This window comes from Neoarius graeffei, chromosome 16 (assembly GCF_027579695.1).
Source record: "Neoarius graeffei isolate fNeoGra1 chromosome 16, fNeoGra1.pri, whole genome shotgun sequence".
Taxonomy (NCBI): Eukaryota; Metazoa; Chordata; class Actinopteri; order Siluriformes; family Ariidae; genus Neoarius; species Neoarius graeffei.
The window spans coordinates 15,593,910-15,738,088 of NC_083584.1; the positions used below are offsets into that span (position 1 = coordinate 15,593,910).

Genomic DNA, 144,179 nt, shown 5'->3' on the forward strand with positions numbered 1-144,179 from the left:
ATCCAGAGTAATTTAAATTTACTTTGGGAGAAAAGTCTAGTCTTAAAAGTGCTGTACAAATAAAATTGAACTGTAGTTCTACAGGACTGTATGTGACTGTAGAGTAAATCAGAGTCCGATGCAGTTTCTAGATCTATAAATAACTGATGGGCAGAAAGAATGTGGGGAGGCAGCATGGTGGTGTAGTGGTTAGTGCTGTCGCCTCACAGCAAGAAGGTCCGGGTTCGAGCCCCGTGGCCGGCTCTTTCTGTGCGGAGTTTGCATGCTCTCCCCGTGTCCGCGTGGGTTTCCTCAGGGTGCTCCGGTTTCCCCCACAGTCCAAAGACATGCAGGTTAGGTTAACTGGTGACTCTAATTTGACCGTAGGTGTGAATGGTTGTCTGTGTCTATGTGTCAGCCCTGTGATGACCTGGCGACTTGTCCAGGGTGTACCCCGCCTTTCGCCCGTAGTCAGCTGGGATAGGCTCCAGCTTGCCTGCGACCCTGTAGAACAGGATAAAGCGGCTAGAGATAATGAGATGAGATGAGAATGTGGGGACCCATGATGGATTGATATCTGTAAGAACCTATGGAAGGACGATGGGAGCTGAAAAGGACAAAAGAAATGTTTCTCAGATGGGGAATGCAGATTATTACTGTGGCAACAATAATAAAACACGTATCTAAAGGAACGTCTTGATTGAAAATAAAATATGAATAAAATTGACATACTTTAATGACCTACTACTAATAATAAAGTCTCTAAAGCAATATCTTGATTACTAATAAATTGAATCGAATTGGAAATGAATAAAATTGACAGTTCAACACGACTACAACCGCTACTACTAATAATAACAACAATAAACTATTTATTTACTCACCGACGGACTTACTTACTGGCCGGATATACAGACTTTTATTTTGTAATACATGTATTATTAACCGGAAGTCATCTCGAGGACCTTTAATGTCGCTTCCTTCACACGGCTGTGGAAATTTGACAACACGGAAGTGTCAAAATGGCTCCAAGTGGACTGAAAGCGGTGGTGGGAGAGAGTAAGTAAACATTTATTCCGACATTACTCGATGGTAAACATGAGTGTTGTTGGTGTGTGTGGTGTCTGAGGAGCCGTTTATTCAGTGTGTGTTGGTGTGGTTGAAGAGAAGAGAAGAGAAGAGAAGAGTGAAGTGATGTGATGTGATGGAGAGTTTGCGTCATTTTAAAAAGTCCTGTGCAGAGCAGCAGTGGAAGAACTTCCGCATTGGGTTTAGGAAGCCATGACTCGGTCAAGATGCTTCTCTGTCTGCTACTTAATAAATAAATACATAAATAAATACCGGAACAGAATAGAAGAGACTTTAAAACTTTATCCATTTTACTGCCCTGACTGTGTGTGTGTGTGTGTGTGTGATGGTGATAAAGTTTGAGTGTTTTATTTGCTGTCAGGTGAGAGCAAGTGATCAGACTCCACCTTACATCTGGGCTGAGTCTCTCTGTCTCACACACACACACCGCTAATAAAGAGTGTTTTATGCAGGAATAATTGTAGTTTGTGTGTGTTACAGTGATCTTTTGCTTTAATTAGAATAATAATAAGCTCTAAACTCAGGAACTCCCTGAGAGACTCATCATCATGATCAGTCCCTTACACACACACACACACACACCTGCTCTTTCTTAGAAACTACTTTTATTGTTTTAAAAATATTCACACACCCACTTTCTCAGGGGCTTCAAAGTTTGGGAGAATAGCAGGGTACAAATAATTTACAGCAGGGTGCAAAATGGTAAAATGTCTGCCAGCGGCAGACATAATGCACGCAAAGCATGCAGGGATATATATATATATATATATATATATATATATATATATATATATATATATGAGAGAGAGAGATATGCAAGTATGAATTTTTCATGGGGCGGGATGGTTTGGAACAGGCCATCTAAAATTGGGATAACATTGAGGCGGGTCGTCTAGCTTAAGCTTGATAAGCGTTGTTACGCACGCCAGTGTTTCCCACAGAAATTTTGGAGACTATGGGGGCAAGCCATGGGGGAGGCGCGGGGGTTGTTTAAAATAGAGTGATATGTTAAATATTAAGTTATTACTGAAAAACTATTGATTAAAAAAACAGACACTGAGAAATGGTCCTATAAACAACTTTACCAATATAAAAGATTACCAGGACTACAAAAATGCAGAAAAATAGGCTTTACTTATCCAAATGCACCTGTTGGTTCAAAAGTTAAAGTGCAGAGAACCTCACAGTACAACATGAAGTTACCTTAAAATATAATATAAATGCCTCAGCTTTCATGTAAGAAAAAAACTATTAAAACTAGTACTGTGTGCAGGCAGTCGCTCCTGAAGACTAAATTAAACAATAATTATAAACTAATAAAATAAATGGCTCAGGCTTCATAGAAGAAAAAAACAATTTGAACAGAATCTCACAGTATGATGCTGAAGCTGCATAAACAATGGAAAATAAAATACCATTTTGGCAAAAACGTTGGCATCCATTAATTTCTTGTATTAAGTAAAAAAATATGTTGCCAGATACTGCTGACGTTTTACAGCCCAAAATATGTTCAAAACCCACCTAAATGCACTTAAAACCGCCCAGATTGGGCGGGAAAACGCGCAATCTGGCAACACAGGCGGCAGTAATGGCTGCAATCGTGTCGAGGATGTAAACACAGTTGACGCGGCAACGGACATACATGACACAGTGGATGTAATTTACGTTCACAACTTTTTTTGCTGTCAGAAATATTAAATTTTGTGACTCGACTGACAATAGCCGACGGCATAACAAGCCATAGCCGGCGATTTGCCGCCGGTGACCGGCTACTTTTGAGACCGCTGCTCTCTCAAGTCTGGATAAGAGAAACTTTTTTTGGGGGGGGGGGGCACATAACAAAAAACCCCACATCTTTCTGCCAAGTCAAACGTACGTGTGTGTGTGTGTGTAATTAATACTAGTGCAGCTCAAAAAATTAGAATATTGTGAAAAAGTTCAGTATTTTCCATCAGTTATTTAAGAAAGTGAAAGTTATATATTATAGACTCATTACACATAAACTAAAATGTTTCAAGCATTTTTCTATTTTAATTTTAATCAGTATGTAAATGGATCTGTTATTTGCTCTCCTATGTATCTAGTTACTTGTGGGTAGGAAATTTAATGTATCGGTATAAATCTAAGCGTATCGGATTTTAACTAAAGCGACTAAGTGTACCGGCTAGCCTGGGCCCGCCCATCCTAAGTGTGACGCAACACGGGGGCCTGTTGCAAACTTAGTCTGGCAAGGCAAGCTATCTCCAGCTCTTCCAAGCTCCCGGAAAATCGGGAGCCAATCAACTTTGAGCATCTCCAACGGCCCTGGGTAGAGGCGTGTTCAAGGCAGTGACGTAGTAGAACTGCGACCGGAAGCCATAGATTGTTTACAGAATCTATGCCGGAAGCGCTTCATTCACTAGAAACATTACGAACATGGAGCAGCGGCAAGCCTTTGACACAGCGGTAGATGCTGTATTGAAAGCATTCAACGGGAAGTTCTCATTGAAAATTGAGCAAAGAGCAGCGCTGGAGGTATTTATCTTCTTCCTGTTACTCAAGCAGTTTCCGTCGCGTCACATACGTCAGAGGAAAGAGTGATGTGATTGGTTTAAGCTTCGTCACAGCCTTTTCTGGCTTCGACCAGTAGCAAACTGAGGTATTTCAGGGAGGCGGGTCAACCACGCCTTTGGGAAATGGTTGGGCTTAATATCTTTGCCAGACCAAATGCTCACAGAGCTTTGAAGTTGCATTAGCCAGACTATGTACTGGCAGGCAAAGCAAGCGTATTGGGCCCAACACGCTAAAACGCTTTGGGGAAAACCATTTTTATATACACACACACACACACACACACACCTGTTTGTTTATAATGACATGGACTTGTGTGTTTTACTGGGAAATACACCACTCACATTTTTCATACGAGCTCCATCCGGGACATGGAGAACCATGACCTAAATCTCTGCCACTCATGAGGAAATTGATGAATTGTTTTGATAAATTTGGGGACTTTTTGTTTGTGTCGATATAATAAAAAGAACTAGATAGAACTCGACGTCGATGGGGACGCCTCTGCACGGTAGACTACACGCCTTATTAAGTTGTGATTTGGGGATGGACATTTGACCTCACAGTAATCTTGACCTGGTGAAATTACTTGTATCAGCCTTGGAGATATTGTGTTCACAAGGTTTTCGGGCAGACATTTGACCTCACAGTGACCTTGACCTTAGACCTTTTGATCTCAAAATCTAATCAGTTCATGTTTGTCCCAAAGTGCACAAATGGTGAAAGTTTGGTGAAATTCCTTTCATCTGCCTTTGAGATATCGCGTTCACAAGGTTTTGGGACGCACAGACAACCCGAAAACATAATGCCTCCTGCACCTTACAGTGGTGGAGGCATAAAAATCACACGTTGGCTTGAAAATATGAATTTTATCTTCTTGTGTTGAAAACCTCGCATTTTTCATATGAAATACAGGGTGTTTAAAAAAAAAAAAAGATATTTCACAATCTAATAACTTTGCCAATTCTTTTTCAGTTGACCTCAAATTTTAACAGCATGTGTGGAAACGGATCAAAATTTTGTGTTTTCATGTTTTTTGTTCGGCGGCACGGTGGTGTAGTGGTTAGCGCTGTCGCCTCACAGCAAGAAGGTCTGGGTTCGAGCCCCGTGGCCGGCGAGGGCCTTTCTGTGTGGAGTTTGCATGTTCTCCCCATGTCCGCGTGGGTTTCCTCCGGGTGCTCCGGTTTCCCCCACAGTCCAAAGACATGCAGGTTAGGCTAACTGGTGACTCTAAATTGACCGTAGGTGTGAATGTGAGTGTGAATGGTTGTCTGTGTCTATGTGTCAGCCCTGTGATGACCTGGCGACTTGTCCAGGGTGTACCCCGCCTTTCGCCCGTAGTCAGCTGGGATAGGCTCCAGCTTGCCTGCGACCCTGTAGAACAGGATAAAGCGGCTACAGATAATGAGATGTTTTTTGTTTTTATCTTTTTAAGTATAGAAATGCCATTCACTGGAAAAGAAAAGTTGTGTGTGTGTGTTAGAGTACGCTTGAACACAGTTGAACAAGACTGCAGCGTGCATTTATGAGAGGATTCTGTAAAAATGCACCAACTCCAGTGCAGATTTGGACATGGCACAAACAGTTCAAAGAGGAAGCCTGGGTTAGGGTTAGGCATGTATATTGAAAATTTATGGAATCCACATACCTTTGAATTTCTCATTCAAATTTTGAGGAATAAATCTTTTATTGCTCAACATTAAGCCTATTCAGGTTCATTTGCCTAGACCAGGGGTGCCAGGGTGAAATTGGTAAGGGGGCCAGATTTTTTTCAAGTGGGACCTTGGGGGCCGAATTACACTTTTGGCCTGAAAAGACCAGACACTAACTCAACAAAAGGACATTATTTTATATGATTTTTGAAGGCCTATATGCCCAAAAGGAATTGTAAAGCTATAGCCTCAAAATGAGGCGCACAATAACATGGCAGACAAAAGCAATTTACCCTCTGAAAATGTAACAGTCTAAGCATGCAAGTAGCCTACATTTATAAAAAAAAATGCTACAGAAATGGACTAAGACACAAATAACACAAGTGTAAACTGTAAATGACTTAGATCAGATTTACTGATCTTGCACATCAAAAACATGTCAATGCATAGGCCTAATTAGGCCAATTAAAACGATTGGCAAGTAGGCCTAAACGAGTCAAAAGAAAGAAGTGCCAGGGTAAATAATTCCACCAATAGGTCAAGTGATTAACGCTACGTTCACACTGCAAGGCTTAATGCTCAATTCCGATTTTTTTGTGAAATCCGATTTTTTTGTGAGGTCGTTCACATTAACAAATATATGCGACTTGTATGTGATCCTCAGTATGAACGAAAAGCGACCTAAAAGTGTTCCGCATGCGCATTGCGGGATACGACGACGTCACACGCAGTGAGCATGGCCAGTGTTTACGGAAGTAAAACCGCCCGGTTGCGGTATGACCCATCCAGTCTAGCTTGAATAGCTGTATCCCCCCAAATGGAAATCAGCTCCCTAACCTCTGCGTCCTTCCATTGAGAAGATTCAGAACCTTCACAGCCCGAAGCGTCCCTCGCATTGATGTCATGCGCAGGGGCGCAGATACGTTTTTTGAACTGGGGGGGACAAAAAACTGGGGGGGGGACAAAGCTGCCAGCAAACCAACCCCAACATGCCTGTCAAACTTGTTAGTAACCATAGCAACCAAGCTCGAGCTCGCAACCTGTGCAGTCTGCGCAGCTCAACCAACCGAATATCAGTCTTTGTTTTGTTTTATGTGAGTTGTTGCAACTATGTATACACTGCTGTGCACCTCAATAAACCGAATGGTAATTAGTCTTTTGATTTTTCCGTGAGGTTTGCCTTATGCAAAGAAAGACAGCATAGACGTTTTTTCCTCCCTATAAGTAGGGGGGACCGAACGAGGTGAATTTAAATATGACTCGTCCCACCCTCTATCTGCGCCCGTGATTATGCGCCATGTTGTTGTAACTTTTTTGAGAGACCCGCCGCCTACTTCAGCGCAGAATAGTGACGTTTGTGGCTTGTTGATGACGTGTAAGTCGGATGAATGCGACCTGGCGGTTCAGACTGAAGTCGCATATGAAAAGAGCGGATAGGAATCGGAATTAGGACCACATATCCAAACGGCCTGGGTCGGATTTGAAAAAATCGGATCTGTGTCGTTCATATTGTCAATAAAAGATCGGATACAGGTCACATATGGGCGAAAAGGTCGGATTTGAGTCACTTCAGCCTGCAGTGTGAACGTAGCCTTCATATCCAGTAGCATATGACTGAACATACCAATAAAAACAAACTACAGATGGCACATTAACTTTGCTGGTCAAGTCCCACATATATTTCCACACACCCATCCTGTTTATTCCCCCTCAAGCACACAGCACAAGGTTACATGGGGGAGAAATACCAGCTACATTTTACATGTGGAAGCCAGAAGTCTTTTACTTTTTACCAGCTTGTCGACACTGGGGGACAGACTCTGGGCAGTTGCTACTTTCATGACATCGTTGAGATGTCCATGGGTCAGACGACTACGCGGTTTCGATTTATTAATATTCATTACTGAAAATGCCTGTTCACATAAATATGTTGTCCCGAACATACAGAGTATTTTACCGGCAAAGGCCGTGATAATTGGGTACTCTGGTGGCAATGACTGATAGAAAGATTGGATTCCAACAGATGCGTATTTATCCTTGACGAATGCACCCTCCCAAAATGGCTTGGACACTTTTGCGATCCCCCACGCGATGATGTAGCTCGCCTTCACTGCCCCTAACATGAAATAAAATGTACAACAAAGATATTGAGACACCCCTCTTTGAAAACAGCCGCATTTAACATTAAAGGAGAACTGAAGATGATGTATGATATTAAAACGAACCTTCATGTGTCTCTCGAGACTTTGAGAAAGCTGCTTGCTGTTTTTGAAGGTTTGAGGCAAGCTCATTTAGCTTTTCAGTCCTGCGTTGCCCGGTGAATTGGCTGTATTTGTCGGCGTGGGTCTCGTAATGTCTTTTGACATTGTATTCCTTCGGTACAGCCACTTGTTGCGAACAAATCAGACAAACAGGTTTTCCCCCTACTTCCCAGAAAAAGTATTTCTCTCTCCATTTTTCCTGAAAGATGCGACCCTCAGAATCAACTTTTCTCTTTTTAGACTGTTGTTGCTTGTGAACGAGCAACAACTAGCCTACTCTACATTAAATCCGGGTCATTGCACCTGCGCGTGCTGCAGCAAGCAGAGAGCAGCTAAAAACGAACCGATGGATTACACGAAAATGGAATCAAATTGAAACATTAGATTTAAAATCATTACGAAAAAAAACACAACATTCGATTTTTATTAATTTATTATTAAAAAAAAAAGTCTCATGAACCACCGGGCCGGATGTGATGACCAATCGGGCCGTATCCGGCCCGCGGGCCGTTACCATGGCACCCCAGGCCTAGACTATGTATTTTCTGGGATATTTACATCTCAAATATCATCACATTTTTTTAAACACCCTGTACATCGCAGATCTGAGTGACATATTTAAATAATATTGGCTGGCGTTGAGTGGTCGATCAGATATATTCCATTCAGCTAATATGATATTGAACGAGTCAAAGATGAGTAGCTGAATGGAATATATCTGATATACCACGAAAAAAGCCAGCTATTATTATTATACATATATTCTTCATATCTGCATTCTCAAAGCCCAACACTAGGTTACCTGTGACTCGGTGCTGTTAGCGCGGCAGTCCAGTCAACTTCCACCTGGCGTAGCAGTAGCGTTAGTGAAGGCCAACACTAGTTTACCCGCGACTTGGCGCTGTTAGTGCGGCAGTCTAATTACCTTCTAGCTGGTGTAGTGTTAGCAAAGGCCAACGCTAGCACAGTCAAGCCGAATATTATTATTATTATTATTTTCCCGATGTAATTTCCTTGGTTACTTTTAAAATCAACATTGACAGCTACACACACAATTCTCTCAAAATCTTCCGTATTTAACAAAGCAAACCGTGCAGCCATGTTTGTTTACAAATTGTCACAGTCGTTCGCAACACAGAAGCTTTACGTCTCTGACGTGTGACATCATGTTGTCTTGACAACGTGCAATATTGTAACAATATTGCACGCTCATTCTCCATTGGGGAGAGTGTCGTAATACATGGAGGATAAGTGACATGCTAACAATATTGCATGCCATCAGTAAACCTGCTAGAAGGGAATAGAACACCTGTTTTTATTCCATGGGAAAAGTGTCTTGTAGGTATAATAATTAAATAATATTGGCTGGCTTTTTTCGTGGTATATCAGATATATTCCATTCAGCTAGCATGATATTGAATGAGTCAAAGACGAGTAGCTGAATGGAATATATTTGATTTACCATGAAAAAAGCCTTTTATTATTATTATTATTATTTTTATTATATTATTATTATTATCATTTTAGCCAGAGAGGATCATTGGTATGAGCGAGGAGTTAAAGAAGCCATTTTGTCAACCTGGAACGGCCATCACTGAACAGAGGTGGGGGTCTTGGACACTCTTCCCAGACGGCTGGGTGTACGCCAGGACCCAGCTGTTTTCGGTGACTCACAGGAGGACAGAGAGAGTCAGATTGCCATTGATCACCCTAACGGGCAATCCTTTGATCACCCTAATGACTCGCCGTTCACACCCAGCCTCCAGTGACCCACATCAACATGATGCCTCAATGACACCTTAGGTGGGGTTTACATTAGACCGTATCAGCAGATCATCAGATTAACATTTTTAAAACGATTAGCGTGCACACAGCAACGCCAATGCACAATTTGCGTGCACACAGCAACACCAATACACGGATACGCTCGGCTCCGCAGGCATCCTGCGCTCCAAATCACTCCGCCCTGAACAGCGAGTGCCCTCTGGAGAGTGCGCACTCCGGCCCTGCGCAGCTCACAGAGCACGCGAGTGAATTGGGACTGAGCCGCTGTGTGTGTGATCTCAGTGCATGTCGGGCATGCGCGTCACTTACCACTTGCAAGTGGAAGGATGGCAAGCCTAAAGACAATCATAACTACACAATGGGCAGTATTTGCATCAGTATTTGCAGTATTTTCATACTTTTATACTCTTTAATGAAAGGTGATACAAGGCGGAAGTCCGCGCCGTTTTTCAGCAGTCGCGTCACATGACCAACGCCAGCGAATCAGGAAGGTGGATGTCACAGTGACGTTGTCCAATGACGACGCCAGCTAGAGCTCAGCACAGCGTATCAGCGTATTCTCAATGTTTACACAGCACCGGATCAGACACGATCTGGATTGAATACGTGGACCCTGGCGGATTCCCGTTTCCCGGCGTTTCCAGGCGTTTTAATGTAAACGGGCAGTGCATCCGCGAAGAAAACGAGACAGATACGGTCTAATGTAAACTTGGCCTTAGATGAGCTGGTTATCAGAATTCTGATTCTGATTCTGATCCAGGAGAGCATAAATATCTGATACTCCCTATTAGTCAGACAGAACTGAGGAAGCCTTTTGGACGAGAGGTGAAACGTTTTCAAGAATCTTCAAGCAAGTCCAGTTGCCCATTTCTACCACCCGCAGTGTACTCGCTGCATGTGTTTTTTGAGGCGGGATGTTAGGAATGGAGCATCGTGATTGGTCTGATTCTGCGTGACGTCAGTGTCATTAAGCAAGTGTTGGGCTTTTTGGATGCTGCAGATACAGAAACCGTTCAGAGTGTACAGTTGGACGTTGATTTCACAATAAATTGTCGCAATACACTTATGATATATTTTGCATTTTGTGATATCTTTTACAAAAATTATTTTTGAAATGTTTCCAATTTATATTGACGTATTTAAGGAAGTAGAAGTAGTAGAAGCCTTTGTCTCACACACACTTGAGCACAGAATGAAATTCCTCCTCTGCATTTAACCCATCTGAAGCAGTGAACACACACACGCATCCAGAGCAGTGGGCAGCTATGCTACAGCGGCCGGGGAGCAGTTGGAGGTTAGGTGCCTTGCTCAAGGGCACTTCGGCCCAACCTCAGGCCAAGGCCGCCAATAAATGAAGAAATATTTAACACTTAAAGAAAAAGGAAGAAAGTAGACCTAGACAGAGAGGTGATATTTTTGTCATGTTGCTCGCTCAAAAATTCTGACTCTTGGATTGAGTTATTTTTAGTGCAGAAAGGCAGTTTATTTTGTGCCTCAATATAAACCTTGATAGTTGTCGTTGTTGATGATGGTGAGTCAAACTCATCCTCTCTCTCGTCTTCCACATGTCCGCTCTTCCCACATTACGACATTACAGAGCTGCTGTTGTTTTTAAATACTCAACCAACTCCTGTTCACACCCACCTCTATTGTGTCCCACAAACCTGTTTCGGCCATTTTAAACTTGGTGTTAAAAATAAATAAATAAATAAATAAATAAATAAATAAAACGGAATTTTATTGCACAGAATTACATGCCAAGTTGCATAAATGCTCACAAAACAGTAATGCGAATTATATGAGGAAGTTGAGAATGATGTGTGTGAAGTAAAATATTTTAAGAAGGCCCTGTTGCTAAAAAAAAAAAAAAAGCTCTATGAAATATTAAACTTTTTTTTTTTAAGCTTTGTGTGATGTTACATGTGGTTATTTATTTCAGTGTAAATGAAACAAAATCCAAAATAGCTGAGCGCTGTGGTAAGCTGAGATGGGGTTTAAATCCTATATTAGAATCAGCTTTTTGCACAGCTTGAAATTTTTTTTTTCCATTGAATTTATGTAATTTTGAATTTGAGATCTCATTAACGCATCCAAGTCGATGTGTTTTTTGCTTAAGTCTGTAAATGGTGTTTAAATTTATCTATCAGAATTTTACATGTAACGTGGACAATAAGCAATTTGTTTCAGCCACCTCTCTCTCTCGTGTTTATTTTAAAGGTCCCATGGCATGGTGGTTTGTTGATGCTTTAAACGGGCTCGTGGAGGTTTCCGGATGTTATATCCGCAGCCTTTCTCGAAATGAACCCTCGGCACGTAAATATAGCCTCCTGGGAGAAAGCCCCATTTCAGCGCTTTTCCCAGTGCGTCGTTTTGCTAATGAGAAGCAGGAGGCGGGGAAGGGTAGAGGGTGGGGGTGGGACATGGGGGGAGGGGCTTGACCAAGCTGCGCGCACACATACTCGCTGCTATCAGCGCCTGTAGCCACGCTGCTAAGACAAAACCCCGTTCTCCCTCGGACTCCTTTCGTAAACTCAACGTGACACAGAGAGTGAGAGTGTTCGGAGTGGTAGTTTACGAACGTATAATACCCTAGGCTTGAACACGCACTCCATAACCAAAGAGGATAGAAGCAGCAACTACAGCAACATATCGCTTATCCAACAGAAGATATGCATTGCGGAGCAATAGTCAAACATAAGCTCATAAGTTACAGTCAATTTCCAGACTAAACTCAGTTTAACAGAGCATGCTGCATGCTCTTTAGTTTTGTAGCGCAGAGTACCTGGCTAACTGCAGGAAGCGGTTAGCTGCACAGCTAATGTAGCCATTGCTAGACTAACGCACCGATTTTAAAACACGGCAAAACGACTTAAGTTATACACTTACTTGTTCGGTGTTTGTTGCTGATGCGGCAGGGATGCTTGGTACGGACCCAGGCTTCAGTGACCGTTGATGTGCAAAACCTGCCCTGTACTGTCCCAAGTTGTGGAAACATTCCTCAGGAAAATGCTTCTGACAAACATACACCGTCTTAGGTAGACTCGACGGCGTATTATTGGAGTAAATAAAATTAAGCCACTGCGTCTTCAGGGGCTCTCCCGTCGGCAGTAAAAACAGACTCTTTTCTGTGTTGTCACATCCATGTACAGCGCAATTTCCATGTTTCGCTCGCTTAGGTGATGCCATGTTGTGTCCTCTATGGTCTCCTCACTACAACTGGGCGGGGCAATCCATACAGTGGGTGGGAATCCAGAGGGGGGGCGTGGGGATCATCTCCCTTGCTGACGTAGTAAAGGGAAGAGTTTATCAACGCGCCGTTTTGACGCGCCATTCTCAAATGTTGGGCATAGTTTGGTTTACACATTATGAAATTTCTAGCCACTGGGGTGACTTAAGAAGGTCAGAGGAACTCATTTTAACGTTAAAAAACCTCAGAAAGTGAAAATTTCATGCCATTGGACCTTTAAAAATCCAATTTCCCACAAAAATTGCATGTAAATAACGTTTTTAATAGATCAGTCACTGATGGTAAAAATGTAACAGACCACTTGTCTCGACATTAGAAAAGGAAAATAACTTTTTAAAAGCATTATTACTTAAATTACATTGATTTACAATACTAATAAATATTTACTATGAAAGTTTTTGACTCCTCCATTTTTAGTTTCGGTTAAGATTTGGGTATTTTAGTAAAAAAAACCCTCATTTTGTCATTTGGACACTTGAAAAATTCGAAATGCAGCTTTTAAAATATGTATTTATATTTATTATACAGTGGATGTAAAAAGTGTACACACCCCGTTAAGTTAATAGGTTTTTCTGATGTAAAGAAAAAAAAAAAACCCACGATAAATAATTTCAAAACTTTTCCCACCTTTAATGTGACCTATAACCTGTCAAATTCAATTGAAAAATGAACAAATCTGTTTTGGGGGGAAAACCATTTAAAAAAAAAGTTCAATGAGCTGGTTGCATAAGTGTGCACACCCTTAAATTCATACTTTTGTTGAAGCACCTTTTGATTTAATTACAGCATTCAGTCTTTTTGGGTTGGAGTCTATCAGCCTGCCACATCTAGACTTGGCAATATTTGCCCACTCTTCCTTGCAAAAGCGCTCCAAATCTGTCAGATTGCGAGGGCATCTCTTGTGCGCAGCCCTCTTCAGGTCACCCCACAGATTTTCAATTGGATTTAGGTCTGGGCTCTGGCTGGGCCGTTCCAAAACTTTTTTGGGGTCGTTGTCGTGCTGAAAGATGAAATTCCTCTTCAGCTTTCTAGCAGACACCTGAAGGTTTTGGGCCAAACTTGGCTGGTATTTAGAACTGTTCATAATTCCCTCCACCTTGACTAAAGCCCCTGTTCCAGCTGAAGAAAAACAACCCCAAAACATGATGCTGCCACCACCATGCTTCACCGTGGGTATGGTGGTTTTTTTGATGTGCAGTATTGTTTTTTTGTGCCAGGCATACCTTTTAGAATTGTGGTCAAAAAGTTCAACCTTGGTTTCATCAGACCATAACATGTTTTCCTACATGCTTTTGGGAGAGCTGATGTATTTATTTATTTTTTTTGCAAAATTTATCCAGTCCTGGATGTTTTGCTTTGTAAGAAAAGGCTTCCGTCTTGTGGGCCTACCTCATAGTCCAGACATGGAGAATACGGGAGATTGTTGTCACATGTAGTACACAACCAGTACTTGCCAGAAATTCCTGCAGCTCCTTCAGTGTTGCTGTAGGCCTCTCGGCAGCCTCCCTGACCAGTTTTCGTCTTTTTGTTTTCACCAATTTTGGAGGGACGTCCAGTTCTCAGTAAGGTCACTGTTGTCCCATATTTTCTCCACTTCTTGATGACGGTCTTCACTGTGCTCCATGGTATATCTAATGCTGTGGAAATGTTTTTGCACCCTTCTCCTGACTGATGCCTTTCAGCAATGAGATCCCTTTGATGCTTTGTAAGCTCTCTGTGAACCCTGGCTTTTGCTGGAGGACGCAACTGAGTAAATGTCTGAACTTTATTTTGGGTTAATCAGTGTCAGTTTAATTGATGGCAGGTGTGAACCCAAAAAGACTGAATGCTGTAATGAAATCAAAAGGTGCTTCAACAAAGTATTAGTTTAAGGGTGTGCACACTTATGCAGCCAGCTTATTGGATTTTTAAAAAAAATGTTTTTCCCCCTAACAGATTTGTTTGTTTTTCAATTGAATTGTACAGGTTATAGGTCACATTAAAGGTGAGAAATTTTGAAATTATTTATTGTGGTCTCTCTTTTTTTTTTAAACATCAGAAAAACCTACCATTTTAACGGGGTGCGTACACTTTTTTTTTTTTTTTTTATATCTACTGTACATTATAGTCCTCTACTTTTATGTCATTTCTTTGAGAAGAGGAGGAAAAAAGAGAAATGTTCTTTGGATAATTAAGGTTTCTTAGCTACCTCAAAGGAAACCTGTGGTACATGGACATTTTAAGATTTCCTCCCCAAGAGGAACAAACTCTCTTCAGGTTTGAAATTTAACCTTTTTATACCCCTGATCGGGGATTATACCGGCTTATTTACCTCTGTCTGTCCGAAACACCCTTTTTCTCAGCAACCTCAAATCAGAGCCGCTTGGGGTTCTGTACCGTGATGCTGTGTTCAGGTCTGTTGCACATCGACTTCCTGTTTACTGACTGAATGTCTTTATAAAGCATATAGGGTGGATTCTGACGCTATTTCAAGAAGCAAAATGCTCTTTCAAAATGACAGTTTACCAGGATGCTCTTTGAAATCCCTGGGGAGAACACTGCTGTTTACTTACTTGTTTCAGGGTTAATTACTGTATTTGGTGAAGTCAACGTTCATAATAAGTGTCAGGGCTTGAAATTCGCGGTGGTCCGGTCGCCCGAGGCGACTTAGGCCAAGTTTACATTAGACCGTATCTGTCTCGTTTTCTTCGCGGATGCACTGTCCGTTTACATTAAAACGCCGGGAAACGGGAATCCGCCAGGGTCCACGTATTCAATCTAGATCGTGTCTGGTCCGGTGCTGTGTAAACATTGAGAATACGCGGATACGCGGTGCTGAGCTCTAGCTGGCGTCGTCATTGGACAACGTCACTGTGACATCCACCTTCCTGATTCACTGGCGTTGGTCATGTGACGCGACTGCTGAAAAACGGCGCGGACTTCCGCCTTGTATCACCTTTCATTAAAGAGTATAAAAGTATGAAAATACTGCAAATACTGATGCAAATACTGCCCATTGTGTAGTTATGATTGTCTTTAGGCTTGCCATCCTTCCACTTGCAAGTGGTAAGTGACGCGCATGCCCGACATGCACTGAGATCACACACACAGCGGCTCAGTCCGAATCACTGCTTGTGCACTTCACTCGCGCGCTCTGTGAGCTGCGCAGGGCTGGAGTGCGCACCCTCCAGAGGGCACTCGCTGTTCAGGGCGGAGTGATTTGGAGTGCAGGATGCCTGCGGAGCCGAGCGTATCCGTGTATTGGCGTTGCTGTGTGCACGCGAATCGTGTATTGGTGTTGCTGTGTGCACACTAATCGTTTTAAAAACGTTAATCTGATGATCCGCTGATACGGTCTAATGTAAACCCCACCTTAATTTGTCATTTGGCGGGTAATTCCTGTCACTAGGCAGCCCGGCTGGCTAGTTGAAAATAAAAAATATATATGAAGCGAAGATTCGGACTAGGGCTGTGTATGTATCGAATATACTCAATATATCTTCGAAAATTCTGTGTGAGATACATATAATTAATATATCGTACCTATCGAGTATTTTATGGTCATCTGCTGACTTGTGTTTGTTGCGTTTGTTTAAAACCTTTTCCGGTGGTTTTCTCCCTGTACCTCAGGCAGTAACGTGAGAGGCTGCCTAAGGGTAAAAAAAAAAACGTCACGCACTCGCCAACCAATCCCGGGCGACATCTCGGTGCTGAAAGGAACTTGCGGGAAGATTTCCTCGTTCCGGTTTACAGCGCTGACTCAGTTCGTGCAATCGCTGGTGTTGCATAGGCTACCGTGTAAGCGCTGTCAATTTCAGTGACAAATTAAAAATGGAAGCGGACGAATTGGTTCCTAAAAGAACTAGTAAGGGGTCAGTCATCTGGCATTTTTTTTGGATATTGCGAGGAGGACGTGGAACAGCAAATGCTAATTTGTAAAGTGTGCAAAAAAAAAAAACAGTATCAAAATACTCGGGTCTTGAAATAAATGCAGATTAGTCATGAACAATGGTAACTACTCTCTTTTGTGTTATTTTTGACAGAAGTAAAATTCACACATGAACAAATTTTGGCGAGTTGATTTTCTGTTTGGCGAGTTACTTTGGAAGGTCACTAGTCCGACTGGCTGGTGAAAAAATATATATGAATTTCGAGCCCGGAGTGTCCTGTTCCGTCAATTGCTTGCATTCTGAGCAGGAGCTCACAGTTGATCTTGTTTTTCTTAAGTTTTGATTTTTTAAATCACTTTATATCACAGGATGTTCCTCATACGCCTCACAAACACTGCAAAAAATGATGTCTTAGCAAGTGAAAATATCTTGAATATAGTTGAAACGGGCGGCACGGTGGTGTAGTGGTTAGTGCTGTCGCCTCACAGCAAGAAGGTCCTGGGTTCGAGCCCCGTGGCCGGCGAGGGCCTTTCTGTGTGGAGTTTGCATGTTCTCCCCGTGTCCGCGTGGGTTTCCTCCGGGTGCTCCGGTTTCCCCCACAGTCCAAAGACATGCAGGTTAGGTTAACTGGTGACTCTAAATTGGCCGTAGGTGTGAATGTGAGTGTGAATGGTTCTGTGTCTATGTGTCAGCCCTGTGATGACCTGGCAACTTGTCCAGGGTGTACCCCGCCTTTCGCCCGTAGTCAGCTGGGATAGGCTCCAGCTTGCCTGCGACCCTGTAGAAGGATAAAGCGGCTAGAGATAATGAGATGAGATAGTTGAAACGATCTAGCCTTTCCTGTTAGAGGAATACAAGATGCCAATTCTGAGATTATTAAACCTAGTTCTAGATTGCAACCAATTTATTCCAAGATATCTTACCAAGTAAAATGCAGAAAGATAATTTCACAAGTATTAAGTAATTTTCTCCTCAAATTCAGTTTTAAATTTTTTGCAGTGAACACACCGTCTTTAATCTCTACGTCACTTCCTGACACTTCATGTCATTGCTCGTAAATGAAACTGTATTAATGTGCTGTCTTTTATTTGTCCTTTTTCTTTCTGAAGAAATCCTCAACGGAGTCCTGAAGAGTGTGAAGAAAGATGGGGAGTGGAAGGTAACGTAAACGGGCTTTAAAACTAGCTGCAGTGTTGTTCGTGTTCTACAGTCACTAATCACTTTTGGGTTTGTTTGTTTCCTCCCAGGTGCTTATCGTTGATCACATGAGCATGCGGATTCTGTCCTCGTGCTGCAAGATGTCTGACATCATGGCTGAAGGTGTTACCAGTGAGTAAAGTTCTTGTGCTCATCCTTCACTCCTCCAGCACTGTGGTGTCTGGGTCCTGGCATGTTGATTAGATCAGATGCATTAGAACACACTGACTATGTTTACATGCATGTCCAAATCGAGCTGCTGTTGGTAATCGAGCAAAGGGTCCCAGCAGGGGTGCCAGAGAAATCCAATCCTACATGCACAAGTGAAATCGGGCTATTGTGCACCCGAGCCACACGTGGCGCTACACGCCCCATCGTGTTGGTACACTTCCGGTTGTCGTCATGAAGAAGAGCTATAGTGTTGCTAGATACTGCTGACGTTTTCCAGCCCAAAACATGTTCAAATCCGCTAAAATGCACTTAAAACCCCCAATCTGGCAACACTAGGTTCCGTGTTCAAGCTGTTAGGCTTGCTCTAACAGACTATGGCTACAAACTGTCCGGCGCAGACCACTGTTTTGTAAGACAACTTATTTTGCACAATAATATTTTTCTAAAGTCCATTTTTTGCTTACAAAAAAATATTTTTTTCTTTGCTTACAATTTAACTTGTGTCTTAATAAACACACAAAGTTCAATTGTTTTGTTTTTATTGACATTCTTCAGATGTTGGACGTGTGTGTGTGTGTGTGTGTGTATATGTGTGTATGTGTGTGTGTATATATATATATATATATATATATATATATATATATATATATATATATATACACACACACAAATACAATGACTTGTTTATGTACACAATTCACAGCTGTGCAACAGCTGTACAGATGTATTTGGTGATACAGTAAGTGAGCTAAATTTTAACAGTGCAAACAATGCCACAAAAAGAAAAGATTCATGCCGTTGTCATGATTCGTTGTCATGCCGACCGAGGCTGTTGTGTTTCCCGCTTGTGGTCTCGTCACTCCCGGAAGTAGCTCGACAACTAGCTCGATAGGGTATACATGCGCAAAGTAGCTCGGCAGAAATCGTATAAACTAGGTCGTGTAGCTCGATTCCGAGAAATCAAGTTCGGTTCAATTTCAGCCGAATTAAGGTGTATACATGGCATTTTGAACTTCGATTTCAGTCGAGCAACGGCAGAAATTCGATTCTCTCTATGTGCATGTAAATGTAGTGAGTGAGAGTTCTTTAGGTTGGGAAACATTACTCAAGTGTTGCCAGGCAAAACAAACCTCACCCGGCAGCATTTATTTTATACCTGTATGTTGATAAATGGTAATATTTCTCAGTCATCATCTGTCAGGTTATAATCCTATGAAAATCCATGACCTTGAGTTTGGCATTTCAAAATCATTCAAGGTCAAAGTGCCAAATGAAAGCCCATATGGCACTTCCTGTAAGTTGATAATGGTAAACATCTGTCTGTCATCAACCGTTTTCAAGTTGTAGCCCTCTGAAAATCCATGGCCTTAAGTTTGACCTTTCAAGGTCAAAGATCATGGTGCCAAATGAAAGGCCATATGGGAGTCAGGCCCAGCGCCGGGAACAGTTTACTAAGGGGGCAATTAGAAATCGCAAGGGGGCAAATATTTTTCATATAGTGTGTAGTAGTGATGGCGGTCTGACAACGTGTTTCAAACAATTAACTGCGCCAACCACAAAACCACGGCCCCGAAGGTTGCTTTAGTACGGGAAAATCATGTGACATATTACCAGGGCAGTTGCGCTTTATCAACCCCCGTGCCCACCTGTTACCCCTCCCCTCCAATTTTCTCACAGACACGCGTTACAACCGGAAAGATGCCAAACATAAAACAACACACACAAACCTACAGGCAAGTCCTTTAAATTTAAAATACATACAAATAGCTCCGCAGTGTCCTTCTCCACAGAATATTCGAGCCACTCTCTGTCTCGGTACCAAGAGGCTGAAAATGACCGGTAATCATTTGTGCCCCACAGTCTCTTTGGGAACTGGTTCAGCAATGGCTGAGCAGGACACTCTTTACCCAGGTCATCTGGTGGACAGCTCACATTTGCGGCACTCTCACATCCTTTCACCGGCCTGCCTGTGTCATCTTGGTCAGTTGAGGTGGCCGATGTGCTGGGCTCTGCATACTCCACAGTGTGTTTTGACACAATCCATTTTCTTATATCCATTTTGATGCCGTCTAACGCACGGTCAGCAGCAAACTACGAGCTAACCGCCAACACTCTCAAAACCCTTTGCCTGCGTGTACAGTGTCAGCAATGAAAGAGTAACAATGTGCAATGTAAGAATCCTAACCAATCAGATTTGTTCTACCGTGCCAGTTTTAGTAGTGATTTATGTGAAATGTATTTTTGTGCAATGCGCAACCACTTAATATTTCGTATTTGAAAATGCAAATTATTAATACGTCTATAATACATTATATTTTCATAAGAAAACAATTAAGTGATCTGAGTCTCCGTTGAGGGGGCGGGGCTGTAGCCACGAGGGGGTGACGCCCCCTTTCGCCCCCCCACGGTGCCGGGCCTGATGGGAGTTCCTATATGCTCATAATAGTCAACATTTGTCTATCGGCAACTGTTTGAGTTATAATGGAAAATGTTATTTTGACCGAAAGATTGACCTTTCCAGTGACCTTCACCATGACCCGATATATAATCAGGTAATCTACGGACCATTGCCCACCTACCCTGAAAATTTGAAGTCAATCGGTACAACCATCTAGACCTGACCTGGGCATTTTCCGGCCCGCGGGCCGCATCCGGCCCTTTGGTTCATTCTGACCGGCCCGCGTAAGGTTAATTAGAAATTACAAAATAAACGTATTTCCTAATTTTACCTCATGCATGGACTGAATGTGCATTGCTTTTATTTTGAAGTTGTGTTAAACAAAAACGCAATGCGCGCGACATGAACATGACATGAAATCCCACGAAACCTAATCCCGTGATAACTACTTCCGTAATTTGTCCAGACCAACCACAAACTTGTACGTCATCCTTCAAACGGTCCAGCCAATCACATAGTGTGACGTCACCAGCAGGCGCCGGAGCCCGAGCCGATCTGTAGATCTGATTCCTACACCGAATCGACTGATGATCATCTGTCAGCTGTGCTTCACATCTCCACCTCAGACATTCAGCCTGACTCTGATGCACTCGTTAAAGACCAACAGAGACGAGATTTCTCTCACTGAACAAATAAAAAACACCAAATGAGGTGATTAGACTACAAATGTGGGCATCATTATTATATGATGTATCTTGCTTGATATTTGGAGTAGAAAGACAATATTGTGATGTCTTTATTGTGTTTTGGGGTGAATTTGACTGAAAAAAAAATGGTACAAACGTTCACATTTTGTTAACTATTGTTTTGGGAAATTTGATTGAATAAATGACATTTTTTGTAAGGCAACCTCGTTTTTTCCACACTCTTACCAGTCTTAGCAGCTTGTAAAAACAATGATATTTATTGCTTTATATAAAGAAATACAATTAATATTATGCAGAATTTAGTTCAGCCTTATGGTCCGGCCCTCCACAAAATTTTCTGTTTCTCATGTGGCCCTATGGAAAAAATAATTGCCCACCCCTGATCTAGATACTAGATTGCTAACAGACACACACACAGACGAACAAGGTCAAAGGTCATGGTGCCAAATGAAAGCCCATATATGACTTCCTATATGTTGATAATGATAAACATCTCTCTATCTCTAACCGTTTTCGAGTTATAATGGAAAATATGCAAATTTTAGCAATGACCTTGCCCCCCCCCGGGACATTTGACCCCCAACCGCTAAGAAAACTATGAAAGATACCCCGTCATGTAGCATATCAGTGGAAGCAAACCTGAAAGATGAACATTTATGGAATTGGTTTGAAGTAAATATGATGAATATGAAGGAAGATATTGCAGGAAAAAAATTATTTTGACCTTTTTGGTGACTTTGACCGGATGACCCTCAAAATGTTGGAGGTTCTATTTGAGACCAATGCCCATGAAGATTGGTCCAGCTGTTTTCCCGTAATGTTGCTAACAAACAAACAAAGAAACCCCACCGAAAACAATACCTTGCCCCTTGGTTGACTCCGTCCTGGGCGAGGTAATAAAACCCCACAGCTTTTCTTTTCAAAACTCCTCTCAGAAATGATCTTTACAGTCTCCTCCTCAAACCTCAGCTGCACTTCTGTCTGTCTCTGCTTGCTTCTCTGCTGACCTAATTACTTAATTAGTAATTTATCTCCTTACTTATTAACCTACATACCTACCAGAGTTTGTGTACTTACTTAAAGGAACAGTCCACCGTACTTCCATAATGAAATATGCTCTTATCTGAATTGAGACGAGCTGCTCCGTACCTCTCCGAGCTTTGCGCGACCTCCCAGTCAGTCAGACGCAGTCAGACACGCTGTCACTCCTGTTGGCGATGTAACTAGGCTCAGCATGGCCAATGGTATTTTTTGGGGCTGTATTTAGATGCGACCAAACTCTTCCGCGTTTTTCCTGTTTACATAGGTTTATATGACCAGTGATATGAAACAAGTTCAGTTACACAAATTGAAACATGGCGATTTTCTATGCTATGGAAAGTGCGCACTATAATGACAGGCGTACTAACACCTTCTGCGCGCTTCGGCAGCGCACTGATATCTGAGCTCAGATATCAGTGCGCTGCCGAAGCGCGCAGAAGGTGTTAGGACACCTGTCATTATAGTGCGGACTTTCCATAGCATAGAAAATCGCTACGTTTCAATTTGTGTAACTGAACTTGTTTCATGTCACTGGTCATATAAACCTATGTAAACAGGAAAAACGCGGAAGAGTTTGGTCGCATCTAACTACAGCCCCAAAAAATACCATTGGCCATACTGAGCCTAGCTACATCGCCAACAGGAGTGACAGCGCGTCTGACTGCGTCTGACTGACTGGGAGGTCGCGCAAAGCTCGGAGAGGTACGGAGCAGCTCGTCTCAATTCAGATAAGAGCATATTTCATTATGGAAATACGGTGGACTGTTCCTTTAAAGCTAGACGGCCTTTCAATTTCATAAAATCAGTGAAATCCCTCTGAAATGTGGTCATTGTGAGATGTTTATTTCTGTAATATCTTACAAAATATCAGGCCATTCTGTAGCTGGGAAGTTATTTAATCTGAGGGGATTCCCGAGCAAATAATGCGCATGAAATTGCTCGCTTCGTGCAGTCAAGCAGACAGAGGAAGTCCATGTGCGCATGCGCAGGTTTACCTCCTTCTTTTGGGTTTTACGGCAGCTGGCATCCAGTGTTGCATTACTGCCGTCTACAGGTTTACCTTGACCATGCACTGACCGTTTCATTGTTCTGTCACTAAACGAACAGTTGATCACACCGAGGCAGAGCCGGTTCAGACCTCCATGGGGCCCTAGGCAAAATTCTGCTAAGGGGCCCTCTTAAACTGAACCCCAAAATGTTCAACAGTCACACCTGACACCCAGTGCTTCCACTCATCCCCCCCCCCTTTAAACATATTGCACTAGTGTCGCCACCTGTTGGTCTAACTCCAAATAAATACAGACCAAATCAGACCAAATCAAATTGAACTAAATGTGTAACAAATTACTCACCATTAAAAATGTCCCTTTCTGCACTTTCTGGATGCAAAATCATCAATAATGTCGTCATATGATATTTGCTTCCCCACATCATGGTTGATGCTCATGATGGCCAAACCACTCAGATGTTCCTGGGACATGGAAGATCTCAGATAGTTTTTGATCATTTTTAACTTGCTGAAGCTCCTCTCAGCTGAGGCAACTGTCACAGGCAGAGTGACAGCAATTCTCAGGGCTATCCAAAGGTTAGGAAAGAGTTCCTCCAGATTTTTCTCACAAAGGAAAGAAAGCAGCTCAAAGGCAGTCATATTAGCTGATGGTAGGTCAGGTAAATTCTTGATTTTGTTTGCCAGATCAACTCCACTGATGTCACAGTCTTGGTTGAAGGTCAGAGTTTTCTCAAGTTCCATACACTGAGCCTTTCAGGAGTCACTGGACATCTGACATGCAGTGCTGAAGTTCAGCACTACTCCATATTTAGTCTTGGTTCAGAGTTTCAAATTGTTCATCAATGGATGCTATTGTGGAGTCAACCACAATATTGAAGAAGTAAAATATAGATAAGGCTACTATTAATTCAGCTCCATCAAATTGGCTGCACTTGTTTTACCTTCAGATACTGTACTTAAAATGTCGGTGATTTAGATTATTATTTAGCCTATTTAGCACCATTGTCATAATATTTCACGAGTTTTATTGATTCACTAATATATCTGCATCTATATTTGCCTGTGGGCTTTCCAAGCAAACAAAATTCAATCTTAGTAAATATTTATCCATTACTTTCCATTTTGTATAAGTGCAGTTGTAACTACACTCAGAACGATTGATATAACACTTAAATTGTAGAAGCCTGCAAGACGCACACGGAGACCGTCCGGGGTTCACCCAGGGCTCACCGCCCTGTTATGTAGGTCAAACACCGACTAGCCCCGTCCCTCCCACCCGGAGAGGAGAGTTACCTGACTGCTGTTCCCGCTGTTCATTTTCATGCAGTTTCTTTTTCCTTTTTTCACTCCCCGAGGGATAACTCCGCTTCATCTTGCTAGGTTGATGCACATGCACTGGGAATCTGACGTGCGCGAGCAGCGCGACGGACGGTCACGTCATCACGTTTTTTTTTCTTTCCCACGGGGCCTCGATGAGTTTGCGGGGCCCTACTCAACGTGCGTAGTGTGCGTATTGGGTGAACCGGTACTGCACCGAGGTGCTCGCTGAGCGCCCATATTTATTAGTTTGGTCCTGCATTTCCTTTCCTTCGCAGCATAATGTCTTTTTCTTCGTGCTTTCCCTTACTGTAGTTGGTCTTTCACGTTTCATTCGCACACTCGCGTCCTCCGTTTTTCTCTCCTGTTTCAAATTTGTAGCCCGCAATGCCTTGCACGAACAGGGAAAGCCCACCACGTGATGCATGACGTAGTATCTTGAATTGGGTCATGGTGAAGCAGGAAAAAAATTGTTCTATTTAAAAAATAAAACTAATAAAATTGCAAGTCTGTGATTTGAATTCAGTATCTTTCAGTCCACTAAACAAAAAATAATTGGGTGTCAGAGGAAAATTATTTTTATGACCTACACTTGAAAAATCTGAAAGGCAGCTGACCTTTAATAATAATAATATTGTTAGCAAATTAAAATAATTAATTAAATGGAAAAGTTAAACTAGTTTATTATTGATGAGGAGGATTATAATACTAAATTTATATTAAAAATTAAAATATTAATTTGCTTTAATTTTACCCATTTAATGAATTAATAAATTATCATAAATTATACATATTTACAGTTGTATTAAATTAAATATTAATTTACTTAAATGTAATTACTTTTTCCATATTAATAATAATAATAATAATAATAATTCTTATATTTATATTTTAAATAGATTAATTCGGGATAAAATTAGCTCATATATTTAAAGTCTTAAATTTTCTGTAAAGCTGCACTTTTTTTTTTTTTTCCGTCTGAAGATGATCAGGCTAGGTTTCGAGTTGTAGTGCTGTGTAAAACCACGTTGTCTTGTTTTTGTTCCTTTCAGTTGTGGAGGATGTGAACAAGCGGAGAGAGCCGATCTCAAGTCTGGAGGCCATCTACCTCATCTCTCCTGTGCCAAAGGTGCACAGCCTTCACTCATGCGCATTACTTACTGGATTATATTGAAGGCTTTCATGTCTCATGATGATTTATTATTATTATTATTATTATTATTATTATCCAGTCATTGTTTCCTTTTCTCCATGCAGTCTGTTCACGCTCTGATCAACGATTTTAAGGACACAACTTTCACGTACAAGGCTGCGCATATCTTCTTCACAGACAGTAAGACTTCACACATGGCAGCTTTTATTCCTTTACCACAGCGCTGCTGAATTCTCTGTTCTGATTGGTCCGGGGGTGTTGGTTGGTTGGTTGATTTTTCTTTAATAGCAGATCTGTAGTTCCTGCTGAAATTCAAATCCCAGATTATTATTATTACGTGATGGTTTCCATAGTAACAGCTCATTCACAGGGACTTGTACGGCGGATGCTCCATATAAATCAAGATTAATAATAAACATGTTTATTTAACAAAAAAAAAGCCTAAATGGTGATGTGGAAGGAGCCTCCAGTATCGGTTCTTTAAAAAAAAAGAGGAGTTTTCTGTTTTCTGCAGACGTTCCACAACATTAAATGCTACTATAAATGGATAAAAATGCACCGTCAATTAATAATTAAGTGTTGTCAGGTTGCTGTGGTATAAAAGAAATAAAACACTTCAGAACATGCTGTTGGAGGAAAATAATCCTCCTCATGGTGGTAACAGTAACTCCACTTTGTCACACCACTGTGATTATTTTCCTATAACTGCACACCCCACAGTGTTTTATTCCTTATTTATTAAACAGATTGTTGAAATGTTGTGCATTACTGATTGTAGCAGAGTCTGAGTCTTGTGTCTGTTGTCCTGACCTTCAGCTTGCCCCGATGGACTTTTTGCTGAAATTGGGAGGTCGAGAGTCTCAAGAGTCATCAAGACACTGAAGGAAATTAACGTAGCTTTCTTACCATACGAGTCCCAGGTGTGTGACCTTCTTGGTTCCTTTTTATTTAAGAACATTTTACAGGCAAACGCACACTTTTGCTGGGCTAAAGTTTACATTTCTACACTTGGGCCCTGGCACTGCCTTGTTAATTTTGCTAACAAATAAGAAAAGGCTGTAGCTTTCCGTTTCAGCATCATGCAAACACCGACGTCTAACTGCATCACCACACACTCGCCTTGTTCACGAAGACTGTTTGGACAAAAACATTTTTATAACAAAGCAGAATACATCTGTGTGGCCTGGTAAAAGTGATAACGCAGGACACAATTCAAATAGCTTCGTGGGTAATTTTATTTCCCCTGAATGCTTAAGTTTTAACAGTTTATTTATTCAAAGTCTTTGTATTCTCTTATTCTTTGGCAACAAACTATACCAAATAGGCAACAGCAGTGGCAAGGCACTTCTGAAATGAAAATACATCATAATAATAAAAAAAAAGTAAATACAAACAACAGCATGTGATAAAACATCTCATTGATAGCCACACGAAAACCCGCCCCATAGGGCATGTGAACATATCACAAAGCTGCCTTAGAAATTACATTCAAACTTGTCTTCAATGCATCAGCTACTGTAACCCCACAGTATAACCAGAGGAAAACATTCAAATGCATGAGCATTAGCTGGTGGAAAATATTCAGTCTCAACCATTTTACTCAATGTTATACAGCGCAGAACAAACTACCTTTTAGAAAAATATTCATAAATCAGGAACATATTGGAAATTACATATTCTCATTTCATTCAACTCATTGTAAACAATTATAACCTGTGTTATAGTCCACACTTTACTCTAGTCATTCATTTATGCAGCCACCGCCCATCTCATCAATATTCATTACGCTGTCATTCGCGTTTGACCAATCACGGTTCATCTTTGGTTTTAAACCTTACACCGCTTCAACAGGAAGGCACTTACTCTTATTATCTCCGTCAGAACGGCTAATCCGTCTCCGATGAAAACCGCTTCGCAGATCCACTCCCCTCTACATGGAATAAAGGTGTGACATAGAGACAGACGAGAGAGCAAGTTTATTGGAATGGGGAATCCTCACACCCTCATTAGCCATCTGAGTTTATGTGTAAGCACTCACGCTGTCTCACTGCTACGCGCCGCTACCTGCAGCCCCCTCTTGTAGCGTGGTCTACCGTTGGATCTTGCTAGTCAGATCTATCTACAGGAATCGTCACGAACAGAATAAGATTCTTGGTAATACTTCTGTTGCAAGTTTCATCAGTAACTTGTGTGTGTATAAGTGACAGTATTAAGCTCTATACAGGCGTGGATGACTCATTTTACTAATTTACATACCGGTCAGAGATCTGCCTCGTTGGGTTCAATTTTGCTTCCGTGAAATCTTATCTGATGTCACGGCTGACCCCCCCCCCCCCCTTCCTTAGAGCAGTCTTAAAGCCACATACCACTATTCGAGACAATTACTACCTGCCCCCTGTCCACCCGGTTACATCTGTATTGAGAGAAATGAATGCTGAATCACTTCTAATGTACAGTTTCACCATCAAATTTTAGGCTCCGCCTCCTTCCTGAGTCTTTCACTGGTCTTGTGATGTCAGTTGATACTTCCTTTTTTCCATAATGGATAGCAGTGTGTGATCGTGTCAGAAAATGCATAAACCAGGCTAAAATTATAGCTGTATGTTTGTGGCTTCTTCTTATATAGCTCACACGCGTGTGAAAGAGGATATTACACGGTTGCGTTGTGTGAAGATATGAAGTTTGTTTTTGAGTGTTGAACATTATTCATGAGTGAGCAAAGCGAAAACACTGGGAGTGACGTCATAGGAGTGAAATATCGGTATTATTATACATACAGGCCACTTTTTCAATGGAATAAAAACATGTTCTATTCCCTTCTAGCGGGTTTCGTTCATTTGGTTTGATAGCATGCAATATTCTTAGGATATCGCTTATCCTACATGTATCACGTCACTCTACCCAATGGAGAATGAGCATTGAATATGGTTTACGATATTGCATGGGTGTCAAGACAACATGACGTCGTGTGTCGGAGACGTAAGACTTCCGTGCTAGCGAGCGACTGGGACGATTTGTAAACAAACATGACCGCCAGGTTTGCTTTGTTAAATACAGAAGATTTTGAGAGAATTTTGAAAGAGAAAGATGCGTTGAAGACCTGAAAGGAATGTGTATGTATTATAATGATATTGGCTGTGTTTTTTTTTTTTTTTTTTTTTTTCCTTTTTTCCATGGTCTATCAGATATATCCCATTCAGCTACTCATCTTCGACTTGTTCAGTATCAAGCTAGCTGAATAGAATATATCTGATATACCACTCAGATTTGTGATGTATTTGATGTAAAAATACGAGTTTTTCAACATGAGAAGACATAAACTTCATATCTTCAAACCAACATGATTTTTTTAAATTATTATATCAAGACATTCCCAAACAAAGTACCCAAATTTATCAAAACGATTAATCGATTTCCTCACGAGTGACATATAGAGATTTGTCACGGTTTTGCTTCTCCATGTCCCGGATGGAGCTCGGATGAAAAATATGAGTGGTGTATTTCCAACACTCATGTCTGTGTAATCTCATCTCATCTCATTATCTCTAGCCGCTTTATCCTGTTCTACAGGGTCGCAGGCAAGCTGGAGCCTATCCCAGCTGACTACGGGTGAAAGGCAGGGTACACCCTGGACAAGTCGCCAGGTCATCACAGGGCTGACACATAGACACAGACAACCATTCACACTCACATTCACACCTACGGTCAATTTAGAGTCACCAGTTAACCTAACCTGCATGTCTTTGGACTGTGGGGGAAACCGGAGCACCCGGAGGAAACCCACGCGGACACTGGGAGAACATGCAAACTCCGCACAGAAAGGCCCTCGCTGGCCACGGGGCTCGAACCCAGGACCTTCTTGCTGTGAGGCGACAGCGCTAACCACTACACCACCGTGCCACCCTGTCTGTGTAATATAAATAAAATTAAATGTTTGTGTTTTTCTCCTTCTTTGGGCGGCACGGTGGTGTAGTGGTTAGCACTGTCGCCTCACAGCAAGAAGGTTATGGGTTCGAGCCCATTGGCCGGCGGGGGCCTTTCTGTGTCAAGTTTGCATGTTCTCTCCGTGTCTGTGTGGGTTTCCTCCGGGTGCTCCGGTTTCCCCCACAGTCCAAAGACATGCAGTTAGGTTAATGTGGGGTGGCCTTGGGCTGGAGTGCCCTTGAGCAAGGTACCGAACCCCTGACTGCTCCCCGGGCTCTGTAGTGTGGCTGCCCACTGCTCTGGGTGTGTGTGCGCGTGTTCACTGCTTCAGATGGGTTAAATACAGAGGATGAATTTCACTGTGCTTGAAGTGTGCATGTGAAAAATAAAGGTTTCTTCTTCTTGTAGGTGTTTTCTCTGGATGATGCCACTTCGCTGCACTCTTTCTACAGCCCCAGTAAGAAGAACCTGGACGAGCAGACCAGAATGATGGAAACCGTGGCCGAGCAGATCGCAACGCTGTGTGACACACTGAAGGAATATCCAGCCATCCGTTACCGCCAGTACGTGCCTGCCTTCTTCCCGTTTCACTCCGGCTTCATGAGCAGCTGAAAAGCTGCTTTAAAAACTATATTTGAATTACTTTTTAACTTCAGTAGTTACCGTAATGTCGTACTGCATCAGACAGAACAAACATTAATCATGTATGCTTTTGTGTTGACTATCATTGGTTCACAAAAGGGAGAAAAAAAATAAGAAACCACAAAAACTTTAAGAGCAGTTTTGTGGATGGTAAATCTACAGCTCTGTAATCTTCACTCCTGTCAGTGTTTTGATAAAATTTCCAGCTACGCCATTAAGTGGGTGCAGGATGGTTGGGAAATGTGATCGGTTTGGCACATACGTCATCTTAATAACGTCTGCTGTTTTTAAACATGTACCACTTTTTTGAACCGGATTTGATAATTGGGTTAATTAAATAATTTGAAAATAAAAATGATTTGATTGAGATTTCTGTGATTTCCTTTTTTGAGGATAAAAAGGCAAACGTATTCCTTAGGGCTGTCGAAGTTAACGCACATTCCTTTTAATGCCACTAAAATTTTTTTTTTTTTTTTTTTGATGCATGATTAACGCATGCACATTCTGTGCCCCCTCTCCTGTAGTTTGGGAAATCAGGAAGTGACGTAGTGAGTTGACACAAGTTGTGATACAGTGCACTTATGTACAGAATCATCATGTTGCATTCTGACTGTTTTTACATAGAATTTGTGTGGGTTTTTTTATGCTATTGATGGTCCAGAGGGGAGAAAATAAGCCATGTTAAGGTCCAGACGGGTGTGTGTGTGTGTGCATAAATGCAGTTTTTGCTCCTGAATGTACTGTATATTTACCTGTGAGTTTTTATCCCCTGCTGGCCGAAAGGCCAGAAGGGGGATTATGTCGTGGCGTCTGTCTGTCTGTCTGTCCTGGTAAGGGTGCTCACCTTCTGAAATCAACTCCTCTCTCAATTTTTGGAGAAATTTCACAAAACTTGACAGGATTCTTTGTTATATGTCGATAATATGCATATTGCAGTTTCATTCAAGTCACTTGCGTTTTACCAGAACAAATAGACGTATTTGGGTTTTGTATTTTATTTTATTTTATTTAAAGATAGTCACTCCTGTTGTCCAGGTCTCCGAGTTTGTTTAGTTTATTTTATTGCATAGTTTGAGACTGGAAGTTAAGGATAGAACGAGAGGAAAATACGATATTGTTTTGTTTACACTAAATTGTGCTAAACTCTCAGTTATAAAGTTAACACTGCTTTTATTGAGGTTTTTTTTTTTTTAAATGCAGTGGGGGAATAAAATACACCCCCCCCGGCTGACATATTATTAGGCCAAGTTTACATTAGACCGTATCTGTCTCGTTTTCTTCGTGGATGCACTGTCCGTTTACATTAAAACGCCTGGAAACGGGAATCCGCCAGGGTCCACGTATTCAATCCAGATCGTGTCTGGTCCGGTGCTGTGTAAACATTGAGAATACGCGGATACGCTGTGCTGAGCTCTAGCTGGCGTCGTCATTGGACAACGTCACTGTGACATCCACCTTCCTGATTCGCTGGCGTTGGTCATGTGACGCGACTGCTGAAAAACGGCGCGGACTTCCGCCTTGTATCACCTTTCATTAAAGAGTATAAAAGTATGAAAATACTGCAAATACTGATGCAAATACTGCCCATTGTGTAGTTATGATGGTCTTTAGGCTTGCCATCCTTGCACTTGCAAGTGGTAAGTGATATGCGCTGGGATCACACACACAGCGGCTCAGTCCCGAATCACTGCTCGTGCGCTTCACTCGCGCGCTCTGTGAGCTGCGCAGGGCCGGAGTGCGCACCCTCCAGAGGGCACTCGCTGTTCAGGGCGGAGTGATTTGGAGTGCAGGATGCCTGCGGAGCCGAGCGTATCCATGTATTGGTGTTGCTGTGTGCACGCAAATCGTTTTAAAAACGTTAATCTGATGATCCGCTGATACGGTCTAATGTAAACCCCACCTGAGTTACCTTAGATGTAGAAAGCCTCTATACAAACATATCGCATGACAGGGGACTAGATGCCTTAGGTTTCTACCTTCAAGACCATACAGACCTCCCCCCAAGTCACTTTATTATTGAATTGGCCTCCATGGTTCTTAAGTTAAACTATTTTTCATTTATAGAGGAATTCTACCTACAACTTAAAGGGACATCTATGGGCTCCAGATTACGCCAACCTGTATGTGGGTTTTTTTTGAACAGAAATTTGTCTTTAACCCAGATGTAAACCCTTTTATAGCCAAAAAATCCTTAAATGGTATCGTTTCCTGGATGATGTTTTCTGTGTGTTTCAAGGAACTAGTGAAGAACTGTGTGCATTTGGTACATATCTGAATAGTTGTAACTCTGATTTAAAATGTACTCTGGATTCTGATCAATCACGTGTATCATTTCTAGATATGTGGATTATGCTAAGTAGCTATCTCCGTAAAGAAATCATTGCACAGACTTCAAGTGTGCGGATTTGTATTTTATTTACTCAAAGTTTTCACTTAATCCTGCACCTTGCCACAGATGATTCCTTTACCCCCCGATTTAATGAAATGTGAAAACCTTTTTATTTTCTGGCAAATTGAAGTAAGGCATGAGCGTTTCTTCAGAACTGTTTAAATATTTAATTAAATCTACTACTACTACTACTACTACTAATATTTTATTATTATTATTATTATTATTATTATTATTATTATCTCTCAATCCATATACACAGTGAAATTTGTTCATCCAGACCCAAAACCTCCTCTCTGTAAGTGAACCAACTGAGGTCTCGTCTTTTCTCAGGGGTCCGGAGGAGAATTTTGCGCTGGCTGAGATGGTGCTGGATCGCTTAAACGCACATAAAGCGGACAACCCGAGCATGGGAGAGGTGAGCCGTTCACACGGTCTGTACAGGAGTCGGTGTCTGATCCAGTCTGACTGACTTCCAGTGGTATTATTTGAGTTGATGTAATTTAGCAAATCGAGCTTTTATTTACAAAAAGCCAAATTAGCGTTTATTAAATGTAGTACCTGGAGCATGAACTTCACCCTGCCTTTATTTTCTCCTGTTCTTAATCATCTTCTGCTGTCTTATATTCTTATATAGTTTTCTTTTCTTCTCATCTTTCTTCTCAGCTGATCTTTTCTTGGGCTAAAGGTGCGTATCTGAACGCATGCTGCTTGATTTTGCTCTTTCATTCTCTCGCTGTCTTTCGCAGTGTGCATTTCATCATCTTGACTTTTAATCTGTTTGTTAAATGCTTTTCTTCAGAGTTAGAAACAACCTTTTTTTTTTTGATGCATGCATCACTTGTTTTAATATTATTCTTAGTTTTTCATTCGTATGCATTGTTGTTGTAACTGTGATAACCAAGGAATTAAACACTTGAGGGTGGACTGTTATAGGAAAATAATCAGCAGGGTGGTGTGACAAGCCAGAGTTACTGTTACCACTAAAACGTTGATTAATTTCCAGTAATGGCACATATTAGTGTGTTCTCTTTTTTCCTCTTATGCCACAGCAGTTTGCTAATGATTGCGTCATGCTTTTTATAGTTTTGTTTAATACTCACAAGACAAGGGAGTTCCTGTTAGTACTTGCATTATAGCAGCTATAAATCATACTTCCTTCACCCTCTTCTCATTTTTTCAAAATGAGAAAAAAGTGTAGCAAGAAACCACAAAGCACAAAGTCCCCTGTTCTGAAGACTTACTAAGCATTAACACTGGAGACACCTTCCATAAATGTTAAAAAAAAAATTGAACAATTATACCTTTTCCTTTTTTAAAGAAAATACATTTTATTTTTTTTTTAATCAACTTATTACTAGCCTTGGATTTTGTCGAGCGTCTGCCATACAGGTCCCTCTAAATGATCTGTTACTATGGAAACGTCAGCACATTCGAAAGAGACATGAACGTAAACCTGTGATTCGAATGACAGTCGACCATGCTATCAGAGCCCATTATTTAATGCTGCTGTGGCTTAAGTGCAGATGAGTATACACGTATAGCATTACTATGAATCTGGATGACGTGTGAGTGTTGGTTTTACTGTGTGTTTGACGATAGGGCACTGATAAAGCGCGCTCTCAGCTGCTGATCGTGGACCGTGGCTATGACCCCATCTCTCCTATCCTGCATGAGCTCACCTTCCAGGCAATGGTTTACGACATGCTGGACATTGATCAGGACATCTACAGGTCAGCGATGTTCTGCTCTGAAAAAGCAGAAAAACCACAGCAGACATGGTTTTTAGTTTGAAAACTAATTTTCATGTTTAACGATTGATAACCAAGGTGTTCGCTGGAGTCTGGTGTGGAAATGTTTTGCAGTAAATTTGGGATTTTCGTGTAGAAAGTTATACATGTTGTAAGAACAGTTGAGAGAATAAATGAAATCAGGATAATGAGTGTTTTTGTGATCTAATACTGGACTGAAAAAGGAGCTTTGTGCATGAAAGGGTTAACGGTGTATGGATCAATCATGGCCAGGTTTCTTTTTCAGTTTTCCTCTAATCTGATGATATGAAGATGTTGGTTAATGTTCGTAACTTTCCTCTCCGTATCTTCTTCCTGTTTGGATGCAGGTATGAAACGACAGGGCTCGGGGAAAACAAGACGAAGGAGGTTCTGCTAGACGAGGATGATGAGCTATGGGTGCAGCTCCGACACATGCATATCGCCGACGTCACCAAGTAAGAGCATCTCTCACGCTCTCTCTCCCACTAATTATTCGGTGTCCATACTAAAACCAAACCCTCGTCTGTTTTCAGAAAAGTCACCGAGCTCTTGCGTACCTTTTGTGAAAGTAAGAGGATGAACACAGACAAGGTATGGAGTTTCTCATTCAGACTGCATGTTAAAACACACCATGTGACACGTAACTTCTGAAAATTGTGCAGCATTGATTTACAAAACTAGACGAAAGGCTTAAAACCACGTTGCTTCCTTTTAAATCTTTTTAATGTAGGTCATGTTTGGGAATCCTAGATCGATCAGTTTATGAATCGAATTGTTTCATAGCAGATTCAGTGGTATTGTTTAAAATGTGAATCTTTTACTATATGAATCGAATCCTGTTGCAGCAGATTGAGTTGTATCATCAAACATCGAATCATTCCTGTCTGAATCGAATCATTTCATAGCAGGTTCTGTGGTATTCTATTGAATCGTATTGTGGCAGATTCAGTTGTATCATCAAATATCAAATCTTTACCGTTTGAATCGGATCGTTTCTTTGCGGATTCGGCTATATCAAGTCTTGAATCATTATCGTACAAACCGTATCGTTGTATACCAGATTCACTTGTATCATCAAATATCAAATCTTTACTGTATGAATCAAATCGTATTGTAGCAGATTCAGTGGCATCATTAAATATCAGATCATTACTGTATGAACCGAATCATTTCATAGCAGATTCAGTGGTATTATTGAATCGTTACCATCTGAATCGAATCATATTGCAGCAGATTCAGTTGTATCATCAAATATTGACTCATTACCATCTGAGTCAAATTGTTTCATAGCAGATTGAGTAGTACTGTTGTATTGAATCGTGTTGTTGAATTTTGATTCTTTACCATATGAATTGAATCGCATCATAGCAGATTCATGATACCATCAAATATTGAATTACCATATGAATCAAATAATTTCTTTGCGGCTTCCGTGATATCAAGAATCGAATTGTTGCATCCCAGGTTGCATCATCAAGTATCGAATCATTCCTGTATGAATCAAATCACTTCACAGCAGATTCAGTGGTATTGTTAAATACTGAATCATGACAATATGACTCATGTAGTAGGATTCAGACGAACCAAGTTTCTGAATCCTACTACATCATACATGTCAACCTTTGGTCAATCAAACCAACCTCCAAAATCCGTATTTCCCTTATAAAATCCGTATAAGATGCAAATTAAAATAATTTACCTAAAATTTGAATGATAATTAACAATGATGTATCCCAGTTACTTTTTATTCAATATTAATTACAATAAGCCTTCAGAATGAATACAAAGCTCCAATGTTCGACAAAAACACAAAGTGTCACTCTAATGTTCTGAATTGTACTCCATGACAGCTTTTTTAGCACTCTGCACCAATACCTCACGAGGCTGCATGTCACAGCAAGTGTCTGTGTTGATCTTGCCAGAGTGCCCATTCAGAATCTTTTCAGTCGCTAGTGAAAATCGCTCAGGTGGAAATACGCGTTTCAAACAAAATGTTACGTCACGGTTGGCGGGATTCTCGCAATGTGGTGTGCGAATGATCAAAAGTGGAACGAAGTCTTGCTACCACAAGATAACGCGTGATTTCATAAGACTCTTTACTGGCTGTCTGTGCTTTCTGTGGTGTACAGTACGTTTGTAAATGTTATGCGCTCTTTTATCATCGTGGGAATTGTTTATAGCTCTAAATAAATATTGAAGTTTTTTTAAAGAATCCGTATAACTTTATTTGTACGCCCGTATACTATGGTACGTTTATTGAATCAAATCCGTATAAAATACGGACATTCCGTATAGGTTGACATGTATGCTACATGCTAAACTCCACAGCATGACAATGTGAGCAGCATTAAATCCAAACGTTACATAATGGATTTAATGCTGTTCACATTGTCATGCTGTGGAGTTTAGCATGTAGTAGGATTCAGAAACTTGATTCGTCTGATGTCTGTCTTCTTTTTTTTTTTTTTCCCCCCTCTTCCCTCTCTTTCCCCCAGGCCAATCTCAAAGATCTGTCTCAGATGCTGAAGAAGATGCCACAGTACCAGAAAGAGTTGAGTCTGGTCAGTGCTGTGTCTCGTAGTGCTCCGTTTTGCTCCGTGGTCTTGAGCATGTGTTAATGTGTGTTTGTGTGTGTGTTCCATAGTATTCCACTCATCTGAACCTGGCTGATGCCTGCATGAAGAAATTCAAAGCGTCTCTGGATAAACTGTGTGAGGTGGAGCAGGTTAGTGATGGTTATTTCGTACCTGGTTACTCAACGCTTCCTAATTCCAGCTCCTCCTGCCCACTGATTGCTGCGCCTCAGAGAGTCTCCTAAACTCCACACACTGCTGTTGTGTGAAGAGAAAAACATCTCATCTCATCTCATTATCTCTAGCCGCTTTATCCTTCTACAGGGTCGCAGGCAAGCTGGAGCCTATCCCAGCTGACTACGGGCGAAAGGCGGGGTACACCCTGGACAAGTCGCCAGGTCATCACAGGGCTGACACATAGACACAGACAACCATTCACACTCACATTCACACCTACGGTCAATTTAGAGTCACCAGTTAACCTAACCTGCATGTCTTTGGACTGTGGGGGAAACCGGAGCACCCGGAGGAAACCCACGCGGACACGGGGAGAACATGCAAACTCCACACAGAAAGGCCCTCGCCGGCCCCGGGGCTCGAACCCAGGACCTTCTTGCTGTGAGGCGACAGCGCTAACCACTACACCACCGTGCCGCCTGGTTTGATTATACAAGTAATATAATTAGACTTATGTTAATCGTTTGCTAGCAACCATGACTTGTGTTTTTTATGATGCTGTATAATAGTTAGCCTTATTATTAGCTAACGTAACAACCTGGCTACTGGTTTTCACAATATAATACGATAATTAGCCGAGTGTTAGTCATTTGCTAGCAACCATAACTCGTGTTTTTCACAATAAAATAGTTAGCCTTATGGTTGGATAAGTTGCTAGCAGTCTGGCTACTGTTTTTAATTATACTGTATAATAATTAGCCGAGTGTTCACATAATCCTGCTGCTGATTTTTGGCTACTGGTCCCTGAACAAAAGTATTGTTCAAAATAAAGAACCGTTAAAATTTCAGTGAGTGTTAGAAACAGGATATAGCACCACTGTTTACACCTCACTGTGGTCTTAACAGGTTTTTGTGGACAGCCCTTTGTTCTCTCCCCCCCCCCCCCCTCCCCTTCACTGAACATTGTCTTGTGTATATTCTGTACATCCAGCATGTGATATTGAAGTGTAATGATGTTTTTCTATGCAGGATCTGGCCATGGGCTCCGACGCAGAGGGCGAGCCACTGAAAGACGCCATGAAGAACATCGTTCCCGTCCTGCTGAACGCCGAGATTCAGCCCTATGACAAAATCCGCATCATTCTGCTGTACATCTTCTACAAGAAAAAGGGTACGACTTCCTGTGGGTTCACTGCTGTGTGACACTGCATACTCTCTATAGACCCCTTTGCATGTTTGTAAACAAACCAACCGTTGCCCGGATGCGCGCGCAGCCTGGACTCAGAAACAATGGCGCTGCCCATAGACCGGCATTATGAGCTGTCAGATTATGCAAAACAATTGTCGTTACAAGATCGAGAATGCTACATAAATAAGTTAACTCTAACAAGTGGACATCGCCTACCGGATCTGTATTTAATTAAAGAGTGGACGGACGCAGGCCCGGCGCCATGGGGGGGCGAAAGGGGGCATTGCCCCCTCGTGGCTACAGCCCCGCCCCCTCAACGGAGACTCAGATCACTTAATTGTTTTCTTATGAAAATATAATGTATTATAGACGTATTAATAATTTGCATTTTCAAATACGAAATATTAAGTGGTTGCGCATTGCACAAAAATACATTTCACATAAATCACTACTAAAACTGGCACGGTAGAACAAATCTGATTGGTTGTTATGATTCTTACGTTGCAATCGTAGAATTCAACTGTATTAAGGTAGGATTATTTCAAAAAGCCTGAATTTAATATTAACCCTGTTTAGACATATGTATCAATCCTAACTACTGGGGACTAGTTATTGTGGGTGTACTATGTGTGAAATGCTGACACAGCCGCGCGCACACAGACCTGTGATAAGGACAGGGGGAGGGGTCGCGCTGGCGGGGGTTTTACATGCACACTTACAAGTGCACTGTCTCTGCAATATCCTGCAATATGCAGTCAGTTTGCGGGAGTAGTCTTTCCCCCACCGAATTAAACGAATTCAATCACAATATTGTGAATCCATTTTCTTTCTTTGTAGGCTAAGTTTATCTCCGTTTATGTTGGTGTATGTGTTCATATATGGTCCGCTTTGTGCGCAAATAACGTAAGAATATGTGTCGTTGACGTCACCCCCCATGCAGCAGGGGTGAAAATTCATCACTTCAGAGTGTTTTGTCCCCTACACGCCTAAACTGGGATCGCGGATTAAGTGGTTAGCGTTGACTCTGTGCGAGTCAGGAAGGCTATTACTGGTGCAGCCGCGGGGTCTGTTGATTTTTTTTTTTTTAATTATGATTTTGGCCGCCGAACCAAGTACCTTAGACTTGCATTGACGTTTTGTTTTCATGCCGCGGAGCTATTTGTATGTATTTTAAATGTAAAGGACTTGCCTGTAGGTTTGTGTGTGTTTGTTTTATGTTTGGCATCTTTCCGGTTGTACCGTGTGTCTGTGAGAAAATTGGAGGGGAGGGGTAACAGGTGGGCACGGGGGTTGATAAAGCGCAACTGCCCTGGTAATATGTCACATGATTTTCCCGTACTAAAGCAACCTTCGGGGCCGTGGTTTTGTGGTTGGCGCAGTTAATTGTTTGAAACACGTTGTCAGACCGCCATCACTACTACACACTATATGAAAAATATTTGCCCCCTTGCGATTTCTAATTGCCCCCTTAGTAAACTGTTCCTGGCGCCGGGCCTAGACGGACGATGTTGGTAAGTTCTCTGGTATACAATGGCCAGATATATACTCGTACCTTACTGACAAGACTTCAGTGTACACCCACGAAAAACTTCGTGCCTACAAGTCTTTAGACGCATATGATTGTTATGTGCGGGCATGTACAACTTGATTAACAATGGGACATTCATATTCATTTTGTTTTAATCAAATTATGCCAGTGATGTGATGGCAATGTGGCTTTAGCTACAACAGCAAACACCAACACTAAACAGCAATGTGCAGGAGGTAATGGCATGAAAGGAATGATAGTGTAAAGAGTGCAGCTAAGAGAAATCAGAGCTGCGTAAAAAGCGAGAGGCAGAGAGCAGAAATGAAACCGAACGGGGCGGGAGCTAGGTTAGAGCAGTCAACGTAAGTTGGCATTTAGAGCGAGGGCACACAATTTTACCTTTCCATCCTTGCTTTAAAATTGTGGTTTTCGGCAGACACAAATAATGATGGCACAAAATCTGGACTGCTTGAGTCAAGCGAGACCTCTCCTACAAACACAATTGCATGCAAAGCTAAGTTAACATGCTAACAATATTCATTACATTGTGTAACTATGACCCAGCTAATCAGACAAACGCTACCAAAGTATTTTGCTACATCAGTAAACGAAGACTAGAAAGAATAAAAAAGAAAGTTCTATTTCGTTTCTACTGACCGCCAGAGGCGGTGCTTTCAGCACATGGATATCCATCACACGAACGTGCAGGTCGAGTAATAGTAACAACAAAGTCACGTGTGACCTGGGTGACGTCACCCCGTGACCCCGGCATAAAAGACCGGTAAACCCAGGAAGTGACCTCTTACATCTTCTCGCGTTTGCAGGTTGCGAGTTGGAATTTGGACAAAGCGCTGTGGTAGTTTCGTTACCCGTAGGGTTGGGGCTGTGCTTATGCACCCTCCAAGAAACTGCGCTAAGTCCACCAACTCTTTTCTTCTTGTCGTTATATTGATTTATTACTCCGTAAGCTGAGCGCTCTCGCTCGGTGGAGTTAGCTGATTAGCCCTCCGGGGCGGTGTCCTCACCGCTGGAGGCCGGCTTGTTTTCGCTTCAGGTAAGCGGGTTTCATTATTTAAATTAAAGCGGCGTTCCTCTCGCCGCTGTTTATCAGTTCTGCGGCGCTCGGCGCCTATCCTTGTTAATATTATTAACCACTTTGTTTTGTGTAGCCTCGCCGCCGGCCTGTTCACAGGCCGGCTGTCTTGTGTGTTGTATTCGTATTGATTTATTACTCCGTTAAGCTGAGCGCTCTCGCTCGGTGGAGTTAGCTGATTAATCCTCCGGGGCGGTGTCCTCACCGCTGGAGGCCGGCTTGTCTTCATTCAGCCTTGTCTCCGGCCTGCTCACAGGCCGGCGGTCTTGTGTTGTATTGTTTGTTACTCCGTTAAGCTGAGTGCTCTCGCTCGGTGGAGTTAGCTGATTAGTCCTCCGGGGCGGTGTCCTCGCCGCTGGAGGCTGGCTTGTCCTCATTCAGGTAAGCGGTTTTCATTTATTTAATTTAAAGCGGTGTTCCTCGCCGCTGTTTATCAGTTCTGTGGCGCACTGCGCCTATCTTTGTTAATATTATTAACCGCCTTATTTTGTGTAGCCTTGTCTCCGGCCTGCTCACAGGCCGGCGGTCTTGTGGGTTGTATTCATATTGTTACTCCGTTAAGCTGAGCGCTCTCGCTCGGTGGAGTTAGCTGACTAGCCCTCCGGGGCGGTGTCCTCGCCGCTGGAGGCTGGCTTGTTGTCGCCCAGGTAAGCGGTTTTCATTCATCTAAATTAAAACGGTGTTTCTCGCCGCTGCTTATCAGTGCTGTGGCGCACGGCGCCTATCCTTGTTAATATTCCCGACCACGGGTGTGTTCGCCCGGTCGTTTTTCATTACCGCCTGATTGTTTATTTGGGCTGCTTACTTGGGGTGTTCTCGCCCTATTTAAGTTCCCTTCTGCCAGCCAGGCGTCATGGACCTCTTCTCTCGCTGCGCTGCATGTGCCTGAGCGTGGCTGCGCGGACCGCCAGGCTGGCTCGGCTGGATTCTCCGTCTGACATCCCCCGGGCCTCGGGGGGACAGGACACGGTGTCGGCTGCAGCAGCGGGGCCCAGCAAGCGCCGTGGGTTCCCCCACATGTCTTCGCTTTTAAGGCGAAAAAAGAAGCGCTCGGGCGATTTGGCTCAGAAGGTGGAGGTGATGTCCACCGAGCTGGAGGAGATGAAGGCCCTGCTGGCGAATCTTCAGCCTCCGCCACAGGGGGCAGTGTTCCCGCTGCAGGGCCCTGGCGGCAATGCAGGACACCCCTACCTATGGCCTCCTGCAGATGCCCAACATTGAGAAGCGCGGCCTGCTCACGGGCCGGCTGTCTTGTGTGTTATATTCGTATTGTTTGTTACTCCGTTAAGCTGAGCGCTCTCGCTCGGTGGAGTTACCTGACTAGCCCTCCGAGGCGTGTCCTCGCTGCTGGAGGCCGGTTTGTTGTCGCTCAGGTAAGTGGTCTTCATTCATTTAAAGCGGTGTTTCTCGCCGCTGTTTATCAGTTCTGTAGCGCACGGCGCCATCCTTGTTAATATTCCCGACCACGGGTGTGTTCGCCCGGTCGTTTATTTTTTATTTCCGCCTGATAGTTTATTTTGGGCTACTTACTTGGAGCGTTCTCGCCCTATTTAAGTTCCCTTCTGCCAGCCAGGCGTCATGGACCTCTTCTCTCGCTGCGCCAACTGCCGGTCCCCCTCGAACCGGAGGACGGCCACCGCGAGTGCCCCTCATGCCTGGGTATTGATCACCTGCGGCAGGGGCTGACGGACATGGCCTGCGCAGACTGCATGTGCCTGAGCATCCAGCCAATGCTGAGGGCTGCATTGGCCCGTCTGGGGTTGGACACGCCCCGGTGGCCCAGCATCAGAGCGCTTTCTTCAGAGGTCCCACATAGCCTTCCTCGTTGTCTGTTCCGCCCTCGGCCTCATACATCGAGGAGTTACAGAGGTGTTGGGCGGACCCTAGATGCCTTCCCACCTCCCTAGTGACTGCAGGGCCCTGGCGGCAATGCAGGACACCCCTACCTATGGCCTCCTGCAGATGCCCAACATTGAGAAGCGGCTTTCATTCATTTAAATTAAAGCGGTGTTTCTCACCGCTGTTTATCAGTTCTGTGGCGCACAGTGCCTATCCTTGTTAATATTATCAACCGCTTGTTTTGTGTAGTCTTGTCTCCGGCCTGCTCACGGGCCGGCTGTCTTGTGTGTTATATTCGTATTGGTTGTTACTCCGTTAAGCTGAGCGCTCTCGCTCGGTGGAGTTAGCTGACTAGCCCTCCGGGGCGTGTCCTCGCTGCTGGAGGCCGGTTTGTTGTCGCTCAGGTAAGCGGTCTTCATTCATTTAAATTAAAGCGGTGTTTCTCGCCGCTGTTTATCAGTTCTGTAGCGCACGGCGCCATCCTTGTTAATATTCCCGACCACGGGTGTGTTCGCCCGGTCGTTTATTTCTTATTTCCGCCTGATAGTTTATTTTGGGCTACTTACTCGGAGCGTTCTCGCCCTATTTAAGTTCCCTTCTGCCAGCCAGGTGTCATGGACCCCCAGACGCTGGAGGGGACGAGCGCGGCATCACGGGAGCTGTGTGACGCGGCTCCAGGCCTTTGCCTACTCGTCACGGGAACTGGGCCGGCTGATGTCGTATCTCACCCTCGGCCGCCAGCAGATATGGCGGGCACAGTCCCCTCTGGCCGAGCCCGACCGGCGTGTGCTGCACTCTCTCCCTGTTGTCCCCGGGGAGCCGTTTGGCGAAGCCACTCAGCAAGCCCTGGATCGGAGTGCCCAGGTCATCTAGGCGTAACAGCAGTTCGCTGGCCCCCGCCAGGCCCACCACCATGGCAATGCTGCCCAGTCCTTCAGGGGGCCCACACCGACTCTGTCTCGGCCACGCACCCGCCAGGAGACCAGACGGGTTGATGACTTTCGCCACCCCACCACCTCCCGGACCCGCGGTGCCGCCCCCTACACCCAGTCCACTCCTTGTCGCCCCCATGGTGACCGACGGGGGCGCTCTGGACGGCGCTGACATCAGCGCGCCGGCGGTCGGCCGCTTTTCCAGCGAACAGCTCCAAAGCTGGAGAGCGTTGACCCCTGGGTGCTGGTGACCCTCACCGAGGGTTACCGCATCCAGTTCTGCCGCCGTCCACCACGTTTCATGGGGTCAAACACCACCGTGAGCCATCCGGGGAAGTCCCTCGTCCCCCGGCAGGAAATCGCCACCCTCCTGGAGAAAGGAGCAGTCTCTCCCGTCGACAGGCAGAGACAGCAAGGTGGGTTCTACTCCAGGTATTTTCTGGTTCCGAAGGACGGCGGTATCCGCCCGATCCTCGACCTGAGGTCCCTCAATTCCCACTTGAGGACCATGAGATTCCGCATGCTGCGTACAGTGGATGTCTTACACCACATCCAGGCGGGCGACTGGTTGTCACCTTGGCCTGAAAGACACCTACTTCCATGTTCCCATTGTGCCACACCACAGGCAGTTCCTGCGGTTTGCCTTCGAGGGCCAGGCTTTCGAGTTCAATGTTCTGCCCTTTGGGATATCGCTGGCACCCCGTGTGTTCACCGGGTGTGCGGCAGCGGCATCGGCACTACTTCAGGCAAGGGGTTTGCGTGTCCTGCCCTACCTGGACGACTGGCTTGTCTGTTCACGGTCAGCAGCTCAGGCCCGCACCAACATCGCGACTGTGCTCTCGCATGTCGTAGAGCTGGGGCTCAGGGTGAATTACAAGAAGAGCTCGCTGGTGCCCAGCCGGGAGACGACTTTCTTGGGCGTGCACCTGGATTCGAGGTCGTTGATGGTAACTCCCTCCCAGACAAGGATCCACAACATCCGCCTACTGCTTGGCCGCTTCGGACGGGGTAGGTCACTCGCCCTGAAGACCTTTCAGCGCCTGCTGGGCATGCTTACGGCAGCCTCCTCTCTGGTCCCGCTGGGACTTCTGGACTTATGCCGCTTCAGAGGTGGTTCAACGGTCTCCACCTCCACCCGGTGCTGCACGGGCGCAGCACATCAACGTGCTGGAGCTACGGGCTGTGTTCCTCGGCCTACAGCACTTCCTCCTAGGCCTGACCGGCAGACACGTTCTGGTGCGGACGGACAACGCTACGGTAGTGTACTACATCAACCACCAGGGAGGCACAAAGTCCCTCCAGTGCTTGGAAGTGGCTGGCCAACTTCTGCGGTGGGCCCATCGACATCTCTTGAGCCTGCGTGCCATGTACTTGCCAGGCACTGCCAACAGGGCAGCAGATCTGCTGTCCCGCCAGGACCCCGATCCCGGGGAATGGAGACTCAACCCAGTGGTGGTTCTCGCCATCTGGGAACATTTTGGCAGGGCAGAGGTGGACCTCTTTGCCTGCCGGGCGTCGACACACTGCCCTCTGTGGTTCAGCCTCCACGGCCCAGTCCCCTGGGCCAGGATGCGCTGGCGCATGCTTGGCCGAGGCAACTGCTGTATGCCTCCCCCCCTCTGCTGCTGATCATGCCAACCCTACACAGGGTTGCGATGGACCACCACGGGCTGCTGCTTGTCGCCCCCCCGGTGGCCGGGCAGAGTGTGGTTCCCAAGTTGCTGCAACTTCTGAACGGCGACCCCTGGTGCCTGCCAGTGAGGACTGACCTGCTATCACAGCTGGGAGGGCAGATCTGGCACCCGGATCCAGCCCGTCTGCAGCTCTGGGTATGGCCGCTGAAGGGCCGGACCCCCTGCGAGGTCCTTGTGAGCCGGCAGTGGTCAATACCATTGCAAGCTCTCGGGCACCCCCCACCAATGCCCTCTATGCCAACAGATGGAGGCTTTTCTCCAACTGGTGCTTAACTCGGGGGGAGGAGCCTACATGCTGCCCCTTGCCGACCATTTGACTGTTCCGCCAGTCTCTGCTTTTGATAAGGGTCTTACCCCTGCCACCATCAAGGTCTATGCAGCTGCCATCTCTGCTCAGCTTGCCAGAGTTGGGGGAAGGACCGTGGGGTCCCACGCCTTGGTGGCACGTTTCTTGAAGGGTGCTCTCCGGTTGAGACCCCCCCCGACGGAGCCGGGTACCCACATGGGACCTTCATTGGTGCTGCAGGCTCTCTGCGACGCACCGTTCTGAGCCCCTGCTCACGGCAGACATTTCATGGCTCTCCTTGAAGACTGCTTTTCTTCTGGCTATTACATCGACGAGGCGCGTCGGGGAACTACACGCGCTGTCAGTCAGTGGGGAGTGCCTGCAGTGGCACTCCGGCGACAGTGGGGTCACCCTGTGGCCTAACCCCTCTTTCCTCCCAAAGACCCTCTCTGCTACCTTCGTCAACCAGCCCCTTAGCCTTGCGGCGTTCGAGGCGGGCCATGGTGAGAGGTCGGAACTTTTGTGCCCAGTTCGCGCCCTCAGGGTGTACGTGTCGCGTACAGAGGGCTTCCGTAGGAGTGACGCCCTGTTTCTGTGCCACACAGGACCGTCGAGGGGTCTGGCGCTCTCTAAGCAGAGGCTATCCAAGTGGATAGTCGAGGCCATATTACATGCCTACAGGCACAGTGGCTTCCCGATTCCTCCGGCTGCCAGGGCGCACTCTGCACGGGGCGTGGTAGCCTCATGGGCATCACTGAAGGGCGTGCCCCTTTCAGACATATGCAGCGCAGCCTCCTGGGCTTCCAGCTGCACCTTCACCAGGTTTTACCGTCTTAATGTCGTCCCACATAATCCTGTGGCGACGGCTGTCATTCCAGGCCCGTCGCAGCAGCACTGGGTACGGGTAGGCACTCCTCATGACCTGGTTGGTATTAGTCATCCATGTGCTGAAAGCACCGCCTCTGGCGGTCAGTAGAAACGAAATAGAACGAGGGTTATGTATATAACCGCGGTTCTATGAGTTTCGGATGACCGCCAGAGCTTGGCAGTCACTCGGAGTGTACACGAGAAGATTTGCCAAGAGGTCACTTCCTGGGTTTACCGGTCTTTTATGCCGGGGTCACGGGGTGACGTCACCCAGGTCACACGTGACTTTGTTGTTACTATTACTCGACCTGCACGTTCGTGTGATGGATATCCATGTGCTGAAAGCACCGCCTCTGGCGGTCATCCGAAACTCATAGAACCGCGGTTATATACATAACCCTCGATTTAATAAATGCCTGATCTTACCTGTGATGAAGTGGGCGCTGCAAACCCGCGCATTTTTGATGGTGCTTTCATCCCAGTCTACACGTTTGATGGTTTGTAGTCATAGACGTCGGCGATTTTTTTGGAATGGGTGAGATCCTGCTGGAATTCTGTACATTTTAACCCCATCACTGCTACGATTCTGACACCCGACAACACAACAACTAGGCATTTCTGAGTCTTTTTTGGGTCCAATTTCCTCTTGCGTATGAATGACGTTTACTGCGAAGGGGTCTATTACACACACTTTATAGTCAGAGCTCTGTAGGTGGGGTAGAAGTAGAGACGGTGTATTTGTCCTATACTTTAAAAGTTTTGGCATGTCGATGTATTAATTGCTCTTGTTTTATTAGTGTACTTTTGAGATTCTGACACGTCCGTCCTGAACCAGTGTAATGCGCTTGTCTAAAGCTTTTGGACTGACACACCCGTTCTCTCATTCATGTCATTTTTCTGTCGGTCCCCCCCAAAGAAAACAAATGGGGCTCACGAATTGAATCGTCCTGGTCGGACGTGCTTCATCAGAGACCCGCCAAACGTCACGTGATACCTCAGGCCAATTCCTCTGACGCATACGGGCAATCAGTTCTGATCCACACTTGTTTTTTTTTTCCTTTCTTTTCGCTGATCCCATTCTTTCTCATTTTATTAAATATAAGATTACATTTTTGATAGCTATTTTGTCGCTGCTATAGCAAGTTATGAGTGTTTGAAATGTTATGTAATACATCAGTCCATATGTTAAAGCAATGGCCATAAACGAGATTCGTTGAGACCTGTGCAAGACATCGTAGGACGGAAGTAAAACGTACAGAGGAAATCAAAGTGACCAACATCTGCTAACGTTCCCTGTGTCTGAAATCGCTCACTCGTTCCCTACTCCCTATATGGGGAATTACTATATAGATATAGATAGCTTTGCGCGACCTCCCAGTCAGTCAGACGCAGTCAGACGCGCTGTCACTCCTGTTAGCAATGTAGCTAGGCTCAGTATGGCCAATGATATTTTTTGGGGCTGTAGTTAGATGCGACCAAACTCTTCTGTGTGTTCGCCTGTCATTATAGTGCGCACTTTCCATAGCATAGAAAATCGCTACGTTTCAATTTGTGTAACTGAACTTGTTTCATATCACTGGTCATATAAACCTATGTAAACAGGAAAAACGCGGAAGAGTTTGGTCGCATCTAACTACAGCCCCAAAAAATACCATTGGCCATACTGAGCCTAGCTACATTGCTAACAGGAGTGACAGCACGTCTGACTGCGTCTGACTGACTGGGAGGTCGCGCAAAGCTCGGAGAGGTACGGAGCAGCTCGTCTCAATTCAGATAAGAGCATATTTCATTATGGAAGTACGGTGGACTGTTCCTTTAACAATTAAAGGTGCTGTATGCAGTTCTTAAAAGGGCTTCTGGGCAATTTGAAGTTGCATGATTTTTCTAGCACAGCAGCTCTGACAATTGATCAACACTTTCTGACTAATCAGAATCAAGAGTTCGTCAGCGCTGTGGTGTAATTAGTATAAATATGCAGGTGATTATTGAGAAACAGTCTGAATCTCGGGGCGGCACGGTGGTGTAGTGGTTAGCGCTGTCCCCTCACAGCAAGAAGGTCCGGGTTCGAGCCCTGTGGCCGGCGAGGGCCTTTCTGTGCGGAGTTTGCATGTTCTCCCCGTGTCCGTGTGGGTTTCCTCCGGGTGCTCCGGTTTCCCCCACAGTCCAAAGACATGCAGGTTAGGTTAACTGGTGACTCTAAATTGAGCGTAGGTGTGAATGTGAGTGTGAATGGTTGTCTGTGTCTATGTGTCAGCCCTGTGATGACCTGGCGACTTGTCCAGGGTGTACCCCGCCTTTCGCCCGTAGTCAGCTGGGATAGGTTCCAGCTTGCCTGTGACCCTGTAGAAGGATAAAGCTGCTAGAGATAATGAGATGAGATGAGTCCAAATCTCTTGATTAATCACCTCGAGTGATTCGGCAAAATGGCAGCCAATCGCTTCGTCACTGTAAGTGACGAAGACTTACAAATGATGAAAGAAAATGCTGTTCCTAAAAGCACTAAAGATGCTACAAAGTTTGGTCTAAAACTATTCTAAGGTAAGGTGGGGTTGTGATTTGATTTATCGATTTCGAAACAAAGGATTTTATGTGACTCGGCGTAGATAAGTGCCAAGTCTGCGCCATGCTGTTTATTACATTTGCATGCCGCTTTTGAAGTTTGGAAAAATTATTTATTTATTTATTAATAAATAAATAGGCGGCACGGTGGTGTAGTGGTTAGCGCTGTCGCCTCACAGCAAGAAGGTCCTGGGTTCGAGCCCCGGGGCCGGCGAGGGCCTTTCTGTGTGGAGTTTGCATGTTCTCCCCGTGTCCGCGTGGGTTTCCTCCGGGTGCTCCGGTTTCCCCCACAGTCCAAAGACATGCAGGTTAGGTTAACTGGTGACTCTAAATTGACCGTAGGTGTGAATGTGAGTGTGAATGGTTGTCTGTGTCTATGTGTCAGCCCTGTGATGACCTGGCGACTTGTCCAGGGTGTACCCCGCCTTTCGCCCGTAGTCAGCTGGGATAGGCTCCAGCTTGCCTGCGACCCTGTAGAAGGATAAAGCGGCTAGAGATAATGAGATGAGATAAATAAATAATCACCTGTGTATTTATAATAAAACAATTCTCCACCTCAGGCTTAGTGAATATTGGTGAATAATAACCGAAACGAAGTCAAGGTGAAATAATATTTATTTATGAAAATCTAATAGTAATCTGTCAAATTGATTTACTTCAGCAAAATAGTCATTGTATTTTGGTATATTTTGATGAGTATTAATATATTTATGGTATTAACGATGTATTAATTGTTAGATAAATATACCAGTTAAAGGTGCAGTATGCAATATGTAAAAGGGCTTCTAGGAGATTTGAAGTTGCGTGATTGTCAGAGCTGCTGTTCTAGAAAATTAATCAATACTTTTTGACCAGAGTTTATCTTGTCAGTCAAAATTTAACACCCCCCCCCCCCCCCCCCAGGCATTGCTGAAGAGAACCTCACAAAGCTCATCCAGCACGCTAACGTGCAGAAGGACAGCAACATCATCACCAACCTGCAGCACCTCGGTTGCCCCATCATCACCGGGGTGAGTCTTTTTTTCATCCATCCATCCATGCCCGCTCTCCTCCTTCGCTGTGTTGCGAGAGTCACATGATGTAAACTTTCTGTTGTGCTTTACAGGGTGCTAATGCTGGGAAATCTCTGCCTGAGAGGAAAGAGCAGACCGGAGACACATACCAGCTCTCCCGCTGGACTCCCATCCTCAAAGATGTCATGGAGGTATGAGACTTGCTCTGTGTGAGTGAGAGGAGATTGTCTCATAAGATCATATCAAAACTGTGTCGGAGTCAAATTTCTCTGTCTGTGGTGGATTTTTTTTTTTCTTTCCCAGAACATCATCGAGGACAAGCTGGACAGGAAGCAGTGGCCATTCGTCTCCGATCCTGCGCCCATCGGCACAACTCCAGCTGTAGTGAGGTACAAACAGTGTGTGTGGATTACATACAATTTTTCACACCCAGGTTTGAAACGCAGTATTACACTATTGAGTGTTTTGTTTTTCTGAACTGATCCTCGCCTTTGCTTGCTCTGAAACTGTTTGCACACTGCCAGAGCATTATTAATTATAAAAATTATTGCATATTTTGCACAGAAATTACTTGCAATGCATTACTGCACTCTCATTGGCCCTCTTTTCAGCTATGCACCCCATATACTCTGGATATAGAAAGTCTTCCTTGTCTTTTTTTCACTTAAAATGTTTCTATTTCTTTTTCATTTGAATTTTAATGGCCGTTAGATTACGTTAAAGGTTGGGGGGAGATCTGATTTTTTTTTTTTAAATCACTTGAACAGATCAAAATCTTTGTCTCTGGCAGGTGTTTGGGTAAAAATATAACTCGAGGTGGCATGCAGTTTGGGGAAAGTTAATCATTGATGTGATGGCGTGACTAAACAGAGTTCCTGTTACCACCCGAAAATTATTTTCCCATAACACTGCATCCTAAAGTGTTTTATTCCTCTTGGATCACAGCAAATTGACAAAGATTAAAATTTTTAATTAATCAAACACTGACACATACTCTCTAGCCATTTAGAGTTACATTAAATATTCTGGAACATGTGTGAAACAAGTTAGGAGCCCCACAGGCATAGAGTGTGGATACATAAAGAAACCCATCGACTTGTTTTGTGATGGTTTTGGTCCTGTGCGGGCCTCAACCATACCAGTGTGATAGTAATTGCCAGTCATACACGCCGCCTAGCGGCCAGTGTTAGTAATTACCAGTCATACACACCGCCTAGTGGCCAGTGTTAGTAATTACCAGTCATACACACCGCCTAGTGGCCAATGTTAGTAATTACCAGTCATACACACCGCCTAGTGGCCAATGTTAGTAATTACCAGTCATACACACCGCCTAGTGGCCAGTGTTAGTAATTACCAGTCATACACACCGCCTAGTGGCCAGTGTTAGTAATTACCAGTCATACACGCCGCCTAGTGGCCAGTGTTAGTAATTACCAGTCATACACACCGCCTAGTGGCCAATGTTAGTAATTACCAGTCATACACACCGCCTAGTGGCCAATGTTAGTAATTACCAGTCATACACACCGCCTAGTGGCCAGTGTTAGTAATTACCAGTCATACACGCCGCCTAGTGGCCAGTGTTAGTAATTACCAGTCATACACACCGCCTAGTGGCCAGTGTTAGTAATTACCAGTCATACACACCGCCTAGTGGTCAATGTTAGTAATTACCAGTCATACACACCGCCTAGTGGCCAGTGTTAGTAATTACCAGTCATACACGTTGCCTAGTGGCCAGTGTTAGTAATTACCGGTCATACACACCGCCTAGTGGTCAGTGTTAGTAATTGCCGGTCATACACGCCGCCTGGCGGCCAGTGTTAGTAATTGCCGGTCCTACACGCCGCCTGGCGGCCAGTGTTAGTAATTGCCAGTCCTACACGCCGCCTGGCGGCCAGTTTTATCGGTAAAGAAATAAAACAAAAGAGGCTGTCTATGATGCAAGAAAATTCTACAACCCAGAAACAGATGGGAGTTCCGCTTTTAGGCAGTGCCTAAATCTACACATCACTGCAGCTATAAACAGTCGTTCCTTCACAAGACTCTTGTTTTTCTCTCGAAGTTAATACGACAAAAAAAAAAACAACAACCCTGCATCATGTCATGTTACAGAAAAACTAGAAAGTGTAAACTCTTCTGTCCTGAAAACTAATTCCAAAGCACTGACCCTGGAGACTCTTTCCAAAACCTTCATCAGTCATAATGCATCTTTCTCTCTGTTTCAGTACTTCTAAATTCTTTTGTTAATAAGTTTAGATTGTGTGGCGTCCTGTCTTTTTGCATGTTATTAGTATAGAAATGCTGATGTATAAAAACAAACACTTTTGTGATTTGCAGCTGGAACAACTGTCAGAGCTGCTGTTGTAGAAAATTAATCAACACACCTTCTAAGCAAACAGTTGAGAATTCAGATAGATGGCTACAGGGACGCAGATGGCTATCGGGCCATCGATATAGATGGATAACTAGAGAGAGATTTTATTTATTTATTTATAAATTTACTTGATTGATCCCAAACTGGGAAATTGTTAAATTTCAGGAGCGCTGTGGTATAAATTTAAAATTGTTGGATTTGATTGATGTGCAGTAAAGCCAATGACTATGGAGTTTTGTTTTTTTTTTTCCTGTGAACTGCAGCAGTGCGCGATTTGGGCACTGGCACAAGCCCAAGGCTGCAACGGAGTACCGCACCGGCCCTCGCCTCATCATCTTCATCATTGGAGGAGTCACACACTCGGAGATGCGCTCGGCTTACGAAGTCACCCGCGCCACTGATGGCAAATGGGAGGTCCTGATTGGTGGGTTGATTTAATGAAAAAGCCATTTTATCTTAATCTAAGTAAAAGGTTTGGGTTTTTTCCCCTGCCCCAACAACTGCCCTTCTTTTGTAGACCTCCAGCTGTAATGTTTAGAGCTGTATTCTAGCCATTATAGAGATGGGTGCAAAAGTTTGCATCCCCTTGGGGAAGAAAAATATTCCACTTCTTTACCAGTTTACCTGAAAACATATGATTTAATAGATTTTTCTATTAAACAACCGTTCCGGCATGTTACAGCAATGAAAACTCTCTCTCTCTCATATATAAAAGTGTGTGTATACACGCACACAAAGGTTTAATATACAGTACGTCAAGTTTGTACACCCCTACTCTTCTCATTCAGAGGTTTTTCTGTATTTTCGATATTGTAGAACAATACTGAAGACACCAGAACTATGAAATAACATATGGAACATGTATGGTAAATTTAAAAATGTGTTAAACAATATTTCATATTTTAGATTCTTCAAAGTAGCCAGCATTTACCTTGACACTTTGCATGCTATTGGCATTATCTTAACCAGCTTCATGAGGTAGTCACCTGGAATGCTTTTCAATTAACAGGTGTATCTTGTCAAAAGATAATTAGTGGTTGAGTTTCTTACCTTTTTTTAATGCATTTGAGGTCGAATAGTAAATAATACAGTAAATAGCCGTATTCAACACCACAACTGTAGTAATCCATATCATGTTATGTCAAGAACCGCTCAACTAGGTAAAGAGAAATGACATCCATCATTACTCTAAGACGTGAGACTTTTAATGAATAAAAATAAAGAAAACCATTGAATTAGAAGGTGTCCCCAAACTTTTGACTGGTACCGTGTATATATATTTTTTAATATTCTCTAAAGTGTCATTCACTCAGGAGTCTAAAAACAATAACGGTAAAAAAACAAAAAACAAAAGGTGTACTTTTAAGTCTTATTTAAAGCACAAACATTTGAAACTTGAATTTTCAAGCTTGTGACTCAGGAGTGTACGGGAAATCAGGAAAACATCCAAGACATGATCTAAAACAAATTAGTGAAAAAGTTAAAGGAGTGGGGGGGATTTTGGATGCAAACCATACAGCAAGAGACTTATAAATGTCATCTGTAGAGAAATACAAGTTAGCATTGTCATCAGTCAGAAATATTAAAAATGTAATGGATTATTTCACTATTAATATCTTTTAATATTCATATTCCGTAATCAATATGTTTCCACCAAACGCATTAGATGACTCATTTTGAAGTAAGGGTGTACCAACTTTTGCACCCAAGCATACACTGATTAGGATGTAGAGGTGTGTGTGTGGGGGGGGGGGCGCAACATTTTAATATAAACATAATTGCATATTCTGAGCTTGTTTATACACTTTGACTGTGTTTGATTTATTTCTCTGTTGTTCCAGGTTCGTCCCACATCCTGACCCCAACCGGATTTCTGAACGATCTGAAGACACTGGACCAACCAACACCCACATCTGCTGTGGAGTGAAGCCTCGACTTCTGAAACTCTGCAGAAACCCGTTACACGTGTACAATGTTGTGTTTAATCCGAAGTAGTAAACCAATGATTCACTGCCTTTAAAAAGGTTTTTTTTTCTTTTTCTTTTCCCTGGAGAACACAGTGTATATATGTTTGTGGTATTTAAATAATTTAAAAACATTTATGAAGATGCTGTAGTTGGGAACAGAGCCATGTGAGGTGTCTGGCTACAGATCTGTGCTTCTTACTGCCAGCTGGCATGGACACTGGTGAAGAGAAAAGCTTTATATATATATATATACACACACACACACACACACACACACACACAGAGAATTCCCAAAAAACACACTGTTGCTCAGACTGCCGCTGATAACTCCTGTTTTATTCTTATTTTATCCATACAGTATGCTCAGATAAAGCATCTGCACTTTTAACTGGAATTCTCTCCTTTTTTTCTTTTCTTTTTCCTTGAAGGAGCACTTAATCTCTGTTGCTTCTCCAGCTGATGGGTGAAGGCTAGAAAACGCTGTAGAAAACATCATCATGAGGACATGCTGCTCTTATTAGCTTTCCTTTCTTCTTCCTCCCCACCTCCCTTTTCAGTTCCTGTCTTCTATACAGTGATGATGAAGCATTTTCCTTTATCGAAATTTTACCTTTTGAGGGTTTTTTCTTTTTTCCCCCTGATTTTTCATCTGTTTGTTAAACCCTAAATAAACTGCTTTATTCAAATCTTGGATGGTTCAGTTTTTTCCATATTATTTATTCTATTAAATCATGAAATTTAAAATTAATGCATGTCAAGTATTAGTTTGGTAATTAATCTTTTTCTCAGGTTAGTCAAACATTACTTATGGACTCAACCTGACTATTCTACAGTCATGGCCAAAAATTGAGACTGACACAAATTTTGGTTTTCACCAAGTTGGCTGCTTCAGTGTTTTTAGATCTTTTTGTCAGATGTTTCTATGGTATACTGAAGTACAATAAAAAGCATTTCATAAGTTTCAAAGGCTTTTATTGACAAATACATCACGCTTATGCAAAGGGTCAATATTTACAGTATTGACCCTTCTTTTTCAAGACTTCTGCAATTCGCCCTGGCATGCTGGATATCAGCTTCTGGGCCAAATCCTGACTGATGCCAACCCATTCTTGCATAATCGGTGCTTGGAGTTTATCACAATTTTTTGGGTTTTGTGTGTCAACCTGCTTTTTGAGACTTGACCACAGGTTCTCAATGGGATTGAGATCTGGGGAGTTTCCTGGCCATGGATCCAAAATTTCAATGTTTTCTTCCCAGAGCTACTTAGTTATCACTTTTGCCTTGTGACATGGTCCTCAATCATGCTGAAAAAAGTATTGTTCATCACCAAATTGCTCCTGGATCATTGGGAGAAGTTGCTCTTGGATGTTTTGATACCATTCTTTATTCACGCTAGTGTTTTTGGGCAAAGTTGTGAGTGAGCCCACTCCCTTGGATGAGAAGCAACCCCCCACATGAATAGTCTCAGGATTCTTTACTGTTGGCATGATACAGGACTCATGGTCACGCTCACTTTTTCTTCTCTGGGCAAGAATTTTTCCAGATGTCTCAAACAGTCTGAAGGGGGCTTCATCAGAGAAGAAAACTTTACCCCAGTCCTCTGCAGTCCAATCCCTGTACTTCTGACAGAATGCCAGTCTGTCCTTGATGTTTTTCTTGGAGAGAAGTGGCTGCTTTGCTGCCCTTCTTGACACCAGGCCATCCTCCAAAGGTCTTTGCCTTACTGTGTGCGCAGATGCACTCGCATCTGCCTGCTGCCATTTCTGAGCAAGCTCTGCACTGGTAGTGACGGTCCTGTCTACGTGCTGGACTTTGTTGGGCGCCCTGGAGCCTTCGTCACAGCAATTGAGCCTCTCTCCTTGATGAGCCAATAAATGGTTGGTTTAGGTGCAAAAAGTGAACTACAGTGGTGCTTAAAAGTTTGTGAACCCTTTAGAATTTTCTAGATTTCTGCATAAATATGACCTAAAACATCAGATTTTCACACAAGTCCTGAAAGTAGATAAAGAGAAGCCAGTTAAACAAATGAGACAAAAATATTATACTTGGTCATTTATTTATTGAGGAAAATGATCCAATATTACATATCTGTGAGTGGCAAAAGTATGTGAACCTCTAGGATTAGCAGTTAATTTGAAGGTGAAATTAGAGTCAGGTGTTTTCAATGGGATGATAATCAGGTGTGAGTGGGCACCCTGTTTTATTTAAAGAACAGGGTGAACAAAGAACAACTTTGATAGCAAAGTCTGATCTTCACAACACATGTTTATGGAAGTGTATCATGGCACAAACAAAGGAGATTTCTGAGGACCTCAGAAAAAGTGTTGTTGATGCTCATCAGGCTGGAAAAGGTTACAAAACCATCTCTAAAGATTTTGGACTCCACCAACCCACAGTCAGACAGATTGTGTACAAATGGAGGAAATTCAAGACCATTGTTACCCTCCCCAGGAGCGCTTGACCAATAAAGATCACTCCAAAAGCAAGGCATATAACAGTCGACGAGGTCACAAAGGACCCCAGGGTAACTTCTAAGCAAATGAAGGCCTCTCTCACATTGGCTAATGTTCATGGGTCGTTCATGGGTCCACCATCAGGAGAACATTAAGCAACAATGGTGTGCATGGCAGGGTTGCGAGGAGAAAGCCACTGCTTTCCAAAAAGAACACTGCTGCTCGTCTGCAGTTTGCTAAAGATCATGTGGACAAGCCAGAAACCTATTGGAAAAAATGTTTTGTGGACGAATGAGACCAAAATAGAACTTTTTGGTTTAAATGAGAAGCGTTATGTTTGGAGAAAGGAAAACACTGCATTCCAGCATAAGAACCTTATCCCATCTGTGAAGCATGATGGTGGTATCACGGTTTAGGCCTGTTTTGCTGCATCTGGGCCAGGATGGCTTGCTATCGGTGATGGAACAATGAATTCTGAATTATACCAGCGAATTCTAAAGGAAAATGTCAGGACATCCGTCCATGAACTGAGGCTACATCCACATGACAACGGCAACAAGATATTGTTTAAAAAAATATCGCGTCCACATGGGCAATGATCAGTAAAATATCAGGTCCATATGGCAACGCAACGCTTGCTGAAAACGATGCAATACACATGCCACACCTCTAGGGGCGCTGTAAGACGGTCCCTTCGGAGACACCAGAACAATAGAAGAAGTAAGGACGCATGCGCATAAACTATTATGCGCGAGACTTCATATTAGCCACAAAGTCAGAAAAATCTGTTCATAAAATTACATTATAATGACCAAATACAATGAAAAGTATTTTTCCAGTCTCACCTGTGAAAGGTAATCCCATGTGATCTCGTTTGGATGGTAAACCTGTTGGTACAGTTAAACGCAGCACATGAATGAGGCATCTTTATTCTCCGCTTTGACCCATCCAATATGGCGGCGAGGATGACGTATGATTCTACGCGGAAGGCGGCGTCTTTAATGGTCCGGAATAAATTGAATGCTACACGTTGATGGATTAATTTGTTCTTCTACGCCCTTTTTGAGGAATGTATTGTAGGACTTAAACCAACATCTGAAGAGGTGAGATCGCTCCTTTTTTTCCCTATTTTTGCTGGCGGGATTGACTCTGCCCTAAGGGCTATTCTCTCTCTCTCTCTCTCTCTCTCTCTCTCTCTCTCTCTCACTTTGCACCATTACACAATAAATATTCACAGTGAAAATATTTTGTAAGCGCGTTTCATGAACCAAGTTATAGGATTTGTTGACAACTCGCATTGAGTTTGTTACACTTCTACCCGGCGTGAAGCACTGACAGTCATGTGGTTGTGACGTCATCGTAAACAAATCCGTTCTACTCATCCAGACGACTTCGCAACGGTAACCAGGGGTTAAATTGGGCCGGGGCTGTCCGGGGCTGAGCCCCGGCACATAAGCTCGGAGCGGATGGCATATGATCACGCACACATCAAAAGCAACAAACCCTTTTCACGATTTTCAGTTCTGAATAATTAAATATCGTTTTATTAATCAATAAACCCATGACTTTTATGAGATAAAGCATAGTTTTCCTGATAACAAGATGACCTGTCAAAGCTATTTAGAACAGAACTTGCGATCAGAGATTCTGGTTTCTGGAACACTGTGTGGGTTGCCAATTCCGCTTTTTATAAGCGACTTTGGGGTTTCTTTTTTTGTGAGCTCGCTTTAAAAAAAAATCAGAAGTCGTGGTTTGCGGGTTTTTGGGCTTGTGTTTCAGCGTTATGACTTGTTTATAATTTTCTCCGTACACCGTCTCCCCTTTTACCTGCATACGATCCTATAATCATTATCATATTTTTTATTATTAAAAACAAAATATCAAATAATACTGAAGAGGGGAAAAAATAATACTGATCTAAATATGTTGTGTTTTTATTTTTAGACAGTATGTGTTTAGCAAAACACATACTGTCTAAAAATAAAAACAACATATTTAGATCAGTATTATTTTCCCCTCTTCAGTATTATTTGATATTTTGTTTTTAATAATAAAAAAATATGATAATGATTATGTTCACTGTATTGTTAATATGATTAGTGTTTTATTATTTATTGTTAATATTTAATTTAATGTTAATTTATTATTATTTATTGTTAATATTATTAGTGTATTATTAGTGTAATTATTATTGTTATTATTATGTATTCAATTATTTATTTGGCATGTGGTGCTTTTTGTATTGTCTAGAACATACATAAGATGAGCATATTATAGCAGCAAAATAGAAGCACAATCATTTGAATGCAGCAAAAGTTTTGCTGCATTCAAATGATTGTGCTTCTATTTTGCTGCTATAATATGCTCATCTTATGTATGTTCTAGACAATACAAAAAGCACCACATGCCAAATAAATAATTGAATACATAATAATAACAATAATAATAAATGCTTCCAATGTTATAGTGTTGTTTGTATTTGGTTGCATTCACTGCATGAATATATTTGATTGACAATTTGACTGACAGTGTTTTGGCATATTTAACATTTATCATCCAAAATAAATCAACTGTTTTGGTTTAAGATTTGGAGAGGTTGCGCGAGAGCGGGCCGAGAGGTTGCGCAGGAACGGGCCGCGTAATAACAACAAACGCAATGCCCCCGAAGAAAGCTCCTACGGTCGAGGAGATAGATGATATTAAAAAATCCCTCGACTTTCTGGGGGAAGAAATCTCTGCTGTCAGGGTGCAGCAGAAGACCATCCTGGACCTGGTAGAAGAGGTCAAAGCTCTGAGGCTGCAGAATTCAGAGAAGGCAAAGAGGATCGCCATTCTCGAGAACCGAGTGGAGGAGCTGGAGCAGTACACCCGGATGAATGACATCATTGTGACCGGACTGCAAATTCAACCCCGCTCATATGCTGGAGCAGTGGCGAGAAGAGATGGAGAGGAACTGAACGAGGAGGATGCTAACTCTGTGGAGAAACAGGTGTTAGCATTCCTGCACTCCAAGGGGATTGAGGTAAAAAGCAATAACATTGAAGCATGTCACCCTCTCCCACGGAGAAGCAACACTGGCAAACCAGCTGTAATAATGAGATTTGCCAACAGAAAGCATAAGATGCAACTGTTAAAACAAGGGAAGAAACTGAAAGGCTCAGATGTGTTTTTAAATGAGCACTTAACAAAAAAAAATGCAGATATTGCAAAAAAGGCGAGACTACTAAGGAAACAGGGGAAAATCCAAAATACTTGTACACAAAACTGCAAGATTTTCATCAAGTTGAGGGGATCTCCAGAAGAGGCCAAGATCTTGGTCATCCGACATATTGGGGAACTGGACAAATTCTGAGGGAGCCAAATAAAGCAATTTACAATCATGACACAAGGACTGGACACTGGACACAAGAACTGGACACTTTCCATTATACTGAGCACAAAATACAAGATATGGAAAATAATATTGATCCGGAAAATAATCTTTTCAGCAACATCAATATCAGCTGCCGGTATTACACTGAATATCAATACAATGCAAAGATCAGAGATGGAAATAAGATATCAATTATTCATTTCAATATCAGAAGTCTGTATGCCAATTTCCATAAAATGAAGGAATATCTCAGTCAGTTCAATACTCCATTCAATATAATAGCCATATCTGAAACTTGGATCAACGATGAGATGGGAGTAGATTTTGAGCTGAACGGGTATGAATTAAATTATATCAATAGAAAGAACAAAAGAGGAGGGGGAGTGGCAATATATGTTGATAATAGTTTGGAATATAAAATTAATAATAAAATGACGGTAGCTGTTGATGATTGGATGGAGTGTATTACAATAGAAATATGCTGTGAAAAAATGAAAAATATAATGGTGAGCTGTATATACAGATCTCCTGGATCAAGCATAGAAGTTTTTATAGATTGGATGGAAAGTATGTTTATAAAATCAACTCAGAAGGTCATGTACATCTGTGGTGATTTTAACATCGACCTCTTAAATCATAAGAAACACAAAATGACAGAAGAGTTCATTAATTCAATGTTAAGTATGGGACTGTACCCAACTATTACCAGACCAAGCAGGATCACTTCTCACAGCACCACTTTAATAGATAATATATTTACTAATATCCTGGAAAATAATATAGAGAGCGGTCTACTATTAACAGACATCAGTGACCACCTACCTATTTTTAATGTATATTACTGTAATTATAGCAAGAAAAAGGATAATAAAAATTATAAATATATAAGAATGAAAACTGAAGAAACCATGATTGCACTAAAAAATGACTTAATAATACAGGACTGGAATGTAGTTTATAAAGAAAAAGATGTTGATAAAGCATATGAGGAATTTTTAATAATATTCAATGAACTATATAATAAAAATTGTCCTATAAAGAAATACAGTAATATACATAAATATACAAATAGTCCGTGGGTCACCAAGGGGCTACAAAATGCCTGCAAAAAGAAAAATATATTATACAGACAATTCTTAAAGCATCGAACTATAGAGGCAGAGGAAAAATATAAAAAATATAAAAATAAATTAACTAATATTATGAGGATATGTAAGAAAGACTATTATAATAAATTAGTGGAGAAAAATAAAAACAATATTAAAGGTATATGGACTGTATTAAATGGTATTGTGAGAAATGGATCCAAAACTACAAATTACCCAGAGTACTACACTGTAAATGATAAGACCATAAATAATATGGAGGATGTGGTGAATGGTTTTAATCAATTCTTTGTAAATGTGGGACCAGATTTAGCGGCAAAAATAAAGGAACCCGAGACAACACAATGTGGGGACATAGAAGATATGGGGGACAGAAATCCAAGTACAATTTTTCTAACTGCAACTGATGAGGAAGAAATTATCCAAATTGTAAGAAAATGTAAAAACAAAACTTCTGCAGACTGGAATGATATAGACATGTTAACAGTAAAGACAGTTATTGAGGGAATTGTGAAACCACTCACCCACATCTGCAATTTATCTTTTCAATCAGGTACATTTCCAGACAAAATGAAAATTGCAAAAGTGATACCATTGTTTAAAACCGGAGATAGACACCATTTCACAAACTACAGGCCTGTTTCTTTACTCCCCCAATTCTCCAAAATACTCGAAAAACTTTTTTCAGATAGACTGGACAAATTCATTGAAAAACACAACCTCCTTACAGACAGTCAATATGGATTCAGAACGGACAGATCAACATCGATGGCACTAATGGAACTAATAGAGGAAATCACAAAATGTATAGACAATAAAAAAATAGCAATTGGAGTATTTGTGGACCTAAAAAAAGCATTCGATACTATTGATCATAGTATATTATTAAGTAAACTAGAAAAGTGTGGTGTTAGGGGAGTTGGGTGGAGTTGGCTGTCGAGCTATCTAAGAAACAGGCAACAGTTTGTGCAGATAGGTGACCATAAATCTGATTTCATGAACATTACATGCGGGGTACCACAGGGGTCAATATTAGGTCCGAAATTATTCATAATATACATCAATGACATATGTACAATTTTGCAAGAACTGAAATTTGTTTTGTTTGCAGATGACACCAATATTTTTTGTTCCGGTGAGAATTTGCAGCAGACTTTAGAGATAATCACAACTGAAATAAATAAACTAAAACTATGGTTTGACAAAAATAAATTATCATTAAATCTAAGCAAAACAAAGATTATGTTGTTTGGGAGACATAAAATAGATTGTAATGTAGAATTGATAATAGACAATACTAAGATAGAAATGGTACAGGAAATTAAATTTCTTGGTGTGATTTTGGATCCTAAAGTCTGCTGGAAACCTCATGTAGGATACGTACGAGCAAAACTGGCAAAGTGCTCGGCAATTCTGTGGAAAACAAAATATATTCTTGATTGTAAATCTTTGCATACTCTATATTACTCATTATTTTTGCCATATCTGACTTATTGTGTCGAAGTCTGGGGAAACACCTACAAAACCACTCTGCAGCCGATATGTACAATACAGAAAAGAGCAATAAGGACAATAAACAAAACAGGATACAGAGATCACACAAACCCACTATTCATAAAATCACACATGTTGAAATTTATGGATCTGGTCAAATTCAGAACAGCACAAATAATGTACAAAGTAAGAAATAATCTATTGCCAAAAAATATACAAGGAATGTTCAGTGAGAGAGAGGGGGGATATAATCTAAGGGGAGACCTAAATTTTAAAAAACCAAAGGTTCGAACAAATATGAAAAGCATGTGCGTATCGAGCTGTGGGGTGACTTTATGGAACAGACTGGAGACAGAAATAAAACAAAGTGCAAATATAAATCTGTTTAAAAAAAGGTACAAAAAAATATTTTTAAACAAGTATATTGCAGAGGAAATATGTTAATGGAGGATGATGAGGGATAAATAGAATAGGGTTGATTGTTATATTAGAACTAGCTTAGTATATGGTATATATTTATTTATGGGGATAGATATCTTCATATTTACAGGGATAAGTATGTAGTAGATATATATATATATATATATTTTTGTAATTATATATTTATATAGATAGTTATGTGTATATGTATATATATGTATATGGATATGGTATGTAGTATATATTTATTTTTGTAATTATATATTTATATGGATAATCATGAAGGGTATATGTGGTATATATTTTTACAAGTGTATTAATGTAGTTTGGATTTCGGGGTAGTTAAAAAGGGGTGGGAAATTAAAAAAAGTATTGTACTTCTTCCCACTCCTTTTTCGAACAATGTGCGGTGTATTGTAATGTATTAGCTCTTTATATTATTTTATTTATTCTTTTTTTGTCACTTTTTTCATTTTCTTTCTTTTGTATGTACAAATAGTTACATACATTTTTATACATGTTCGAAATAAATAAATTCATTCATTCATTCATTCATTCATTCATTCATTCAAGATTGTGCAAGCCTTCAAATTTTCTCACTGAACATTTCTCCTTCACATTTTTCACCTGTAGGCATGTGACAAGATTTAACATGATATTGCTCAACCTACCTCTGTAAAGTCTGCTAACAACTTATTAAAATGCACCAGAATTCAGCAAATAACATGTATGATAATAAAAAAACTTCTGGGGGAGGACCCCCAGACCCCCCACTAATCATTTCCTTCAAACCAATGTACAACAATCTGTTACATTGGCCAACCAATCTACATTCAAACTGCCATAATGTGTAGGGGGGCACTACAAGACACACATAGGCCTACAACACACAGATAAGGTGTATATCTCTGTGCAATATGATATGGTTATCAAATTAGAGGGTTATTTTCCAAAAAGTATATTGGGGCAGGGCGGCGGGGGCAGGGGCGGGTACGAGGCAGAGCCCCCCCACATAACCAATCCCAATTTAACCCCTGACGGTAACATTGCCAAATCTTTCCACTCTGAAGAGAAGGCGGGTCATGTAGCAAGACAACGACCCTAAGCACACAAGTCGTTCTACCAAAGAATGGTTAAAGAAGAATAAAGTTAATGTTTTGGAATGGCCAAGTCAGTCCTGACCTTAATCCAACTGAAATGTTGTGGAAGGACCTGAAGCGAGCAGTTCATGTGAGGAAACCCACCAACATCCCAGAGTTGAAGCTGTTCTGTACGGAGGAATGGGCTAAAATTCCTCCAAGCCGGTGCGCAGGACTGATCAACAGTTACCGGAAACGTTTAGTTGCAGTTATTGCTGCACAAGGGGGTCATACCAGATACTGAAAGCAAAGGTTCACATACTTTTGCTACTCACAGATATGTAATATTGGATCATTTTCCTCAATAAATAAATGACCAGGTATAATATTTTTGTCTCATTTGTTTAACTGGGTTCTCTTTATCTACTTTTAGGACTTACGTTAAAATCTGATGATGTTTTAGGTCAAATTTATGCAGAAATATAGAAAATTCTAAAGGGTTCACAAACTTTCAAGCACCACTGTAGATTAGATTAGATAAAACTTTATTGATCCCTTTGGGAGGGTTCCCTCAGGGAAATTAAGATTCCAGCAGCATCATTACAGATAAACAGAGAAAAGAAATAGAGAAAAACTTCAAGATAAATTAAAATAAATTAAGTATTTACATATACAAATATAAAATAATAAGATATGGGGAGGAGGGGGGAAAGGGGGGAGAAGTGGGGTTAGGGGGTAAGTGTGTGTGGGGGGGAAGCAGGAAAGATATTGCACTTACAGTGATTTACAAAAGTATTCATACCCCTTGAACTTTTTCACATTTTTCCATCTTACAACCAAGAACTTAAAAGTTTTTTATTGAGATTTTATGTGAGAGACCAATACAGAGTAGCACATAATTGTGAAGTGAAACAAAAATGATAAATGGTCTTCAAAATTTTAAACAAATAAAAATCTGAAAAATGTGATGTGCATTAGTATTCAGCCCCCCTGTGTCAATACTTTGTAGAGCCACCTTTTGCTGCAATTACAGCTGCAAGTCTTTTGTGGTATGTCTCTACCAGCTTTGCACATCTAGACACTGAAATTTTTGCCCATTCTTCTTTGCAAAATAGCTCAAGCTCAGCCAGATTGGATGGAGAGCGTCTGCGAACAGCAATTTTCAAGTCTTGCCACAGATGCTCAATGGGATTTAGGTCTGGACTTTGACTGGGCCATTCTAACACGTGAATATTCTTTGATCTAAACCATTCCATTGTAGCTCTGGCTGTATGTTTAGGGTCATTGTCTTGCTGGAAGGTGAATCTCCTTCCCAGTCTCAAGTCTTTTGCAGCCTCCAACAGGTTTTCTTCCAGGATTGCCCTGTATTTAGCTCCATCCATCTTCTCATCAACTCTGACCAGCTTCCCTGTCCCTGCTGAAGAAAAGCATCCCCATAGCATGATGCTGCCACCACCATGTTTCACAGTGGGGATGGTGGGTGCAGGGTGATGAGCAGTGTTAGTTTTCCACCACACACAGTGCTTTGCATTTAGGCCAAAAAGTTCAACTTTGGTCTCATCTGACCAAAGCACCTTCTTCCACATGTTTGCTGTGTCCCCTACATGGCTTTTTATGCTTGTCTTTCAACAATGGCTTTCTTCTTGCCACTCTTCCAAAAAGGCCAGATTTGTGGAGTGTATGACTTATAGTTGTCCTGTGCACAGATTCTCCCACCTGAGCTGTGGATTTCTGCAGCTCCTCCAGAGTGATCATGGGCCTCTTGGCTGCTTCTCTGACCCTTGCTCGCTCTGTCAGTTTAGGTGGACGGCCATGTCTTGGTAGGTTTGCAGTTGTGCCATGCTTTTTCCATTTTTGAATGATGGATTGAACAGTGCTTCTTGAGATGTTCAGAGCTTGGGATATTTTTTTATAACCTAATCCTGCTTTAAACTTCTCCAGAACTTTATCCCTGACCTGTCTGGTGAGTTCTTTGGTCTTCATGATGCTGTTTGTTCTTCAGCATTCTCTAACAAACCACTGAGGCCTTCACAGAACAAGTGTATTTATGCTGAGAGTAAATTACACACAGTAGGACTCTATTAACTAATTAGATGACTTCTGAAGGCAATTGATTGCACTGGATTGTATTTAGAGGTATCAGAGTACAGGGGGCTGAATACTAATGCACACCACATTTTTCAGATTTTTATTTGTTTAAAATTTTGAAGACCATTTATCATTTTCGTTTCACTTCACAATTATGTGCTACTCTGTGTTGGTCTATCACATAAAATCTCAATAAAAAACTTTTAAGTTCGTGGTTGTAAGGTGGAAAAATGTGAAAAAGTTCAAGGGGTATGAATACTTTTGCAAATCACTGTATATTGTAAGTGGCTCGGGGAACAAAACATTGAAATTATGGCTCTATGGCCAAGAAACTCCCCAGATCTTAATCCCATTGATAATCTGTGGTCAATCCTCAAAAAGCGGGTGGATGCACAAAAACCCAAAAATTGTGATAAACTCCAAGCACTGATTATGCAAGAATGGGTTGGCATCAGTCAGGATTTGGCCCAGAAGCTGATATCCAGCATGCCAGGGCGAATTGCAGAAGTCTTGAAAAGGAAGGTAAATATTGACTCTTTGCATAAACTTGATGTCACTGCCCACAGTGTGGGCAGTGGCTAGACCTTGCTTGGAGCCGGTCTAGAATGGAGAAGTAGGATGACTCCTTCCCTCCGCTAGTCCGAGGGTTCACCTTGGGCAAGTGATAGTACCCTCTTGCCCTCCTACCTAGGGTTACAGGTCAAAGCGCTGGCAGCAGAGTGCTGGTAGATGCCAAAGGCAGATGAACCTATATTGGGTCAATGGCAGAGGCATCAGCTGGCATACAGAAGAGCCACTGGTTGGCCAATGAATGGGAGCACTGACTAGTTAGTAGTCACTGCGGGGCAACCTCTTTATCTCCTAGGTTTGTTGCGCATTTGTGTACCACTTAGGGTCAGATACTGTGGTCCAGAGAGGCTTCTCGGTGGGGGCATGATACCGAAGGCCTTTTTTTACCGTGCAAGGCATGATTTGGGATGCTTACGAGGAAGTACCTCCCCAAATAGAAAGTCCTGTGGCGATGGAAGGAAGCGTGACGGTAGCAGGCCTGAGAAGCTGGTAGCTACTAGCGAAGCCTCTGCACACAGGCGACTCATGTTAGATGGTCGTTACTTTGTCAACCCTGAGCAAAGGCAAATATCGGCAGCTATATGAGTGCCTAGGCAGCCCTTTTCAGGGACAGCACTGCCTACCCCAACTGGGAAAGCCCCTAGAAAAGGTGTGGGTAAACAAAGCTTGCTCAGATTTTAACCTGGCTGGCAACTCGCGGTCAGCGGGCCTTCATCACAGCGAGAGGAAACAAAAGAACAAATTTACTGTGGCAACATGGAATGTCAGAACAATGTTGGACAACGACACTAGACCAGAAAGGAGATCTGCACTGATCAACATTGAACTCAGCAAATACAACATCGACATTGCTGCTCTACAAGAAACAAGAATGGAAGGAGAAGGACAACTCCAGGAAAGACACTACACTTTTTACTGGATTGGGAAAACATCAGGTCGACGTGATGCAGGCGTAGCCTTTGCAGTTCATAACAACCTTGCAAAAAGTCTGCCCAAATTACCGACAGGTTTCTCAGAGAGACTTATGAGCTTATGTCTTCACATTGGAAAGTCTCGGCATCTGACTCTTTTCTGCATCTATGCCCCTACCATGTCCTACTCTGATGAAGACAAAGAAAGTTTCTATCAAGAACTGAAGAACTGTTTAGAAAAAGTCCCAAAGGAAGATAAACTCCTGGTACTTGGTGACTTCAATGCATGTGTTGGGTGTGACTATGTGACATATCCAGAAGTCATTGGTAAATTCAGCAAATGAAATAAAAATCAAAATGGAGAACTGCTCTTAAATATTTGTACTGAACTTGATCTATGCATTACTAACACCTTCTTCAAACAACCAGATAAGAACTACTTCACCTGGACACATCCAAGATCCAAACATCCCCATCTTGAAGATCAAATCTCTCAGATGTGCTTTGCACCACGGCATTGCGAGGCGCTGAATGCTCGACAGACCACTTTTTAGTAAGATCTCAGCTCTAATTCAAGATCCTCTGCAAGAGACATAAAACAGCTAGTAAATCCCCTAGAAGACTAAATTGTACCAAGCTCTCCAATCCAGAACATCAATCTAGACTAGCAGATGGGATTACAAGCGCACTTGTAGAAAACACCATGATCTCCCAAGGTGATGTCGAAATGCAATGGAAACAACTTAAGAACATAATATGCCAAGTATCAGAGGATTTGCTAGGATACCCGAAAAGAAAATCCCCTGACTGGTTTAGGGATAATGAAGAATCAATCCAAAAGCTATTAAATGAAAAAGATGTGCTTTTCAAAAAACACCTGAACGTGAACTCGGAAAAGAGTAAAGCTGACTTCAAGGTTGTGAAAGCCAAAGTACAGAAGGAAATTCGTAGACTAAAAGATGACTGGTGGTCAAAGCTGGCAGAGGAGATGCAAGGCATGGCTGATAGAAATGATACTAAAGGACTTTTTTCTGCGTTGAAAGCCATATATGGTCCAAAAACAAATACAGTTGTTCCTGTGAAATCTGCAGATGGTAGCAAAATTTATAGAGACAAAGGTGAAATTACTGAACGATGGAAGGGGCACTTTTGTACCCTCCTCAACCAACAAGGATCAGCAAAACCCAATGCGTGTGATGGATTGACCAAACGCCCGGTGCGTGATGATCTATGTGACCCAATTACCATGGATGAACTGGAGAAAGCACTGAAAAGCACCAAAAGTGGTAAATCACCGGGACAGGATGGTATTCCGGCTGAAGTACTGAAGCATGGGGGTGAAAAGCTAAAGGCTGTGTTGCTTGACCTCTTCAACACCTGTTTTGAAAGATCCTGTCTTCCACAAGATTTCAAAGATGCTGTAATTGTAATAATATACAAACAGAAAGGAGAAAGAAGTGACTGTGGAAACCACCGGGGTATATCTCTTCTGTCAGTCACAGCTAAAATATTTGCCAAGATCATCCTCAACAGACTGAAGCGTATATCAGAAAACACCCTACCTGAGAGTCAGTGTGGCTTCAGAGCCGGCAGATCTACAACTGACATAATTTTTTCACTTCATCAACTGCAAGAAAAGGCAATAGAACAACAGCAACCTTTGTATATTGTATTTGTCGACTTCTCAAAGGCTTTTGACACTGTTGATAGAGCAACACTCTGGAAAGTTCTGCAGGCCTATGGCTGCCCTCAGAAAATCATTAAGATCATCCAATTATTTCACGATGGCATGGAGGGAAGAGTAACAGTAGGTGGTAACTTCAGTGAACCTTTCAAAGTCAATCATGGGGTAAAACAAGGCTGTGTCCTTGCACCAACCCTCTTCACAATGTTCCTATCAGCTGTTTTGGAAACAATGCCCACTGGTCTTGATGGCATTTATTTACGCACTCGAACAGATGGGAACCCATTCAACCTGGCAAGACTCCGAGCAAAAACAAAAATCAGAGAGATCTGCATCCGAGAGCTTCTCTGTGCAGATGATTCAGCTCTGTTAGCAAATGATCCTATTGCAATGCAAAAAATTGTGAATGCTTTTGCAAATGCTGCAGATCTTTTTGGGCTCAAGATTAATATCTCCAAGACAGAACTGCTCTTTCAACCTCCTCCTCAAAATAAAGAAAGTGTTCCACCTAATATCAAAGTCCAGGGTGAACCACTCAAATCTACAAACTGTTTCACGTACCTGGGAAGTGCAGTGACTAACAACAACTCATCAGACACAGAAGTTGATAGACGGATCCAAGCAGCTTCCAAGATTTTTGGAGCACTCAAGAAAAAGCTTTGGTCTAGACATGACATTAGACTTGTCACAAAGATAAATGTTTACAACACAGTGGTTCTGCCATCTCTGCTGTATGGTACAGACTGCATGACCCTGTACCGCAGACACATCAAGAAACTCACAGCCACACAACTCCGACATCTACGACAGCTACTGAAGATATCTTGGAAGGACAGAGTGCCAGATGTGGAAGTCATTGAACGAGCCAACACAGAAAGTGTTGAAGCTCTTATTGCGGCCGCACAGCTCAGGTGGGCTGGACATCTAGTGAGAATGCCTGACACCCGTCTCCCAAAAAACATCTTTTATGGAGAACTAAGCTATGGCAGGAGGAACCGTGGTGGCCAAAAGCTAAGATATAAAGATACACTAAAGCGCCATATGAAGATGTGCTCTATAAATGACTCCACATGGACAGAAAATGCTCTTGATAGATCTAAATGGCGAGCAACCATACATCAGGCCAAGATCTCAGTTGAAAAGGATAGAAAGGCAAGATATCTCAGAGCACATGCAGTTAGACATAGCAAGTGGACAGATACAGCTCATGAATGCCTGTTCTGTGGGAAACTATGCAGATCTAAAGCTGGCCTTGCAGTCCACGCACGTTATTGCTCCACGTAAATTCCCAAAAATCATAGTCATCATCGTTTATGATGGACAGCCTATATATATATAAACTTGATGTATTTGTCAATAAAAGCCTTTGAAACTTCTGAAATGCTTATAATTGTACTTTAGTATGCCATAGAAACATCTGACAAAAAGATCTAAAAACACTGAAGCAGCCAACTTTGTGAAAACCAAAATTTGTGTCCATCTCAAAACTTTTGGCCATGACTGTATATTTTCTATATATTTCCAAATAAATCAAATTGTGTTAACGTTTAATTTTTTTTTTAAATTCCACGACTCATCTCATCTCATTATCTCTAGCCGCTTTATCCTTCTACAGGGTCGCAGGCAAGCTGGAGCCTATCCCAACTGACTACGGGCGAAAGGCGGGGTACACCCTGGACAAGTCGCCAGGTCATCACAGGGCTGACACATAGACACAGACAACCATTCACACTCACATTCACACCTACGGTCAATTTAGAGTCACCAGTTAACCTAACCTGCATGTCTTTGGACTGTGGGGGAAACCGGAGCACCCGGAGGAAACCCACGCGGACACGGGGAGAACATGCAAACTCCACACAGAAAGGCCCTCGCCGGCCATGGGGCTCGAACCCAGGACCTTCTTGCTGTGAGGCGACAGCGCTAACCACTACACCACCGTGCCGCCCAATTCCACGACTAATATCTAAAAATAAATCCATATAATTAAGGTAAAAAAAAAATTAATCGGTGACTGGGTGGTGAGAGGAAGCCGGTTACTAAACAGCTTATTTTATTCCTCTTATACCACAGCAGTTTTAACCTCTTCCAGTGTTCAGATGTCCAGTTTAGGTGAGTCTGTGCCCACTGCAGCCTCAGACTCCTGTTTGTGGCTGACAGGAGTGAAACCCGATGTGATTGTCTGCTCTTGTGGCTTGTCCTCTTTAAAGTTTGGTGTGTGGCATGTTCTGAGATGCTTTTCAGCTTATAAAGAGTGGTTCTTTGAGACACCATAGTCTTCGTGTCTGCTTATTCTCCTCTGACCTCAATCAACAAGCTCACAGGTTTCCACCCACAGAACTGCCGCTTACTGGATATTTTTTGTTTTTCGCACCATTCTGTGTAAACTCTAGAGACTGTTTGCTTTGGGTAAGATTCCCAGGAGAGCAACAGTTTCTGAAATACTCAAACCAGTCCATCTGGCACCAACTAATCACGGAGATTACACTTTTCCCCATTTCTGGTGTTTGATGTGAACATTAACTGAAGCTCTTGACCTGAATCTGTGAGTTTATGTGCTGTGCTGCTGCCATATGATTTGCTGATTGGATAACTGTATGCATAAGGGGTTGTTTATTTAAAATGAGCAAAATGACATTTTCAAGTAATAATGTGGAGTTTTTTTTTAATCCAATCCCTGGAAAGAAAACTGTAGAAGCACGTTTCTGCCACTTGGGGAAAAAAAATTAAATCACATAGTATGTCAAAATAACTAGAACATACAGTGCCTTGCAAAAGTATTCATCCCCCTCGGTGTTTATCCTGTTTTGTCGCATTACAAGTTGGAATTAAAATGGATTTTTGGGGGTTTAGCACCATTTGATTTACACAAAATACCTACAACTTTAAAGGTGCAAATTGTCTTTTTATTGTGACACAAACAATAATTAAGATGAACAAACAGAAATCTGGAGTGTGCATAAGTACCCCCCCCCCCCCCCCCCCCCCCCCCAAGTCAATACTTTATAGAGCCACCTTTTGCTACAATTACAGCTGCAAGTCTCTTGGGGTATGTCTCTATTAGCTTAGCACATCTAGCCACTGGGATTTTTGCCCATTCCTCAAGGCAAAACTGCTCCAACTCCTTCAAGTTGGATGGGTTGTGTTGGTGTCCAGCAATCTTCAAGCTATGCCACAGATCCTCAATTGGATTGAGGTCTGGGCTTTGACTAGGCCATTCCAAGATGTTTAAATGTTTCCTTTTAAACCACTCCAGTGTAGCTTTAGCAGTATGTTTCGGGTCATTGTCCTGCTAGACCATGAACCTTCATCCCAGTCTCAAACCTTTGGCCAACTCAAACAGGTTTTCCTCCAGAATTGCCCTGTATTTAGTGCCATCCATCTTTCCTTTAGTCCTGACCAGCTTTCCTGTCCCTGCAGATGAAAAACATCTCCACAGCATGATGCTGCCACCACCATGCTTCATTGTAGGGATGGTGTTCTCAGGGTGGTGTTGGGTTTGCATCACACATGGTGTTTCCCCTGATGGCCAAAAAGTTCAATTTTTGTCTCATTTGACCAGAGAATCTTCTTCCATGTGTTTGGGGAGTCTGCCACATGCTGTTGGGCAAACTCCAAATGTGATTTTTTTTTTTGGCTTTTTTCTGGCCACTCTTCCACAAAGCCCCACTCTGTAGGGTGTACAGCTTAAAGTGGTCCTATGGACAGATACACCCATCTCCACTGTGGATCTTTGCAGCTCCCTCAGTGTTATCGTTGGTGTCTTTGTTGCATCTCTGATTAATGCTCTCCTTGCCTGGTCTGAGAGTTTTGGTGGGTGGCCTTCTCTTGTCAGGTTTGTAGTGGTGCCATATTCTTTCCATTTTGCTATCATGGATTTAATGGTGCTCCCTGGGATATTCAAAGTTTGGGATATTTATGACCCAACCCTGATCTATACTTCTCCACAACTTTGTCTCTGACCTGTTGGGACTGCTCCTTGGTTTTCATGTTGCTTGCTTAGTAGTGTTGCAGAGTCAGGGTGCTTTCAGAACAGGTTGATTTATACAGACATCATGTGACACTTTAATGGCACACAGATGGCTCTTAATCAACTAATTATGTGACTTATGAGGTGAACTGGTTGGACCAGCTCTTATTTAGGGGTTTCATATGAAAGGGGTGAATACTTATGCACACTCCAGATTTCTGTTTTTTCATCTTAATTATTGTTTGTGTCACAATCAAAAAACAATGTGCAGCTTTAAAGTGGTGGGAATGTTGTAGAAATCAAATGGTGCTAACCCTCCAAAAATCCATTTTAATTCCAGCTTTTAATGCGACAAAACAGGACAAACACCAAGGGGGATGAATACTTTTGCAAGGCACTGTATTTCCTACGGTAACTATGAGGTACTATGTGATAATTATGACTTATGTCATAATAATGACTTAGTATTTCATAATAATGAGAACATTTTCTCAAACTGATGACAGTATCTCATTATTATGAAAGAGTAATTAATACTTGATTATTATGCGACAGCACATCATAATTACAAAATATTTCTTCTTCTTTTGGCTGCTCCTGTTTGGGGTCGCTACAGCGGATTGTCTGCTTCCATCCCATCCTGTCCTGATTTATGATGAGTATATTTGATTTTTAGAAGAAGAATAAGAAGCCTTTATTTGTCACATGTACACAAGCACAGCAAAATTCCTCCTCTGCATTTAACCCATCAGAAGCAAGGAACACACACACATACCCAGAGCAGTGGGCAGCTATGCTACAGCGCCCAAGGTTTTACACTGATGCCCTTCCTGATACAACCCTCCCCAATCTATCAGGGCTTGGGACTGATACTATGTACGCACTGGCTTGTGCAACCCCAGTAGGTGGGTATTTTACCTAACCTACATGTCTTTGGACTGTGGGAGGAAACCGTAGCACCCAGAGGAACCCCATGCAGGCACAGGGAGAACATCCAAACTCCATACAGAAAGGCCCCTGTTGGCCGCCAGGTTCGAACCAAGAAGCTTCTTGCTGTGAGGACACAGTTATGAGATCGGATCTCATTATCATAATGACAATAAAAATCAAAGTTATTAGATTAAGAATATTTCTACTACACTAGAAAACACTAGAAAATACCTTTAAAATGATGCATGAACCAACTACCTATGACAAATATTAAGAAAGTGTAACGGTTCACTAGGCGTGGGTGGAGCACAGAGGACTGCAGGACAGAGATCAGGTTTGACAGGGCGTTTTATTGCCACACTTTTCAGTATAACACTTATGTATACTTTTCAGACACACACACACACTCAGCGTCTGGTTCAGGAAGAGCCCCTCTGCTCTCGCTCTCCCTCCTTAAGTAGGGCGCAGTCACTGGGAAGACACACAAACACAGGTTAATTGCCGTCAGGTGTAGTGATTCTGCCACTTACCTTCCCTGACTCCGCCCTCCTGTCACAGACCGGCGCTTGACCATGCCCCCGCTGCCACATACCCCCACCGCCCGACTCAGGCCGGGCGGCTGTCCGGCCTGCAGCCGACTCCCCCCCCCCTTGACGGGAGAGGAAGTCCGCCACAACCATCTGCACCCCCGGCCTGTGGACCACCTTAAAATTGAAGGGTTGGAGTGCCAGATACCAATGGGTGATCCGCGCATTGGCATCCTTCATGCGGTGGAGCCACTGGAGGGACGCGTGGTCCGAACAGAGGGTGAAAGGGCACCCCAGCAGGTAGTAGCGGAGGGCGAGGACCGCCCACTTGATCACCAGACACTCTCTATGGTGCTGTAGAGCCCCTCATGCACTGACAGCTTCCTGCTAATGTACAGGACGGGGCGGTCCTCCCCCTCCACCTCCTGGGACAAAACCGCCCCCAGCCCTCTGTCCGATGCATCGGTCTGCAACATAAAAGGGAGAGAAAAGTCAGGGGAGTGTAATAGTGGCCCCCCACACAGTGCAGCCTTTACCTCAGAGAAAGCCCGCTGGCACTGCTCCGTCCACTGGACCAGATCTGGTGCCCCCTTTTTAGTGAGATCAGTCAGCGGGCTGGTGACGTCCGAATAATTAGGTATAAACCTACGATAGTAGCCAGCCAGCCCCAGGAACTGTCTCACCCCCTTTTTGGTCTTGGGCCTCAGGCAGGCCGCAATTGCTGCTGTCTTGTTAATTTGGGGACGCACCTGCCCGTTGCCCAAGTGGAAGCCCAGATACCGTACTTCCACCCGCCCAATCATACACTTCTTTGGGTTGGCTGTGAGACCCGCTCGCCTCAGCGACTTAAGGACGGCCCTCAGGTGTTGCAAGTGCCGCTGCCAGTCATTACTATAAATGATGATATCGTCGAGGTATGCGGCTGCATAGGTGGCGTGAGGGCGGAGGACCCTGTCCATCAGCCGCTGAAACATAGCAGGCGCCCCAAACAGCCCAAACGGAAGTGTGACGAATTGGTGCAAGCCAAACGGTGTGGAACAGGCCGTTTTTTCCCGGGATAATGGAGTCAAGGGGATCTGCCAATAACCCTTTGTTAAATCCAGCGTCGAGTAAAAACGAGCCGTGCCTAGCTGATCGAGCAACTCATCAACACGAGGCATTGGGTATGCATCAAATTTAGACACCGCGTTGACTTTTCTATAGTCCACACAGAACCGGACTGACCCGTCGGCCTTGGGTACCAAGACCACCGGGCTGCTCCAGTCACTGTGGGACTCCTCGACGATGCCCATTTCGAGCATGGCCTCGAGTTCTTCCCGAACCACTTTTTTCTTGTGCTCGGGTAACCTGTAAGGGCGGCTACGCACTACCACCCCTGGGGGCGTCTCAATGTGGTGCTCTATGAGGTTGGTGCGGCCGGGCAGGGGCGAGAACACGTCCGAAAACTCGGTCTGCAACTGGGCAACCTCCGCGAGTTGGGTCGGGGAGAGGTGGTCTCCACAGGGGACCGGAGAGGTACGCGATGCCAATGTTCCCTTTTGCACCTCTGGCCCCAGCTCCGCCTTCTCCGGAACCACCGACACCAACGCTACGGGGACCTCCTTGTTCCAGAGTTTGAGTAGGTTGAGGTGGTAAATCTGTAGCGCCCCGCCCCTATCCATTCGCCTCACCTCATAGTCAACGTCCCCGACTCGCCGTGTGACCTCAAAGGGTCCTTGCCACTTGGCGACTAATTTGGAGCTCGATGTGGGCAACAGTACGAGTACTTTCTCTCCTGGTGCAAACTCCCTAAGGCGCGTACCCTTGTCGTACAGGCGGGCTTGTCGTTCTTGGGCCTGCCGCAAATTCTCCTGAGTTAGGTGCGTGAGCGTGTGGAGTTTTGCGTGCAGGTCAATAACATATTGGATTTCGTTTTTACTTGGTGAAGGTCCCTCCTCCCAATTTTCCCGCAGCACGTCTAGGATGCCGCGCGGCTTACGCCCATATAACAATTCGAATGGGGAGAACCCCGTGGAGGCTTGGGGGACCTCTCGCACTGCAAAGAGCAAGGGTTTGAGCCATTTATCCCAGTTACGTGCGTCCTCACTTACGAATTTTTAAATTATGTTCTTGAGGGTGCGGTTGAACCGTTCAACTAAACCGTCCATTTGTGGGTGATACACGCTGGTGCGGATCAGCTTAATACCCAATAACCCATACAGTTCATTCAGTGTACGTGACATAAACAAGGTGCCTTGGTCAGTCAGAATCTCTTTCGGGATTCCAACTTGGGAGATAACGCGGAAGAGTGCCTCCGCAATACTGCGTGCTGAGATATTGCGAAGAGGCACTGCTTCCGGGTATTGCGTTGCATAGTCCACTAGAACTAATATAAAGCGGTACCCTCGTGTTGACCGATCTAATGGCCCAACGAGATCCATCCCAATTCTTTCGAACGGGGTCTCGATTAATGGTAGAGGGCGCAAAGGTGCTTTTGGAATGGCCACTGGATTTACTAACTGGCATTCGCGGCACGCCGTACACCACCTACGAACATCGCCACGAATCCCCGGCCAATAGAACCGGGCCATTATTTGGGCTAGTGTTTTATCCTGCCCTAAGTGTCCAGCCATGGGATTAAAGTGAGCCGCCTGGAATACCAATTCCCGGCGGCTCTTCGGAATTAAAAGCTGCATGACTCGCTCTTTAGTTTGAGTGTCCTGCGTCACTCGGTATAACCTATCCTTCATAATCGCGAAGTAAGGGAAGGACGGGGTGGCATTCGGCGGGAGCGTTTGACCATCGATTACTCTCACTTGGTCAAACGCATGCCTCAGAGTCTCGTCTCGCGACTGTTCTAATGGGAAATCTGCCAGGGATTCCCCAATAGAGAGAGGAGGAGCCGGCAGCTCCTCACTCTGACGCGGAGATGACGTAGACGGCTCTGTGACAGCTGCTCCCGCCAAAGCGACACCGGGACCTCCCCCTGTTAAATGGCAGGACCCACTCTTCACTAAATGTGTCATTAAATCCCAAAATCCCGGCCAATCAGTCCCCAAAATTAAAGAGTGGGTAAGGCGAGGTTTAACCGCTGCCTTCACTATGGCTTTTTCCCCTCTGAAAAAAATGTGGACCGACACCAAAGGGTAGCGGTGAACATCCCCGTGCACACACACAACACCTTCACCCCCTGTGCTCCCCCCAATGCCTCGTTTTGAACCAGGCTTTGGCGAATTGAGGTCTGATTACAACCAGAATCCACCAACGCCTGATATGTAGCCCCTTGGATACTCACCGATATGCGATACGCTCCGGCCCAATCGAGAGCGGCCTCTGGTGCGTCAGGGATCCGAACCACCGCGCCCACTTCCATTGCTGTGTACTGCTGTTGAAGATGGCCCGGCTCCCCGCAGCACCAGCAAACTGGCCCGGGCTTTCCCTCTGCACCGGTGTTCTGGGGCTCACTCACCTGAGGTGGGGGAGAGACAGCCACAGAAGGGAGAAATGGGAGGGCACCGCGGGTGTGGCGGGCTGGCTGGGGTGGCGCCGGCCCCCGTCTCTGCGGTGGCGGAATGGGGCGAGGACGGGACACAGAAGGAGGGGGAGAGAGAGAGAGAGAGAGAAGAGGAGAGAAGAGAAGACGCCGTCTGCTGTCCTGCCGCCGGAACAGCCGCCAAATGATCCTCCGCCAGCTCGACTGCCTGATCCAGCGACGCCGGGCGGTGGCACTGGACCCACTCCGCGGTTCCTGCTGGGAGGAGAGCGATGAATTGTTCCAGCACCACCTGGTCGATGATCCCCTCGGCATCACGGTTGTCGGCCCTCAACCACCGCCAGCAGGCTTCTCAGAGCTGCTGGCCAAACGCGAACTGCCGGCCGACTTCCTCCAAGCGCAAAGCGCGGAAGCGCTGGCGCTGTTGCTCTGGCGTGCGCCCCACACGCTGGAGGACGGCCCGGCGGAGGTCCGCGTAGGCCAGCCGGCGGTCAGCGGGGAGCTGTAGCGCGGCCAGCTGCGCCTCTCCCGTTAGGAGGGGGAGAAGGTGCGCCGCGTGCTGCTCCATCGGCCACCCCGAGGCTTTTGTGACTTGTTCGAATAGCGTGACGAAAGCCTCGGGGTCGTCCTGCGGACCCATCTTGGTAACGGTGAGTGGAGACGGGCCCGCGGCCGGAGCGCTGGCGGACCCCGCCAACGCGAGGAGGTGCCGGAACGCCTTGCGGTCTTCCTGCTGGGCCAGCACCAGGGCTTCGAAGTGTTGCTCCTGTTCCTTCCGGAGAGTGACGAGCGCCTGGTGCTGGCTTTGCTGGGCCGTGGTGAGGGCGTGGACCAGATCGGCGAGCGGGGAGGACTCCATGGGGCTGATCTGCTGGTGCTCCACTCTGATCCCGGGTTTCGGCACCACTGTAACGGTTCACTAGGTGTGGGTGGAGCACAGAGGACAGCAGGACAGAGATCAGGTTTGACAGGGCGTTTTATTGCCACACTTTTCAGTATAACACTTATGTATACTTTTCAGACACACACACACACACACACTCAGCGTCTGGTTCAGGAAGAGCCCCTCTGCTCTCGCTCTCCCTCCTTAAGTAGGGCGCGGTCACTGGGAAGACACACAAACACAGGTTAATTGCCGTCAGGTGTAGTGATTCTGCCACTTACCTTCCCTGACTCCGCCCTCCTGTCACAGACCGGCGCTTGACCACGCCCCCGCTGCCACAGAAAGTTATGAATTTTTTAATTTTGAAAAATTGAGGGGATTTTCAGTCCTTAATTACACACTAAAACAATAGAAGAACTGTGACTGATATCAACAACTTCCACCTGTAAATGACCATAACTTGCTTAATTTTTGTCCTACTTCAAAAAGTAAGGTATCAGCTGAAAGCTTATAAGGGGAACAAGATAACAAAATATCCAAACTACAGTGTCATATACTATTATTTTATTTTAATTACCATGATAATTAACATCTTTAAAAACAATTACAGCGTGAGTGTGACACATAACTGTATACTGCCACCATTTACCCTTCAAACCTAATGTACCAATTAGAACAATCTAACCAGTGATATTCAAAGCTAATGTTCACATTTCTTTGTCAAAAAATTATGGAAATCATTAAGTTTCGGATAGCCAAGTCCTCACATGTGTGGTCGGCAGCAAGGGCAAACTTAGTCAGGTCGAATTTGATTGCGTCGTCATAGGTTTCATTTTCTGCCCAGTAACTTATAACATAGGTACCCCCCACCCTTTTTCTTCAGTTTTTCAATCTTTCCATTGTACATAGTTTTGGAAGCCAACACCTCATCATACCATGCATGGCATATATGCCGACTTGCAACCTTTCCAGACAAAATGTCTTTAACACATTGTAATATATTGGCATTGATTTCAGGGAATTCATTCTCAGTGTCAATATTTGGATCCTTTAACTCCCTTTCAGTCTTATTCCTGTCATATGTCTGTTTTTTTTTGCATTTTATTCTTACTACATTTTTTACATCTCATATTACGTTGTTTCCTCCCTAACATTACAGATAACTTGATCAATTTTTCTTTTTTGATAGACTCAAGATTATCGAGATATGATCCTACCTTATTTTTCTGGGCTCGTATTTTGGAGGAGATGTAGCACAGGGTAGCATTGGGTGCTCTTTCCTCTAAGGAATCCTTAGCTATGGAGAACATCCCCATCACCTCCTCCGCACCAATATTATGACACCTGGAAGACTCAGTCTCTTTTTGAAATACTTCTATGAGGTCAATGTTCAAAAAACGCTCATACTGCCTTTCAAGAAGTATAACAATTTTGGATAGGCAGTGGCTCATCATAGTTGTAAACATACAGTTAGGTCCATAAATATTTGGACAGAGACAACATTTTTCTAATTTTGGTTCTGTACATTACCACAATGGATTTTGAACAAAACAATTCAGATGCAGTTGAAGTTCAGACTTTCAGCTTTAATTCAGTGGGTTGAACAAAATGATTGCATAAAAATGTGAGGAACTAAAGCATTTTTTAAACACAATTCCTTCATTTCAGGGGTTCAAAAGTAATTGGACAAATTAAATAATTGTAAATAAAATGTTCATTTCTAATACTTGGTTGAAAACCCTTTGTTGGTAATGACTGCCTGAAGTCTTGAACTCATGGACATCACCAGATGCTGTTTTTCTTCCTTTTTAATGCTCTGCCAGGCCTTTACTGCAGCGGTTTTCAGTTGCTGTTTGTTTGTGGTCCTTTCTGTCTGAAATTTAGTCTTTAACAAGTGAAATGCATGCTCAATTGGGTTGAGATCAGGTGACTGACTTGGCCATTCAAGAAGATTCCACTTTGCTTTAATAAACTCCTGGGTTGCTTTGGCTTTATGTTCTGGGTCATTGTCCATCTGTATTATGAAACACCGACCAATCAGTTTGGCTGCATTTGGCTGGATTTGAGCACACAGTATGTCTCTGAATACCTCAGAATTCATCCGGCTGCTTCTGTCCTGTGTCACATCATCAATAAACACTAGTGACCCAGTGCCACTGGCAGCCATGCATGCCCAAGCCATCACACTGCCTCCGCCGTGTTTTATAGATAATGTGGTATGCTTTGGATCATGAGCTGTACCACGCCTTTGCCATACTTTTTTCTTTCCATGATTCTGGTAGAGGTTGATCTTGGTTTCATCTGTCCAAAGAATGTTCTTCCAGAACTGTGCTGGCTTTTTTAGATTTTTTTTTAGCAAAGTCCAATCTAGCCTTTTTATTCTTGAGGCTTATGAGTGGCTTGCACCGTGCAGTGAACCCTCTGTATTTACTTTCATGCAGTCTTCTCTTTATGGTAGATTTGAATATTGATACGCCTACCTTCTGGAGAGTGTTGTTCACTTGGTTGGCTGTTGTGAAGGGGTTTCTCTTCACCATGGAAATTATTCTGCAATCATCCACCACTATTGACTTCTGTTGGTGTCCAGGTCTTTTTGCATTGATGAGTTCACCAGTGCTTTCTTTCTTTCTCAGGATGTAACAAACTGTAGATTTTGCCACTCCTAATATTGTAGCAATTTCTCGGATGTTTTTTTTTCTGTTTTCACAGCTTAAGGATGGCTTGTTTCACCTGCATGGAGAGCTCCTTTGACCGCATGTTTTCTTCACAGCAAAATCTTCCAAATGCAAGCACCACACCTCAAATCAACTCCAGGCCTTTTATCTGCTTAATTGAGAATGACATAACGAAGGAATTGCCCACATCTGCCCATGAAATAGCCTTTGAGTCAATTGTCCAATTACTTTTGGTCCCTTTAAAAACAGGGTGGCACATGTTAAGGAGTTGAAACTCCTAAACCCTTCATCCAATTTTAATGTGGATACCTTCAAATGAAAGCTGAAAGTCTGGACTTTGTTTGTGTCCATTATATAACTATAACTTGAATATGTTTCAGTAAACAGGTAAAAAACAAAAAACAAAATTTGTGTCAGTGTCCAAATATATATGGACCTAACTGTAGCTACAGTACATCAGCAGGACTTTTCTGAAGCCAAAGGATGTAAATGACAGTTGAGCTCGTTGAAGGACACATTCCATGTTTCCTCCAGTCGAGCAACCGTTGCATGATTGACAACTCTATCTGAATGGTCTTAATATTAGAAATGATTTGATGATGGGTGCTGTCAAAACTACAACCAGAGAACTCAGAATATACATGTACAATATGACCAAAAGAATCAACAATGTGCATCTCATAGTCTTCGGCAGTGCAGCCTGACAACTGGTCTAGTGACAACACATAACAATCATTGGCAGATGTAACATGGATTTCATTAACATGGACCCCTTCCTGGGTAGTAGCATCGAAACCCATGGTAAGATTTTCATGTTCTCACAGAAACTCTGCTACCTGGAAATCAGCAACTACCCCAAGTTCTCTTACCATCATCTCCACAGTTGATCTGTGGGGTACATTCTCAATCTTGTAACCAAACCTTTGAATGAAACTCTTAATACGGGAATGTTTTTGGTTGGGACATTGTTCAGCACACAATCGTAAACGAACATTCTCATATGTAGGGGAAAAGATTTACCCTCTGTCTGAAACACTTTGGCATGATTGTCTCTCATCATTTCTATTGTCTCCTCCAAGACTAACTTGTCATTTTCCAACACACTGATAATTACATCTTTCTCTTTCAGGTCACTCTCAAGCTGTGTCACAGTAGCATCACCAAGTCCACTATCCTGAGAAGGCAGCGCATGCTTATCTTTGTAGTATCTTTTGATTTGAGAATTATTATTATTCTCTTTCAGGAGGTTTCATCACAGTCTATCGAATAATTCAGTAGGATCAGCTGATTTTTGATATTTTCTCAGTTGTGCCTTTAAAATAATGATCTCTGCATTCCATTTTGCAAGGATTCCTTTTTTCCTGTTCAAGTCCTGGTTGAGGTGTCTTATTTGCTGTGTGCGAGATGACCAAAGTTCAGCTTTCATGTCCTTCAGACTTGTTTGATATTTTTTCTTCATGTCGGATCTTGCCTTAGACACAAATTCAAGTCTTTGTTTGATGGCTTTACACTTTGAAGTAAGCATCTTTCGATTTGAAGATCTTGTTGTGGATGAACTGGGAGTAGATGGCACTACAAGTTCAGTTGGGGTGGCAGTCGCAGCAACAGTCTCTGTTGAAGATGGCAATGGCGTGTGGCGTAGCGTGTTAGGTACACCGGGCCCGCAGGAGGTACTTGGCTCATCACATGCCGAGGTAGACACCACAGCATCATCCATTTCTTTGTAGAGTGTGAACAGTTCATCACAGACTTCCTTCAGTTTTTCATGTCATTTTCACAAGTAAGATTTGTGTATTTTCATATAGAACTGTCCAGAAGCTTGTTGATATGCCACAGCTGTATTGAGCATGGTATTCCTAATAAGTCTTTCACATTTTCGATAGTTTTGACAATTGACTTGTCACTGCTGTAGTAAATCTGCAAAACGTGCCCATTCCTAATTGAGCCAGCACCACGTGGAATGCTGCTGAAATTCTCTGCCACATAAGACACTGCCATACCTGGTTTGGCTGACTGGCCTCTACATCATCTTTTCTTAGGTGGCATGGTGATTATGCTGAAAATAAAATAAAACAGAAATCATGTAAGAAAGGGTCTAAAATTGTAATATTGGGACAGAAAATGAAAAATAATGATTGTAGGCCTATTTTCCTGAAGTAAATAAATTACATTTATCATATGTAAATATTGGGTGGCACAGTGGTGTAGTGGTTAGTACTGTCGTCTCACAGCAAGAAGGTCCTGCGTTCGAGCCCAGCGGCCAGCGAGGGCCTTTCTGCGTGGAGTTTGCATGTTGTCTGCGTGGGTTTCCTCCGGGTGCTCCGGTTTCCCCCACAGTCCAAAGACATGTTGGCTAGGCTAATTGGTGACTCTAAATTGACCGTAGGTGTGAATGTGAGTGTGAATGGTTGTTTGTCTCTGTGTCAGCCCTGTGATGACCTGGTGACTTGTCCAGGGTGTACCCCGCCTCTCACCCATAGTCAACTGGGATAGGCTCCAGCTTGCCTGCGACCCTGTAGAACAGGATAAGCGGCTACAGATAATGGATGGATGGATATGTAAATATTGTAATTCTAATCATAATCACCAATATTGCTGGTAAAATTAAAAATTGTTCACCAGCACATGGTTGATTATGTATATAAACAATGAACTCTAGCCAATGGAATCACTTGATTTGGGTCACGTGCCAAGAGGAGAACGCCGCACTCGGCTCTTGCACAAAATTCACTTGGGCCTATCCTAAAATTGACATTTTATATGGAATGCATACAGTATAACTGCAAGTAAAGTCATCAGTATTTGTGTACTGGGGAAATCTGCACGGGAATCAATAACAGAGGCTCCAACTCTCCCGCCATGGGCAGGAGATCTCCCGCTTTAGGGAACATTTAGAAAATCCTCCCGACCTCCCGCTGACAACATAAAAATCTCCCACCCGCCCTTACTACACATGATTAGTTAAAACAATATATAACTTGATACGTTTATGTTGACAAAAATTAATAGTTGACTTTCCGCTTTCCGTGTGTCTGACATTGTATGGGTGGACTCAAGTGTGTACCCCGCGGTATATGCCGATTCCCTGGTCGGTACACTGATCGGCGTAACGGGGGGATTGGAGTGAATGCCGGAGGCATGCGCGCGCAGATCAAGTGCACATATGAATCGAGCGGAATTCGGTACGCTGCAAGGTACACACTTGAGCCCACCCAATGTCTTAGCAGTTACCGATAAAGCATACAGATGGCGCTATTAATGATACGTGCGAGAGAACGAGAAAACCTGCGACACTCAACCATTTTTTTTTTGCGTCTGCATTTCGTCTGCATTTATCGCCTGCTCTTCTTTAACTTTATGTTCTCTTGAATGAGATAATGAAACGAATTCTGTTGGTGGAAATGGCGAAAGCCAAACTACGAAGAAAAAATATCAGAAAATCACCAAGATAAAGTTCGGATCGCCCATCGTGATGGTCGCCAGGGACGAATGGTGGACTATTTTGGACGGCAGCAATACAACCCTATATCTGACAGGGTTAGATCACCAGACCAGACATTAGATTCTAACCAACTTGTCTGACTTTTTTTGTCTGACTTTTACTAACTTAGACTTAGAAATAGAATATTATTAGAAGAACATTATCATCAGAGGGTCTACCATTGGCTATTTATAATCATCATTATTGACATTAACATTGACTTTAGGCACAAATCCAGGTCTGTAGTCACTGGATTTATCTAGATCTGTTACTATTAATAAGATTTAATTGACACAAAATGTAGTGAATCATTCATATATATATATATATATATATATATATATATAAATGCATCATTATATACACATCATTATACAGTTAGGTCCATATATATTTGGACACTGACACAGATTTTCTTTTTTTACCTGTTTACTGAAACATATTCAAGTTATAGTTATATAATGGACATGGACATAAAGTCCAGACTTTCAGCTTTCATTTGAAGGTATCCACATTAAAATTGGATGAAGGGTTTAGGAGTTTCAGCTCCTTAACATGTGCCACCCTGTTTTTAAAGGGACCAAAAGTAATTGGACAATTGACTCAAAGGCTATTTCATGGGCAGGTGTGGGCAATTCCTTCGTTATGTCATTCTCAATTAAGCAGATAAAAGGCCTGGAGTTGATTTGAGGTGTGGTGCTTGCATTTGGAAGATTTTGCTGTGAAGAAAACATGCGGTCAAAGGAGCTCTCCATGCAGGTGAAACAAGCCATCCTTAAGCTGTGAAAACAGAAAAAAAACCATCCAAGAAATTGCTACAATATTAGGAGTGGCAAAATCTACAGTTTGGTACATCCTGAGAAAGAAAGAAAGAAAGAAAGCACTGGTGAACTCATCAATGCAAAAAGACCTGGATGCCCACAGAAGACAACAGTGGTGGATGATCGCAGAATAATCTCCATGGTGAAGAGAAACCCTTTCACAACAGCCAACCAAGTGAACAACACTCTCCAGCAAGTAGGTGTATCAATATCCAAATCTACCATAAAGAGAAGACTGCATGAAAATAAATACAGAGGGTTCACTGCATGGTGCAAGCCACTCATAAGCCTCAAGAATAAAAAGGCTAGATTGGACTTTGCTAAAAAACATCTAAAAAAGCCAGCACAGTTCTGGAAGAACATTCTTTGGACAGACGAAACCAAGATCAACCTCTACCAGAATCATGGAAAGAAAAAAGTATGGCAAAGGCGTGGTACAGCTCATGATCCAAAGCATACCACATCATCTGTAAAACACGGCGGAGACAGTGTGATGGCTTGGGCATGCATGGCTGCCAGTGGCACTGGGTCACTAGTGTTTATTGATGATGTGACACAGGACAGAAGCAGCCGGATGAATTCTGAGGTATTCAGAGGCATACTGTGTGCTCAAATCCAGCCAAACTGATTGGTCGGTGTTTCATAATACAGATGGACAATGACCCCAAACATAAAGTCAAAGCAACCCAGGAGTTTATTAAAGCAAAGAAGTGGAATATTCTTGAATGGCCAAGTCAGTCACCTGATCTCAACCCAATTGAGCATGCATTTCACTTGTTAAAGGCTAAACTTCAGACAGAAAGGCCCACAAACAAACAGCAACTGAAAACCGCTGCAGTAAAGGCCTGGCAGAGCATTAAAAAGGAGGAAACACAGCGTCTGCTGATGTCCATGAGTTCAAGACTTCAGGCAGTCATTGCCAACAAAGGGTTTTCAACCAAGTATTAGAAATGAACATTTTATTTACAATTATTTAATTTGTCCAATTACTTTTGAGCCCCTGAAATGAAGGGATTGTGTTTAAAAAATGCTTTAGTTCCTCACATTTTTATGCAATCATTTTGTTCAACCCACTGAATTAAAGCTGAAAGTCTGAACTTCAACTGCATCTGAATTGTTTTGTTCAAAATTCATTGTGGTAATGTACAGAACCAAAATTAGAAAAATGGTGTGTCTGTCCAAATATTTATGGACCTAACTGTATATATCATTATATATAAGGGTCATTGTAGCGTAACTAATAGAACAGAACAGAACGTCATTAAATCGTGCAGTTTTCACGGCGGCCGTTAGGTGGCGACGTGCATGCTGCTCTGACGCCAGTTGGTAAGTCGAAGAGGGGGAAGAAGAAGAAGGACCGTTCAGCTTTCTGTAGCCAATAGAATTCAAGGAAATATTTTGTGGGCGGGATTTAATATTGCCTTCCCAACACGTTCAGGCTAATTCAGCTAAGCTTTCTTGCTAGCTGAGTTGTTTTGCTAATTTTATTTTAAATATACAGCTTTTTACAGTTCGGAATTACAATAGGACAGACATGGCCATTTCCAATGGGAAACAAGACGTTGTATTTGTACGTATTTTTTATTTCTTAAAAGTATGTAATTAAAAAAATAAAACGCCTGTTTGGAGCTAGCTCGCTATTTCACCTGATAAGTTTACTGATGAGCCGCTTCGCTAATTAGCAGGCTGTAATTTTATTAACCATTAAATAAATACGTGGTTAAAGGGTTGTTTTACAATCAGGGTACGCAAGCTAAAAATCACATTTAACACTTATCTTCAATATCAAAACTAAATAAACTTGGTTGTTTCTTGTAGCCCTGTGATAGCTCTATTTACCATGCAAAAAAAAAAAAAAAATTGGTGATAATGTTATTTTTGGTGAATGTCTGGCAATATATGTCATATTTAGCAAAATTACTCGTGTCATTTAGAAAAAGTGCTTTTTTTGACCACAGGTAGCTCCAAAAGGGATGCACTTACATCATTCTTTATACCATAAAACACATATTTGGTTCCATATCATTGGAAACATAGTTAAGTTTTAATGTTGAATGCCAGTAAGTTTTCAGACTATTTTGATCAAATTAGTATGTAATTGTATCAAAAAAATGTCCTCTCTGAGACAGCTAATTTTTCAATATAAAATAACATATCTAAAATGATGATTTTCATCCTAAAATGTGGTCAAGGTATTGGGACGCAAATATTAGAGACAACTAACACAAAGCTTACAGGCTTATATTTAAAAGCACTATGGAAGTAGTGGATTCTGAATTGTCAAAAAAAAAAAAAGTCCTCTCCGAGAATCACTTCATTTGTTTCTCCCAGCCCTGCTTAAAGCTACACTTAATCATCTTTATTTTATAGCAGATTACACAAAACTACCATACACGTGTCAAAAAATTACCTGAAATCTGTTCTTTAACTTGTCCTTCACTTAAAAACTGGTACAAGAAACAGTTTGGATCAATCTGAATTTTGGACCCCTGTGACACAAACTTTGTACCCTGATTGTAAAACAACCCTAAAACTAATTGGTGATTTAATCCAGTTATTATTGAGGAAACTTGAATTTATTGAGGCTGCTGGACTCTGGGACTGGAGTCCACATTACACTCGGAGCAACTTCATTCTTTTCCCTGGAATAACCTACATTTTTTTTTAATTTCTCTGCTCTTTTTTTTAACAGCAAAGTAAATTCCTGAAAGTCTATTACAACCCCGATTCCAAAAAAAGTTGGGACAAAGTACAAATTGTAAATAAAAACGGAATGCAATAATTTACAAATCTCAAAAACTGATAGTGTTTACAATAGAACATAGACAACATATCAGATGTTGAAAGTGAGACATTTTGAAATTTCATGCCAAATATTGGCTCGTTTGAAATTTCATGACAGCAACACATCTCAAAAAAGTTGGGACAGGGGCAATAAAAGGCTGGAAAAGTTAAAGGTACAAAAAAGGAACAGCTGGAGGACCAAATTGCAACTCATTAGGTCAATTGGCAATAGGTCATTAACATGACTGGGTATAAAAAGAGCATCTTGGAGTGGTAGCGGCTCTCAGAAGTAAAGGTGGGAAGAGGATCACCAATCCCCCTAATTCTGCACCGACAAATAGTGGAGCAGTATCAGAAAGGAGTTTGACAGTGTGAAATTGCAAAGAGTTTGAACATATCATCATCTACAGTGCATAATATCATCAAAAGATTCAGAGAATCTGGAAGAATCTCTGTGTGTAAGGGTCAAGGCCGGAAAACCATACTGGGTGCCTGTGATCTTCGGGCCCTTAGACGGCACTGCATCACATACAGGCATGCTTCTGTATAGGAAATCACAAAATGGGCTCAGGAATATTTCCAGAGAACATTATCTGTGAACACAATTCACCGTGCCATCCGCCGTTGCCAGCTAAAACTCTATAGTTCAAAGAAGAAGCCGTATCTAAACATGATCCAGAAGCGCAGACGTCTTCTCTGGGCCAAGGCTCATTTAAAATGGACTGTGGCAAAGTGGAAAACTGTTCTGTGGTCAGATGAATCAAAATTTGAAGTTCTTTATGGAAATCAGGGACGCCGTGTTATTCAGACTAAAGAGGAGAAGGATGACCCAAGTTGTTATCAGTGCTCAGTTCAGAAGCCTGCATCTCTGATGGTATGGGGTTACATTAGTGCGTGTGGCATGGGCAGCTTACACATCTGGAAAGACACCATCAATGCTGAAAGGTATATCCAGGTTCTAGAGCAACATATGCTCCCATCCAGACAACGTCTCTTTCAGGGAAGACCTTGCATTTTCCAACATGACAATGCCAAACCACATACTGCATCAATTACAGCATCATGGCTGCGTAGAAGAAGGGTCCGGGTACTGAACTGGCCAGCCTGCAGTCCAGATCTTTCACCCATAGAAAACATTTGGCGCATCATAAAACGGAAGATACGACAAAAAAGACCTAAGACAGTTGAGCAACTAGAATCCTACATTAGACAAGAATGGGTTAACATTCCTGTCCCTAAACTTGAGCAACTTGTCTCCTCAGTCCCCAGACATTTACAGAGTGTTGTAAAGAGAAAAGGGGATGTCTCACAGTGGTAAACATGGCCTTGTCCCAACTTTTTTGAGATGTGTTGTTGTCATGAAATTTAAGTTCACCTAATTTTTCTCTTTAAATGAGACATTTTCTCAGTTTAAACATTTGATATGTCATCTATGTTCTATTCTGAATAAAATATGGAATTTTGAAACTTCCACATCATTGCATTCTGTTTTTATTTACAATTTGTACTTTGTCCCAACGTTTTTGGAATCGGGGTTGTAGTTTGTTCACTGTAAAGTGCCTCTTTATCGTGATATCTAATGTAAAACATCCAGTTTATACTCATATCTCCGGGTTTTTGGTTAGAGGTGAGCGATATGACCAAAATATTGTATCGTGATGCTTGAAAGTGTTTCATGATGCTACCCACCATTTATGCGACGATATTTAAGCTTTTGAGAAAACTCCCAGCGAAACAGGAGTGCTACATTTAATGTTTCATGATGCTTTATTCTTAAATAAATACAGTAGTAATTCTATGACTAATACATACTTTCCAACCTGGTGAGAATGAAAAGCGGTAGATTATATCGTGAAATGGTGCATTCTCCTGCATGCTGAGTGTCATATTTGAAGAAAATTGATCAAGAAATCAGACCGATGTACTTAACAAATGCTTCCAACCTTGTCTCGATGCTTTGATGCTGGATGATCCGATGACCAAGTCGCCTTGAACTTGTCATATCGAATCTTTTTTTCGCTTCCCCCTGAGTTCTCATTGTTCGTGATCACCAGAGCATGTTTGGTTTTTTACACAAACTGGTGTGATTTGTTGCATCATGTGAACTGATTTTGCCAATTGGTTAGAACCATAATGAGAAGCAATGGAATGCTGCTATGATACAAATTAGTTTCATTATTATTATTACCGTGCCGTTCCATTTGGCTCTCGGCTTCACTTAATGACTATTTGACACTGTCGACTTTTATCCTCTGTGCTGAAAACAGCTGAAGTGAGATCAGAAGAGTGAATCCGACTGTTCGCTGATTATTTTGTAATGTGTGGTTTTTTTTTTTTCAAACTAAAAGCGCTAGGCGGTATTCACCTGTGAAAATCAGTAGACTACCACCCATTTCCGTTAATATTAATATTATTCTTCTTGCAATGAGTTGTAAGAATATTTTCTCTATTCTTAGCACATAAACATAAGTTTCTGTAGTGCATGCCCAAATCGCTATCAACAGATGGAAAAAAATTGCTGAAGAAACGAGCAGCTTGGTGCAAGATAAATGTTCACAATTTTTTGCATGAAGGTGCAGAATTTGAATAAATGGGCTTGAGTTAGGGCTGTGCGATGTCCCCTTAATTGGCATCGACGATGTTTACAGTGCAAACATCGTGATGGACGATCATATCGTGGTCGGGGGGGATTTTAATACCACATTATTAAATATATTATTATTATTATTATTATTATTATTAAAAGTATTAGATACTCATCCGAGGCTTTGGCACGTAAAGAAAAAAAAGCGCTAGGTGATGTGGAATATTTGGCCTTGATAACGGATATGTGGTCCAGCTGCAACATGATGCCCTATACGTCAGCTACCGTACATTATGTGGACCGAGAGTGGGCAATGCAGTCCAAATGCCTGCAGACGAGTTTCATGCCAGACACACATTCAGCGGACAATTTAGAAGACGCATTGCGCGAGACACTTGCCGAATGGAAAATAGAGGAGAAAAAGATCGCCTGTATAACAACGGGGCGAATATTGTCGCAGCCATCAGGCAATTGAAATGGCCGTGGTTAAGTTGTTTTGGGCACAATTTGAACCTGGCCATAACCAACTCGCTTGCGCAACAGAGGGCCAGTACAGACCGAGCGTTTGGAGTTTGCCGAGCAGTCAACACTGCGTTTGCGCACAGCTGGCTTCGGAGAAATGAGCTGCGCAAAGCGCAGGTGGAAATGAACCTCCCCGAGCACTCACTGGTCACGGCAAGATATTAATCTGCTCTAACAATGAAAGACTAGTATTCAAACTATGAGAAGAAACTACACTTAAGCTATTACTCATTGTTTATTTACACCATAACAACTGAAGATGCGTTTCGGCCTTTAGTGCGCACTTGAACGCGCTAATTTTTCCAATTTATTAGTGTTTGAATTATTGCACCAGCTTTTAAAATCATGATTTAATATTGTTTTTTTTTTTACTGTCTTTACATTTATCAGAATCACCTTCATTCTTCCCTTTGGTTTGACATTATGGCTTAGAGTGGACCATTTTGTGTCTGAAAGTAGGCCTATTTACCAGATTAAAGTTAGTTGACTTCTGCCGAAGTCTGCGCTTCACTGCCGTTTGATAAGGTGCAATATTTCCCGACTGAAGTCGTTAATAGTGGCTATTTGTTTGAACAACATGACAAATTTTACATTAAAAGTATAGTGTAGGCTAAAAAATGAAGTCAAAATTTATTATTAGTAGCATACTGTATTTGTGTAACCACGTTATGTTCACTAGCACGTCCCTGCACCATAGCCTACGTGAACAAGCAGTAATAGGATATTACTTTATAATGATTTATATAATTATATATTTATATATAAATATATTTATATATTAAACAAAACTAACTAACTAAACTAACAAAAAACTAACTTTTTAGGTTAAATAGGCCCAGATGATATGTATATGCATGTTTATGACAGGAGGGGGCGTGGTATCACGATGGTGGCTCTCCATCGTGATGGATGACCACCATCGTCGATGGACGATGGCATCGTCTATCGGCACAGCCCTAGCTTGAGTATCTTCCATTCAGGCATGTCAAAAACATGTTCCTGTATCAGGCAAACACAGAGAAATACCATACATAAACAGATAGTAAGACACCAAAAAAGTAGATGGAAGGCCAAAGAAGTACAATTTGCATTTTTGTCGTATTGACCAGTCTGCCTGGGCTGCGTGGTGTAAAGTCAACCTGTTTGTCTGACTCGGAAAAAATCATAAATGTCATATTATGAAAATAGATACTGATGTTTGGCACCAAAATAAGTAAAATAGATAAGGAAATTTATTTCTTATATAGTTGCCATGTACCTTTTAAAGCTTGGGCAGCCACTGACATTTTAGAGAAAATAAACCAGGCAAAGAAACCAAGTTTCCCATAAAGGCAAAGCCAAAAGTAGCAAATCATTTCTATCTTATTTGCTTATTTTTATTGAAATGGGTAATTTTTGTCATCCATGTGATGGCTAACGATAAAAATATTTTCACGCCCAATGCCTACAAGTACCTCGGGCTGTGGCTGGACAGCAAGCTGGACTGGACTTGCAACACCAATCTCTTATACAGGAAGGGACAGAGCAGGCTGTACTTCCTTAGGAGGCTGCGGTCCTTTAACATCTGCAGGAAACTCCTGTGGATGTTCTATCAGTCTGTGGTCGCCAGTGTCTTGTTTTACACCGTGGTGTGCTGGGGGGGGGCAGCACATCCAAGGAGGACACATCCAGGCTGGACAAACTGATCAGGCGGGCCGGCTCTGTGGTCGGCATGAAGCTGGACTCTCTGGCGACGGTGGCAGAGAAGAGGACTATGGACAAACTATTGAACATCATGGACGATGCCAGTCACCCTCTGCACACCGTCATCAGCAACCAGAGGAGCCTGTTCAGTGACAGAATGCTCCTTCCCAAGTGCAGGACAAACAGACTCAAAAACTCCTTTGTCCCTCATGCCATCAGACTGTACAACTCCTCTCTGGGGGAGAGGAGGGGTAACAGGAGGACAGAGGACGGGAAGGAGCAGTAGCCTAGCCCAACAATAAGCAATACCGGACAATGTGCAATATAAAGTGCAATATCTTTCCTGCCCCCCCCCCCCCCCCCCCCCCCCCACACACACACACACACACACACTCTTACCCTTACCCCACTTCTCCCCCCTCCCCCATATCTTATTCTTTTATATTTGTATATGTAAATACTTAATTTAGTTTAATTTATCTAGAAGTTTTCTCTATTTCTTTTCTCTGTTTATCTGTAATGATGCTGCTGGAATCTTAATTTCCCTGATGGAACCCTCCCAAAAGGATCAATAAAGTTTTATCTAATATATGCCGTAAGCATAATTCTTACAACCCTCTGACACCAGGGTGAGGTGTAAGAATAAGTGATGCTGATTTGCGCATGCGCTACTGGAATTTATGTTCATGTCATAAGAATGATGAAAATGTTATTCTTATGACTCGTCATAAGAATAGCCGAGGCCTAGATTATATCGTAAAATGGTGCATTCTCCTGCATGCTGAGTGCCATATCCTCCTGAGAACCAACCCATAGACTTGTCCTCTGTAGTTGACATTTGTGTTACGTGCACACCCTCTTACTCTTTCAAGCTCATCTCATTATCTGTAGCCGCTTTATCCTGTTCTGCAGGCAAGCTGGAGCCTATCCCAGCTGACTACGGGCGAAAGGCGGGGTACACCCTGGACAAGTCGCCAGGTCATCACAGGGCTGACACATAGACACAGACAACCATTCACATTCACACCTATGGTCAATTTAGAGTCACCAGTTAACCTAACCTGCATGTCTTTGGACTGTGGGGGAAACCGGAGCACCCGGAGGAAACCCACCCGGACACGGGGAGAACATGCAAACTCCACACAGAAAGGCCCTCGCCGGCCATGGGGCTCGAACCTGGACCTTCTTGCTGTGAGGTGACAGTGCTAACCACAACACCACCGGGCGTGCCGCCCCGAGATTCGGACTGTTTCTCAATAATCACCTGCGTATTTATACTAATATGTATTACACCACAGTGCTGACGAACTCTTGATTCTGATTAGTCAGAAAGTGTTGATCAATTGTCAGAGCTGCTGTTCTAGAAAAATCATGCAACTTCAAATTGCCCAGAAGCCCTTTTAAGAATTGCATACAGCACCTTTAATTGTTAAATGTCTACCAATTAATACTCAACAAAATACACCAAAATATGACATTATCTTGCTGAAGTAATCCAATTTGACAGATTGTTAGATTTTCATAAATAACTAGACTGCATGTCCGCAGAGAAAATGCAAAGTGTGCCTGCTCAACTGTAGCAAAGGGTCAGCAACTAAACTGGATCAGACACGAGACGTCGTGCTCAAAAATCTTTTTTTTTTTTTTTTAACATGATTTACAGCTGGGGGCGGCACGGTGGTGTAGTGGTTAGCGCTGTCGCCTCACAGCAAGAAGGTCCGGGTTCGAGCCCCGGGGCTGGCGAGGGCCTTTCTGTGTGGAGTTTGCATGTTCTCCCCGTGTCCACGTGGGTTTCCTCCGGGTGCTCCGGTTTCCCCCACAGTCCAAAGACATGCAGGTTAGGTTAACTGGTGACTCTAAATTGACCGTAGGTGTGAATGTGAGTGTGAATGGTTGTCTGTGTCTATGTGTCAGCCCTGTGATGATCTGGCGACTTGTCCAGGGTGTACCCCGCCTTTCGCCCGTAGCCAGCTGGGATAGGCTCCAGCTTGCCTGCGACCCTGTAGAACAGGATAAAGCGGCTAGAGATAATGAGATGAGATTATTATTATTATTATTATTATTATTATTATTATTATTATTCAGGCAACAGGGATTAAGGTGTCTTTTCGGACACATGGCTCAGTCTGGTGCTGTGAACTAACCCTTAACTCTGCTTCCTGCCTCAGGAAGAAGATGATTTGCCTTACGAGGAAGAAATCATCAGGAACCCGTACTCTGTGAAGTGCTGGATGCGCTACATTGAGCACAAACAGAATGCACCGAAGTCAGTGCTGAATATGATTTATGAACGAGCGCTTAAAGAACTCCCGGGCAGGTGGGTGCATGCTCCTAGTTTTGCTTTTGCAGACCTCATTTAAAAAAAAAAAATTGTGTTTAATTTTTTGTATGTCTGCCATTAGTTACAAATTGTGGTACAACTACCTGAGAGAGAGGAGGAAACAGATAAAGGGAAAATGCATCACAGATCCGGCGTATGAGGAGGTCAACAACTGCCACGAGAGAGCACTGGTGTTTATGCACAAGGTAACGGTGCCGACTGGGACACTCGGTTACATGTGTCAAATCTAACCAGAGCAAATTCCTCACCTGAAGTGAAGCTGGTTCTGATACCGATACTAGAAATACCATTAACATTCCTCCCTGGTTTCTGAACAGATGCCGAGGATATGGCTGGATTACTGTCAGTTCATCGTATCTCAGTGCAAAATCACAAGAAGCCGTCGCACGTTTGACCGAGCGCTCAGAGCTCTGCCCATCACCCAGCACTCCCGCATCTGGCCCCTCTATCTCAAATTTGCCCGCAATTTACCCTTACCTGAGACCGCCATCCGGGTTTATCGCCGATATCTCAAGGTGTGTGTGAATGTGTGTACTGTCAAACCTATTGTGCTGAAAATCTCTACCTATACATACACTCTGCCCTGTGTGTCACGAATTAATGGGTTTCACTTCACTTATAAACTACAATTCATTGTTTTCTGTCCTGTGTGTGTGTGTGTTCTGTTCAGCTTTTTCCAGAGAATGTGGAGGAGTACATCGATTACTTGCGCTCTGTAGGACGGCTGGACGAGGCAGCGGTCCGACTAGCCGCTGTGGTGAACGACGAAGGCTTTGTTTCAAAAGAAGGAAAGTCAAACTACCAGGTTGGTTTGTATTTGTTTCCGTATGCTTTATTTGACCTGGATTATATTATATATATTTTTAGCTCATCTATCCATACGGCCAATGAGCTGTTGCCATGGTGTGTCGTCCGTTGTCCACAATTCAGTTAAATCATACAGTGGTGCTTGAAAGTTTGTGAACCCTTTAGAATTTTCTCTATTTCTGCATAAATATGAGATAAAACATCATCAGATTTTCACACAAGTCCTAAAAGTAGATAAAGAGAACCCAGTTAAACAAATGAGACAAAAATATTATACTTGGTCATTTATTTACTGAGGAAAATGATCCAATATTACATATCTGTGAGTGGCAAAAGTATGTGAACCTTTGCTTTCAGTATCTGATGTGATCCCCCTGTGCAGCAATAACTGCAACTAAACATTTGCGGTAATTGTTGATCAGTCCTGCACACCGGCTTGGAGGAATTTTAGCCCGTTCCTCTGTACAGAACAGCTTCAACTCTGGGATGTTGGTGGGTTTCCTCACATGAACTGCTCGCTTCAGGTCCTTCCACAACATTTCCATTGGATTAAGGTCAGGACTTTGACTTGGCCATTCCAAAACTTTAACTTTATTCTTCTTTAACCATTCTTTGGTAGAACGACTTGTGTGCTTAGGGTCGTTGTCTTGCTGCATGACCCACCTTCTCTTGAGATTCAGTTCATGGACAGATGTCCTGACATTTTCCTTTAGAATTCGCTGGTATAATTCAGAATTCATTGTTCCATCAATGATGGCAAGCCGTTCTGGCCCAGATGCAGCAAAACAGGCCCAAACCATGGCACTACCACCATCATGTTTCACAGATGGGATAAGGTTCTTATGCTGGAATGCAGTGTTTTCCTTCCTCCAAACATAATGCTTCTCATTTAAACCAAAATTTCCATGTTGGTCTCATCTGTCCACAAAACATCTTTCCAATAGCCTTCTGGCTTGTCCACATGACCTTTAGCAAACTGCAGATGAGCAGCAATGTTCTTTTTGGAGAGCAGTGGCTTTCTCCTTGCAACCCTGCCATGCACACCATTGTTGTTCAGTGTTCTTCTGATGGTGGACTCATGAACATTAGCATTAGCCAATGGGAGAAAGGCCTTCAGTTGCTTAGAAGTTACCCTGGGGTCCTTTGTGACCTCACTGACTATTACATGCCTTGCTCTTGGAGTGATCTTTGCTGGTCGATCACTCCTGGGAAGGGTAACAATGGTCTTGAATTTCCTCCATTTGTACACAATCTGTCTGACTGTAGATTGGTGGAGTCCAAACTCTTTAGAGATGGTTTTGTAATCTTTTCCAGCCTAATGAGCATCAACAATAATTTTTCTGAGGTCCTCAGAAATCTCCTTTGTTCGTGCCATGATACACTTCCACAAACATGTGTTGTGAAGATCAGGCTTTGATAGATCCCTGTTCTTTAAATAAAACAGGGTGCCCACTCACACCTGATTGTCATCCCATTGATTGAAAACACTTGACTCTAATTTCACCTTCAAATGAACTGCTAATCCTAGAGGTTCACATACTTTTGCCACTCACAGATATGTAATATTGGATCATTTTCCTCAATAAATAAATGACCAAGTATAATATTTTTGTCTCATTTGTTTAACTGGGTTCTCTTTATCTACTTTTAGGACTTGTGTGAAAATCTGATGATGTTTTAGGTCATATTTATGCAGAAATATAGAAAATTCTAAAGGGTTCACAAACTTTCAAGCACCACTGTATCTCCTCTGTCGATTCTCTATAGATTTCTGTTCCCATTGTTTTATTTGAAAGAACTCATCACGCCACACAAAACTTGATTGTTGTTTTGTCAATTTTTTTTTTGCTAAAGAGTTAGTAATTAGGCCAAATTAACAAATTTTCCAGGCCTCTCACTAGAATTTTATCTCCTCTCTCATTTCTCATTTGATTTCAGTTCTGATTGATGTTTTGGGTCGATCTTCCCTTAAGGAGCAGAACTTGGTTGTTTGTTGAGTTTTTTCTGTTGTAAACAATTTGTTTCCAACTTTATTTATTTTCAGTTAAATCATATGTCCTCCCTCAGTCCTCAACGGATTTCAGTGGAGAGCTCTTTTTACAGACTGCTGAAAGATAAACAAAAGAGAAGCAAATGGAGGGAGTACATATGTTCATTAGTTTTATTAAGAAAAGGAATATTTGCTATTAGTGTTTTTCACTTTTAATAAAAGGGATATTTTAGTTAATAGGATATTTTATTTTTTTCGCGGTCTGGTTTCCATCAAATCCTGCGCTCTGATTAGCTGGCAAGCGGGTCCATATCCTACGATACGGACCCTGGATATGAACCTCTGGCAACTCGCTCGTTCACAACTAGGGATCGACGGATATGTTTTTTTCAGGGCCGATACCGATTATTATGGAATTGGGATGCCAATAACCGATATGTGCAACCGATAAATGTAAACATTATAATTCACATGAAATTAAACATAGCACACACTGACACAGACCTTCATATCCATGAAATGTATGTTTAATTGTAAAATTGAACATGAAATTTTGTGCAGGGAGATGCCAGCAGCATTTGTACAAGAAAGTCAAACATTAGTTAGAATAAAATGAGAAATAAAATAATAAAATAAATATTCACCAATTAAAAAAAAATAAATCACTCCCTACTATATTACAGCTCACCATTTTCAGTGGAAAATAAATGAAAATACACTCTGGATTCTTTTACACTAAGAACTAAGTAAGACTTACCAACTTCAAGTAGTTTTTAAATAACAAATCAAGTGTAGGGAGCTGCCTGCAGCATTTTTTAAAAAGTAAAATCAAACATAAAGTAGGCTATCACTCCCTATTATGTAACAACTTAACAAGTAACCATCTACATTCTACTGCTTTTAATGCCCAAGCCTAATATTCCCAATTTAGGAGGATTATATTGTAGTGAAGGAAGCACAGTTGCTCTGCATGTTAAAAGCTCTGGTTAAAAGGAGCGGCTGCTCCTTTAAGAGTATATCGCTTTCCGAATCAGAAGCGCTAGCGAGGAGAATCACTTGCGCAAGAATTATAAATACTAGTGGAGTACATTACAGCGCAATGTGAAGTAGCATAAGAACATTTAAGTCAAGAGTTTAATTGATGTATTTCGTTCATTAGCGTTTATCCAAGCAAGTGTGCATCCACGACACAATTAATTACTGAGCCCACAACAAGCGTCCTGACAAACTCCCTACAGTATTACACAGCCTACTAGCACCATATCACACCTGGCTTGTTTAAATGTTCAAATAGCCCTTTATAAAGTTACCTAACATATACAAGTGCAATGCGCTTTTTGAGCACGAGTCACGTCATGAAGTTTACTCATCGCCATAACAAATAGCCAGTAGGCTTGCGCTAGCCTACAGAACACAAACACAACGTTTTATTTCGTCTTCCCTTGACCACCTCTCTGTATGGCTGTCATTCTACTGTTTGAGTAGAACTACTGACACATTCACAACGCTTCCAGACGGGGATTTAAAAATGACTGCAGCCTACGTTATGCTGGGGACTGCTTACTATGGACAACATTACATGTAGTTTCAGCGAGACTAGTTGGTTGTAGGCTAATTCAAGTGCTTCCTTCCATAAGCTAAGTTTGCCTGGCTACACAGATGCAAATGGACAATTTTAACGAGTAGTAAATGAAGGATGTAAACATATAATGATGTGCTTTTGCAACTTGTGTGTTTGTGACTTATTGCGGCAAAAGCAGCGTGTCCTTACCTTGAAGTGGGATCTGCTTCTGCCCGAGTGCCCGTACGGCCGCCTTGAAACAGTTCACAGCGGTTAGCTATGGGTGTTGATTGGCTGTATCCCTTGTGCCAAACAAATCAGATGTTGTGGTGGGCGGGACCGTGTTCTTGAACTCAGAGAGGCGAGTGCAGGAAAGGACGTGCAGTGACAGTCGCGTTAGGAACGAAATGGCTGCAAAAAGGCATGTTATCGGCATATCGGTGGAAATTATGGACGATACCGATAACCCTAAAAACGCAGAATATCGGCCCGATATATCGGCCAGGCCGATTATCGGTCGACCCCTATTCACAACAACACCAAACATAGTAGCAATTTTTGTCAACATTTACTTTCGCATTTCTCAGGAGAACAGTATTAATTTTACATCATGGATAGCGATAATGACAGTGTTCACAGCGAAAGCGAGTTTTGCTACCCTGAGGAAGAAGAAATAAAAGAAAACATTTCAGGAGAAAGCTAAAAACCTGTAACTGTTGCTAACGCTGAGCAAAAACATGGCTGAATCCTGAATGACTCAATTTTGTATAAATAGGGGACTACATAGGCGGCAAAATGTAGTTTTTTTTTTTTTTTTTTTTTTCCCCTGCCATTGAAGTGCACTTGTATACCGAGGAGGAAGTCATTTGCACGACAGCCGTGAATGAGGATTCAAAATGGTGGCTCGGCTCGGTTTTCCCTTTCGGGCGCTCTCTTTTTCTGTTAGAATTTGGTTAAGAAAAAAATAAATATATTATTTACCAGCTTAAGGTTGGTCCGTATGGTGAAATACTGTGACCTCGGTCTTGAGTGCTGACCGAGGCCCTCTCAAGACCTCGGTCACGGTATTTCACGATACGGCCCTCCCAGCTGGTAAATATATTTTACTCTAACCTTTACAAATGTTGATAAATAATTATTGTTGATTTATTAAGAAAATGAAACACTTTTTTTTTTGTAAATTTAACCAAAAGAATATTAGTTGATAAAGAATATGAAAATAAAATGTTGCATTTTCTTGGGAATAAAATTTTCATTTTTTTTTTCTCCTCTGTCTCAAAAATATCGTTGGAAAATTGAATCGTGAAGCCAATATCCTGAATTGGGTGAAGTATTGCATGCTGCTGATCTGTACATCAGAGTAAATCAGGGTTCCCGCGGGTCCTTAAAAAGTCTTAAATACAATTTTCGGTTTTCAAGGCCTTAAAACGTCTTAAATTGTTTGGAATGACTGGAATTTTCGAAAGGGAGGTATTAAATTTAATCTTGGACCGAACGAGTGAAATGTCTCCATCCGGTTTGGGGTATTTTTTTAACCGTAATTTTAAAAGTGACCAGCGTACCTTTTGGGGGCAGCATTGGTTCTGTAGATCAAGAGCTAACGTTAGGAGGCTACTGGAGGAAGTGCGGTGCGGTGGTTGTGAAGAGTGAGAGATACGCAGGTAGCTTACGTGGGCGCTAGAAAGCGTTGATAATTATGGGAAGATGTCTGTTTAACGACAAGTGGTTGGGGGATGACAAATACCCCCAAAATAAGGAGAAGAATCGTTTGCGATGAAAAGCGCTGGATCACACAGATGTGTTTAAAGATAACGCAGCGCTGGGGACACGGCGGACTGGGAAACTGGCTTTTCACGGACACGAGGTGCGCGCGTGTTAGAGGTCAAGCACTCCGGAGTGAAACGCAGGGGGGTTTGCGCATGCGCACGAGTCAGGTTGAAAATGGGCCTAAAAGGAAATACTACTTCTAATGATTATCATCATTTTTTACATAATTAACATTGTTTATTGTACTAAGTTTAATATATATATATATATATATATATATATATATATATATATATATATATATATATATACATACAACCTTTATTTCAAAACTCAATTAAAAAGAACTACAGAAAATACAATAATTCTAAATATAGTACAATATAAATAATTTGTATAAAATTTTTTAGTTATTACCTATCGTCTACAACAGTGTTTTTAATATCATAATAATAATAATAATAATATTAACAACCACTGATAATAATGATTAGTAGTAGTAATTATTATTCATTATTAATCATTACTACTTATGAATTAGTGATTAGTGCTGGGAACGTCTGGCCGAGCAATCTGTTGGGGAGGTCTTTAACTCCCACCTCCGGGAGAGCTTTTCCCAGCTTCCGAGGGAGGCGGGGGACATTGAGTCTGAGTGGACCATGTTCTCTACCTCCAGCTATTCGGAGCTGTGGCCGCAAGGTCTTCGGTGCCTGTCGTGGCGGCAATCCCCGAATCCGGTGGTGGGCACCAGAAGTAAGGGATGCCGTCAAGCTGAAGGAGTCCTATCGGGCCATGTTGACCTCCAGGACTCCTGAGGCAGCTGACGGGTATCAGCAGGCCAGGCGTGCTGCAGCTCGGGCAGTTGCGGAGGCAAAAACTCGGAACTGGGAGGAGTTCGGGGAGGCCATGGAGAAGGACTATCGGTCGGCCTCGAAGAAATTCTGGCAAACCGTCCGGCGCCTCAGGAGGGGGAAGCAGTACTCTGCCAACACTGTTTACAGTGCGGGTGGGGAGCTGTTGACCTCGACTGGGAACATTGTCGGGCGGTGGAAGGAATACTTTGAGGATCTCCTCAATCCCACCGTCATGTCTTCCACTGAGGAGACTGAGGCTGATGACTCAGAGGTGGACTCATCCATTACCCAAGCCGAAGTCACTGAGGTGGTTTGCAAGCTCCTCGGTGGCAAGGCACCGGGGGTGGATGAGATCCGCCCTGAGTATCTCAAGTCTCTGGGTGTTGTGGGGCTGTCTTGGTTGACACGCCTCTGCAACGTCGCGTGGCGGTCAGGGACAGTACCTCTGGAGTGGCAGACTGGGGTGGTGGTCCCTCTTTTTAAGAAAGGGGACCGGAGAGTGTGCTCCAATTATAGGGGAATCACACTTCTCAGCCTCCCAGGGAAGGTTTACTCCAGGGTACTGGAGAGGAGAATTCGACCAATAGTTGAACCTCGGATCCAGGAGGAACAATGCGGTTTTCGTCCTGGTCGCGGAACACTGGACCAGCTCTATACCCTTCATAGGGTGCTTGAGGGTTCATGGGAGTTTGCCCAACCAGTCCACATGTGCTTTGTGGATCTGGAGAAGGCATTCGACCGTGTCCCCCATGGTATTCTGTGGGGGGTGCTTTGGGAGTATGGGGTTCGGGGCTCTTTGCTAAGGGCTGTCCAGTCCCTGTACGAACGGAGCAGGAGTCTGGTTCGCATTGCTGGCAGTAAGTCAGACCTGTTCCCAGTGCATGTTGGACTCCGGCAGGGCTGCCCTTTGTCACCGGTTCTGTTCATAATTTTTATGGACAGAATTTCTAGGCGCAGCCAGGGGCCGGAAGGAATCCTGTTTGGGAACCACAGGATTTCATCTCTGCTTTTTGCGGATGATGTTGTCCTGTTGGCTTCTTCAAACCAGGACCTTCAGCATGCGCTGGGGCGGTTTGCAGTCGAGTGTGAAGCGGCTGGGATGAGAATCAGCACCTCCAAGTCCGAGGCCATGGTTCTCGACCGGAAAAGGGTGGCTTGCCCTCTCCAGGTTGGTGGAGAAGTCCTGCCTCAAGTGGAGGAGTTTAAGTATCTCGGGATCTTGTTCACGAGTGAGGGAAGGATGGAGCGTGAGATCGACAGGCGGATCGGTGCAGCCTCCGCAGTGATGCGGTCGCTTTACCGGTCCGTCATGGTGAAGAAGGAGCTGAGCCGAAAGGTGAAGCTCTCAATTTACCGGTCGATCTACGTTCCGACTCTCACCTATGGTCATGAGCTTTGGGTAATGACTGAAAGAACAAGATCGCGGATACAAGCGGCCGAAATGAGTTTCCTTCGCAGGGTGGCTGGGCGCTCCCTTAGAGATAGGGTGAGAAGCACAGTCACTCGGGAGGAGTTCGGAGTAGAGCCGCTGCTCCTCCACATCGAGAGGAATCAGCTGAGGTGGCTCGGGCATCTTTTTCGGATGCCTCCTGGACGCCTTCCTGGGGAGGTGTTCCAGGCATGTCCCCCCGGGAGGAGGCCCCGGGGAAGACCCAGGACACGCTGGAGGGACTATGTCTCTCGGCTGGCCTGGGAACGCCTCGGTGTTCTTCCTGAGGAGCTGGCCGAGGTGTCTGGGGAAAGGGAAGTTTGGGCTTCTGTGCTTAGACTGCTGCCTCCGCGACCCGGTCCCGGATAAAGCGGAAGAAGACGAGACGAGAATTAGTGATTAATAAGTAGTAGGGATTATTAAATGTTATAAAATTAAGTTATTAAAAATTACAAATAATTATTAAAAGGTAGTAATTGGTAGAATACAAACAAATTAAATAGTGAACATTGATATAAAATAACTGTACTACTACTAATAATAATAATAAACAATAACACTACTAGTAATACTTGTTGTTAGTTATTATCAGTACAATTGTTATATCAATGTTCACTATTAAAAAAAATTATCTATAATCCATGAATAATTGTTTGTATCCCTACTACTACTACTACTAATAATAATAACTACTTTTTTAATAATATTAACTAATCTTATAACTCAATTTTATAGCATTTTAATAATCAACTTAATTATTAGAATAATTAAGTAGTAGTTGATAATTACTACTTATTAATTATTAAATTAGATTTTGATGATCACTGCTTATTAAGTAGTAATTAATAATACTGAATTATAATAATTGCTACTCTGTTAATTAATATAGCTAATAAGTAGTGATTATTAAAATGTTAAATTGAGTTAATTTTTTTATTATTAAAAAAGTAGTTAGTAGTAGTAGTAATACAAACAATTATTCATGGATTATAGATAATTAATGATTATTTTTGAATAATGAACATTGATATAACAATTGCACTAGTGATAATTAGTTTACAGTTATTACAACACATTGATTAATATTGATAATAATGGCTATGAAAGGTGACAGTTGTTTTTCTGTGTTTAATGTAACGCTCTGATGATTGTATGACTGCATAAACAGGTTTATGCTGTTACCTGCTATAATGCAGAAGATACTCGAGAACTTCCTCAGCCAGCTGTATACTGTACGACACTCAGACTGATTTTGCTGTCGGACACAAAATCACACATCAAAGATTATCTTTGGGGATTGAAATAATGCCGGCTAAGGTTGTTCAGCTGGTTCTACTTGCCGTTTATTGTTTTCGTTTTTTAAATGATTCATGGTGTTTTCTCCAGTAAACACCAGTCTTCTCCTTGCAGCTACAGTAGTTCTGCAGGCTCAAAACACACGACTTTGCTTCAGCTGTTTGCATGTCTAACAGTTGCCATTGATGCACTCTGTTGTTCACCAATTGTGTGCATTCTTCTTAAAGTTAGTAAAAAAAAATATTGCAGAAAACAGTTTTAAGTTGTCGTATTTATCATTTTCTTTGCCATGGTACAGTCTTAATTTTTCCATTTAGAGGTCTTGAAAAGGTCTTAAGTCTTTAAATTTGTACTTGAAAAATGTGCAGATACCCGGTAAATGTCTATTTACTTTATTTATTTATTACCCATAAACATACAATGACTTATATTTCCCATGCAATTATTTACAAAACTGAGAGCACAGAAACAAAAAGCCTCAGTTTTTCTTTTCTTTCATTAAAATCTTCATGAGTAAATAAATTACCAAATTTAATTCACATGATGTAGGAGGCTCACATAATTCTGTTCCCATGACAAAATGTATCATTAGTTTGAACTTCTGTTAGAGGACGTGGTTCTGTTTTTGGCTTTCTGTAAAATAAATGGGGGGAAAAAATGATGTCCCTCTGACACTTTCATGAAGTTTAACGACGTGGAATTTGGTGTAAATGAGCCTTAAAGATGCAAAACATGCATAGCTCTAGATTCACACCAAAGTCTGGCTTTTTCCTCCATCATTGTAGCTCTGGCATGAGCTGTGTGACCACATCTCCCAGAACCCAGACAAGGTGACCTCGCTGAATGTCGACGCCATCATCCGTGGTGGCCTCACCCGCTTCACGGACCAGGTTGGCAAGCTGTGGTGCTCTCTAGCTGATTACTATGTCCGCAGCAATCACTCTGAGAAGGTATTCTCCGCTCCACTCAGCCACATGGTCATCTAACCCCAAACCCCACAATCCTTATGTTTACTTTGTCATGTGTTTGGTATGTCCAGGCACGTGACGTGTACGAAGAGGCGATTCAGACTGTCGTCACTGTACGAGATTTCAGTCAGGTGTTCGACAGCTACGCCGACTTTGAAGAGAAAACGATCAATGCCAGGATGGAGACCACATCCGAGATGGGAGGAGATGAAGACGGTAAGATAGTCGTAGAAAATGTCGCAGTGTTGTGATGAATCATACAGATGTTCTGACAGATGTCGTCATGTCCCTGCTGTAGATGACATTGATCTGGCGTTGCGCTTGGCCCGGTTCGAGCAGCTGATCACGCGCCGGCCACTCTTATTGAACAGCGTGCTGCTGCGGCAGAACCCACACAACGTCCACGAGTGGCACAAGAGAGTCAAGCTCTATGAAGGCAACCCTCAACAGGTGAGAGGAGAGGGGTTTTTGCTCTTTTCTTAAAGAAATAAGTCAATTGGTAAATGCAGATGATCTCTACCTCCTGATAAACTCGGTCTGCTCAAACTTGTTTGGTCGTTTCAGCAGTGTTGATCCATCACTCATAATATTTAAGTAATATTGGTTGACTTTTTTTTCAGGGTATATCAGATATATAAAGTCTGTGACTTGTTCAGTATCATGCTAGCTGAATGGAATATATCTGATATACCATGAAAAAAGCCAGCCAATATTATTATTATTATTATTATTATTATTATTATTATTATTATTATTATTATTATTATACCTACACCAGAGGAGAACCATCAGGACCTTCTAGGCCTTCAGGGAAGCATTTCAAATGTTATATTTAATTTCTTTCATTCTTGAATTTTTTTTCATTATTCCATCATAATTATTCTCTTCTAATTCGGCCTCATTTTCTATCAAATGTGCTTCAGAACTGAAAGGGTTACTGTCCTGAAACCATTAAAATCAAGTTATTCAATGAGCTTGTTTTGTTTGTTGTCTCTAGGCTGAGAAGAGTTTAGAGCAGGCTCACTCATTGGTTAGTACTTCATTGCCGGGACAGAAGGCCATGGCAGTGTATGCTTATGTGGGAAGTGACAGATGAATTAACCAATCAGATTTTGATTTGTAGTGGGAGGGACCAAAAATGTATTGCCGAGTCGGCGCCGTCAGCGCAGCGTGAAGTCACCTTCCAGCCAGTGTTGCGTTCATCAGTAGTGTTAGCGAATGCTAATAAAGCGGTCAAGCCAGTGCTGTCTATCGAGAGCAAGTAGTACAGGCTAACGACCGAGAAACTAATGCCGCTTTTCCACTACCAACGCGGCTGAGTTGGGCTGAGCCGTGCCGTGCTGAGTCGAGCTGAGTGGGGCTGTTGGAGTTGCATTTCGACTACAACCGCGCTGAACCATGCTGGCTGGAAGTGGGTGGACACATTGGGTGGAGTTAGCGAAAGTGGGTGGACGTCACGTGATGTCGTTAGGCGGCGCAAACAGTGACATCAGTGATCTTTTAAGCGGTAGTCTCACGACCCGGATAGTAAACAATAAACATGGAGTCGTTAGTGTTGCTGGTCTTGGTGCTGTGGCTTGTTGTCACCGACAACGCCAACAGATACTGGCAAGAGCGTATAGATGAGGCGAGGCGCATAAGGCTTCAGAAATTCTCGTAATTCGTAATTCTTCTTCTTCCGGGTTTACGGTGTTTACAGATCCCAGCGTGCTCGCGGGGCGTGTGTGGGCGTGTGAGGACACTCCTCCTCACCAATCAGTGCACAGGGGAGTGTCTGCTCACGCCCCTAGCCCCACTCGGCTCGGTTTGGCTCGCTTCAGCCCCACTCCAAAACCGTGCGAGTTTTGGGGGCTGAGCAGGGCTGAAGCGAGCTGAGTCATGCTGCTCTAAGGTAGTCGAAATGCGAGCCGTGTCGGGCTGAAGTGAGCTGAAGCGAGCTGAAAAAGGGTAGTGGAAAAGGGCCATAAGATTTCTGTCTCCAGACTCTTCTTCCATGCTGCACGCTCACTACATTATTTTTCACTCAGACTGAAAGCATATATGCAGAGACATGGCCTCGCTTTCGTTTGTAAATGCCTTGAGACCTCAAGAATGGCACAGTAATAGTTTTAAGCGTTAACAATAAATCTAATATCGTAATTTTTACGATTAAAGTGATTCATATAGGTAGCGGTCTGAGTGAATGGCCTTGATGTCTGTAACGTCACAGCAGGAAGTCTATCGGTCTCATCGCCATTTCCGCTATACTAAAACACAGAGCTGACTGCAACTCCGGTCCTCCATTTTGAGCTAATTTATCGCCATGCTACGTAGATGTGCCAACAACATGACCGAATGTGGATTTACGTTGCATTCATGGCCCAAGAATGTTCAAACTGCAAAGATTTGGACGCGTTTTGCAAGTAGTTCACGGGCACATTGGGCGGCTATGAAGTGGTCTCTCCTCTGCTCTGCACATTTTACTGAAGACTCGTATGAGACCTCTGATCTGTTGAGAAGCGTTGGTTATAAGCCCGTATTGAAAGAGGGTGCAGGACCAACAATGAAATAAAACTACAAGAAATGGAAAGTATTTTTATTTTATTTTTTTAAAAAGGAAAGTGAGTTTAGTTGCACTAGTCCTCCTGGAGCGTGAGCCGAGGGTCGTTGGTAAAACCCGGGATGGGACATATCACTCAGGCAGTGACCTCCCTGCGATTGTTGCTAAAACTGGTGACATCCTGTTCCGTCCCAGGTTTTAGTAATTCCCTGAGCCAAGCAGTAATGGCGGAGTAGTCAGTAGGGCAAATGAGTGGACCAGCTGTCTGATTTTCTCCACTGGATATCGCTGCCATCTCGCCCTTGCGTGGAAGAAGCGCATGAACGGAGAACTGAATGAACAACTGAAAGTCAGATTGTTTCAAAACAATTGGCCACAAGATCGGCCTTCGAGAAGCGAGAACACAGACGGGTAAGCTCCGACTCCCATTTAGATAAAACAAAAACAAAACACGTTTACCTGCATTTAGATTAATACATGTAACTTATGTTGTGTGTTTAAGTTACTGGTATAAGATTATTTAATTTGCTTCAGAATGTGATTCTCAGTTCATCTGATTATTTAATTAGCCTTTTACGTTTTATCAGTGAAAATGCATGCATGTACATGTATGTTGCACAAGTTAGAACACCTATCCTGTTTTAATGAGAGTCAACCCACAATCAATGAAGTCAAATCAGTCTTAGTTGAGCAAGTCGGTAACGGGATTTCTTACTTTCACCATAAATTTTTATTTATATGACTTCGATCTATAGCTGTAAAAGGCCTCGGCCTTAAAGGGATAGTTCGGGATTTTTGACAATCTGTATGGCATCCCCATCAATAGTGTTGTGCAAACACACTGACTTACCCCTGACAGCATCCTGTGAGTCCAGTTCTTGTCCAGTTTTGGTCCAGACGAAAGTAGTCCGGCCATGTTTTTGCACCGTGTCATGGCTGAATCCTGAATGACTCCTATTTGTATAAATAGGGCACTACATAGGCAGCAGTGGTAGTTTATTTTTCCCTGCCATGGAAGTGCACTTGTATACTGAGGAGGAAGGCAATTTGCATTACAGCCGTGAAGCGGCTCTGTTTTCCCTTTCGGGTGCTCTCGTTTTCTGTTAGAATTTGGTAAAGAAAAAAATAAATAAATATTATTTACCAGCTTACCGGGTCCATGAACATAAATCTGACAGCTGACAAGGTCGGGATATAAACGAATCGAATACAAACCACCCGCCGGGACTCCTACTTATGCGGCTCCAGCTTATCCTTGAAGCTGGAGCCGCAGCTGGATGAAGCAGGCAGCGCGCAGTGATAAGAAGGGAGAGAAAATAGTGCCAAGCGATTTCGAGGTCTGACTTTTTATTTGACAACGGTTTTGTGATGCAAATATATCACTCTTTTGAACACATACTGTTTTGAGATGAAAAACGTTTTACTTTCGTGACCCCAACAAACTGGCCGGACTACTTTCGTCTGGACCAAAACTGGACAAGAACTGGACTCACAGGATGCTGTCAGGGGTAAGTCAGTGTGTTTGCACAACACTATTGATGGGGATGCCATACAGATTCATGTCAAAAATCCCGAACTATCCCTTTAAAACCGGTTCCTGCTGTGACATCATGCACTCAGGCATAGCTGGCTCAGCGGGGCAGCGCGAATGCCAACTTTGCGGTCAATTTTAACACTCAAATATATAAAATACAGTGCTCAGCGTAAATGAGTCCACCCCCTTTGAAAAGTAACATTTTAAACAATATCTCAATGAACACAATTTCCAAAATGTTGACAAGACAAAGTTTAATATAACATCTGTTTAACTTATAATGTGAAAGTAAGGTTAATAATATAACTTAGATTACACATTTTTTCAGTTTTACTCAAATTAGGGTGGTGCAAAAATGAGTACACCCCACAACAAAAACTACTACATCTAGTACTTTATATGGCCTCCATGATTTTTAATGACAGCACCAAGTCTTCTAGGCATGGAATGAACAAGTTGGCGACATTTTGCAACATCAATCTTTTTCCATTCTTCAACAATGACCTCTTTTAGTGACTGGATGCTGGATGGAGAGCGATGCTCAACTTGTCTCTTCAGAATTCCCCATACAGTAGGTGTTCGATTGGGTTCAGATCAGGAGACATACTTGGCCACAGAATCACTTTCACCCTGTTCTTCTTCAGAAATCCAACAGTGGTCTTAGATGTGTGTTTAGTCATGTTGGAAAAGTGCACGGCGACCAAGGGCACGGAGTGATGGTAGCATCTTCTCTTTCAGTATAGAGCAATACATCTGTGAATTCATGATGCCATCAATGAAATGCAGCTCCCCGACACCAGCAGCACTCATGCAGCCCCACATAAGGACACTGCCACCACCATGTTTCACTGTAGGCACCAGGCATTTTTCTTTGTATTCCTCACCTTTGCGACACCATACAGTTTTGAAGCCATCAGTTCCAAAAACATTAATCTTGGTCTCCTCACTCCAGAGTATAGAGTCCCAGTAATCTTCATCTTTGTCAGCATGGGCCCTGGCAAACTCTAGGCGGGCTTTTCGTGCCTGGGCTTTAGGAGAGGCTTCTTTCATGGACGGCATCCATGCATGCCATTCCTCTGCAGTGTACGCCGTATTGTGTCACGGGAAATAGTCACCCCGGTTTGGCTTTCTACTTCTTTAGATAACTGCAGTGAACTTGCATGCCGATTTTCTTTAACCCTTCTCATCAGAAGACGCTCCTGTCGAGGTGTTAACTTGCGTGGATGACCTGGACGTCTCTGTGAGATGGTTGCGGTTCCATCTTTTTCTTAAATTTTTGTACCACTTTTGCTACAGTATTCTGACTGATAAAGCTTTGCTGATCTTCTTGTAGCCTTCACCTTTGTGATGTAAAGAAATTATTTTCTTTGGGGAATTCTGAAGAGACAAGTTGAGCATCACTCTCCATCCAGCATCCAGTCACTAAAAGAGGTCATTGCTGAAGAATGGAAAAAGATTGATGTTGCAAAATGTCGCCAACTTGTTCATTCCATGCCTAGAAGACTTGGTGCTGTCATTAAAAATCATGGAGGCCATACAAAGTACTAGATGTAGTTTTTGTTGTGGGGTGTACTCATTTTTGCACCACCCTAATTTGAATAAAACTGGAAAAAATGTGTAACCTAAGTTATATTATTAACCTTACTTTCACGTTATAAGTTAAACAGATGTTATATTAAACTTTTGTCTTGTCAGTATGTTGGAAATTGTGTTCATTGAGATATTGTTTAAAATGTTACTTTTCAAAGGGGGTGTACTCATTTACGTTGAGCACATATATAATATTTTAAATTCCCATTTATGCAGCATACAAGAGTCAAGGATGGAGATACTGTCCACTCAAATTTATTTAAAAATAAAGGGTCTGCGTTTCTCCTTTAAGTATTCATTTTCCTCTGTAATTTACTTATTTACTTTTAAAATCAACATCGACAGCTACACACAACGGAGCGACCTGGCAGCCTGCTGCTAATCCCTTACAAAATCCTTTGCCTTGTTGCTTTTTTGTTGTCTTGCTAAGTTTTGGCTGAGCTGAAGTCCCAGCTCTAATAATAACAGTTCGCATCAGCTCCGATGTGTGACGTCATGTTGTCTTGACAACCATGTAATATCGTAAACCATATTCAATGCTCATTCTCTATTGGGTAGAGTGACGTAATACACGCAAGATGAGCGATATGCTAACAATATTGCATGCTATCAAAATGAAACCCACTAGAAGGGAATATAATACATGCATTTATTCCATCGAAAAAGTGTGCATCAAATTTTGCATTATCTTAAACATGTCTTTCATAAAACCTGATATCAGAAAATACCAGGGAGTGTCCAAATTTCAAATCGAATTAAAAGTGGAGCTATCTGAATTACTGCCACTTTCAAACTTGGGGACTGGAGTCATCCCACACTTCTCCAAGGGGGAAAAGTTATTCTGGTGATCCAAAATGGCAGATCACATCCCATCTGGCTTCATCTTTTACGCTACGTTCACACTGCAAGGCTTAATGCTCAATTCCGATTTTTTTGTGAAATCCGATTTTTTTGTGAGGTCGTTCACATTAACAAATATATGCGACTTGTATGTGATCCTCAGTATGAACGAAAAGCGACCTAAAAGTGTTCCGCATGCGCATTGCAGGATACGACGACGTCACACGCAGTGAGCATGGCCAGTGGAAATCAGCTCCCTAACCTCTGCGTCCTTCCATTGAGAAGATTCAGAACCTTCACAGCCTGAAGCGTCCCTCGCATTGATGTCATGCGCAGGGGCGCAGATACGTTTTTTGAACTGGGAGGGACAAAAAACTGGGGGGGACAAAGCTGCCAGCAAACCAACCCCAACCCCGATATGCCTGTCAAACTTGTTGTTAGTAACCATAGCAACCAAGCTCGAGCTCGCAACCTGTGCAGTCTGCGCAGCTCAACCAACCGAATATCAGTCTTTGTTTTGTTTTATGTGAGTTGTTGCAACTATGTATACACTGCTGTGCACTAGGGTTGGGCGGTATCCAAATTTTGATACCTTTAAACTGTCTCTGTGTTTTCCCGGGGTATACGGTATTACCGAGAAAAAAAAATTTTGTTTCGGCCTACTGTGTAACGTGCGCCTATGCCTCAAATGTACTATTTAAAAGCAGCATAGCGAATTGTGTGCATTGTGGTATGGATTAAGCAGCAAAGCGAATTTTGTGCATTGATGAATGGATTAAGAGATATTTCAAAGCATCACGCAACTCTTCCTTCATCTTGAAAATAGCATTCAACTGTCGTTTACACATGTCTGCGTTGAAACGCCATTTGCAGCACTATTTCACCTACTCCATCAAAAAAAGTACACGATGAGCAGGATCATACCGTTTCAAGCATGGGAAATAAAAAAAAGAAAAGAAAAAGAATCACCCAACACCCAAGTCCGTTTAGACTGTGCGATAAACCATATTCTTCAGCGCAAATGAGGCGAACCTAATTCAAATGCGTGATAGCTGCACAAGGCAAAATCATATGGGCCCACGTCATGCCATGGCGGGGAAATTAATAATCAAATGGCCTTACCTTGCTTAAAACGTTGTCTTGATCACATAACTCCTTACAATTATTCCACTTAAATCCATACGGTTTAACACGCCCAACAAAGATAGCAAGCGCATTGCTAATTCCCACCAGAAACCTAACAGTTTACGCTACGATGTTTTCTTCCGTTTCTTCAGTAGATGACATTTCAAACGTTTATTACCCACATCCCAAATGTCATACGTTATATTATTTTACCTTGTTGTTACTCATGTAACCTACTCAAAACACAACTCATTGGAGAGATCTCGTGGAAGTGGAGTACCCCAGGCTATGGTGTGCCTTAGGGGACATATTAGATTTTTCGTTTGGTTTGAAACCAAAATACTGCCACACTGCCGATGTTGTATTTTTTTTTTTGCCACTAACTCGTTATCTTGACTTGCCATCTTTCAACCGCGGTCTCAGTCTCTTTTTTTTAGATAGGACAGTAGAGACAGGAAATGAGCGGGGGAGAGAGAGACGGGATCGGGAAATAACCTCGGGTCGGAATCGAACCCGGGTCCCCGGATTTATGGTACGGTGCCTTAGCCATCTGAGCCATGACACCCCCGATCTCAGTCTCTTGCGAAGCTTTCTGTCAGACTCCAAATGTCACGCAGGGTTGCCATGGTAACGACATAAACAACCCTGCACGCGATGAGAACTTCTTTAGGAAATTGATAGAATTAGTGAAAATACGATCACACAGTTATTCGGGATGATCTTCAATTTATTATTTTATATTATGACCTCATGTACTCCATATTTATTTAGATATTATATATTTTTTTAAAATGACGGTAATGAGACCGATACCGTTGGTACTTTTGGATACCTCGGGATACCTTCTTACCGTAATACCGCCCAACCCTACTGTGCACCTCAATAAACCGAATGGTAATTAGTCTTTTGATTTTTCCGTGAGGTTTGCCTTATGCAAAGAAAGACAGCATAGACGTTTTTTCCTCCCTATAAGTGGGGGGGACCGAACGAGGTGAATTTAAATCTGGGTGGGATGAGTCCCACCCTCTATCTGCGCCCGTGGTCATGCGCCATGTTGTTGTAACTTTTTTTGAGAGACCCGCCGCCTACTTCAGCGCAGAATAGTGACGTTTGTGGCTTGTTGATGACGTGAAAGTCGGATGAATGCGACCTGGCGGTTCAGACTGAAGTCGCATATGAAAAGATCGGATAGGAATCGGAATTAGGACCACATATCCAAATGGCCTGGGTCGGATTTGAAAAAATCGGATCTGTGTCGTTCATATTGTCAATAAAAGATCGGATACAGGTCACATATGGGCGAAAAGATCGGATTTGAGTCACTTCAGCCTGCAGTGTGAACGTAGCCTTAGCTGCATATTGAAGTTTTATTCAACATAAAACTGAAAAAGCAGATACCAAACATCAACTTGAGTGAAAAATCACAAGATTGCGCTGTCATGGCGAGAGGTGGAGAGCGTCTTTTTGTGCGTTTTGTTTGGAAAACATCTTTTCTAAGTGTCAGCAGTGCCTCTTTATCTTGAGGAAACTCCACAGACTTCAGGTTCACCCATTAGTCCTGATGGCTTTTTGCAAATGTTTTATCGCATCTATAATTACTGTTAATATTTCAGCCTGGGTTGGGTCACTAACATTTTTGCAACCCACTCAACAAAATCGTAAAGTAATTGGATTGGCACAGGAGCTACTTACCGTATTAGCATCTACAATAGAAGGACTAAATTAAAAGGAACACACAGCTTTAGACACTACACACACACTGCACTGTCAATACTGTCTTTTACCTTCAGGTCAGAGATGCAGGTCACTCGCCTTCAGGACTAGAAGAGCCATGTCACGTTTTGTGCCTTTATCCATTAGACTTATGAGCGGTTGAACATGTGTTAGGGCTGCACGATTATGGAAAAAATGATAATCACGATTATCTTGATCAAAATTGCAATCACGATTATTAATCACGATTATTCTTGATGTTAGGGAAATCACTTAAATTTTATTTCACTATATTCAAACAAACAATATGAACAGCTTTCAGTGCAGAATGAAATTTAAAAGAGAAATTCTGATTTCCAAATGACAAATAAATGAAATTTATCCAAGAAATTACCAAAGGATGAAGGAACTGAAAACTCAATTGCAACAATTACATAGCATTATACTGAGGCCTACAAGTTTTTAGCTAGAAAGACCAGCCTGTCAACATGCTCTGGCTTTAAACATGAGCGAAGGCAGGTCACAACATTGCCTCCAGTGCTAAATACGCTCAATCTGTTACCTACTCTCACGCTATCACCCCTTGAAGAAGATACCGCCAGTGTTGCCAGACACTGCTGATGTTTTCCAGCCCAAAATATGTTCAAATCCGCCAAAATGCACTTAAAACCACCCAATCTGGCAACACTGGATACCGCTGCACTGAAGCTCTGTGGACTTGGCTTGCTAGGCAGAGTAATGAAACCTTACATGCGTTGGTTCGCCCCCTAATGGTTTGGCGGAGTACTGGTCAAAAAGTGCTTGATCAGATATGCAGCAGAGCTCGCATTTTAAATGGAAATAAATTGCGATTTTCATTTAATTTAATCATGGCAGCCAAAATTGCGATTTTCGATTAAATTCGATTAATTGTGCAGCCCTAACATGCGTGTGTGTGTTGTGTTTTGTAAGCTTATTGTTCACTCTTAATTGGTGTATGGGGTATGTTGTATGTCGTGTGTGTGAGTAGATGAATTGGATATGCACTGATGCTTTTCCCATGTGAAGTTCTTTGAACTGAATGTTTTTCATCAAAACTGGCTTTCAGTCAGACCTGAAGTCATTTTACTTAAATGGGAAAGATGCAGATGTGGTTTCAAAAAAAATTGTGGCGGTTACTTTGCACGAGGTCAACTTTAACCCTATGGATTTGCCATACATGTGCGCACACAACGAGTCACATTGTGACTTCATTCTAGAAAAAATAAATAAATAAATGAAGGAACTGTGTAGTGTGATTTTAAAAAAAAATCTTTTTTTTTTTTACCTTCAGGTTTAAAAAATAAAATTGTGTCTAACGCACACAGATTGCCTTGATTGTTGATTTTCATTGCTTCCTGAACCTTTGTTTTCCTTTCCAAAATCATATCACATCAGAATTTTCCATAATCATTATATCACATTACATTAATGGCATTTAGCAGACACTCTTGGCCAAAGTGATGTACAACATACCCAGAGCAGCCTGGAGAGCAATTGGGAGTTAGGTGCCTTGCTTAAGGGCACTTCAGCCATTGCTACTGGTCCAGGGAATCAAACCAGCAACCTTTTGGTCCCAAAGCTGCTTCTCAAACCATTAGGCCATGGCTTCCCCTAATCACCTAATTTATGCTTCATCTGAAAGACAGACAAGATCCCAAAGTCCTTTAGACTTGTCCCCCCCCCCCAAAAAAAAGGGTGTGAAATGCACCAGGATCCTTAAATATGTTTACGTTTCATGTGGAAGCCTTGCTTTGCTTTGCTCTGTGCCAGTTAAACATACTTTTACCTTTTAAATGGATCTATCTTGTGATTACTAATGTGTGTTCTTTGTGTGTAGATAATAAACACCTACACTGAAGCTGTGCAGACCGTGGACCCTCTGAAAGCCACAGGGAAGCCTCACTCACTCTGGGTCTCCTTCGCCCGCTTCTACGAGGATAACGAACAGCTGGATGATGTATGAAACAAATACAATCTCTCATTGTGTGCTCAGACTTTCAGCACGGCTTTGATGATATCCTGAAAGGAATGTGTGTAACAAATGATTGAATCTCCTTTAAGGCCAGAACCATCTTCGAGAAGGCCACCAAGGTGAACTATAAGCAGGTGGACAACCTGGCAGCAGTGTGGTGTGAGTACGGAGAGATGGAGTTACGGCACGAGAACTACGACCAGGCGTTACGTATACTCAGGGTGAGATGGTGTTGATCTTAAGCACGTTTATGCATGTGTTAAGAAACACATGGTCACATGACCATCAGTATAGCAACAACATGTTACCTCAAAACATCCTTATTTATTCAGTAATGTGTCCTACAAAACAAGTAGCTTTGAAAGATTGCATAAATGCCCGTCCCAAATCCTCATCAAACATGTATAAAATAATTTTTTAATATTTTCAAAATATACCACAAGTGTTTAGTTCATCACAGAGCCCACTGTGCCTCACGATTCAGACACACATCTGCAGAATCTGTACATTTGTTCTTTCTGATTGTGAAAGTAAACAAATGATCAAATAGAAAATCCATCTCAACCCTTCACGCACACATTTAATTCAGATCCGGCTCTTCAAATCACTTTACTCAGTCTGATTATTAACAGATTAGACTCCATGCCTCTCTCTTTTTTCCCTTCCCTTCTCCTTTATCTTTAAGTGAATAATGGAGGCTTTGTACCATCACCTGACCCCATAGCAACGTTAACTACGCCATCATGTTTTCACAGAGGACGCTGTTTTCACAGAGACTTTGTGAAGTATTCTGTCTGATATGTTGCGGTAGACGGAGCTAAGTGTAAGAAGAGTATTTATTTGCAGGTGTGATATTTACAAAACCAAAAGCAGAGTCAGAAACATGGCTACAAACAAATGTGACCGTGATAATGAGAGCACTTCACAAAGCCTCTGTAAAAAAAAAAAAAAGTGCCCTTGTACTGTTTGTGTTTGCTGATTGTGCTCAGATCAGTTTCAGGTGTTTCCCCATAATGACTGGGTCCCAAGCGTGTGCACAATGCGCTCCGAAGGATCCTTGAATGTAAATGCACTTTTTAAGTCTCGGCGAAGGTTAGGCTGTGTCAAGCCACTGTGTTGCTCATTTTCACCTCACTGAGCACCACGCTGCAGTTCTGAAAGAATAATAATTTTATTTTTTTGATTTCTTACCTTTTGTGGAAGTGAAGGTAACATACCATCGTGTTTTTGATCTCTCTGTTTGACACGGAGTCCTGTGATGTGTGTGTGTGTGTGTGTGTGTGGGTCTCTCAGAAACTGGGTACTGTGGGGGTACCCCACTAAATATACTTGGTCAATAAACTACAGTTTTGAATGGTGATGTTGGTTTTAATTTGGAATAAAATGAAAGAAATAATACAGATAAAACTAAATCTTTGATGTGAATACTCTATTCAGAATTTGGCAAAAATTCTGCAAATTTGTGGAAAATGGTTAGCCTGGCAAGCCAGACTAAATGTGAATATTTAGTCTGGCCTCGATCCGTAGACATTTCCGACGGGGGTGGGTAGGGACAACCCGCTTTCTCTCAAACTGTCTCTGGTCACAGCGTTGGCCTATACGCACAATCAGCGCAACAGTGACTGTGACGTAGTCAGAGTGCGCAGTGGAGGAGACCTTGAAATAAATAATTTTTCAAAATGCGTATTAATTAATAAACAGGTTCTAGATATTAAGAGGTTTGGAGATGATGACCACAAGTTTGGAGTCTGTACCACATACTTAACATACACTCTTATTTTTTCCAAGTGTTTTTCAAGGGTTTGCTTAAACTGTTTGAGAGTTTTTATTTAGTGGTGTTTGGTGAAATAATTTCCCTTAAATTTAAAATAACGGGAAAATAAGAAACAATCAAAAAGTAATGTTTCAAAGCTGTTTATTAATTCTTCGTACTGCACAAACTAGCCCCATCCTTTTGGCTACGAGCGGAGCCAGCTGGTAGATCAGACTTTTGCCATAGCCGGTCGGCAAAACAGCGAAAACGTCCTTCTTGAAAAGGAATGAGCGGAGAGCCTCTTCCTGCTCATGTTTCAACGAAAACTCCAAGTCTAATTCTTCTAAAACTGATTCCAAAGCGGAGTCAAACGCGCACTGTTCACTAGCGGTAGCCATCTTTCCTGTTGTGCTTTCTCCAGTGTTGCGTAGCTTTGTCGTCACTCCTGCAAAAGCCCGTCCAAAGAATCCAAACAAAAACCTTGCGTTGTGATTGGCGGGCACGATTTGATGCCCGGGGTGTTTTTGTTTATATGGTGCGAGGCTAGACCCACTCGCTAGGCAAAAATATTTTTGGCCGCTAGGCCGGTGGGTCTAGTTTACTAGGCTAGAAAATGGTGGCTTGATCTGGGACATGATAAATGGTTGACATCGCATTCCCTTCAAAAGGTTGTAGTCCACTGAAAAGTCTACAGTTATCACTAATTGTATTTTAAGTTGTAACTTTATACACCTAAGGATTAGTGCGCTCACAGAATAATCACGATGACAGGCGTACTATGAATAGCCACACGTACACAGAATAGCCACGTAGGCGTAAATACGCGTAGGCGTATTTACGTAGGCGTACTACGTAAATAATGACAGGCGTACTAACACTTTCTGCGCGCTTCGACAGCGCATTGATACGGAGCTCAGTATCAATGCGCTGTCGAAGCGCGCAGAAGGTGTTAGTACGCCTGTCATTATAGTGCGGACTTTCCATAGCATAGAAAATCGCCACGTTTCAATTTGTGTAACTGAACTTGTTTCATATCACTGGTCATATAAACCTATGTAAACAGGAAAAACGCGGAAGAGTTTGGTCGCGTCTAACTACAGCCCCAAAAAATACCATTGGCCATGCTGAGCCTAGCTACATTGCTAACAGGAGTGACAGCGCGTCTGACTGACTGGGAGGTCGCGCAAAGCTCGGAGAGGTACGGAGCAGCTCGTCTCAATTCAGAGAAGAACATATTTCATTATGGAAGTACGGTGGACTGTTCCTTTAAGTTGTGAGAATGATTACATTTTAATGCAGTGTGTAAATCTGCAACTTGTTCAGATGTGTTATAAGTAATGATATCTTCGCTGTAAAAAGAAACTAGTAAAGAAAAAACATGTTTCCATGTTACGTTAGTGATGAAAAAAGCAAATAATTGAATAATTCAATGGGATATTGTGTGACAGTTTCAAACTTTTGTGTATTACTATTATGCTAATTGATAATTTGGCAGGGGCGGCACGGTGGTGTAGTGGTTAGCGCTGTCGCCTCACAGCAAGAAGGTCCTGGGTTCGAGCCCCGGGGCCGGCGAGGGCCTTTCTGTGTGGAGTTTGCATGTTCTCACCGTGTCCGCGTGGGTTTCCTCCGGGTGCTCCGGTTTCCCCCACAGTCCAAAGACATGCAGGTTAGGTTAACTGGTGACTCTAAATTGACCGTAGGTGTGAATGTGAGTGTGAATGGTTGTCTGTGTCTATGTGTCAGCCCTGTGATGACCTGGCGACTTGTCCAGGGTGTACCCCGCCTTTCGCCCGTAGTCAGCTGGGATAGGCTCCAGCTTGCCTGCGACCCTGTAGAAGGATAAAGCGGCTAGAGATAATGAGATGAGATGAGATGAGATAATTTGGCACAAAATAAGGGGTGTATCTACATGACATCCTGCAGGCACAACAAAGTCAAGTTTAATAAAACGTATGATAACTGATGAACATTCGAAACTAAGGAGTAAAATTAAAAAATAATAACAAATATATTTGTTTTTCTGTCCAATAATTGAATTTAAAGAGACAAATATGTGTACAGAAAAAGAGATTCCTTGGTTATTCAAGTGGGTTTTTAAATGCATGCATGTTTCCATGTTAAAATTTTCCACAGTGGAGGCCAGATAAAGCAAGATTCTATCTTTATTCTTATTAAACATGACAAAAGAAAAATTGAGTGTTAAGTGAATGCAAAAAAAAAAAAAAAGAGTAAAATTAGAAATTTCTTTTTTGACCATAATGTCCCAAATGAGAGACCAGTTTCTGAGACGGACCCGTGTGTGTGTGTGTGTGTGTATTCCTATATTCATATTCACCCACCCCACCCCCATTTTCTTCGACATTTAGCAATTCCCCCCCAATGATGAATGACTTTTGGTAAATTTAAAAAATCTGATGTCTTTGTTTCGTTCAGAATGATTTGCACATCAAAAAACGCAGTAAAACCTTCCCATACTGATCAAAAGTAATTAACTGGGGGTGCCCCCGATCATGGAGGCATAGTTTTGCCTCAGTTTGCCTTCTGTCTGAAGGAGTGAAACAGCGTGCCAACTTTTTTTTTTTAAATTGTACCACATCTTTAATTAAACACTTATTTTGAGTCCTATTACAGTCAGAGACTGAACGATGGAGTCCTTAAATACAAAGATTTCGCAATTTGATGCAACACGTTTCACTTTTTCTTTTTTTTTTTAAAGTTCATGTCCAGTAGTAGATAATGTAATAAAACGTATTCAAAAACGCTTTATCTGCTATGTAACTGCTGATGTGCTTCAGTCAGTATGTTATTTCAGCTAACGTTGTTGTCTTTTCACAGAAAGCCACGGCGATCCCATCGAGAAAAGCCGAGTACTTTGATTCTTCAGAACCAGTGCAGAATCGAGTGTATAAATCCCTGAAGGTCTGGTCCATGCTGGCAGATTTGGAGGAGAGCCTCGGCACCTTCCAGGTATCAGTTAAATACTACAAATTAAATACTGCTATGAGTAATAATTGACATTTGAAGATGTATATGTAAACATTGTGTTGATTCTTCTTGCAGTCAACTAAATCGGTGTATGACCGCATTATTGATCTCCGCATTGCCACGCCTCAGATCATCATCAACTATGCCATGTTCCTCGAGGAACACAATTACTTTGAGGAAAGCTTTAAGGTGAGACTGCAAACTAGTGCTAATGGTGTTTAGTTGGTTTGTTTTATTTTAAATGTTGAATTATTTGCTTTTTTTAAATTAAAATCTTCAAATAACAGAAAAGCGTACAGCGCTGCTGGTTTGCTGGTAAACCTATATGTCATGGTGCATATCATGTATTGTAGAAATGTCTTCAATTGTTGTTATGTGATGTTTTTGACACATCGCCTGCCCATAAATCTCTGGTATATTTCAGGCATATGAGCGTGGCATTGCGCTCTTCAGGTGGCCAAACGTGTATGACATCTGGAACACGTACCTCACCAAGTTCATCGATCGCTATGGAGGCAAGAAGCTGGAGCGAGCGCGAGACCTGTTTGAGCAGGCTTTGGATGGGTGTCCACAAAAGTTTGCCAAAAGTAATGCTTGATTTGAGTGTATTAATATGCAATTCAGGTGTAGTGTTTAAATCTATTCTGGTTTCCAAAGATTTGTGAGTGAGTTTTTCTACGCTCTGTTCCATTTCCCAGCCATCTACCTGCTGTATGCTAAGCTGGAGGAGGCATATGGACTGGCACGGCATGCTATGGCTGTGTATGAGAGATCGACGCAGGCTGTGGAGCCTGAAGAGCGCCACCTGATGTTCAACATTTACATCAAGAGAGCTGCAGAGATCTACGGAGTCACTCACACCAGAGCCATCTATCAGAAAGCCATTGAGGTACAGTGCACTGTGTGTGTATCGGGGTCATAACGGAGAACCATCAGGGCCTTTTAGGCCTTCAGGGAAGGTCCAAACATATCAGCATTTCAAATGTTATATTTAATTTCTTTCATTCTTAATTTTTTTTCATAATTCCATGAGGATTATTCTTTTCTAATTCTAATTGGGCCTCATTTTCTGTCAAATTTGCTTCAAAAATGAAAGGGTTACTGTCCTGAAAACATTTAAAATCGACTTATCCAATGAGATTGTTTTGTTTGTTGTCTCTCGGCTGAGAAGAGTTTAGAGCTGGCTCACTCGTTGGTTAGGACTTCATTGCCGGGACAGAAGGCCATAGCAGTGTATGTTTATGTAGAAAGTGACAGATGAATTAACCAATCAGATGTTGATTTATAGTGGGAGGAACCAAAAATGTATCGCACTCCACTTTCTCGAAGGCTAACACGAGCTTAACCGCGAGTCGGCGCCGTCAGCACAGCAGTGACGTCACTTTCCAGCTGGTGTAGTGTTCATCAGTAGTGTTAGCGAATCCTAATAAAGCAGTCAAGCCAGTGCTATCTATCGAGAGCAAGTAGCACAGGCTAACGACCGAGAAACTAAGGGGAGTATCTCACTGGGCTGCGACAGCTTGCAACAAATTGCGAACATCATTCGCGAGAGTGTTTCAAAAGTGTCTTGAAACATTCGTGGGGCTTCTCAATTTCCTCGCACCTTTGTTGCTGAAATTTTGAACAGGTTCAGAAAATTCGTGCGACAAAATTTCTCTCAATTTCGCCGCAAATGCGTCGCTGGTGTCGCAAAGCTGTCACGAACCCTTCTCAAGTCAGTTTCCGTGAGACAGGAAGTGCGAGTTGAGACAGGAGGTGCGAGCCAGTATTTCACTGGGCTGCGACAGCCTGCGACTAGTTGGAGATGCAACAGTTGCAGTAAAATATGCGAATATCAGTTCAGTGTGATTCCAAGTGAAAATTGTCGCTAATTCGCATATTTTATCGCAACTGTGTCTCCAACTAGTTGCAGGCTATCGCAGCCCAGTGAGATACTGGCTTAAGATTTCTGTCTCCAGACTCTTGCACGCTCACTGCAGGATTTTTCACTCAGACTTAAGTATTCATTTCCCTGGATAATTTACTTAGTTACTTTTAAAATCAACATCGACAGCTACGCTCAACGGAGCAACCTGGCAGCCTGCCGCTAATCCCTTACAAAATCCTTTGCCCGTTGTCAGTTTGGGCTGAGCTGAAGTCCCAGCTCTAATAGTAACAGTTCGCCACTGCTGAATGGTATGGGATTTTTAAGACTGATGCTGATTTCATTTCATTTGAGGATTTCGAAATCTGATGATGATGATTGGCGGCACGGTGGTGTAGTGGTTAGCACAGTCGCCTCACAGCAAGAAGGTCCGGGTTCGAGCCCCGTGGCCAGCGAGGGCCTTTCTGTGCGGAGTTTGCATGTTCTCCCCGTGTCCGCGTGGGTTTCCTCCGGGTGCTCCGGTTTCCCCCACAGTCCAAAGACATGCAGGTTAGGTTAACTGGTGACTCTAAATTGACCGTAGGTGTGAATGTGAGTGTGAATGGTTGTCTGTGTCTATGTGTCAGCCCTGTGATGACCTGGCGACTTGTCCAGGGTGTACCCCGCCTTTCACCCGTAGTCAGCTGGGATAGGCTCCAGCTTGCCTGTGACCCTGTAGAACAGGATAAAGCGGCTAGAGATGATGAGATGAGATGATGATTATTTTTTTAAGAATTACTCTGATAACATGAGAAAATGACATGATGCAGTTTAAAAATACTCGTTTTATTGTTATAAATGATACTTTGAACAAAAGTAAAACAAAGTGTATAAGTTTTGATTAATAAGATTCTCTCCATCTACTTAACCGCTTGGGTCAGCTGATTGTGATTTCAGGAATTCTGAAAACATTTGTTGCCGGCAGTGGAGTTGCAGTCTGCCCTCTGGTGGACAAAGTATGCAACAACACTTAGAACTTGGTTGATGCTGAAACCGATTTATCTGCAGTAAACTCATATCAGTCAATGATATCAGTTGGGATCTAGTTCCTACAATGTGAATGGAACACTTGTTAGCTCATCCGGCCGACAGGCAATCATGACATCATGTGTTGTCCGTCTGCCGTCATGCACATTTTCACAAATTGCTTCTTCTCTTTCAATTCTTCACCGATTTTTATCCCCCGCTGGCTGAAAGGCCCGAAAAGGGATTATGTCGTGGCGATGTCCGTCCGTCCCGGGAAGGGTGCTCACCTTCTGAAATCAACTCCTCTCACAGTTTTTGGAGGAATTTCACCAAACTTGACAGGATTCTTTGGTATATGTCAGTAATACGCATATTGCAATTTCATTCAATTCAGTTGCATTTTACAAGAGTTATGGCATAGTTGCCTGCGGGGGGGGGATATTGTGTTCTCGGTGCACTCGTTGATTTTGGTAGGAAGGTAGGTCTGCCTGGGGTGTATATAACTTCTGCCCAGATTTGCTTAATTACCAATTATTAATTAAGTTATGGACTAATTAAGCCTTAATGAGCAGTCCAACAAAAATCGCTGCTTCTCGGTCAATTCCTTGCCGTTTTGGATTCTTTCTGGCAAATAGGTCAGTATTCCTAGGGTGTTTTATAGCCTCTATATATAGCTTGCAATACTTACTGTGCAAGGTGGCCCACTTTAGATCGTTCCTTCTGGACTAGACGGGGCCGGAGTGAGCTACGCCGTCATTGCCGGTCTCGTTAATAAAGCACTCCGACAGCATTTTAAATTGTAAGCATCCCCGTGAAGTCTGAGAGCTCAGAGGAACTGTACATGGACATGGGGAGAACATGAAAGACTCCACTGTAGGGAGTACCTAGAGAAGCAATGAGCGCATGATTTTTCTGTTGTTTAAGTCAGATGATAGTTTGAAGGCACACGGTAGAGATTAATGGATTAAATCATTGCTTAAGTGTCACATTTAAGATTTGTGTGTGGGGATCCCCCCCCCCCTTCTTTCTTCCTGTCCAGGTTCTCCCAGATGAGCATTCCCGGGACATGTGTCTACGCTTTGCTGACATGGAGAGCAAACTGGGTGAGATCGATCGTGCGAGAGCTATTTATTCCTACTGCTCCCAGATGTGTGATCCCAGGGTGAGTCATCAGTCATTTCTCCTCCGTCTCCACGTTTGTATAAACTTGACCTTGCTCTCACCACTAACTGTTTGTATTTACATTTATTCATTTGTCCAATGAGTTCTGCAGTCACTCTGTTGTATTGTTCCAATAATATTTATCTCCGCTTTGTATCCTTTCTAGATGACGGCTAATTTCTGGCAGACGTGGAAGGAGTTTGAGATCCAGCACGGGAACGAGGACACGATCCGCGAGATGCTCCGGATAAAGAGAAGCGTCCAAGCAACCTACAACACACAGGTCAACTTCATGTCCTCACAGATGCTCAAAGCAACCACCAGTGCTACAGGTAAGTGAGACGGCATTGACTATTAAGACCTAATTTTCCCAGTGATACTGTAACTATTGGCACCCTTCTATAATAATAATAATAATAATAAAATCACTCCCTGCATTGGGATGCTGTATGCTTTTATTTTTATTTCTTACATAGTGCCATTTTTAAGCCCAAACTATCCTGCTTTAAATTTATCACCACGATGACATTTACAGGGTTCCCGCCGGGTCTAAAAAAAGTCTAAAATCCAGAAAGTTAAATTTTAGGCCTTAAAATGTCTAAAAAACACACATTTTCATCCCAGGTCTAAAATTTAATTTATCCAAGTCTAAAATTCTTACATCCGCTCAGTCCGTTCCTAGAAGTGCCTGCAAAACATTAATAAAAAATGTGCCGGTTGCGTTGTTGTCTGCCTGCTAAAAAACTTCAATCACCGATGATCGCGGCAAGCATGCAACGGTCCAGTTTGTCCACTACGCCTACCGTAGTTCTACCTTCTAAGTTCCCGCCGAGTTTATGCAGTCTGTGGCAGTCAGAGAAGGTTAGCGGTTGTGTTGGCAGTGCGATGAAGAGTGTGGATAGCGCGTCGAATAATAGTGAGTAAAGAGGTTCACATACTTTTGCCACTCACAGATATGTAATACTGGATCATTTTCCTCAATAAATAAATGACCAAGTGTAATATTTTTGTCTCATTTGTTTAACTGGGTTCTCTTTATCTACTTTTAGGACTTGTGTGAAAATCTGATGGTTTTAGGTCATATTTATGCAGAAATATAGAAAATTCTAAAGGGTTCACAAACTTTCAAGCACCGCCGTAAGTATGAAAAACGAGAACGTTCTGCGAGCAATAGGCTGGAGCACACTATCGCTAAAAGGAGCTGTGTTGGGCTGGAACGGTGGGTTAAATAGCCGCTCACATTAGCGCGGAGAGCTTTCACACGGTCAGCGGTCTCAAAAGTAGCCGGTCACCGGCAGCAAATTGCCGTCTGTGGCTTGTTATGCCGCCGGCTATTGTCAGTCGAGTCACAAAATTTAATATTAAATATTTCTGACGGCAAAAAAAGTTGTGAACGTAAATTACATCCACTATGTCATGTATGTCCGTTGCCGCATCAACTTTGTTTACATCCTCAACATGAGTGCGGCCATTACTGTGTTGCCAGATTGGGCGGTTTCAAGTGCATTTTGGCGGGTTTTGAACATATTTTGGGCTGTAAAACGTCAGCAGTATCTGGCAACATTTTTTTTACTTAATACAAGAAATTAATGGATGCCAATGTTTTTGCCAAAATGGTATTTTATTTTCCATTGTTTAGGCAGCTTCAGCATCACACTGTGAGATTCTGTTCAAATTGTTTTTGTTCTTCTATGAAGCCTGAGCCATTTATTTTATTAGTTTATAATTATTGTTTGATTTAGTCTTCAGGAGAGACTGCCTGCACACAGTACTAGTATTAATAGTTTTTTTTCTTACATGAAAGCTGAGGCATTTATATTATATTTTAAGGTAACTTCATGTTGTGCTGTGAGGTTCTCTGCACTTTAACTTTTGAACCAACAGGTGCATTTGGATAAGTAAAGTCTATTTTTCTGCATTTTTGTAGTCCTGGTAATCTTTTATATTGGTAAAGTTGTTTATAGGACCATTTCTCAGTGTCTTTTGTTTTTTTTAATCAATAGTTTTTCAGTAATAACTTAATATTTAACATATCACTCTATTTTAAACAAACCCCCCCCCCCCCCCCCCCCATGGCTTGCCCCCATAGTCTTCAAAATTTCTGTGGGAAACACTGGCATGCGTAACAACGCTAATCAAGCTTAAGCTAGACGACCCGCCTCAAATACCCGTCCCGGGTAAATGTTATCCCAATTTTAGACGACCTGTTCCAAACCATCCCGCCCCATGAAAAATTCGTACTTGCATATCCATCCATCCATCCATCCATCCATCCATCCATCCATCCATCCATCCATCCATATCCCTGCACGCTTTGCGTGCATTATGTCTGCCGCTGGCAGACATTTTACCATTTTGCACCCTGCTGTAAATTATTTGTACCCTGCTATTCTCCCAAACTTTGAAGCCCCTGGATGTGTATGCATTTTTACTGTTAATATGGTTGAAATGGTTGCTACAGCAAGTGGAGGTCTGCGATGCTGTGGTTTGCAGCATGGGGTTCACATGAGCAATCAAGAAAGTCATCATCTGACAACAGTGCATTATATAATGCTGTTTTATTACCAGAACACCACTAACCAAAAGTTTAAATGAGTTCTGTTGCAGTTAGGGGAAAAAACCAAACCCCTACAGACTGCATTTACTGCACAAATGCCCTTTATCACTCTATTGTCTTGTACTTTTGTTGCTATGTGACATAATGTACTAATGTTGCCATATGACATATAAATAAGCACACAATCAGTTTGTATCCCTGATAGTCAGTTTACCAATACAAATGACTTTGTTTTGAGAATTTAACTTGATTGTCTTTTTTTGGGAAGGGCGGGGGTAGGGCAGATTGTAATGCTTCGTGTTGGTCTAAAAAATTTTCATAATGGTCTTAAAAAGTCTAAAAAAGGTCTAAAATTTAACTTACTGAGTCCTGCAAGAACCCTGATTTAACACTTAGTCACTACTGGAGAGGAGGTACCGTATGGGGCAAACTCGTATTAATACCGCAGGAAAACAGGACAGGGTGAAAGATGATGCAGTCATAGTTAGAATTATTTTTTTAAAGATTCTTTAGAGGTGCTTTGTTGTTGTTATTATTTTGGATTAAACATATCAGTTTCTTTAATTTTTTTTCCAGGAGTTTGATGGAAATTTGTGTATGATTTTTTTTTTTTTAATATTAAATGTACATTTGGTTATTTCTTGAGGGGTGGCAGTAATTTTGGAATTCACTGATTTGAAACACTAGTTGAAGTTGATGCCTGATGGACATGAAAATATATATTGATAAGGATTTTTTTCTGTCTGCCTCTGTGTTGTCTTGTTTTCTCTCTTTCTCTGTGCCTGTGTGCGCACGTCTGTCTCTCTCTCTGTGCGTGTCTCTCTGCCTGTGTGTGCCACTTTCTTGCTTTCTGTCTGTCTCTGCCTCTGTGTGTCTGTGTCTTGCTTTCTGTCTGTGTCTCGCTTTTTGTGTGTGTCTCTCTCTCTCTCTCTCTGTCTGTGTTTGTTACTGTGTGCATGCGCCCGTGTCTCTGTCCACCCGTCACTGTCGGACCTTGTCCCAGGCCAGAGTGGTGTTGATGACATGATGATGTTGGAACAGAAAGCACAGCAGCTGGCTGGAGAAGCTGAAAAGGACAAACCTAAACTGAAAGAGAAGATCCTCTTCGTCAGGTCTGACTCATTCTTCCTCACTTTTTATTTCCTTTCCTCATAAACTCCACTCAGTGTGCATTATAAGTAAACTTTGTCTCATTTTGTATTCGTGTGTGTAATTATGGTGCAGGAGTGACGCCTCTCGCAGTGAACTGGCTGAACTAGCCAAACAGGCTAACCCAGATGAGATCGACATTGACGATGATGATGATGATGAAGAGGGAGATGGAGAACCAGACGGTGAGTTCTCCTGCACAGTTTAATGCTGACTCTGAGTGTCAGGATGTACCTTCAGCAGTACTGATGGTCTTTCTCTTGTCTTTGGTGCAGAGGTGCAGCTCGAGCAGAAGAGCATCCCTACGGCTGTGTTCGGAGGACTGAAGGACGACTGAACGCATTATCACTGATGTTTATCACAAACATCACACCTCAGCATCCTGTTATAGACAGAAATAGGAGATATTTGCCAAATGCAAATGAGCGGATTTGAATTGGTCGAGCTTCTGTACACTTCCTGCTGCTGAGTTAATGGCATGTCCGGTATCTGCATCAGCATGATGAGCAAAGTTCCAGATATGAACACAGGGGGTCGCTCTTTCCACCGATTCACACAATCTTAGAGTTTTAGAACTTGCTCTTGTTTTTGTCTGAGAGATTACTACAAACATGTTTGTAGTACTACTGTAATTACTACAAATTGTTTTTGTGTACTAATAAAAAAAAATGCACACTGATCAAAATTGTTGATATATGATTGAAAGATAATTGTAATTGGATAAACCTGTTGGCAGATTTTAATTTATAAAAAGGTAAATTCAAACTAGATGTAGAAAGCTGTTGAAAAAAAGTTTACTAAAGTTATTAAAATGGAGTCAAATGTCCAACAATCGAACAGTGACTCCAGTTCGACCGCTTTCCTGTCAGACTGGGTGTTTTCCTAAGTAACAAGTGTTTTTTTTTTTTTTTAATCAGACCCATCACTTTACAGCTTCAGGGCCAAGGAGGTATAAAACCAACATGGAGGACGGTTTCTGTAGTAACAACTTTTCAAGGGGACTTGTATGCTAGACGCACCACAAACTGATTAAAGAAACATTTGTTTGCTGAAGTGATTTTTGTAACAAGACGTTTAACATTTATGGAAGGAGTCTGTAGTGTTCGCACTCTATAACAGTCAGAGGTAAAGCTTTAACTTTGAGTTTTTCTCCACACACAACACACTTTGTGGTTTCTCAGTAATTTGACACGAGCTGCATTTTTTTTGTCATTAACTTCAAAAGAGGGAAGATGGGGGAAAAAAGACTGGTGTTTATGGTGTTATAATGTCACTGATGAAAGGAGCTAACTTGTTTCGTAGACAGTCCATGATATTAAATGTAACTAAACGAATAAAAAGTATGTTTGCTAATAAATTAGAAAATATTGCTGTTGGCAGAATGTTGTGGTGTAAATAGAATAAACCACATGCTGTTACAGACAAATAATGAACTCCCTGGTGGGAACAGGAACACTGCTTTGTCACTAATCCATCACTGATTATTTCCCCTATAACTGCAAGCTATTTATTTATTCATTCATTCATTCATTCATTCTTTGTGCTTCGTTTCCAGAAACCTTTTTGAAAGATTTATGAAAATATGGGTTTCACGTATGGGGCGTGTCACCATAAAATAAGTCCAGATATCACGATTTGAAATGAGCATGTCAAAAAATGACCCTAATTTTGCTGTAAATACATTCCTTAATCTATTGTGTATCCATGATCAAAATATACTGTATAACAATCTATGACCTTGTAGGAAAAAAAAAAAGGTCGTGGTGTGCACGCATGTATGTGTTCACTGCTTCAGATGGGTTAAATGCAGAGAGGAATTTCACAAGTGTGTGATGAAGTTGTGCTTTCTTTCTGTTATGATGATGCCTTAAAGGTCGACTGCCTTTCAGATTTCTCAAGTGTCGGTCATAAAAAGAATTTTCCTTGATACCCAGTTATTTTTGTTCAGGGGACCAAAAGCTACTGAATTTGAATCACAGACGTCCAATTTTATTTGTTAAAAAAAACAATGAATTTAGGGCCATGTGGCCCTAAATTCGCCACTATTTTTTCCTGCTTCACCATGACCCAATACAAGATACTACATCATGCATCACATGGTGGGCTTCCCCTGTTCACGCAACGAATTGTGGGATACAAATTTGAAACAGGAGAGAAAAATGGAGGACGTGAGTGTGGGAATGAAACGTGAAAGACTGACTACAGTAACAGAAAGTGAGAAGAAAAGACATAATGTTGCGCAGGAAAGGAAAAGCAGGACCAAACTAATAAATATCGGTGGTCAGCAAGCACCTCGGTGTGATCAGCTGTTTGTTTAGTGACAGAATAATGGAACTGTCAGTGCACGGTCAAAGGCACTGGCGGCTCGTTAATGGGGGCGATTTGGGCGACGCACTCCCAAACAGGGAGGGAGATTTTTTTTTATCTACTCCTACTACCACGGCAACAGTAATGTCATTGTCCAATCAGGCTAAGGTCGCGCCTGGTGTAGCCACGCCCTTTTGGTGCGATTTCTGTCAGGTTCAGATTTGCCCCAAAATCTCCCATTGACAGTAATGGTACGTATGTTTTTTTAGAAAATCATGCTCCCAATGCATTTTCTATTAGGTTTTATGTGCTCGCACAAGCAGCGTGCTTACGTCATACGCCTGTTGCGCGGGAAATGTGTGAACATTCTATGAAGATGGCGGCGAGTGTTGAGTGCAACAATACGATAGCGTCTCTGAAAGAAGTTCCCTTTAGTCGTCGTACCAATGAGGAGAAAACGGCAATCAAACAGCTAGGACCTCCTAGACCGAATTTAAACATCAAGCGTCTACGAAGGGGGAGAAGACCTACTCAAGAAGTTTTAACAAGAACTGGTACCACTGGAAAACTTGGCTAGCTGGCTGTGATGTAGTCAATGCTCTTTTTTGCTACCCTTGCATTCTCTTCCACCCTGGAAGTAGCGCAGCAGATGGTACAGTGATATCTGATATTTGAATTTACTAGGCAAAAGGTTTTTTTTTTTGTGTGTGTGTGTTACCAATGGCAGTTGTTTTACCAATGGCAGTTTAACATTGCCATGCTTGGAATATTTCAGTAGCCTCAAGTTCTCTCTGACTTGGTGTAAATTAAGCATATTTTCAGTTTTTATATATTGTACAGTATGTGTGTTCATTGGAGCCAGCAGCACCTTACCTTTTTTCCAACTTGTTAAGCCAAGTTGCACTGACTACAAAACCTTGTGTAACCTTGTGTGTATATAGCTAAATAACTAAAGCCTTTTGTGTTCATTGACATGCTTGTAATACTTTAAATTTCCTTTTAAAGTGATAGTTCGGGATTTTTGACATGAATCTGTATGGCATCCCCATCAATAGTGTCGTGCAAACACACTGACTTACCCCTGACAGCATCCTGTGAGTCCAGTTCTTGTCCAGTTTTGGTCCAGACGAAAGTAGTCCGGCAAGTTTGTTGGGGTCACGAAAGTAAAACGTTTTTCGTCTCAAAACAGTATGTGTTCAAAAGAGTGATATATTTGCATCACAAAACCGTTGTCAAATAAAAAGTCAGACCTCGAAATCGCTTGGCACTATTTTCTCTCCCTTCTCATCACTGCGCGCTGCCGCCAGGTGACAGCGAAACGCAGACCCACTAAGCTGGTGGGAGACCAAGGCTGCACTCTATCCACGGCTTACACACGTGATGGCACGGAGGATGAGTATAGTGGCAGCATCTGTCCCCCCAGAGAGGATCTTTTCAAAAGCAGGACAGATTATAACTGAGAGGAGAAATAGAATCAGAATTAACTAGTTAATTGCAGCAATTAAAGGAATAGGTAGGAAAAGGAAGGTGCAAAGACACCGCGCAGCGCCTGAAAACGGGTTTTCAGGCGCTGCGCGGTGTCTTTGCGCCTGCAGCGGTGCTTTGCCTGTGCTGTGGCTGAAAATAGTTCCAGATATAAATTGGTCTAGTAAATCCCTTCGTGTTAATTTGCATTGATATGTGTACTCGATGTGAATGTACAAGTCATGAGAAATAATTATAAAAAATCTTCCGAAAGAGCCGGCTTCTTATAGTTAAGAGCCAAAAGAGCCGAAATTCCCATCACTAGTAAACAATGAATGAAACAGCCGTGGCTGTCACCTGGCGGCAGCGCGCAGTGATAAGAAGGGAGAGAAAATAGTGCCAAGCGATTTCGAGGTCTGACTTTTTATTTGACAACGGTTTTGTGATGCAAATATATCACTCTTTTGAACACATACTGTTTTGAGACGAAAAACGTTTTACTTTCGTGACCCCAACAAACTTGCCGGACTACTTTCGTCTGGACCAAAACTGGACAAGAACTGGACTCACAGGATGCTGTCAGGGGTAAGTCAGTGTGTTTGCACGACACTATTGATGGGGATGCCATACAGATTCATGTCAAAAATCCCGAACTATCCCTTTAAGGCATGGCTTTCTGGAGGAATTCTTGTGAAAAAAACTGCAGAATTTATTTAGAATTATTATTTGTTGTTAAAATGGTGCAATTCCATATAAAAAAAAACACAATTAAGCTGCACATGTTTGTTTGATGGTTATGCTTTTCTTCATCTTTTTCAAAACTTAAATAAACACTTGTTTTGGATTTATATCCTGCCACTTTAATTGCATTCTTTAGAATGAAGAAATTAGAATATGTTTATAATTAAGAATTTGTGTCTACTTATTATAGAATACTGGAAAAATATGAGAAAATAAATGAGTAATGTAATATTAATTGATTGTGATGCCAAATGTTTTGCTTTGAAGGCTTCACAATGAATCTTCCTTAGTTTTAGCCTGGCAAGCCAGACTAATGTGAATATTTGCCACTCGTAGGCAAAAATATTTTTGGCCGCTAGGCGGGTGGGTCTAGCTTACTAGGCTACCTTAGTTTGCCACCTTTAACTTGTTCAGTGTTGCCACCTAGTGGAGAGAAGAGATATTGTCTATATTGATACCTGAATTTACCAGGCAAAAACAAGTTCGGCCAATTGATTTGCTACCTAGGTCAATTTACTTCAGTCCTGTGGACATTTATGGTCCGTGTAGCCATAACGGGGGAAAATTGCCCCCCCTGAAAAAAATTCAGGAGTCGCCACTGGTCAAAGGTAAACCTGTGCCTGTGCACACGGACTTTGTCTTTTTGTTCAAGGTATTTTTTTTTAACATTTTTATTGTGGCCACAAGATTTCAGACATTTTTCTTACATCACCACTACTTTTTTACATGAGTTATACATTACCAATACAGGAAAAAAGGAAATAAAACTTATGTATTTTGATGAAGACCTTAAGGGTTGTAATATCAACAACAATTTTCTATTATGGCCATGGATTTTATGCATTTCAGTATTCTTGTAACAGGAACAATTTGAACATTAGGGGTTCCACACTTCACAAACATGAAATTAAACATATAAAATTACACAGTAACAATATTAATCAGTATTAATCAGCAAAAAAACAAAAAAAAACCCCTGTTCTTATCTCTTTAACATAACCAGTCCATTTAGACCATATCCTAAAAAATTTCTCAGTCTGTATTCTGAGAGAGTCGGACAATTTTTCCATGACACACATATCTTGAGTCACATCTAACCATTCTTCTGTAGAAGGAGGATCTGGTTTGAACCACTTTCTTGAAATAGTCTTTTTGCTTGCAGCCAAAAGTATAAGCAGCAATTTTTTTTTAATCTCCATAGACCCATCTGTCAAAAGCAATATTCCCTAAATATAAAGTGTCAAACCTATGGGGAATGTTTACCCCAAAGATAGCTTCCAGATGAGAGTGTATTTCTCTCCAGTATACAGTTAAAACTGGGCATTCCCAAAAGACATGAAAGTGATTGGCTTCACTGTTTCCACAAGCTCTCCAACAATCTGTGTTTGGTTTTAGTGTTCGTTGTAAAGGTGTAATAAAAAATCTTGACAGATTTTTCCAACTATATTCTTGCCATGTATTTGAGCATGTTGTCTCCCTCTGTAATATACATAATCTTTTCTACTCTTCTGAAGACAGTGAGAGACCACATTCCTTTTCCCATTTCTGTTTGATATACAGTGTATTGTGAGAGCTGGCTTGGCGTAGCCCATAGTACGGTTTAGATACTGTACTATTGATGAATTGCTTGCTTTTTTAAATACTTCTGCCATACCTGTATTTTCTAACTCCTGTGTCCTGGCTATGTTTTCATTGAAGTGGTGTCTAACCTGAAGGTACCTATAAAATTCCTGATGCTGCAGGCCATGCTCCTGCTGTAATGATGCGAATGTCTTAAATGTCCCTTTATGTACAAAAGTGGAATAGTTTGAGAGGCCCATTTTAATCCAAGTCTTAAATCTGACATCTAACTTATTTGGAGAAAAATCAGTATCAAATGCACACCATCTTAGTATTCTTAGAGCCTGTTCCATATTGGAGAGTTTTACTATCTTCTGTCACGTCTTCAGTGCTATATTGATCCAAGGATTATTATTATCTGCCATGAATGCTGCGTGAACCGAAACTGACTCTATTGAAAGCTGTTGACATGTGCCGTGCAAGTGAACAAGCCCAAGCCCAAATTAAGAAAATTAGCGGTGAGGATCAGCAAACAGTCAATTACGCTTCACGAGATGCTCATCGGGGCCTTCAAGGAATCAAACAGGCAAATGTGACAGAACACACAAGGCCGAAATCATTGAATACCAGTACATGTCGTTACTGTGGATCCACCCATGCCAAAGCCAACTGCCCAGCTTATGGTGTAACATGCAAAGCATGCGGGAAATCAAATCAAATCAAGTTTATTTGTACAGCGCTTTTAACAATAAACATTGTCGCAAAGCAGCTTTACAGAATTTGAACGACTTAAAACATGAGCTAATTTTATCCCTAATCTATCCCCAATGAGCAAGCCTGTGGCGACGGTGGCAAGGAAAAACTCCCTCAGACGACATGAGGAAGAAACCTCGAGAGGAACCAGACTCAAAAGGGAACCCATCCTCATTTGGGCAACAACAGACAGCCTGACTATAATATTAACAGTTTTAAAAGGTATAACCCTCAACTGTCCTCATGGGGCCGTCCTTCACAGGAGTGGGGCGATAAAACTCCGACCAGACACAGGGCACCAAGATGGATCAAGCAGGTCCGAGGGGCAGAAGAGGCCAGCATCTCAATCCCAGGATCAACATGTAACTCAGAGGGACAGATGGGGGGGGGGGGGGGGGGGGGGGGGAAGAAAACACGTTGTTAGGTATGCCCTAAAAATGACAAGTATTAAATCTGTGTGGTAGGCTCGCAGAGACGAGAGTCTTTACATCAGGCATAACACACAATGGCATGTTAATATGGTAAAATATATCATGACCTGCTCGGGCTGGATGCTTGATTGGGTGATGGGAGCACACTCCTCAGCAATGATGAGATGCAGATGGGACCCTTTGGGCTGGCCAAGACAATTCAGTTACATTTCACCGGGTCTGGGACATGCGACAGAATGTCTGACGGCCGATTCCCTGCAGGCTACGATAGCCAGTCGAGGTCTCCACCGTCTCCACCAAAAGATTTCCTGTTGACTCCATGTAACTCAGAGGGACAGATTTGGGGTGGGGGGGAGGGAAAGAAAACACAGGTAGTTAGGTATGCCCAATGTCACCTGAATAAGTAGGAACAGTATACATATTGCACCGAGTACAAGCAGGGACTCCGGCAACTAACTATGACAGCATAACTAAAAGGAGAGAGCCAGAAGGTAACACAGGCATGAGGGAGCCCCGGGACATAAAGCAGCCAGCCACTACACCGTCAACAAACTCGAGTGAGCAAGCGAGTGGGGACTGACAGCATCCATACATCCCAGTTTACCAAAACACTCTATGTCTGAGGACCCTCCAGATCTACTCCTTTACCTCATAAACACCATTAACAAAAGGCTTAACTAAACAGATATGTTTTCAGCTTAGACTTAAATGCTGAGACTGTGTCTGATTCCCGAACATTACTTGGAAGGCTGTTCCATAACAGTGGGGCTTTGTAAGAAAAGGCTCTGCCCCCTGATGTAGCCTTCACTATACGAGGTACCAGCAGATAGCCTGCACCTTCTGATCTAAGTAGGCGTGGCAGGTCATAGAGGAGCAGAAGTTCACTCAGGTACTGTGGTGCGAGACCATTTAGTGCTTTAAAGGTCAATAGTAGTATTTTATAATCAATACGAAATTTGATTGGGAGCCAATGCAGTGTGGATAAGACAGGCGTGATGTGGTCATATTTTCTAGTTCTAGTAAGGACTCTTGCTGCTGCATTTTGAACTAACTGGAGCTTGTTTATGCACTTATTGGAACATCCAGACAGTAAGGCATTACAATAATCCAACCTGGAGGTAACGAAAACATGGACTAGTTTTTCTGCATCATGCAATGACATTAAATTTCTTTGAAATCATTTTGCACGAGTTTGCAAACAAGTACAGCGCAAACCACAGGTGAATGTGGTAGAGGAGGAGAAGGAGGAGATAGACGATGAAAATGATACTATGCCATATCTTTCCCACATAAATTACATGCAAGCTAACAAAAACAAATGGTTCATAAACCTGAAGCTAGCCCCACACACTGATGAACTGTTTCACTATGACCCACACCATATTATCAAATGCCAACTAGACACTGGTTCCACTGTCAGTCAACGTAATTGGCTTTCATGATCTTCAATGCGGGCGGCATGGTGGTGTAGTGGTTAGCGCTGTCGCCTCACAGCAAGAAGGTCCTGGGTTCGAGCCCCGGGGCCGGCGAGGGCCTTTCTGTGCGGAGTTTGCATGTTCTTCCCGTGTCCGCGTGGGTTTCTTCCGGGTGCTCCGGTTTCCCCCACAGTCCAAAGACATGCAGGTTAGGTTAACTGGTGACTCTAAATTGACTGTAGGTGTGAATGTGAGTGTGAATGGTTGTCTGTGTCTATGTGTCAGCCCTGTGATGACCTGGCGACTTGTCCAGGGTGTACCCCGCCTTTCGCCCATAGTCAGCTGGGATAGGCTCCAGCTTGCCTGCGACCCTGTAGAAGGATAAAGTGGCTAGAGATAATGAGATGAATGAGATCTTCAATGCATACTGCAAGATGGCAACCCACCCTTGTCACCGAGCAAAACAACTCTCAAGTTATATGATGGTACATTGATACAGCCAAAGGGTGAATGCAGCCTCAAAACAGAGAATAATGGCACCACACACATCTTGAGATTTCAAGTAATGGAAACATCACAAACTCCCTTGCTCTCAGCTGACACGTGTAAGACTCAGCTTACTCAAAATTACCAGTGCCCAGGTCATACACAGTCTTGATGCAGGGCAAGCCACCAATGTGATCACACCAAGTACAACGGAAGAACTGGTATCCTCATATGATGATGTGTTTGATGGCCTTGGCTGCCTCCCGGGTAAGCTCCATCTAAAGGTTGATTCCTCCATAAGACCAACACAGCAGCTACCCCGGAGGATCCCTATTCCCATCAAAGAAAAAGTTACAAAGGCAATAGAAGAAATGGAAACAAAAGGTATCATAAAGAAAGTCACAGACCCAACACCATGGATCAGTAACATAGTGGTGGTAGAAAAGAATGACAAGCTGCGCATTTGCATTGACCCCACGGTGCTGAACAAGGCTCTACTTAGATCACACTATCAGATGCCAACGATAGAGGAGATCTTGCCTGAAATAGCAAAGGCAAAGACATTTTCAGTTTTAGATATGAAAGATGGCTACTGGCAAATACAGTTGGATGAGGCAAGTAGCTATCTCACTACATTCTGGACTCCTCTGGGGCGATACAAATGGCTCAGAATGCCTTTCGGAATCAAGCCAGCAGCCGAAGAGTATCAGAGAAGGCAGCATGAAGTCTTACAGGGGCTCAAAGGTGTGACTGTGATAGCTGACGACATTCTTGTTTATGGATGTGGAGACACCACTGAAGAAGCAATGGAGGATCATGACAAAAACCTATCAGCCCTCCTACAAAGAGCTAGGGCAGTCAATCTAAAGCTAAACAAAAGAAAACTCAGGCTGAAACTTCCCAGTGTGACATACATGGGGCACTTACTCACCACTGAAGGACTACACCCAGACAAGATAGCCACCATTCAGAACATGCAAATGCCACATGATGTGAAGTCTCTTTAGCGGCTACTTGGGTTTGTCAACTATCTCTCCAAATTCCTGCCCCACCTATCAGATGTCTGTGAGCCACTCAGGCGCTTGACAGACAAGGATGTTGATTGTCTTTGCATGTGATAAATTTGATCAGTACCTTCATGGCAGAGACTATATAACTGTGCACAGTGATCACAAACCTCTTGAAACAATCTTCAAGAAACCATTGCTCTTGGCGCCGAAGAGACTGCAATGGATGTTGCTCAGACTACAATGGTACCAGATACACCTACTGTACAGACCAGGCAGAGAACTGCACTTGGCTGACTTCTTGTCCAGAACCCCACAGTCAAATATGGCACACTCACAAATGCAGACACCATCCTCAGTGTATGCCATGGGTCTAACATCAGCAGACCTAGAACATGTTAACCACAGCACCAGCACCAACATAACCACAAAGACATTGGAGACCATTAAAACGCACTCGGCTCAAGACTCAGTGGCTCAGACACTGCACACGCACATCAGCAGAGGCTGGCCGAGATACAGACAAGCTGCCACTTCTTTTCTTCATCCATTCTGGACATACAAAGAACTTACCACAGAAAATGGCCTGATTTTCAAAGGACAGCGCGTCTTCATCCCGGAAGCATTACGCGACATCTTCCTGAAGAAGATTCATCTGGGGCACTCTGGTATTGAGGCCAGTCAGAGGAAGGCTCGTGAGGCGGTCTTCTGGCCAGGAATTGCTGATGACATTAAGAACTTCATCAACAACTGTGCCACCTGCAATGCCACTCAGGGGAAACAGCAGAAAGAAACACTCAATCTACACCACATTCCTGACATTCCATGGTCCAAAGTGGGAATTGACCTTTTCAGCATCAAGAGCTCCACATATCTAATCATGGTGGACTACTACTATGACTACTGTGAGATTGATGACCTGTCAGACTACATGGCATCCACTGTCATCGAAACATGCAAAAGACAATTCAGCAGATACGGCACTCCTCACACTGTCTTTTCAGACAACGGTCCCCCTTTCAATGGCATGGGATTCCAACTTTTCGCTGAAGAGTGGGACTTTGAGCATGCAACCTCATCCCCATATCATAGCCAAAGCAATGGCAAAGTGGAATCAGCAGTGAAAATAGCCAAAATGTTACTCAAACAGTGTGCCATTGATGGTGAGGACACATGGAAAGCTGTGCTGGCATGGAGAAACACCCCTATAGAAGGTCTTGACAGCTCACCAGTCCAAAGACTCATGTCAAGGCAGACACGTTCACTCCTGCCCATGAAGAATGCTCTTCTGAACTCAAGAGTAGAGAAAGATGTTGGTGCAAAGAAAAAACTCAAAGGGACAGCAGCCAAACTACACTATGACCTTCATGCCCGTGACCTGCCACCCATCACTCAAGGACAGACTGTACGAGTCCTTCTTCACCCCCACAATTCTGATGGCACATGGGTGCTTGGCTTATGCATTGACCAGCTCCATGATCGCTCATATATAGTGCTGGTGAAAGGCAAGAAATACCGTCTGAACAGGAAAGACATTTGTCCAGTAAAGGGATGTCTTACAATAACTTCCAATGCAAGCGGTCCAACCCTTGATGACGACAACTGGGATGCTGGAGATGTACTGGGTGTCCCTACAAGCACCACGGATTCGCTAGCTGAAGATGCAGTTACTGACCTGCCACCTGTGATACAGCATCCACCTCCCAACCCACCCTTACAGCACACCAGAACCAGAACAAACATTCAAAGACTGGCAAAATATTCCACAGACTACGTTGTTTAGCCTTCCTCTGGTGTTAGCTTTCTGTTACTATCTCTTATGTTAACGGGTCGGTTTTGACCCGTGTCTTAAATCAGCCATAAAATACCCTAAAAACAATTATTTATCATCCAATTTGTTTCTTACCTCTTGGTTACCTTGTTAGGCTCCCTTATCCATGAAAAGATTGGTTTTAATATTTTTGTTGTGGCCTCCTGGGCCTCTCTTTTAACAGCATACCCCTCGTTTTCAATATAAAAAAGTGGTCAAATGCACCTCAAGAGAATAATGTAAACAAATAATAGGTTGTTCTGTTACCTGACTATTACTGAGGGGTATTAGATCACATCTCTTAAATGTTCAAAAAAAAAATTTTAATTTTAATATTATCAACTATAGTAACATCTATGGTGTTTCGGGTCAATTTCGACCCATATATATTTACTTCAAGAAAAGGGAAAAAAACAAGTCTTTTTTTTTTTTCAAAAAATATTCCTGCCTGTCGATGCGTCCCAGAGACTATCAGTGGCCTCATTGCTGGATCTGTACACTCCAGCAAGGAGAAGAACACCAATGTAGGAATCCAGGCATTCCTCATCAATGTCATTCCACATGTTGCCATGGACTTTTTTTCCTTCAAGGTTTGTCATAGCAATTCTGACTTTTTTTAGTGACAATGGCATAAACAGATCAAAACATGACTTGATGTCACTTACTCTCGTCACAGCAAACCTTGTGATCCCAGGGGTCATTTTGATGACATTTGCAGCAGCTGTCCTGCCATGTACGTCAGGAGGTACTGAGCTCCAACAGATGTTGCCACTTTTGGATCTGAATGTTTCAGCAGGAGCAGCTTCCGCACCGGTGACCTCCTCATCAGACTGATCAGATGTGTCTGTGTCTTCCGGTTGATACGCCACATCATCTTCCTCCTCAGAGACCTGCTCATCTCCATCGCTATACTGCTCTGTGTCCTCTGCCTCATTATCAGCAAAGATATGATCCAGAGCTTGGATTACATTCAGTCCTCTCCTCATTGTTGCATGCTGTAAATTGGAGATGTGTACTCTGCAAGTCACCAACTCTAAACTCAATTGGCCTTACATGCCTGGACATGTCTGTCTTTGTTTGTTCTGTCAAACAGGCAAAGAGAAAAGCCCCTGACTGAAGCTCAAGTGGTTGGAGGAAGAGCTGGCTGTTGGCTGATTGTGTGTTTATGATTTCAGTTTTGGCATTTATTATTGTTTTATAATCTTATATTTTAACTGGGTCGAAATTGACCCTAACAACACAAAGGTCACAATTTTCACCAGAGCATTTTATAATTTAGTAAAATTATTTTTTTGGATTTTATTTTGTTTAAATAGAAGTTCCTGACAAAGTCAAAAAGTCTTGATGCAATAAACAAATTTATGTAGTACTTTTATGCATGCTAAACCTAAAAACGGGTCAGTGCCACATGGAATCAATTTTGTGCCAAAATGTTCATACAATACTTTTGAAATATCAAACAAACACGACAAATCAAAATACACAAAAAGAAAAAAAAAGTCAATTTTTTTAGACTGGCAAACAAATTATTTGTGTAATCGTGCAAAATATCAGTCTATTACTCTTCAGAAACCTTTTATTTTTGTTCCGCGTCTTTCTCAGTTTTGCTTGACGTCATGTATTTT

The 144,179-nt window shown here is 42.5% G+C and overlaps 2 protein-coding genes across 2 annotated transcripts; both read left to right on the forward strand.

The window, feature by feature from the left end:
* The first annotated feature begins 953 nt into the window (after positions 1-953).
* stxbp2 (syntaxin binding protein 2) lies at positions 954-54,935 on the forward strand. Its single transcript, XM_060942566.1, has 19 exons — positions 954-1,038; positions 17,542-17,591; positions 17,680-17,761; positions 25,325-25,401; positions 25,530-25,605; positions 26,242-26,345; positions 29,758-29,912; positions 32,714-32,798; positions 33,983-34,113; positions 34,500-34,607; positions 34,686-34,743; positions 36,648-36,713; positions 36,797-36,877; positions 37,932-38,073; positions 49,793-49,899; positions 49,995-50,093; positions 50,206-50,291; positions 52,546-52,706; positions 54,124-54,935. The coding sequence occupies exons 1-19, from the start codon at positions 1,002-1,004 to the stop codon at positions 54,207-54,209; spliced, it is 1,791 nt and encodes a 596-aa protein (XP_060798549.1). The 5' UTR covers positions 954-1,001; the 3' UTR covers positions 54,210-54,935.
* Positions 54,936-87,590: 32,655 nt separating this feature from the next.
* Positions 87,591-131,265, forward strand: xab2 (XPA binding protein 2). The gene is made up of 19 exons (XM_060942567.1): positions 87,591-87,756; positions 95,928-96,076; positions 96,162-96,285; positions 96,418-96,615; positions 96,771-96,905; positions 106,590-106,754; positions 106,844-106,988; positions 107,071-107,222; positions 117,972-118,091; positions 118,196-118,327; positions 122,695-122,826; positions 122,920-123,033; positions 123,269-123,431; positions 123,543-123,733; positions 126,753-126,875; positions 127,041-127,206; positions 130,435-130,543; positions 130,656-130,765; positions 130,856-131,265. Exons 1-19 carry the CDS (start codon positions 87,721-87,723, stop codon positions 130,915-130,917), a joined length of 2,526 nt encoding a protein of 841 aa, XP_060798550.1. The 5' UTR covers positions 87,591-87,720; the 3' UTR covers positions 130,918-131,265.
* The last annotated feature ends 12,914 nt before the right edge of the window (positions 131,266-144,179 follow it).

Bases quoted from the DNA above. Each gene is read 5' to 3' on its own strand.
- stxbp2 (XM_060942566.1), top strand. From the start codon at position 1,002: ATGGCTCCAAGTGGACTGAAAGCGGTGGTGGGAGAGA. The intron at 32,799-33,982 runs GTGAGCCGTTCA...GTTTGACGATAG, and splicing joins ACAACCCGAGCATGGGAGAG to GGCACTGATAAAGCGCGCTC. The intron at 36,714-36,796 runs GTCAGTGCTGTG...TGTGTTCCATAG, and splicing joins ACCAGAAAGAGTTGAGTCTG to TATTCCACTCATCTGAACCT.
- xab2 (XM_060942567.1), top strand. From the start codon at position 87,721: ATGGCCATTTCCAATGGGAAACAAGACGTTGTATTT. The intron at 96,286-96,417 runs GTAACGGTGCCG...GTTTCTGAACAG, and splicing joins CACTGGTGTTTATGCACAAG to ATGCCGAGGATATGGCTGGA. The intron at 122,827-122,919 runs GTATCAGTTAAA...TTCTTCTTGCAG, and splicing joins AGAGCCTCGGCACCTTCCAG to TCAACTAAATCGGTGTATGA.